At 34.7% G+C, this 142744-nt stretch overlaps 13 protein-coding genes, 1 long non-coding RNA gene and 1 pseudogene across 25 annotated transcripts; 8 read left to right on the plus strand and 7 right to left on the minus strand.

The window, feature by feature from the left end:
- Positions 1-5176: 5176 nt before the first annotated feature.
- On the minus strand, positions 5177-8752 carry LOC147387241 (LRR receptor-like serine/threonine-protein kinase EFR pseudogene; annotated as a pseudogene). Its single transcript, XR_015171454.1, has 2 exons — positions 6037-8752; positions 5177-5574 (listed from the first exon to the last, which is right to left on the minus strand). The product of XR_015171454.1 is annotated as an LRR receptor-like serine/threonine-protein kinase EFR pseudogene (transcript).
- A 4878-nt stretch (positions 8753-13630) lies between these two features.
- On the plus strand, positions 13631-17387 carry LOC147387242 (putative receptor-like protein kinase At3g47110). Its single transcript, XM_086420024.1, is given in 5 exon segments — positions 13631-13992; positions 13994-14190; positions 14193-14722; positions 14724-16353; positions 16643-17387. Coding segments are annotated over 5 exon segments (3078 nt in total). The 5' UTR covers positions 13631-13663; the 3' UTR covers positions 17035-17387.
- A 3218-nt stretch (positions 17388-20605) lies between these two features.
- Positions 20606-29171, minus strand: LOC147387243 (polyadenylate-binding protein RBP45-like). Of its 4 annotated transcripts, none has more exons than XM_086420175.1 (7): positions 28623-29171; positions 25691-26162; positions 23507-23562; positions 23300-23430; positions 23101-23197; positions 22841-22981; positions 20606-21002 (listed from the first exon to the last, which is right to left on the minus strand). In XM_086420175.1, exons 1-7 carry the CDS (start codon positions 28953-28955, stop codon positions 21000-21002), a joined length of 1233 nt encoding a protein of 410 aa, XP_086276301.1. In that variant the 5' UTR covers positions 28956-29171; the 3' UTR covers positions 20606-20999. The 4 variants fall into 4 exon arrangements, with proteins under 4 accessions (XP_086276301.1, XP_086276300.1, XP_086276299.1 ...); XM_086420174.1 differs by having other exon boundaries at positions 22841-22984; positions 28623-29170; XM_086420173.1 differs by having other exon boundaries at positions 22841-22987; positions 28623-29170.
- Positions 29172-34663: 5492 nt separating this feature from the next.
- On the plus strand, positions 34664-50360 carry EMB2788 (ribosome 60S biogenesis amino-terminal protein). 3 transcript variants are annotated; one of them, XM_086420370.1, is made up of 17 exons: positions 34664-34799; positions 35225-35439; positions 35609-35691; positions 35816-35863; positions 35980-37105; positions 37295-37994; positions 38946-39444; positions 39540-39691; positions 39769-43212; positions 43355-43567; positions 44123-44326; positions 44474-44677; positions 46222-46380; positions 46695-47048; positions 47776-48193; positions 49008-49101; positions 50033-50360. In XM_086420370.1, exons 3-17 carry the CDS (start codon positions 35610-35612, stop codon positions 50199-50201), a joined length of 7866 nt encoding a protein of 2621 aa, XP_086276496.1. In that variant the 5' UTR covers positions 34664-34799; positions 35225-35439; position 35609; the 3' UTR covers positions 50202-50360. The 3 variants fall into 3 exon arrangements, with proteins under 3 accessions (XP_086276496.1, XP_086276497.1, XP_086276498.1); XM_086420371.1 differs by lacking the exon at positions 34664-34799 and having other exon boundaries at positions 35208-35439; positions 43358-43567; XM_086420372.1 differs by lacking the exon at positions 34664-34799 and having other exon boundaries at positions 35211-35439; positions 35986-37105.
- A 144-nt stretch (positions 50361-50504) lies between these two features.
- LOC147387245 (cytochrome P450 716B1-like) lies at positions 50505-54260 on the plus strand. The gene is made up of 4 exons (XM_086420373.1): positions 50505-51927; positions 52848-53289; positions 53625-53812; positions 53938-54260. The coding sequence occupies exons 1-4, from the start codon at positions 51376-51378 to the stop codon at positions 54241-54243; spliced, it is 1488 nt and encodes a 495-aa protein (XP_086276499.1). The 5' UTR covers positions 50505-51375; the 3' UTR covers positions 54244-54260.
- Positions 54261-56422: 2162 nt separating this feature from the next.
- Positions 56423-64106, minus strand: LOC147387246 (uncharacterized). Its single transcript, XM_086421267.1, has 7 exons — positions 63715-64106; positions 60989-61129; positions 60519-60884; positions 59612-59857; positions 58768-58860; positions 57609-57809; positions 56423-56815 (listed from the first exon to the last, which is right to left on the minus strand). The coding sequence occupies exons 1-7, from the start codon at positions 64036-64038 to the stop codon at positions 56600-56602; spliced, it is 1587 nt and encodes a 528-aa protein (XP_086277393.1). The 5' UTR covers positions 64039-64106; the 3' UTR covers positions 56423-56599.
- A 6590-nt stretch (positions 64107-70696) lies between these two features.
- LOC147387247 (high mobility group B protein 3-like) lies at positions 70697-73129 on the plus strand. The gene is made up of 7 exons (XM_086421009.1): positions 70697-70862; positions 70962-71072; positions 71202-71259; positions 71413-71457; positions 71794-71874; positions 71994-72077; positions 72855-73129. Exons 1-6 carry the CDS (start codon positions 70813-70815, stop codon positions 72075-72077), a joined length of 429 nt encoding a protein of 142 aa, XP_086277135.1. The 5' UTR covers positions 70697-70812; the 3' UTR covers positions 72855-73129.
- Positions 73130-74068: 939 nt separating this feature from the next.
- LOC147387248 (tobamovirus multiplication protein 1-like) lies at positions 74069-80056 on the minus strand. Its single transcript, XM_086421008.1, is given in 12 exon segments — positions 74069-74812; positions 75819-75872; positions 76384-76447; positions 76580-76625; positions 76753-76763; positions 76765-76817; positions 77537-77608; positions 77723-77815; positions 78653-78705; positions 78791-78881; positions 79618-79798; positions 79902-80056. Coding segments are annotated over 11 exon segments (795 nt in total). The 5' UTR covers positions 79768-79798; positions 79902-80056; the 3' UTR covers positions 74069-74704.
- A 4220-nt stretch (positions 80057-84276) lies between these two features.
- LOC147387249 (pentatricopeptide repeat-containing protein At1g11630, mitochondrial-like) lies at positions 84277-87478 on the plus strand. The gene is made up of 2 exons (XM_086420213.1): positions 84277-85752; positions 87243-87478. The coding sequence occupies exon 1, from the start codon at positions 84532-84534 to the stop codon at positions 85720-85722; it is 1191 nt and encodes a 396-aa protein (XP_086276339.1). The 5' UTR covers positions 84277-84531; the 3' UTR covers positions 85723-85752; positions 87243-87478.
- A 944-nt stretch (positions 87479-88422) lies between these two features.
- On the minus strand, positions 88423-94359 carry LOC147387250 (microtubule-associated protein TORTIFOLIA1-like). Its single transcript, XM_086420212.1, has 6 exons — positions 93492-94359; positions 92190-92381; positions 90726-90831; positions 89954-90615; positions 89002-89877; positions 88423-88827 (listed from the first exon to the last, which is right to left on the minus strand). The coding sequence occupies exons 1-6, from the start codon at positions 94188-94190 to the stop codon at positions 88630-88632; spliced, it is 2733 nt and encodes a 910-aa protein (XP_086276338.1). The 5' UTR covers positions 94191-94359; the 3' UTR covers positions 88423-88629.
- A 5281-nt stretch (positions 94360-99640) lies between these two features.
- LOC147387251 (hexon) lies at positions 99641-102860 on the plus strand. 3 transcript variants are annotated; one of them, XM_086421424.1, is made up of 2 exons: positions 99641-99916; positions 101633-102860. In XM_086421424.1, the coding sequence occupies exon 2, from the start codon at positions 101725-101727 to the stop codon at positions 102214-102216; it is 492 nt and encodes a 163-aa protein (XP_086277550.1). In that variant the 5' UTR covers positions 99641-99916; positions 101633-101724; the 3' UTR covers positions 102217-102860. The 3 variants fall into 3 exon arrangements, with proteins under 3 accessions (XP_086277550.1, XP_086277552.1, XP_086277551.1); XM_086421426.1 differs by having other exon boundaries at positions 99641-99912; XM_086421425.1 differs by lacking the exon at positions 99641-99916 and adding an exon at positions 99962-101237.
- Positions 102861-105956: 3096 nt separating this feature from the next.
- On the minus strand, positions 105957-113358 carry LOC147387252 (glutamate receptor 3.4-like). Of its 2 annotated transcripts, none has more exons than XM_086420672.1 (7): positions 113188-113358; positions 112131-112481; positions 109770-111115; positions 108660-108937; positions 108299-108330; positions 107753-108162; positions 105957-106686 (listed from the first exon to the last, which is right to left on the minus strand). In XM_086420672.1, exons 2-7 carry the CDS (start codon positions 112417-112419, stop codon positions 106153-106155), a joined length of 2889 nt encoding a protein of 962 aa, XP_086276798.1. In that variant the 5' UTR covers positions 112420-112481; positions 113188-113358; the 3' UTR covers positions 105957-106152. The 2 variants fall into 2 exon arrangements, with proteins under 2 accessions (XP_086276798.1, XP_086276797.1); XM_086420671.1 differs by having other exon boundaries at positions 113077-113358.
- Positions 113359-124094: 10736 nt separating this feature from the next.
- On the plus strand, positions 124095-127766 carry SGP1 (Ras-related small GTP-binding family protein). Its single transcript, XM_086421665.1, has 6 exons — positions 124095-124530; positions 124625-124745; positions 124843-124939; positions 125339-125378; positions 125868-125951; positions 127303-127766. Exons 1-6 carry the CDS (start codon positions 124228-124230, stop codon positions 127465-127467), a joined length of 810 nt encoding a protein of 269 aa, XP_086277791.1. The 5' UTR covers positions 124095-124227; the 3' UTR covers positions 127468-127766.
- A 3595-nt stretch (positions 127767-131361) lies between these two features.
- Positions 131362-135309, plus strand: LOC147387254 (uncharacterized). Its single transcript, XR_015171423.1, has 2 exons — positions 131362-132169; positions 135135-135309. It is a non-coding gene; the product is annotated as an uncharacterized LOC147387254 (long non-coding RNA).
- A 3616-nt stretch (positions 135310-138925) lies between these two features.
- Positions 138926-141665, minus strand: LOC147387255 (putative F-box protein At3g29830). 3 transcript variants are annotated; one of them, XM_086420070.1, is made up of 3 exons: positions 140649-141658; positions 139604-139801; positions 138929-139508 (listed from the first exon to the last, which is right to left on the minus strand). In XM_086420070.1, the coding sequence occupies exons 1-2, from the start codon at positions 141600-141602 to the stop codon at positions 139607-139609; spliced, it is 1149 nt and encodes a 382-aa protein (XP_086276196.1). In that variant the 5' UTR covers positions 141603-141658; the 3' UTR covers positions 138929-139508; positions 139604-139606. The 3 variants fall into 3 exon arrangements, with proteins under 3 accessions (XP_086276195.1, XP_086276196.1, XP_086276194.1); XM_086420068.1 differs by having other exon boundaries at positions 138934-139508; positions 139622-139801; positions 140649-141659; XM_086420069.1 differs by lacking the exon at positions 139604-139801 and having other exon boundaries at positions 138926-139508; positions 140649-141665.
- Positions 141666-142744: the final 1079 nt, after the last annotated feature.

Here is a 142744-nt window from a genome sequence, read left to right on the forward strand (position 1 = left end):
AAAATAAGGTTTGATAGGTAACAAATTTCATAAAATAACGTACTCTTGGAATTGTCAAAACTCCAAGGGGGTTCTTGTAATAAAAATGCAACAAGTTGGTCTGTTAGGTAAATCTCTCTAATTACAGATGCAGTTTTCTCATAGGAACTTCATACGATTCTCTATGCACTGTCACATCAGCACAGTGTTTGAACGCCGTGTCCAACGAAGTCAGTTCAGCATTTTCCTTCCAACACGATCAGACTTACCACAGCTTGACTTTGCCAAAAAAGATGAAATCTTGACTTGGAAACGACTAGAATTGATGGAGCATTTTGAACCACTTTCTTGTGGAATTTGATTTGTCTAAAAAATTGATTTGATCTTTCATTTGGATTGGTTAATCTAGAATAGAGCTGATGCATTAATCGTAAGCACAACCTCTGATTTAGGATTAAACTTGACGCGCAAACAGAAATTTGAGCAAGATTACACCTAATGTAGGTTAGACCAAGTAGGTTGGATTGTTGTGAGAAATGTCTTAATTTTAAATGGTAATTAATCAACAATAAAAAGTAGTTGTTGGAATGAGACATCCAAAAATATCTATGTAATTTAAGAGGCCCATGCTGCACCGACTTCCTAGAACACTGCATTTGGCGCAAAGAACCATTGGTTTTCCTTGAATATACAGTGCTCATATCTTGAAGAAAGCCATCAATGATTCTGTAGCGTGCAGTGTTGAAAGCTGTATTATTTTTTAAGTCAATTTAGTATTTTTTTGTTCAATAAAACAGAGATGGTCGTCCTCTCCCGTTCTCAATTTTTATCTTCATACAAAGGTGTTAAGATTTAATCTCGAATTTCGAAGATATCTTTCAACGTTGTTCACTTTTTTTTTTTGATTTACCTCCTTTAAGAATACACTTTTTTTGCTCGTACCGGGCAGTGTACTCTTTATTTGGATGCAAAAAAAAATCATATTTTTTTTATAAGTCTAGATCGTATGCACCCAGGGTGGAGGATTGAAACTCTCCTCCCACACCTCAATGCATGTAATGTAAGCCACAATTCAAGAAAACTCTCCCACACACTACAACATTTTTTATCTACAGCGGCGGATTTTTCCGCCGCTACAAGGTAATTTTTCCGCCGGTAAAAGCTATTACGGCGATGAGCAGCGGAACCAAAGATCCGTCGTTGTTTCCTCCGTCGCTAACTATAACAGCGGATAATATATTCCGCTATTGCAGGTAGTACCTTTAGCGGCGGATATTAATATCCGCTGCAATAGGTCAATTTTTGACAAATAGAATATAATACATATAGCAGCGGATATTAAAATCCGCTGCTATACGCTTTTTTTTTTTTTTTTTTAAATTATTATATATCCTTCAAAAACAATATATAAAGACGAAATTTGTATCCACTGTTGTAATTTTTTTTCATATATATATATATATATAGGGAGCGGTTCCGCAGCCCCATATGGTGCCATGCATTTTTCAAAACATGGGTTACAAGCTTTGGAATGAGCTGATTTTTTGTGAGGATGATCTCTATGATGAGGAGATCATCCTCACCAAAAATCAGCTCATTCCAAAACTTCTAACCCCGTCAAAAGTGATTTACAAAAAATGCATGGCACTATATGGGGCACCATAAGGGACTGTTGAACCGCTCCCATATATATATATTTAACCTGTGTCCTCCAACCTGTACAGATTGAAATCCTACCATCATTGGGATTGTTCGTGGGTCAATCGACATGTCTGCATCAATCCTTAGCACGCCTCGGCATTCTATTGACAAAAATATTTCCACAATTAGTTATCTTTGATTAATATACAATATCCGAACAAACCAAGAAAAATAATAATGAATAACTGTTTTATTTATCTAAAAAAGAAATAACAACCCATGAAAGATTCTGGTACCTTATAGTTGCTAAATGGCCCACTTGGTGTTTGTTGTAGCATTGCCCATTAAGATGGAGAAGCAGAAGTGGACATTCCATTAGAAAGAATGGAGAATAAAAAAAGGCTATCAATTGAAGAGAGAGAGAAAGAGAGAGATGATGATGAGACTTATGAGCCCATGTTAATTGACCTCAACTGGAGATTGGAGTCACACTCCTCAGTGGCTAACAAATCTCCTATGAAACCACACCACAAATCTAAGTGTTAATGCCTCAAGAGTAGTGTGTACCAGACGTGCAGTGCAAACTGTGGGATAAAATCCTGAAAATATTATAAGAATAAAGAAAGATGGGGTTCAGACCCATAGTTCAGATGGTTTGAGACATTGCAAAACAACTTTAAGGTCATGGGTTCAAGTCCAGCTTACCCATCAAAAAATGAAAAAAGAAAAATGAATTCCCTTGATTTTTGTGCAAGGTTAGATAAGGTGAAGATAAAATTTCTGCATCTCAGACATAAATTCCTTCGCTAAATAATCTTTTCTAAATGAACAATATGGGGACCTTAATTGTCTGATTCAACATGAATTGCAATGCTAGCTTCAACTTGAGGTTAGTAAATTACCTGAAACCTTCAGGTTGTTTGATTTTTATGGTGCGTGCATAGTTCAAGGTTGCCCCACTTGCAATTGTAGTATAACAAAAAGTAAGTCAACTTTTTTGAAGTATTGAAAAGCTACACCAACTGTAAATCAAATTGGCAACGATCCAAGTGGTACAAAAAAATTCATTTTGATAGGCATAATAATTTCAAGGTTCTAACACTGAATGTCATCCAATTGAGCTAGAGAGACAAACCCAATACAAGGTTCTATGAGAGCCAATTGAGGCCTCTAAAGTCTCCACAACAACCTCCATAACAAGCTAACAAAGTAAACTACCCATTGCCTTCTCCCTTGCTTCAACACAAGAATAATCAAACAAATAGCAGCTTACTTAGGAACATAAACAGTTGTTGAAAGACTCAACTACAGACCGCAAAGCCATTTATACACGCATAATTGTCTTCACCTTATCCTAACAAGATGCTTCTAATAAGAAAAAAAACAAATGGAAAAGTGGGCTTTAAAGATAATTACAAATAGGGGAAATGTTGTCAAATGACAAGTACTATTTCTCCTAGATGATACCATTAAGGGAGTTTCAAAGTCCCAAACAAGTGAAAACAGTACAAAGGAATAAAATGATCCTTTGAAATCAATTTAAAAGAGTATCATTCATCTAATGGAACTTATTAAAACAGAAATATGAACTACAAATTTACAAAATCAAATATAATTAATAATAATAGCCAATAAAAATATAAGGAAAATGGGGCTTTAACTTCAAATCCAAACCCTAAACCCTAAACAAATCAATTTCTTGAACTTGTAAGAATATCTACCATTACAAACTTGTAATCTATACAAAATCAACTAAAATCCAAAGATTTTTCATACATGAAAAGCAAAATCAAACTCTTCAACTCTCATTCCTCACCAAATTCACCATTAATGATGAGAGAATGTGGTGACTCGACCACATATGGGGATATACATTCATAGAGAGAAAAATAGATAGATAGATAGATAGAGAGAGAGAGAGAGAGAGAGAGCGATAGAGACTCACCAGTAAAAGTGCGCGGTATCGGTGAAGTCGCACGGAGATGCTCCAATGTTTAGGACTTTCAAAGAGAGAGAGAGTGAGAAGAAGATGAGAAAATGAAAGAGCTTTTAGGGCTTTCAAATGATAGAGAGAATGAGAAGATGTGAAGAGAAAATGAAAGAGAGAGTGAGGGAGTTTCGAATTTTCTGTAAAATTCCCGCGGAAGAGAGAAAGTGAGGGAGTTTTGGATTGCAAGACTTAAAAAAAAATGCGAACAGCTGCGGCAACTTTAATCCGCAGCTATATTAAGTTTAGAAAACTCGATTGTGCACCGTTTAACTTCTATATAAGAGAAAAAAAGCAAGCTCTACAGCTGCGGCAACTTGAATCCGCTGGTATATTAAGTTTAGAAAATTGTGTGGCGTTTAACTTCTTTAAAAATAAAAATGAATCGTGGTCTATAGCTGCGGAATATCTAATCCGCTGTTATATTAAATTTAAAAATTATTACACAAGAAACTTAATAAATCAAATTTTTATATTAAAAAATAATAATTTTTAGTGACGGATAAACATATCCGCTGCAAAAAAAATCAATTTTTTTTTTAATTTTTGTTATGAATGATCCCCTGTAGTGGCGGATAACATTATCCGCTGCAAAAAAACGTTTCAATGTGATTCATATAGTGGCGGATAAAAATATCCGCTGCAACAAATCGATTCTTTTTTAAATTTTTGGTATAAATAGTCCTCTGTAGCGGCGCATAAAATTATCCGCTGTAAAAACGTTTCAATGTATTCCTTATAGTGGCGGATAACAATATCCGCTGCAACAAATCGATTCCATTTTTAAATTTTTGGTATAAATGGCCCCCTATAGCGGCGCATAAAATTAGCCGCTGCAAAAACATTTCAATGTGTTCCATATAAGGGCGGATAAAAATATCCGCTGCAAAAAATCGATTCTAAGTGGTGTAAATGTGTCTCCTGTAGCGGCGGATAAAATTATCCGCTGCGAAAAACGTATCATATTGCAGCGGAAACATACATCCGCTGTTATAAACCGCCGCTATACATCAAAAATGTTGTAGTGACACCTAAACGCATGTCATGTAGCCATTAATTCCTTGAATTGTGGCTAGCATGGCACTCATTAAAGTGTGGGAGAAGAGTTTCAATCCTCCACCCTGGGTCCATATGAGCTAGACCCATACTCAGGATGTGTCACGCACAAGACGTAGCCCATCAATTAGAATTACAATTGTGGTTTTCTCTCAAGTATTCCACACAGCCACACCTAAGACAGCTTGACTTTGCAAAACACTGAAATCTAGACTTCGAAGAGGGAATCTAGAATTCATGGAGCATTTGGATGAATATTTCGTGGAATTTGATTTGTCTCAAAAACTGACGTGATCTTTGATTTTGATTGGTTAGACTAAGAATAGAGCTAATGACGTGATCTTTGATTTGTCTCTAAATGAATTTATTATTTTTAAATTCATTTAGCAAATTTCATACAACAAATTACCAAACAATATAGTCAATTCTGCAACAATAACTTTTTTTTAGCATCGGCAAGTTGCATTGATTAAGCAATGACAATTTTATCCACAACTTTTCCAAACAGACAATTCATCTCTTTCCATGTATCCCAATCCCGAAAAATATTTCATTAATTACATTCAATTCCATAAGGACATCACTTATATTCATCCGATCACCTGGTAATTCGGCAGAACATGCAACTCCAATTTTGAGAATGGAAGCCAAGCATTCTTGCATTTGACCTCTTCTTTCTATCCAGGTTTCATCGTTGTTGATAGGTTCATCGCATCGTTCTTCTGAAAGTATACCCAAATCTGCAATCTCCATAACTTTTTCGGGTAAAGCCATCATAGACAAGTTACGAAGGCTTAGACCATCCTTAAACATGTCATCAGTAGGCCTCTTCCCTGTGAATGTCTCCAATATAAGGATCCCATAACTATACACATCCCCTTTTGTTGACACTTGGCTACCCATTCCATATTCTGCAAATTATCCATACACTTCATACTTTAGTGTTGTTTAAGGAAAGAAAAAAAAATGCTAATTACATACTTATGTCTATTTTAAATTGTATGTTTTGTATTTTAAAAAACAAGAAATTACAGTACCCAACAATAGTACTAGGAGGGTGACCTCCTGGGAAGTCCTCGTGTTGCACCCCTCTCACTATTTTATCCAATCTAAATATACTTTCCTTGCTTTCCCAGCAGAAAATATATATATATATATAATACCAGACAATGGAAAAGAAGCATTATGAGGAATTGTAGCATATCAAGGACATATAAAATCTTGTGAATTTGACTCAAGTACCTTACCCTTTCTGGTAGTCCACAAACTAGTATTTAATTAGATAAATATTATGTACAATTCATATTCAATCATACTTTTTGCAAAGTGAACCTAATCAATTAACTAGTAAGAAAAATAAATGACATTCATACCTGGAGCAACATACCCAATGGACCCCTTTAGTGTAATCGAGCTGGTCAGATCTTTACCAAAACTTCTAGAAGTCCAAGAAAGGAATTTCGCCAATCCAAAATCACCCACATGAGCATTAAAGTCTTCATCAAGTAGAATATTGTTGGGCTTTAGATCACAATGAACAATAGGTGTTGAGCAACGATGATGCAAGTAATCTAATGCAGACGCAACATCTATTGCAATGTTCAATCTTTGTCCAAGGCACAAATTTCTCGGTTGTTGCTGGCCATCCAAACTTGGATGCAACAAGTTTTCTAAACTGCCATTGGGCATGAACTTGTAAACTAGAGCTTTGAAATCATTTCCTTGAAAGTCTATACTTGAACAAGAAGTTATAATCTTGAGGAGATTTCGATGTCGAATTATACTTAAGGCTTCACATTCAGTCATGAAACTCTTCGAAGCCCCTTTTTGTTGAAGGTTGAGTACCTTTACTGCAACATGTCTTTCACCCTGATGAAGAATTCCCTTGTACACTGAACCAAAACTTCCTACACCAATCAAATTGGTTGGAGCTAATCTCTCGGTCGCATTAAGGATCTCTTCGTAAGAAACTCTTAAAAATCCACAGCCCAAGAATGATGTTGAAGGTGGGATTTTTCTTGACCTACTTCTCCAATAAAGAGTGAGAAACATTGATCCCAAAATCAAAGATAGAACCACAATAATTATCATGATTATAACTTTGAAGGAGTGAGATTGACCACATTTCTTGGACTCTTGAATTGGACAAGTGGGCAATTGTAATTCAGGGAGACCACCACAAAGCTTATCGTTTCCAACAACAGAAATCGCACTTGCATTTCTAAAAATTCCTTTTGTTGGTACATCACCCTCAAGATGGTTGTAAGAGAGATTTAAATATCGCAACAAGGGGAGCGATTCTAAATATTTTGGAATTTGGCCTGACAAGTTGTTGCTCGAAAGATCAAAGTATTGAATACCTTTCAAAGAGTTCAATGATTGAGGAATGTTTCCTTGAAACAAGTTACCCCGCATATAAAGTTGTTCTAATACCAAACAACCACCTAGTGTATTAGGGATTTCACCAGACAATTTGTTATTAGCAATGTCCAACACCCCAAGATTTTTCAATCGACCGACTTCTAGAGGGAGAGAACCAGTAAGAGAATTGTCAGACAAATTAAGTGTCCTCGATAGGGAGGAAAGACCAATAACTTGTTCCAGTATTGTTCCAGTCAAATTATTTAGAGAAAGGTGCAACTCCAGCAAGTTTATACATTGACCAAGGCTTGAAGGAATACTTCCTTGTAATCTGTTATTTGACAAATAAAGTTCAATCAATCGAGTGAGGTTTCCTAAGGAAGCTGGGATTGGTCCTGACAACATGTTTCCTTTTAAAGAAAGGCCTACTAGATTTTGAAGATTTCCTATAGTATCAGGGATGCTACGAGTGAATAGATTTTCCTCCATACCCAGTTTAGCCAAGTTCACTAGGTTTCCAATTTCTGTGGGGATAGTGCCGGATATTCGATTTCCTCCAAGCAGAAGTATTGTGAGTGTTGTTGAGAGATTGGCTATAGAATTGGGTAACTCTCCACCGAAATTATTGTAGCTTAGGGCCAAGGTTCCTAAATTGCTACAGTTAGCAAGAGAGATGAGAAAGTTGAGGTCATCAGTCTTCCCACTTCCAAGATTATTTTGACCAATGTTTAAAAATGAAAGATTCTTTAAGGCGCCTAGATTGAGAGGGACTGCCCCAACCAAGTTATTTTGAGCGATTTCAATGAATTTAAGGTTTGAAGCATTGGATAATGAAACTGGAATGGGTCCACCAAATTGGTCCCATTGGAAGGGATTGGAGATTAGGAAGAGTGAAGCCAATATTAGGAGGAAGACTTCCATTGAGTTGGTTTTGTGACACAGCAAATTCAATGAGCGTTGAGAGATTGTAATTAGAGGGAGGAATCATACCTGACAGCTTATTTGAAGAAAGTACAAGATAACTTAAGCCATTCAACCTGCCTAAAGAATCAGGAATACTTCCTTCCAAAGCACCTGATGATACAGAAAGAACGTAAAGAGATGAAAGATTACCCAAAGAAGGTGGGATCCTCCCAGATATATTAGTATCATAAAGTGCTAATATGATGAGCTTGGACATGGAGCCAAGCTCAGTTGGAATTTTGCCCCCAACTTTAGTATATGAAAGTCTGAGGTACAAGAGGTTGGAACAGTTGGATAGATTGACTGGAATTTCTCCTCCCAAGGAATTTTGAGTAAGATCTAACTCTTGTAGCCTCGACAAACGTCCGATTTCTTTAGGAATTTCACCATAGAAGTTGTTACCTTGGAGAAATATATTCCTAAGAAATGTAAGGTTTCCTATGAATGGAGATAAGGATCCCGTTAACCTTTCTGCATTTAGGTTCAAAGTGGTGACCCTTTGATGTCGACGACTGCATGTAACACCTCGCCATTGACAAAAATGGAAAGAATCGTTCCACGAATTCAAGATTCCTAGTGAATTCTGAGATATCCCATCTTTAAAGGTGAGCAATGAAAGTCGGTCGGTCTCATTCCCTCTAAGGATTGTGGGGCCCGCGATGGTTCTTATAGAGAAGAGAAGGTTGGGTAGGAGAAATAACCAAATAAATCTTAAGCTCGAAGGTGGTATTTCCATCGTTCTTGGGGTTTAAGAGAGCGCATACAGCAATTTTATGACCTATGAATGAGCTAGTTCCCCCTCCCTTTTTTTTCTTTTTTATATTGTGTTGTGCACTCTTTTTCTAATGTGTCGGCAGGGCCGGCTGAGAACTTAGGTTATTGCCCAAGGCCCCTCTCCAAGGGGAAGGCCCCAAAATATAAAAAACAAGATCGCTTGATAGTACAACCAATACAGATTTTATAGAATGGAATATTCAAAGAATATATCAATCAATTACTCTAATAATAAAGAATTATTTAGGAAGGAGATCCTAATTACAACCAATATAGATTTTCTTATATGGGAGATCCTATGGGTTTCCCTTGTATACGATAGTTGTAATTAGGGGTGCAACTTGGTCCGGTTCAAACCAAGAACCAAACCAATTGACTGATAGCTTTGGATTGGTTTGATTTAGTTTGAAATAAGTTGCTGGTTGATTCTAAGTTTAGAAAATGGAGAACCGATCAATTTGGTTCAATTCTGATTCAAGGCTTGTATAAAACCAAATCAAACCAAGAACCAAAATTTATAAATAAATGTATTCCATTATATGAATTATTTTAGGAGGGGACATAGATTAATGATTTTCTTTTTATAAATACATTAATGGTTTATTATACAATTTTTTTTGTTTATTATTATTTTTTTAATTAAAAATATGTCATTTCCAACTAAGTTTATAAGATATTGGCAACCCATGGAACCGAACTGAGTTGCACCTTAGTTGTAATGGACTAAAGGCCTTTTTTTTTCCTCTTTTCTAATATATATTCCTTCACTTGTCTAGCAAAAAGAAAAAACAATGCAAATTTTCTAGAATGAAATATTCAGAGAATATATTAATCAATTATTCTAAAATAGAAAGCATAGATATTATTGAAATCGACTAAATATAGATCTTCTAGAATATGAAAATCAGAAGATATCAAGGCAATCTTCTATGATATAATTTCCATCCTCCAACACTCTCCCTCAAGTTGGTGTGTAAAATCCATCAAACCTAATTTCTAAAAAATTTGATGAAAGTGAGCTTTGGGAATTGTTTTGGCAAAAATGTCAACGAGTTGATTTTCACTTCGATCATGAGGAGTGCTCACATTAAATCTTTAGAGGATCGTTAACAAGCACCACATTAAGGTCCCTTCTTTCGACCTTCTTCCCTTCCACTATCCAAAGTGAAAGAGTAGTTCAAGAAAAATCCCTGAGCAAGGCCAAAGTCATCATAAGGTTCAAAACTAATCCCGAGGAATGGAAGCCCAAAAATCTTTCCACACTTTTGACATCGTCGGTGGGAAATCTTTTGAAGATTTTTCTCACCTCATGTTCACACAAAAAAGCAGACTCTACCACCAGAGAGATGGACAACACACCACACATTTCAGAGCCTTCACGGTATATCCCAGTGGATTTGGTTGAACAGTCCAGTTCTACCGAGCCACCTTCACTCTCCAGCCTTCACACACAGCGAAGAGAGCTGCAGCAAAGCCTCATGGAGCAAGGGGATCAAATGTTGAACTTTCAACGCAAGAATGCCCTGTTGAGAGTGCACCTAGAGGCACAAATGACGTCCAGTCACAAGAATTCCAAACCGCAGCGGTGCCACAAGGGCAAGATACCGTTCGACCAACCCCAAGAACGCCAATGGTGGCAGCATGACCAAGGGTACAGACAACTTTGACACCGAGAGAGCTTTTCTCTTCTTCAACTCACATGGGGGCAACGAGGGGACGAACTGAACCGAATATGAGATACCCGGCTGATGAATTACACAAGGAAGACTTCCATGCAGCTCGGGAGCACCACGAAGTGCCATGATACCACCCACATCCCATGAGACATCACCTAGATGAAGAATCTTGCTTCATCAGATTAACTGAGACATAAGACATTTCTAGGGAAGCAAATGCAACAGTTGATGCATTAACAACCTATGCATCATCTACATCTACTGTATTTTTTTATTCTATTGGAACTCTGCCTTTAATTGCTCTTAAGGCGTTTGTGGTTGACCGGATGGGTCTCCCAAACCCGAGCCAGTTGTAATTATTTTTTCTCCTGATTAATGTCATCCGGCTTGCTTAGCAACAAAAAAAAAAAAAAACATGTCCCTATCTAAAGACTTGTTTGTACTATGTTTTCAAAATGGCCTCTATTTTTTTTTAAACGGTGGCATGCCTTATGACTGTTGTCTTCACTTATAGATTAATGAAAAGAATGACTTAAAAACCCCTGATTTTAACTATGGTGATAACAACAATAATGGTTATGATGATGGTATAACAAAGACAATAATGATGTAATGATTATGACAACATGAGGGTATTGAGGTCATTTTTCAATAGTTTACTAAAAAAGACCAAAGTCAAGAGACATATGTTATCAATTTAAATATAAGGAAATTATGATGATGATGTTAACGGCGATGTTGATAATGATGATGATAATGAAAATAATGATAGTGATAATGACGATGACCATGATTAGTTTCAAGTAATTTGTAAGAGAAGATCAACGTAAGGGAGATACCAATGCTGATGGTGATGATGATGATAACCAAAACGCAAACTATGATGGTGATGACAATGAGGAGGGCATTAAGGCCATTTTCCGAAGAATATCAAGGTCAAAGAGACAAGTTATTAATTTGAAAAGGAATTTTACATATTATTAAATTTTGAATTGCATATATGTATTCTTGTATTATTTATGTATTTTGGGTATTTCGGAAATATCTATTTATTATCGAGCTCAAAAAAATATAAATAAATAAATACATCATAAAGTTCAATGATTCAAATGTCGATCTTGATTCCTCTTCTTTTTTTTTTTTTTTTTTTTTTTTTTTTTTTTTTTTTTTTTTTTTTTGCACTTGTACCAAATAAATCTTCTCGAATTATCCAATATCCAAAGTGCATAGATTATAGAGGTGAACGAAATGGACAGTACTCGGATCAAACATGACAATTAAACCGTTAAAATTATAAGCTTGCCATTCTCCATTTGTTATTTATTGTCACAAATCATTGAAGTTGATCAAAAGTTACATCTAAATATTAAAATTATGAGTATATCATTCTCTATTCGTCATTCATCATAACAAATCTTGGGGAAGGAATCACAATCCCTATTGAATAACTTTGGAAAGTTAAAAAGTGGTGAGAAAAAGGACAATTTTAGATGTTTTAAAAATATAATAAGAATGATGGGTGTGAGGGGATTAAGAGAAAGAGTTTACTAACAGGACCATCAAGGAAGTAAAGGGGGATTTAGAAAGAAGTCCCTTGGGTAGGGTTTAGTAATTTTCCCAAATATTTTGAATGTGCAATGATATGTTTTGTCGACTAAAATTTCATTTACCGAAATGATATATTTGTTGTGTTCAATTAACAGGTTTAGATGACTTTTCAGTGTCTTGTGGGTCATTTGTTGAAGATGTCTCACCTCATCGTTTATGACGCATATTATGGCTCAATAAGTCTATCTTCCCACCCACTCCTCCCACCCACCTTCCACAGTGCTACCATCACAAGTCAAACTCAATTAAATTTTAGAATAAAAGTCAAAATTAGTGATAATATAATAATTAAAAAAAGACCAATTAATATGATGGTTTCAATTCTCAGACTAAGATGATCCTTCAACAATGAGCGAGTGATTCAATTTGAATTGTCTCACAATATGACTAGTTTGGCAATTGTGATGACCCATGCAATATTTTGAAAATCTTGGCCAGCTCAATAAAACTCTGCCAAGTTAGTCCGATATTTTGTTTTAAAATCTTTTTATTTTTTAATTTTAAATATTTATTATCTAAATAAAAAATAATCTTCTAATCCATTGTAATAAAATTTGTAATCATTTGTATATGAATATATATTACTTAATAATTGCAAATTGAGTTAAAAATTTATATCATTTGAGATGAGATGATTCGGGCAAATCAACTTGGTGTCAGTTGGGACAAGAGGCAAGACGATGTAAAATACCATGTCTTAAAACCATGCTTAGAGTTGTGATAAACATTTTTTTTTTTTTTTTTTTAAATGCTGAAATGACAAAAGTATTTACTGTGATTCTCATGATGTGAGATGTGCACATAACCATAGATGTATTTTTCATGATACGAGTAAAAATCATCTATGATTATCTATGCATCTCCACGTCAGAATTGTGAAAATTGCAGTAAACACTCTTGTGTCACCCCAGCACAACTCTTTTTTCTTTTGTTTTTTTCTTTTTTTTTTTTTGTGGATCACCTAAGAGGTGAGGGGCTAACAATTCACGAAGTCAATGGACCCAATAGTGTTCCAACTTCCTAAGTCGAATTTTTGGGGTGGCGTGAGACTTATGATGCCTCGTGTGGAAATATACACTAATAAGTTTTATGTAGAAATATAAACATCTTCAAATGTCTTTATTTCCACCTTCAAATGTCTTTAATTCATCATCGTCAGCCAGACGTCATGAATCCATCGATAAGAAAAGATTTACCTCCCCTAGCTAAATATCCTAATATATGTCATTAATTGAAGTGAGATAAGGCACCACTATCATTTCCTAAGCTTACTTTTGGAGCTCTTTACAAATGATACCAAAAGTGAAGGCCCTTTTCAGGGTAGAACAAAATGTTCCATTCAGCAAACTACTAAAAAAAAAAAAACAAAATTTTCTTATGGAACACACTAAAGTCACTTGTAATCAATTAGTATGTTGGACAACTTTTGTATCATAATGGAATTATCACATAATTTCTTACACAAATTATGACTTAAGAACTCCCTCTTTCACACCCACACCACATATCCACAGTGGTACCTCTCACAATATAAATAAATAAAAAGGGAGAGGTGTATTAGCTCATTCATTGTTAGAATCATAAAACTGCTATCCCAGCTTCTTAAAGCCCCCAAATAATGGAGATACCATTTTTGAGTATAAGGTTCATTTGGTTATTTCTCCTACCCAGCTTTCTCTTCTATATAAGAACCACCACGGGTGCCACAATCCTTGGAGGGAATGAGACCGATCGACTTTCATTACTTGCCTTTAAAGATGCGATAACTCAGGATCCACTCGGAATCTTGAATTCGTGGAACGATTCTCTCACTTTTTGTCAGTGGCGAGGTGTTACATGTGGTCGTCGACATCAAAGGGTCACCACCTTGAACCTAACCGCGGAAAGGTTAATGGGATCCATAACTCCATTCATAGGAAACCTAACATTTCTTAGGAAATATTTCTTGAGATAACAACTTCTATGGTGCAATTCCTAAAGAAATCGGTCGTTTGTCGAGGCTACAAGATTTAGCTCTTACTAATAATTCCTTGGGAGGAGAAATCCCAGTCAATCTATCAAAATGTTCCAATCTCATGTACCTCAGACTTTCATATAATAAAGTTGAAGGCCAAATTCCAACTGAGCTAGGCAACTTGTCCAAGCTCACCTTATTAGCACTTACAATACTAATATATCAGGGAGGATCCCACCTTCTTTGGGAAATCTTTCGTCTCTTTACGTTCTTTCTGTATCATCAGGTGCTTTGGAAGGAAGTATTCCTGATTCCTTAGGCGGGTTGAATGGCTTAAGTTATCTTGCATTTCCTTCAAATAAGCTGTCAGGTATGATTCCTCCCTCTATTTACAATCTCTCATCACTCATTGAATTTTCTGTGACACAAAACCAACTCTATGGTAGTCTTCCTCATGATATTGGCTTCACTCTTCCTAATCTCCAATCCCTTCTAATGGGAGCTAACCAATTTAGTGGACCCATTCCAGGTTCATTATCCAATGCTTCAAACCTTGAAAGCATTGAAATCTCTCAAAACAACTTGGTTGGGTCAGTCCCTGACAATCTAGGAGCCTTAAAGGCTCTCACAAGGTTGAATATGGGTTTTAATAATCTTGGAAGTGGGAAGACTGATGACTTCAACTTTCTCATCTCTCTTACTAACTGCAGCAATTTAGAAACTCTTGGGCCTAAACAACAATAATTTTGGAGGAGAGTTACCCAACTCTATAGCCAATTTCTCAACAAATCTCACCGTACTTCTACTAGGAGGAAATCATATTTCTGGAAGTATACCCGTAGGAATTGAAAACCTTGTTAACTTAATTCAACTGGGTATGGAACTAAACTTATTTACGGGTAGTGTACCTGGGACGATTGGAAAGCTTCGAAATCTAATAGGCCTTTCTTTAACCGAAAACATGTTGTCAGGACCAATCCCAAGCTCCTTAGGCAACCTCACTCAATTGAGTGAACTCTTATTGGCAAATAACATGTTACAAGGAAGCATTCCTCCAAGTCTTGGTGAATGTATACACTTGCAGAAGTTGGACCTTTCTCTAAATGACCTGAATGGAACAATACCGAAACAAGTTATTGGTCTTTCCTCACTATCGAGGATGCTCAATTTATCTGGTAACTCTCTTACCGGTTCTCTCCCTTTAGAAGTTGGTCAATTGAAAAATCTTGGGGTGTTGGACATTTCTCATAACAAACTGTCTAGTGAAATCCCCAATACACTTGGTGATTGTTTGGTATTAGAAATGCTTTATATGCATGGTAACTTGTTTCAAGGAAGCATTCCTCAATCTTTGAACTCTTTGAAAGGTATTCAATACTTCGATTTTTCGCACAACAACCTGTCAGGCCAAATTCCAAAATATTTAGAAACGCTTCCCTTTTTGCAATATTTAAATCTCTCTTCCAACCATCTTGAGGGTGAGGTACCAAGAGAAGGAATCTTTAAGAATGTAAGTGCAATTTCAATTGTTGGAAATGAAAAGCTTTGTGGGGGAGTCCCTGAATTGCAATTGCCCGCTTGCCCGATTCAAGGGTCTAAGAAACACGGTCAATCTCATTCTTTCAAAATTATAATCGCGATGATCATTGTGGTTATATCTTTGATTTTGGTATCATCTTTCATCACTCTTTATTGGAGAAGGAAGTCAAAGAAAAAACCACTCTCCACATCATCCTTGGGCAGTGGGATTTTAAGAATTTCTTATGAAGAGATCCTTAAAGCAACCGGTGGATTTGCTCCAACCAAGTTGATTGGTGTAGGAAGTTTTGGCTCAGTGTACGAGGGAATTCTCCATCAAGATGAAAATCATGTTGCCGTAAAGGTTCTCAACCTGCAACAAAAAGGGGCTTCCAAGAGTTTCATGACTGAATGCGAAGCCTTGGGTAGAATTCGACATCGAAATCTTCTCAAGATCATAACTTCTTGTTCAAGTGTAGACTCTCAAGGTAATGATTTCAAAGCTCTTGTTTACGAATACATGCCAAATGGGAGTCTAGAAAACTGGTTGCATCCAAGTGTTGACGGTCAACAATATTCGAAAATTTTGAGCCTTGAACAAAGATTAAAGATAGCAATTGATGTTGCTTCCGCATTGGATTATCTGCATAACCATTGCCCGACATCTATTGTTCATTGTGATCTAAAGCCCAGCAATGTTCTTCTTGATGATGACTTAACCGCTCACGTGGGCGACTTTGGATTGGCTAGGTTTCTTTCATGGACTTCTAGGAGCTTTGGTGAAGATTTAACCAGTTCGGTTGCACTAAAGGGGTCCATTGGGTATGTTGCACCAGGTATGTTTTTCATTTATTTTTCTTATTAGTTAATTGATTATATCCACTTTGCAAATAGCAATAATAATAGTGCATAATATTGGCCATGAGAGATGTGGTACTTGAGTCAAACTCATACGATTTTAATGTCCATGAGATACTATATATTCTCATTGCTATTTTACTTCTCTTCCACTTTTTGTTACTATAATTTGTTAATTTTTTAGAATATAAAACACAATAAAATAACATTAAGCATCTAATTGGCATAAATAGAAACTAAAAAATGAGGTGTGTGGATATATTGCAGAGTATGGAATGGGTGGTCAAGCGTTGACAAAAGGTGATGTTTACAGTTATGGGATCCTTCTATTGGAGACTTTCACAGGAAAGAGGCCAACTGATGACATGTTTAAGGATGATCTAGGCCTTCGTAACTTTTCTAAGATGGCCTTGCCCAAGAAAGTAATGGAGATTGTGGATTCTAGTATGTTGTTAGAAGAACGACGTGATGAAGATAACAACAACGTAGAAACATGGAATGAAAGAGTAGGTAAAATGGAGGAATGCTTAGCTTCCATAATTGCAATCGGAGTTGCATGTTCTGCAGAGTTACCCCGTGATCGAATGGACATTAGTGACGTTCTCATACAATTGAATGTCACTAATGAAATATTTGTTAGGGTACGTGGAGGGAGATGAAATAGGTGGTTGTTAGCCGATGAAAGCTCATTTTTAGTTTTGTAATTAGATAGTAAGGGAGATGCCATATAAATAAATAAATAATGTCTGTAATGTAGTGATGCCAATGGTGGCAATGGGTTATTATGATATAATTACCTGGCTTTATTTTTTATTTGCATGTGACGTTATTAGGTCCTTAGGGGGTAATTTAGTAATTTGATTAGTTTAGTAGTGTCTCTACAAAATGATGGATTGTAGAGAGAAAGGGAACTTTTGGCTATTATGTTTCTGTAAGAACACATCTTGCTAGATTTTGGACTTATGTATTATTTATGCAGTGTTTTATCTCTAATCCTTTATATTCTCTTTCATTTTAATTTGATATTTTCGTTTGCATAACATAGCAGAAAAAAATGTCATGTTTTACCTAATTCTAGCCGAATCATTTACTTGTCTGTTAACACCACAAATAATCATTGACCTTTTAAACCACCGGCTGTGCCCACTATCGAATCATTCTGATCCACCCGACTCAATCATACGGCCAATGCACATGTGTAGCTGCCCCAAGCCGACTGCCTAGTCAACTCTTAAGAGGGACCTCAACTTATCCTCTCAAACAGTGGAAACTTCTGCATAATCATCTGCAATTAGGAAACTTAAATCCGTCTCTGCTCCATCTGCGAAAGACACTATCCGTGGACATCTACAACTCTATATATCCCATTTTCAGCCACCTATCGTGGTATTGAAAGTATCATGTATCACTGTATTTCTCACTAAACGATACAACTCATCACATTTTTCTCCCTCCACTACCAGGATCATATAATCACATTTGATTTTCATAACTCTACATTAGAATGCCTACAACCCATGGAGTCCAACATGCCAATTGATTAAGCCTAGAACCTAGGTGGGCTGCCTGAACTCAACCCAGACTCAACTCAAATGATGAGCAACTTTGAGGTTGAGTTACGTAGAAAACAAGTTGAGCCTAACTTAAAATATCTCAACCCAACCTTAATTCGTGTTTGAGAGATTGAACAACCCGACCCGATGCCTACAAACTAATATACAAATATTTTATTAGTAATTATACCTTTTTTGTTAATATTTTTATTCCATTTTAGTATTATGGCCTGTGACTATTAGATATTATTAATGTGGGCTTTGATTAAGTATGGTATGTCTAAATATTCCTTCAATGATGGATTTAGAGGTTGTATGTGATTTTATTTACCAGTGGTTTGTTTTTTATATTGTATATTTTTTATATAAAATTATTAATTGATTAAAATGAAATTAGGGATATTCAATGAGCCAACTCATTTAAATCTACAAAAATTACCTAACTCGAGCTAACCCAAGCTCAAGTCAATTTTAGAATATCAAGCTTGACTTGAACTCGAGTTAGTGTGCTTAGGCTTGATAGTCGGGTTCAGAGTACTACCACTTGGGTTGAGCCTGGTTTCACCCTCCAACCCACCCAAGTTGCAACCTTACAAATGATATTAGATTATTTCGCATCTTTGGACAAAAGCCACACCACCCAAAGCACGTATTAATCGATCAAACATTTTGATTTTTATCAAACAAATCCATTACCCAAAGACCACACGTCTTTCTTTCTTAGAACATATCAAAATAATTTTTCCTATAACATATGAGAAGAGAACAACTTAAATCTAATATTCATTCCTCTATAACGTTAAACAAAATACTATCTACAAAACAAAGTCGAATGGAATTAACTGTTCGTGCCTCGATGTCTTTCCAATATGCATCCGGCATCTTCTCTAGTTTATTGGACTTCCCTTTCAACACCTTAGTTAGGCCTTGTTGAACCAATATATCATTCACCCTTCTTTGCCACAAAGTAAAACTATCACTCCCGTCGAATCTCTCGACCTCGAATATCATGTTCCAACTCTTCATTGTTATTATATTAAACCCAAATTTTGTGGCACGTTTCCCCCACAAAAATCAAAAGAAAAAAAAACCTCCACAATACACCTGATCATTCTTATAAATCCGATTGCTTTAATACCAATTGTTATGAATTTGGAGATCCTTATTCAATACGATTACAAAGAAAATAACAAAAAAAATCAAGAAACAATCCAAACACCACCAAGATTTATGTGATTCGTCAACTCTGTCTACGTTCATTGATAAATCCAATCTTCTTCACTAAAAATATCAAAGGGAAACAATATAATAAATAACCACTTAAGATTTTAACTCAAAACCGAAGCCCTAAAACCCTTGTAAACGCCTCTCTCTCTCTCTCCAAAACTATAGAAAAAGAAAATCCTAATTCTTAAAATATAGAATAATATTGCTATTTATAAGGTTCCAAAATAGGAATTTATCACAACCCTTTAATTAAAACTCAATCCAACACATGGTTTTTATCGAGACCGAGATGTATTGCCCGAGTTAACTCGGTATCAAAACTGAATAAGACCAACTCACAAAATCATTTTTTGACCGAGATTTATGACTCACGTTCATTTTTTTATTTGACTCACAAGACATCTCAAACGTATCAAAAAACTCGTCCGAGACGACTCGATATCGGGCCTAGACGAGACAAGACGAAATACCGAGTTTAAAAACCATGATCCAACAGCTATGATAAAAAGACACATAAATATAACATACCCACCCTTTATAGAAATCGTTTCAAATTTTCCCATTGAAAAGACCAACAAACCCATTTTTCTTTAAAAGATACAAATAACCCTGATATCAAATGCTTTTAAACATCACTTGAGTAATATTCTCTTACTAAAAGTTCATGCAAACACTCAAATAAAAAAAAGTCCATAATAAAAATTTGATGTCACTCAGTAAAAATATACCATGCCAAACTGCCTCATATCATATTTGTGATATGTTCTAATCCATGAATATCTTAACCATTTGATTACACATAATGATTAGATCCTATAATTATTTATTTCTTAAAAGATCAGCAAAATAACCATGAGTCAGAACAGTTACCAAAAGAAGAAAAAAATAAAAACCACCATGCGTAGAACGGGAAAAAAGAAAATTGACAGAGGATGAGCTGCAATGCACATTGCACTTCCACAAACACAATTAAGATTTTACATGAAATGATATTAATCAAGATTAACATACTTCAGTTAGCAAGCAAAGTAAATTACAACCTCTAATGATTTCAATTTCTTTTAAATTAGGTTTGCCGTATCATTGGAGAGTAATCAACTTTGAAGTATGAACTCATACTTGTTGACGAGAAAAGATTGTAGTGTAACTTGAACTTTGATTTGATCTATGAGAGAAACTGGAAATTGAGAAGGCAAAGGGGTAATTTCTTGTATCTGCAAGTAGATTTGACAAAAGATTTGGATGCAGCACCCAAGGCATTTGCAAGTGCCATTTAAACTTGAACATCACAGCAGGTGGCAGTAAAGAAAGATAAACTTTGGAAAATAACATTAATAGATCCAAGAAAGAATACCATTACAAATGGCGTAAGGAACCAAACCTGAATTTCGGCGCAGAATTCAAGAGTAATAGAGCCACTAGGTCTACTAAAACATTTAGATGGTTGAAATGAAATACAAACAGGGAGCATCAGAGTTCTCTAATATATAAAATGCACAAAATTCATATATAATGCAGAAAATCCATACTTCTATATCACACAAACCCAGATGGCAGAGTAGGCAATAATTAAGTCTAGATCATAATATGTAAAATTCATACTTAATCTCAACCACAAGACCATGTCAGTAGATTAGTCTTGAGATGGTATGGGTGAAAATGAAAAGGAAAATAAAATATCCCTACGAAAAATCATCCACAAGATGTAACTGGACAAGCAGCAGCGAAACATACTACATCAAAACCGGTTGACCACCCCCTTCTCTCTGCTTCTCTTTAAACACACAGATACGCCTCCACATTCGAAAGATATCCCCAATTTCTAACTGCTCAAAGACACCCAATCACTGCATCAAGTAGCAAAATTAGTTTTGTTACACAATGGACAACGATAATTCTCCTAACATAAAATCCAAGCAAAACATACCAACCAGAAACTAGACATAAGAAAGAATAAAGTTGCACAAAGTCTTGAAACTCCCACCATGGTTGATATACATATAGGGAAATGTTCAGCACCTAACAATTTGCCCAACATGTTTTGTCCTACATGGGTTAGAAGTTTTGGAATGGGCAGATTTTTGGTGAGGATGATCTCTATGGTGAGGAGATCATCCTCACCAAAAATCAGCCCATTCCAAAACTTCTAACCCTGTGTTTACAAGTAGAAAAATCGTGAACCGTCCATTTTTTGTAAACCATTTGTGATGGGGTTAGAAGTGTTGGAATGGGCTGATTTTTGGTGAGGATGATCTCCTCACCTTAGAGATCATCCTCACCAAAAATCAGCCTACTCCAAAACTTCTAACCCATGTAGGACAAAACATGTTGGGCAAAATGTTGCGTGCTGAACGGGACCCATATATATATTAATGTTGCTCATTGTTTCAATCAGTTCCAAGTTGATAATTTCCAGTGTTATAACACTGTAATGAATCAACATATTTTATTACACTATGCACGAATATTTTTAAATTTGCCCAAAATATAGGTGCCTGTATGTAACTTAGGGGGAAAAAAGATGGTCCATCATTCCAGTCAGTTTTAAGAAGAAAAAAAGTAGAGAGTGTGTGTTTGTTTGTGCGTGTGTCCACTGATTGATCATAAAAGGCACAAGATGTAATCCAACTAAATCAAGGAACCAACAAACAGCTACCACATTTAGCCTAAATGTTCAAATCAGGAAAGATAAGGTGTGTTAACAAGTCTGTCTCAAGAACCTGTCCAAGCAAATCAAAACCCAAACATTAACTGGGTCTGAAACATGTAGTCGTAACCAGCCAAATTGGTAAGGAATCAGTCTAGTTAACAACTAAGAATTTTGACGATTAGTATCCAGACCCAATTAGCTGACCATGAATCTTTTAGAATAAGGATTTAATGATGATGATGATGATGATACCATCCAAACACAATCCAATTACTAATCAGGCCAAAGCACACACCGACTTGACTAGTCTCTCTGGTTCTGATACCCATTGAACCCTCCAACGAGGACTGATTCATAATAACTGCACTATCAGTTAGTTGACACGATATGCTGGGTTCTCACAATGTCATAGCTTTAGAACTGATGAAAGTGAAAGGAATGAGAAAATCTTTCAACAGGGAGATCATTCATTTTCACCAGAAATGACAGAAAATATTCTCATGAGAAAATACTTTTTGATAAGTCTCCCTTTCTTTTGATAAGTAATGATTAGAAAAATACTTATGCACGCATTTCATGAAGGATAGGTAACACGAAGGTTGCCAAGGTGATGATCAGATACACACTGCAAATGCAAGATTTAGTTCTTTTAATCCTTTTGATAAAATAATTATCTTCAGTAGACAAACTAACTATCAAAAATAATTATTTTCTTATTCTCTCATTAAAAAGATAACCATAGCTAATGGATTGTGGGTCTCCCACTATGAGGTAAAAATATTATAATAACAATAATAATAAAGAAAAAGTGTGATATTAACCAATCTAAACAACATGACAAGATAAATGCAGGATAAGTAGAAGATACCAAACAAAAGCACAAATAAATTGCCAAGACTTGAGAAGAGGACATAGCATGATCTCAAATGAAAACAAAACCCTGAGCGACCTTGTATGATAACATCGTATCTAAAAGAAAAAGAAAACACAAAGAATATCTGAACATGATGGCACGCAGAAAGATGGGACTCATACCTGTTGCTGTTGAAAATTTCCATATCCAGGATAGGCCCCATAAGCATACATGTTTGGATCTTGAGGAGGTTGGGTGTATCCGTAGGATTCATAACCTTGGTTGTATCCATAGTATCCACCACTCCATTGGTTTGGATCTGACTGCTGCTGAACCCATCCAACAGATGAGTCCTGTAAATATGTCAGACTGGGAACACGTATATACATACACCAAAGCTACGATAGTAAAAATCATTAAAACTAGGTAGAATTTGAACAACCTGTTTGTTTGAAGGACTACGTCCCCATGAAAGCCGAATGTTTTGCCCTCCCAATTGAGTTCCATTCAACATCAGTAAAGCTTCCTCTGCACAAGCTCTGGAGCACCATATATATCCAAAAAAGTTGTCAGGCTCAGAAAATTTTGATTTTGATACTTTTACATTACAGGGGGCTCTAAAGATATAGAAACTTTATTACCTGTTAGCAAATTGGACAAACCCACATCGTTTTCCTACCGGTATTTTCACCTGGCTTAATGCTCCAAATTGGCTAAAAACTTGCCTCAAATGATCATCGGTAACATTTGCATCCAAACCACCAACAAATATCTACACACAAAATTGTAAGTCATAACCATATGCCACAAAAATCATTCCCAAGCTGACAATAGAAGCAAGTACCCACAGTCGTATTATTTGGATCACTCTCGTTCTGAGCAGCTGGAGTATTCTGGTAGGAACCTGCAAATGAAAAATATCAGTAAAAAAATAATAATAATAATAATAATAATAATAATAATAATAATAATAAATGATGATAACAGTATATAGACAAGATAGTCACATTGATGGAAGAGAAGATCAATACCTATTGACATGCCTAAATATTCTCAGAAGCAATATGGCTCTAGTCTAGCACAATGTCATGAGTAAAGAAAATAGATGTCTGATAGACTTAGCCTACCAGGTTATGAGTAATTATCATAATGATTTTCATGACAATAACCTACCAACTCAATCATCAAACTGACTTCGAAAAAAACGATCTAGAAACCTCATAATCAAATTCAATCTCATAATCCAAGTCACAGTTATTATTTCAACAATTTGCAATACAAACCACCATCCCCATATCCCATTTGTTTGGCACACCACATGGAATAATAAATAAAGAAACATAACACAACTGGCTGAACATCAGAAAAATCAGATCAGAGAGCAACCACAAAAAAATATTCTGCCCACTCTGGTTATAGAAAAATTAGTTACATGCATCAGATATACAATGTTCTTTATATTTTATTGATTTTCAAGAATTCTTGAATTCTTGATTCTTTATTTTTTTTATAGTCTTGAGCTCTTAACCTAATCCTTAACCTGTAAAACTCAAATCTCAATCCTTTACCCTAAAAACCTAAACCTCTATCCTAATTGCAAAAAGTCTTAATTAAATCCTGCAACCCAAACACTATTGATATAACCCAAACCAAATCAGATTCCCAACCCCGTAATACATCTTCTCTCATGTCCTGCATCAATGTCTCTGGGGGCCGCAACCTTGTTGGCGATATGATTATTTGGAATCTCGGTAGTTGTAGGTTACAATTATTGGTGCCAAAAGATTCATCTTCACGAAATGGAAAAATTGATGTCTACCAATGAGGATCTGAAAGTGAAAAAAGACAAACTAAATATGAGAGTTCCCTATGAGTAGCTGCATAGGACATTTATATCCACCTCGATACGGCAGAAATTATACTAATTACACAGGCTAAAGGAAATCATAGTCATACCTACTGTGAATCATAGACTTTTTCAATTAAATAATAAAAACTAACCGTAAGTAACATACCAAGTCCTCTCTCCCGATCACAAACATCCTCATGTGAGCCAACAATAAGAACAAGCCATCAAAGATAGATGATGATGTAAAAATAAAAAATAAAAAAAAAAGTGAACCAAAAGAGATATAAATGCCAAAAGAAATAACCTAAGCCAGGAAGGGGAAAAATAATGCTACTTGCGCAACTGACAGCATGGCTGCTAGTTGTTGTTTGAGGCATCAGGAGTTTTAGCAAAAAAATATATCTATATTGCTACTTGAACTCCAAAACAAACCCTTTTCTGTGCAAAGAGAGTGGGAAACATGAATGTGAACGAAAATGAGAGAACAAAGGGAAAAATGTAATTACTGATTTATGTGATACAATCGTGCGAAAGGAAGTGATTTTTACAAAGACCTAAAGCGGTTAATCTTCAGGCCGACTAACAGAAAGTAAAAGGTCAGGTAAAATTAACTTGGCTGATAACTTTCCGAAAATAAGGAACTAGAATAGGTAATTTGAGAATATAGCCTAAATGCCGCTGAAATGTTAAATTAAGGACAAATTATGACATAAACAATAACACTGACCTAAACGAGGCCACGCAGTAAAGGGGAATGCATTTCAGCTGAAATCAGTTCCAGTCCCCTTAATGAGAGAACCTCTAGGCATCCTGCTTCGAGACAACATGAGTTTTTATAAGTGTTGGCAACTATGAATTGTATTAAATGTTCCCAATTTACAAAGGAAAGTACTGGAAGGAAATGACTTCGTAAATTGCCACTGATCTTCAAGTGCATAACTGAAAGAAAAGCAAACTTAAGAAAAGCTCTTAGCGATTTCGTCCTCAAAAAATAACAAACCAAATATTCAACTGAATACTTCAATTCAAAAATCCTAATAAAAAAAAAATCAGACCATATAAAACAAACAGCAGAAATTCAAGCATAACATCAGAGTGCTAGTTGACACAAATAAACAGAAACTCTAGTATATAGCAATAACCATATAAGATTAAGAAAAATGTAAATTAATGCAACACATACCTGTTGGTTGTAGACCACCCACATTCTTTTTGGTAGTAGCCGGGCCAACACGCATAGGTCTTGTTGAACAGAACATTCCATTCATTTCAGTCATAGCACGCAATTGTTCGCTTTCATCTCCAAACCTAACAAACCCATAGCCCTTTGTACGCCCAGTGGTTCTATCAGTGACAACCTTTGCACCCTTAACAGAGGGATAGTGACTTCTAAATGTCTCTTGCAATACGTAATCTGTAACATCAGCAGCCAAATCTCCCACAAATATCGTAAACTCAGGGCCATCATCTGAACGCCTCTCACGTGAACCAAGAGAAGCCCAATTCAATCGGAAATTTTGCTCGGTGTTGGGCATAAGTGTGCCATTATACGTCTGCAAAATTCTTTCAGCAGCAGCACGAGATACAAACTCGATAAACCCATAACACTCCGATTGGCCAGATTGCTTATTGCGAATAACTTTCACCGAGACCACCTATACAAGACAATGAAATTGATATCATCATTGTGGAAATATAACTAGATGGTTAATGTAGAATTGTGTTTCTGGATTTTGGATTTACAACTTTGCATTTTGTGTCATCTCACCCCCCACAGGCACAGATACCGAGTTGACTCATCTGAGTCATCTCGTCTCTAACATAAACTCTTTTAACTTGGTTTACACTTTACAATTATTCATTAATATATATTTATATGCAACAATTTTAAATTTCTTTATTTTTATAAAATAAGATTATTAGAAGATTATTAGTCACAAGATCATATTTTTTAATTAGATAATATATATTTATATTATAAAAAAATTATTTTAATCAAAACTTCAAAACCGGATGACTTAGCCAAGTTTTACTAACTCGACCGAGTATTTCAAGATATCACCTAAGTCATCTTGATTGTCAGAGTTATTGTGTCACTCGTTCTTGCACAATGACAAGATGACTTTGGCGAGTCATCTTGGTCTCGAACAAGATTTGAAAACATAAGATGACAATAAGACCAACTCTTCCTTATAGAGGTGTATGTTGAGGAATTAAGGAACATGTTTATAGACTAAGATATTGAGATAGATGAGTGGAAAGACTAGTAAAAGTAAAACTAGAATGAACACATTGATGAAATGTAAGACTAACCCCATACATGATAAATTAATGAAAAGTTGATTAAGATGGTTTGGCAATGTGCAACAAGAACTGCTAACACTCCAATTTTAGAAAGAATGTGCGAGTCAAGAGTTCTAAAAGAATGGCAAGAAGACCATAATAGATGTTTTGTGAAGGTAGATGCACTCGTGAAATAAAAAATGGTGTGACTTTCAATATAATTATATGGAGGAGTATGATTCATTCAGTCGAACAAATTTTGGGACAAGGATTTGATGATGATGGTGATCAGTGTAGTTAAGGGCGAAAGGCGCACTAAAGGAGCAAAGAGCTCCTAGTGCCTGAGGTGCAAGGTGAAGCGAACGCCTAAGTAAAGTAAGGCACAATAAAATGATAACAATTAAAAAAATTAAATAGTGAAGTGTAGATTCTAGATATTTTACAATATAACATGTACAAATGTTAGATTTTACAAACAAATTAAAGTATTCAACACTTCAATAATAAAAGAAAAAGTATAAAAGAATAAGGAGAATAAGAATAAGGGAAGAAAAAGAAGTAAAAGTATAAATAGAAATAGTAGTAGGCCAGCAACACATGTTGTTGCTGCTATGGCATAACAACAATTAGGACTATCAATGGGCAGATTCAGGTCAGGCTTAGTTGAGCCCTAACCAGGCCCTAATAAGGCGAGCTCTACCGTAGACTAGCCTTGTACCCTTATCAGGCCTAAGTTAGCTAAGCCCTAAATGGCTTGGGCCTAGCAAAAAATCACCAAATGTAAAATTCAATATTTTTAATGGTAAAAATTTGAACTTTCTAAATAAATCTTATTTTATATGTAAAAATTATACAATCAAATCTGAAATTAATGTCTTATTTAAACAAATTAATTCATTTTTAGTGGGACGCATACCTAGTGCACCTTTACTGAGGCGTAGTCGAGGCACGAGCCTTGCTATGCCTCACTTAGACTGCCTCGCCTCACATATATTAAGACACCTTTGCCACAACATGCCTTGAGATGCACCTGAGGCACACCAAAGCACTCGCCTTGACCACACTGATGATGATTAGTTATTTTTTACTCAAAAGTTGTTTAAATAAAAAAATAAGTATGAAAAATAAAAGTAAACATTTCCTATAACTTAACAAAAGTATATCAACGATATAAAACTACGGTTGTGTTTATCAATTTAGTTAGTGATTAAGAGTGGATACACCAATGACTAACTCCCTTTCCACTATTTTGCAGCACTACCCTTTGTGTTAGGATACACGTCAAGGTGTAGCCATGTTAAGGTAAGTTTCAAGGTGTGTTTGTGTGTCAATACATGTCTGGAAAAGGAGGAGAAACTAAAATTTCCATGTCTCTGTTACATAGAGTAGGTCTTGATTGTCTGGAAAAGGAGGAGAAACTAAAATTTCCATGTCTCTGTTACATAGAGTAGGTCTTGATTGGATCACCCATATTTGTGCAAAGATGAAAATAAAATTTCAGGATCTTCTGTTCAAAACTATATATTGCCCGTGTTAAAATAAGTGACACACACATCCACACCCACGCCAACACATACACACACAGATGAGATTTTGTTGTTTTGTTCAAGAAAGCAACAATTTTTTCTAACATGAATGTTGCATAGCTTCCATCAGACAACATTTCTTTGAAAATCGAGAATTTGAGATCTACAATATATAGAAAAGTTTCCACATAACAGATTCAAATGGAGAAGCCCTAGCAACAAATCAATTGATACAAATACATATAAATAAATTAAAGGAGTATAAAAACATAATCTTTTTTTGATAAGTTATAAAACAATAATTACCTCGCCTGTGTGACCGAAACAGCCCTGAATATAGCCCTCTTCCATCCAATACTGCAAATCTCCAATCCAAAGTGTGCGGATCTCATCCGTGCTCGTAGGCTGAGCAGATTGGTACTGCTGCGGCTGCAGAGATTGGGGCTGAGGGGGCACCTGTTGTTGAGCCAATTGTGGTGGCGGTTGCTGGTTCCACATGGGCGGCGCCAATTGCTGATGCGGTTGCATCATCGTCCACTGTTGCTGGGGTAGTGGCTGCTGCTGCTGCTGGAGATGTTGTTGATCCATCGATGGAGGAGCCATCTGAGGTGGAACGACGCCTCTTGGTTGTTGCATCATCTTCAAAAACCCTAGGAAACGTAATAAACAAAACCCTAATTCCCTAACTCTGGAAATCTACGTACAAGTGTAGAACAAATTCGAATTTTGAGAATTTCTGTAAACAAAAAGTAAGAATGGTTGATCGATATGTTACTGATTTGGAGGATAAGTGTGGTGAAACCGTAACCGAGGGAAAGAGGGGGAGAGGATGAGATAGAAAAAAGAAATATAATAATAATAATAAAGCTAAAAAAAAAGTGGAAAATGAATAGGGATACATAACGGTATCTCGTTGCTAACGAAGGTCACGTGGCATTTTACGACCCACTACACGTATGAACCGATACTTAACAAAAGGGTAATTATAAAAGCACTCTGACAAATTAAATCATCGGCAAATTATTTTGTCTTACATGAATTAAAAACTTACCAAACTACTTTAAATGGTATTTTTGACAGTACTTATGTTCTAAATATTTCTGACTCTTACATTCATGCAGGATCAAAGTTTCTAAATAAGTTGATTTTTGGTGAGGATAATCTCTATGATGAGAAGATCATTCTCATAAAAAATCAATCCATTTCGAAACTTCTAACCACATCAAAATAAGTTCAAGAATCGTAAATTATCCATTATTTTTGTAAATTAATTTTTAAAGGTTCAAAAGTTTTGAAATGGGCTGATTTTGAGTGAGGATGATCTCTCATCATGGACATCATCCTCTCCAAAATTCAACTCATTTATAAACTTTTAATCTATATAAGATAAAAAAAAGAATTAGCTATGGTGTGAGGGTGCTTTTATAATAATCCATATCAAAAATCATAGTCTTCGATAACTTCTATCCAATAAATCTCAGTTCTTGAAAGAGAACTTAAACCCAACAATTAGAAATCACTCTTAAGACAATGTTATTATCTAATAAAATTGATCTTTTATACGTAGATTCGCCAAGGAATGGATCACGTATCCATATGGTTGGTGGGTCACCAAAACCATGTGGCATAAAATGGGGTGCCACCTGACCTTGGTTAGGAATCAGACATCGTTCTAAATCCCTACTTTAAAAAAAAACTTGGCAAGTAAAAATTCTTACGTGATGAGTTTTTGAGACTACACTCCATGATCTTTCCATGGAGTGATGAATGTTATTCTTACACGTGGCAAGAGAAAGCAAAGTAAACGTGATTATGTATCAAGGGTTTATATTCATAAGTGAAAGTTGAACCAAAGTTCAACTTTGGAAATTTTATAGTGAGGGTTAATTAGAAATAAAAAAAGTCATTTTACTATATTATCCTAAAAAATCATCTTAATCAATATTTAAGACGAACCAGGTTCCATGCCTTTCAGAGTGGACCGTGTTCTACGTATGAACCTATTTCAACTTTTATTGGATTTGGGCCTTGGAATGTGCTTGCACTTTAAATTTTTTTATGGATTTGGGTCAATCCTATACCTTATAGGGTCTCTAAGTTCTCTCAGGGTTGTTCTAAACAATTTTGGAGTGTCAACAATTCTTTAATCTTCAAGACTTAGCTCCAAAAAGACTTGAGATAGAAATTGAACAGAGTTTTGGAGGTCTTAAAAGCTCTTAGGTATAGAATTGGATAAATCAATAAAATATATCCATAAAGAATTTTGGAGAGGGCACTCTAACCACTCCCCATTCCCACAAAAAGATAAAAAATAAAATAATCATACACTCAACAAGCTGAGTCTATAAAATAAAATAAAAATCTGTATCTAATTACAATAATGAACTCTATACCAAGACTATAGGACTAACGTTTGTTTATTGAGCTAGATGAAAGTTTATCTTACAATCAAATAACTCAACTCCCATTTCTATTTCAGACAATCTTTGCATTTTCAAGAGTACGATATTCATGTTTGCTAAACAGAATGCTAACCCAATTTGAGTTTCACTCAATATAATGGGCAACTGTTAGAACTAAATTGCTTTTGATGCACTATTCTTGTTGCATGATATCAAAACTGGGAATACTTTATATTCTGTCACCACGGATAAAAAGGTAGCAACAATCAAATGGGCTCGAGAAATTCTTTAAGAAAGTGGTCACAAAAGCATGAGCAAACCAACAGACCTTGTTAATATGTCACCTTTCTCGGCATATTGTCTTGCCATATCTGATGGGTACCTAAATTTTTTCCCAAGTTTTACGATTAGAACTTGTTGATGAAAACAAAGTGAAGAACTCAACAGAAAAGGTATATATACCCACCATACTAATGCTAACACGCGTGACCTCCATTATACTTTTATTGAAATTTCTTATGCTGATAATCTTTGGGTCATTTACCTACTCAACAAAATACTACTCCATAAAACTTGGTTTCACAATGGGTAGAGTTTCAAGATTATATATTGGTGTACCATTGGGTCAGCAACTTTCCCATGCCAGAGGACATTATCCATCACAATTACACCCCCAACACTCACCTCCAAAAGGATATCAAAATGACACATCAGATTAAGCGATTTGGATCAAATAGTATAATTCAATAATTGAATGTCGAAACCATAAATTCTATTTTTACCAATTGTAACAGCAACTCATAATATTCATGATACATTTTCTTCTCAGCATCAACAAATGCAAAATCATAGTAAAGAAGACATTAATGGAAAATGTTATTGAATTAAAATCAAAACTTCCAAACAACATGATATATTACACACATTAGCAATAGTCATAGCCCCATTGGGTAATTAAATACCTAGGAAAATTTCATTTTATTGCACATGAATCAAGTTATCAAGACCCCACCGCACTTCAACCTAAACCAACCAGAGTTTATGTACAAAGCAAACACATCCAAACACCTTGTGTGGTTGGAAAAAAATAATTTTTTTTTGGGAGAATTAAGACAAAATATGGTGATTTATCATTCAACAAGGAAGATGGCATGTTATTGAGCAAGTAGCATGCAGTAAGGCATCACTCCAATACAATTTAAGATTTTGCACTTCAAACAGTAAAGCACATGCAACTCCAAGTAAATTTCTAAAATTCGTCACAGCTACTCCATTTTGTGGAGATGTGAGAATACAAGAAATTTGATGCAAGATTTCATGATTATGAAAATGTAAGATATGGTTGAAAAAGAAGTGACATATTTAATAGCGTTATCATAATGCAAAACAAGATTCATGCTCTATGCAATCAACTAATAGAGACAAAAAAAAAAAATTCAGGAGAGATGTGAACTCACTGAATCCACTTGAGGAATCTTAAGTCGAGTAAACCACCGAAATACTTGCTCTCTAAATGTTTTTCCAACATCAATCAATATATAGTTGTGTTTGCCATCACCATCACAATAATCAATGAGGAGAGACGTATTGCACCTGTAAAATCCCAAATTAGTAAGTTTTTTAGACGCAAATGCTTAGTTATGGGAACAAAAAAACAACATGAATTGAACTTCCTTATGACAAATTTTTACAGTAGCCAATATCATTTTGCATGTCCCAAATTCTTTGAGCAACAGATAATCCACAATCAAAGTCCACTAAAATTATTACGTAAACCCAAAGCAATGTTAACCATGCTTCAAATTGGCATAAAAATTGAACCATAGTTCACTGTTTATTGAGAAAATTCCAAAAACATACTCAACTATTAACAAAATTCCCAAAACATGAACAGTGAGATCGGAAGGATTTTAAAGTAACAATCTTGCTGATAAAAGGTAGCAAGATCTCCGATTTTTATTTGAAAAGAGACAATTTTTCTAGTTTATAAAAGTGGCGAGATCACTGCTACTTATTCTAAAAGTGGCGATCTCCTTGATTTATAAAAGTGAAGATGTTACTAAAAATCAGTTTTTATCAGCGAGGTGGTCACTTTAAAATCTCTGGGATCTCGGTGTTCGTATTTTGGGAATTAAACTGAACAGTGAGGCAAAATGGTAATTTCATCAAATGAGTTGTTCATCTTGTGATCCAAAATGTAAAATAAATAAAGGAAAAAAAAAAAAAACACAGGAACTTACAATTGGACCCGAACTTTAAAATTCATCGCAGCGCACATAACACATTACACAAGAAAATAGAAACCAGGAAGAATCAAGAAATTTCCAACACAAACAAATATCTCATAAAAAAAAATTAAAAAAATACTCAAATCTTGCCAAATGTAGATCTCTCATTAGAAGAAAGAATCTCCTTCTTCGTTTAGTGCATTAATTGAGAGAAAATTTAAGATTTTCAGATTTACATCTTATAGATTTATTTAGCTAAAAATGTAAAATCAAGAAGAAATTGAAAAAAAAAAAAAAACAATTAATTGTTTAATAAATCTGTAATTAGGATTACTCTCTGGAGGAATCGAAATAGATTGAGTGCACAATCTGCAGGGCAGATCAAAGGGCTTAATCAAGCACATTGCATTTGAAACTGCGCCTGAACAACCTGTTCCCAAAAATATCAATGAAGAAAGATTATCATCTCTTGATTCGGATACCAAACGCTCTCCGTTTTCGGTAAGACTGAGAGAGAGAGTGATGATTCCTCGGGTCGTCTCCTTCTTTTCACATCTCTAGGGTTTCTGAAATCAGTCCAAATTTGTTCGTTTAGTTGGTGTGTAAGTAACAATAGCTGGCCTGTCAATATTACTTTGGAAATTTTGAGAATAAGGTGGACAAAATTGAAATGTAGAAGTTTAGGGCCTGTTTGGATACCAGGAGCAGAACTACTCTTCCAAAGAACAGGAGCTGAAGTACTCTATAAAGGAGCTGGAAAAGAAATTCTGTGCAGAAAGGGCGTTTGGCAATCAATTCTGTGAAGTACTGGCAGAAGTACTTTTGTGCTGGAAGTCTGTTTAGGAACCATACTGACTTCTCATGACTTCTAGAAAAAAGACCAGAATACCCTTATATTATATCAGTTACTGTTTTTTATCTTTTAGTGTCATAATATACCTTCAAACTATACTGTTTTTGACATTTTAACTATAAATATTAATATAATATAATATAATAAATATTAATATAATATAATATAATATTTTAAATATTAAATATTAATATAATGTATTTAAATCCATTATACTCAAAATTTTTAAAAAAAAAATTGACAGACTTTCTTTTAGTGTCATAATATGCCTTCAAACTATATTGTTTTTGACATTTTAACTATAAATATTAATATAATATAATATAATGTGTTTAACTATAAATATTAATATAATATAATATAATATAATATTTTAAATATTAAATATTAATATAATGTGTTTAAATCCATTATACTCAAAATTTAATATTAATAAATGTTTCTTTCGTTTGATTTAAGGGCAAATGAATTAGGAATATTTTTATAGAAAATTAATAAAGTTAAGGGTATTTTGGTAAAACGAACCGTTAGATTTTGACTCCCCGCAAGATGAGTTTTGAGAAATAGGTTTTCTTGACTTCTTCACAAAGAGTAATTTCTTGCTCTTGCACGGAGTAACTCTTCAAAGGAGTTGTTCATCCAAACACATCCAAACGACTTCTAACTCCCCACAAGAGTCAGAAGTAGCTAAGGAGTCCTATCCAAATGCCTACTTAGTCTCTTCTCTTCCCTCTTCGTCACTCCACTTTTGGAGAGAACAAAATTTGACACTTTTTCCCCTTTTTTCACTCCACTTTTCTTCTCTTCTCTCCCCATTTAACAATCAAACAAGAGAAAGGAAGAGAAAATAGCATTTTTTCTCTTCTCTTTCCTTCTATTCTCTCAATTCAAATAGATTGAAAAGCTCAAACGCAAGAACCAGACTACAAGTAGTGAGGGTGGGTTTCGACTGGACAATCTCCATAACCATTGTCGTCTCTGGTTGTCGGCAAGCATCCAAGTAATATTTTCTTCCTCTCTCTCTCTCAAAGCAAAATTCTTTATTTTTTTTCACCATGCGAGCTCCATGACCACCATTTTCTTCGATCGGCGAGTATTCATGATTTCAGGTTGATACTTCATCTCCCTCTCTCTCTCTCTCTCTTAAAGTAAAATCCTATTTTTTTCTTTTAAAAACCCAGTGATTTCAACCACAAACCCAAAAAAGAAAATTGATTAGGTTTTTTTTACAGATTCATAGAAGAGGATGGTAGAGATCGAATCTAATTTTTATAGGATTTTTATCAGATCAAACATTATCCGATATTCAATATATTTTTCAAATTTAAGTATTGGTTAGTGATATCCGATTGGATTCGAATTCGAATTCGGATATCAGTAAATTTTTTCGGATTCGAATTCGGATATAACACTGTCCCTTCACAGCCCTACATGAGCCTGAACGACACGGGACGCCAAACCGAGATTTGAAACCACGAGTGAGCCCAAGCTCCTCTTAAACCCTACTCCCTGTTTCACCGTAACGACGATATTCCCGCTACGGCAACTGTTACTCTGTGAGGGTGTGCTCGAAAAACAGCTAGTTTGGTAGGCGTGTTGTTTCGAGACTCTCACTCCCCTCCTCTCACCAAAAATCATAGGTACTCTCTCTTCTTCCTCTTGTATTCCACAAGCAATAGTGCTCGTTTTGCTCAATTTCTGCAGTTTTCCTTGCTTTTTGATTGTTCTACAACGTAATTGTTAGGGAAAGATCACTTTTTTTTTTCTAAACATAATCACTAGCCATGCTTGCTGGCATCTTTGTTATAGAATGATCAATCCTTCTCCAATGGAGGAAACTACTTCAAGTTCTGAAGATGACTCTTTCAAAGGTGTTGTCGATACCCATCAAGGTAAATCAATGTCTTTTGGCCTCTGTAGTAGAAAAAAGTGTTTTTTTTTTCAAAAAGAAATAAATAAATTATTTTGGGTTCCCAACAAGATTGCATTTTTTTTTGTGTTTAAATACAATTACAGTACAAGCAGATGATATCGAAGTTGAAGGACAAGAAAGCTTGAAAAATGGTAAGTCAATTTCTTTGACAACTTCTGATCTAATATTGACTTATTTTATAGTTCATTTGGTCTCTGAAGTAGAAAAATATGTTTTTTTTTTTTTTTTTGGTTTTGTTTAATTATATTTACAGTAGAAGCAGATGATATTGAAGTTGAGGGACAAGAAAGCTCGAAAAATGTTACAAAGACATCTTACACAACAAAGCTAAGAGAACTCTTGCGAAATTTATATTCAGAGGAGATTAAGATTTATTCGGAAGCTTCAAAGGAGTTTATTAGGCTGCTAAGAGGCGATTCAGGAGGTGAAATGCTCTATGAATATGTGGAGGCATCGCCTCTGTGCTCTGAACTCATTGAAGCATGGAAATTTCGAAAGGAGAAACCAGGATTGGCACATGTTTTATCCTTAATTTCAGCAATTTTAGACCACCCAAATGGGAAATATAAAGCAGACGATTTACAGAGAATTACTATAAGTCGGAGGCTCGACAAGTTATCACGTTCAATTATTGAAACCAAGTTAGAAGAAGTTTACACAGAACTGAATAGTAAAGAAGCAAAACGTCAAAATGCGGCCTTGTCATTGATGGCTGCGATTGTTAGACGTGGTGTAGGTTTGGCTTCTGAGGTTGCCAAGACTTTTGATTTCAAGCGTCCCGTGTTTAATAAGTTAGCAGAATATCAAATGAAAAAGGTTGCAAAGAAGGGAAAGTATAGAACAAGATCTGCATTCATTGAGTTTGCAATGTCATTTTTAGAAATCGGGAATCCGAGATTGTTGAGGTGGATTCTACAGCAGAAGGACATGTACTCTGGTGTCCTTCGTGGGCTTGGGAGCGATGATGATGAGACTGTTGTTTATGTTCTATCTACATTGCAGGATAAAGTTCTCACCCCGGATTCATTGGTGCCTCCGGGTCTTCGAAGTGTTCTCTTTGGTAGTGTTACTCTTGATCAATTAATTAGTATTTCTGGGAATCTGGTAGGTGGCCCTCCTGCCAAGATCGCACATGAGGTTCTAGTTATGGTTTGTACCGATCCTCGTAATGGGTTGATGCCGGATCCAAAGGCTCATAATCCATTGAAGGGTAATCGAAAGCGATTATTGGACCTCATGAAGAAACTAAGGGCAACAGAGGTTGGCTATCACAGGGACTTACTTTTGGCTATTGTTAAGGGAATGCCTTATTTTGGTTCAGCGTACATGGATGAGTTCCCTTATGTTCTCGAACCTCGTTCATCTTCAACATGGTTAGTCTTTTTATAAAAAATAATATCTTCCCATAAAAAAAAATATTTATCTTCCCTTATGGGCTTTTAGACCTGTTGCTCAGTTGGTTTGACACATTGCAAACCAATTTTGAGGTCGTGAGTTCAAGTCCAACTCACCCATAAAAAAAATTCATGTGGTCTGTAATTTATATTTTCTTCATGTTGCAGGTTTGCTGCTGTTTCCTTAGCGACGGACTTGGTCTCCTCAGCAAGATCGAGTTCTCCTTTTGGTTCCATTTCCTCTCCACCTTCTTTCGACAGTTCAGAGGTAAAGTGTTTATTGAAATGCATTATTCCTCGTGCATTTAGTCGGATAGTAATCAATCGAGGATTACTTCACTCTGATATTCTTGTGAGGCATGGTTCAGTAATGCTTCTTCTTGAGGCATTAAAGTCATTGGACAGCTTAATCGGTGCTATTAATTGTGATTCACGTTCCAACGATCCAGTGGTGCAAAAGTGGGTCTCTCTCAAGCAAGAAATTCAGGACGAAGCCAGAGCTGTTCTACCTGATCCTCAAGTTCTATTGAAGTTACTTTCTTCCTTGAGTGCCAATGACTTAAAAAGTAGCAAGATAAGCTTGAAAAGAGCAAGGGAGTCAGAAAAGCTGCCTGACACCCATGGTACTGATAGTGTGAAGAAATTGAAATCTCATTTTGTGAACGAGGATATCAAACTTATTATAAGTGGGATAGGTACCGAGTCTGATGATGACATGTCTAAGGAGAGGAAGGAAGGTACAAGTACATCTATCATAGATGAGTTCTATAGTGAAAAGGATTCTGTGAAGGCTATGGCTGGAAATGAAGTAAAAGATGCAGAGATATATTTTCACTCCATGTTGCTTGATGCTCTTGCCTTTTATCTTGTAAGCTCTGCTCTTTAAAACTTGGTTGGTTGATTTAGTGTCAATATCATAATTCCTACTATATTGAATCAGGCCAAATTTCATTTGAAACCATGTTGGAACAATGGCCTCATATTATTTGACATTGTAACATGTAGATTTATTGGATTGGTTAGTTATTAGCATTCAGCCTGAGTCCTTTCCTTATTCTATACACAAACCACCTTTGGAGTGACTAATTGCATGATAAATCATCAATGCCTTACCCCAAAAAATTCGGGGAAATAACTACATTTCAAATAATCAATCAAACTGTACCAAGGTTCCAATTTGGTAAGTTGGTAAAGTTTGTGTGTAAATACAACAGGATTGGACCGAGAGCTGCATTCAGACTCTTATACCAATAAAAAATAACCTGGTATTGATATGAGATATAGAAGATCAAGCTTTCAAAAGATGCCATTTTACAAGTCTAGAGTATCTCAGTATAAGAAAATAAACTTATATTTTATCTTTTGTATCAACTGCAACTGTCTGTTACGTTGCCCTCCCATACATGCAATATATTCTCTTTCAGTAGAAACAAAACTATATAGCCTAGCCCATATTGAAAATCCTGATAATGAACCAACTTGAATCATATGAGAACAACTTACCATGAATGACTCTTGTATTTTATATTCTATTATTCATTTGTAATGCCTAAAAGATGTTCTAATTAATAATTACTGATATTTAATACCTATCTATCTTGCATTTAAATAATCAAATTGCCCACTGTATTGTTGTTCGCTTTGTATTTTAGGTCTTGTGAGCCTCTTGTTGGTTTTGTTATTTATTTATCCTGCAAAATTTATTCAACAAAGCAATATTGTTGTTTACTGAAAAATGGAATATGGGTTGGTTGAAAATTTATGCAAATTATGAGAGATTTATGATCTCATGTCCAACCATTGTTTTTTCCTCTTGCAGCGATCATTACCTACCGCATTGGAGGGATCATTTGATTTTTTCAAAATTCTCCCCAGTAATCCTTTCACCTTATCAACTAGAGAGCAAAAATCCCTACTGTCTCTGTTAATAGAATACATTGGATGGTCTTCTGGGAGCAAGGCTTCCTCCCTCAGACCCCCTGAAGCTATGTACAAGCATTTGCTGCCTTTGATTAATCTGTTCATGCATTCAACAGTCAAAGACATACATGATCAATCATACGTCCTGGCACAGGCAGCTATGTTAAGTACTGGTGCCTTTGACAGAAACAAACTGGAAATTGATGCCTGGCTTTCATTTCTACCTGGTTACAGAAGAGATAAATTTTCTTTGAAAAGTCAAGGCATAGAAATATTCCGTGACTTGTCTTCTGTCACTATATCATTCTTATGTGATGCTGTTTCTACGGTGGGGAATAACTTATACAAGTTTCTGGAACAGTTAAGGGGTCTCATCTCCAACTTAAAATGCGTTGAAGGTAATTGAAATATTCCATGACTTGTATGCATTTTGGATGCACATAGTAGTTTTACATTCCATATTATATTTTGATCTGTATCATTTTTCCTGCAGAAGCTTCTCCTGATTTCGGCCCTCTTATCATCTGTATACTAAATAAGTGCCTAAGGTTGTTGGAGTCCGACTCAAGAACCTTCAAACTACATGAGAAATCGATGATTTCAACTTATGTCTGCAACTCATTAAGTTATATCATACAAACTCAGGTACATTTGTCCTGTTTTACATTTTTAATGCTATATTTTATGATACACAACATGATTTGTGAATTTGATTTTGACAGGTAGGAGGAGAATTATTATCTGCGGTGATTGATTCAATCTTAACTGAAAAGTTTGGCGATTGTTCTTTGGTTGATGATGATTCAGGGAATTTTCTATCTGAGTGGAGGCCTTTAAAGAATCTATTACTTTTTTCACGAAGTGTTTCTAATCAACAGGCGGCGTGTATTAGCTCGTATTCCATTGCTCCCAAAATTTCAAGCCCAAGTAGTCATTCTTTTGCCAAGACACTTGGTAAAATTAAAAAGATAAAAAAAAGTGTGAATGGTGATGCTTTAGTTGGAGTCGCTTCGTCTTTTTGCTCCTCAATAATTTGCACGGCGCCTGATGAGATATTAGACAATTTTCCTTCAGCTATTATTGTTTCCCAGTACCTTCTTGGAGAACATCTTTCATTCCTATCGTCTATTTTTTTCTATGAACGGAGTTTTCTGGCTAGTGTTGCCTTTCGATGGCCCGATATTTTTTTTTCTGGGCTAGAAATGGTTGAGGATTGCAGAGAGGAGAACGCTCATGTCCTGATGAGAACTGATATCTCTTCCACTGAAGAATTGATTTCTAGTATGGACTTTAATTCAATAGAATCTAATTCTGTTGCATTCAGTTTCTTTTTGAAGCATGCACCTTTCCATGTACTAGTTCCTGCAATTATAGGAATTCGAAGTTCTAATTTGTTGGGTTCCACCAAAATACTAGACTTTCTTCGGACCAAGCTATGTTACGGTTCAACTGATGACTCCATTGCTTCCTTGCGCTATTTACTGTTCTGGGTCTACCAGACACAGTCCATTTGTAGAGATAAACCGCCAGTTGAACTGGAACAGCTCTCTGAAACTTGCCTTGAGCTCATAAAGTATATGTTGGCACAACTTTTGGTTGTGAAATCGGATTTTGATAGTTCAAAAATCATTGAGGCTCCTGTTGTGACACCACATATTCAAGAAGTAATTGAAACTGTTCTTCATCATCCTGTAGTGACCACATCCCTATCCCATCCTTTGCTCTGTACAAATGAAAGTTTAGGAGACAGTTTAGAAATTTTTTCCATTTCATCAAAATGGGGGGTTCATCAAATGGAGAACAATAGTTTGGGTTTATTAACAACAGTTGCTGACTACTTGTTAGCTCTAGGTAATGGTAAGAGTTTTATATCTGAAGTCGAGGATGTTGTCTATAAACGACTTGTGAAGGATTTCAAGAATTTGGTTCAGCGGTTTCTTTTTGTATTGAGGGACAAATTTGATATGTGCATTGAGAATAAAGAGTCGATGCCTCTCCTCCAAACTTATTACATATTTCATCCATTGATTCGTTTTATATCCCCTTTTGTGTTATTTGAACTTGTGCATTGGATGCTTTGTAAAGTTGAGTTGAATGAGTCACTAAGTACAGAATCTTTCATGGTTTCTGCTTTCTCTATTGGGTGCCATATTGCTGAAAGTGCTTTTGATTTACTATCGAGTAATTCACACCAGCGAAACACGAATGCAGTAAACTCCTGTTTGTTTTGGGAAGGAGAGGGGGAGAGGTTCGATATTTCCCTCCTTGAGAAAATTTATCATAAGGTACTTGGATTTGCAACCATTTTCAAACTACAATGTGCAGATTTATGCTTGGTGAAAGCTTTGAATATTGTGTATAAGCAGAAATTTGTGCAACCTCAAACAGTTCTTCTTCCATCAATTATGGAAATGTCAAGGGTAATAATGAGCAGTCCTACCAAAATGCTTGCTCACTGCATCCACGGAACAAATGCCACAAAAGCGAAGTTAATGTTTTTACTTACGGAAATAAGCCCTTTGCACTTGACCCTATTTGGGCAAATATTTTTATGCATTATGAGCAAAGATTTGTCTTTGAAGGGCAATGTCATTGAAGAGAACCGTCACCATGATCTTTCTGATGAGGAGTTTATGATGCTCTTGCCCGTTGCATTATCATACTTGAAATTGAACTTCATGAAATTTGGTATGCGGGACCTCAAGCATATCGAAACTATCCCGTCATTTTATTCAAGAATTCTCTTGGATGTCTTCTTAAATTGGAAGAGATGGGTCTCTGGAAACATATTCAAGGAAGAATATGGTGAATCATTACTGTCATCTACTCAAGAACTATTTAATTTTTTCAGTGGGAGTCTACTTGGAAAAGCGATTCAGATGTTGCAGTACTACTTTGCTTTAAATGAGGATTCCACGAGGATGAAGGAACGGATGAAGCTCTTTGACTCTATTAATCTATGTTCGGGTGTACAAGAAGATCTGTTTGATTGTGACGTTAGCGAGATCGATGTTTGTTCGCTTGAGCATTCTTTAAACTTCACAAATAGAGTCATTGCAAAGATATCCCTTTCTAGGATCCTGTTGTTTCCAAAGGAAAATTTGATTGAGGGTCTTCTAACAGAAACAAATGGAGATTCGAAGGAGATTAATGCAGGAATGGGGTCTAATATAGAGGAGTTTTCACTGAGGTTCATTAACATCTTGGTTAGCACTCTTCATAAGGTTGTCAAAAGATTCCCGTTAGTGACTGATAATTCTAAAAACTTGAAGAGCACTGAGTGTTCACAGTTGTTCAGATATTTGGAAGCCTTCATTTTGAGAAACATTGTTGAGTTGTGTATGAAATTGCAGCATTATCTCATCAAATTGCCTTCTCTTCCCTTCTTAGAACAATTTATGAGATCATCTCTTGTTCATAGGTTTGAGGATCCTCATACACTGAAAGTGCTCCGTAATGTTATTATTTCACTATCTGAAGGGAAGTTTGATTTGGGTGTAGTTTTTGATTTGTTACTGGCACACTCTCAATTCATCCCCACTATTATGTGGAGTGATACAATCTCTAATTCTTCTGGTTTTTCACATGCTGGGACATTGTCAAGGCCTATATCTGGCATTTTGAAATCTAATGCTCTCCTTTGTACTAATCAAGATTCAGCAGATCTTGAAGTATCTGTTTTTTATAGGAGAAAGTTGGAAGTTATTAAGTTACTCAGAGTACTTTATCATCTCAAGACATGTCAGAATAAAATTGTTGAAGGAGAAGATGCCACCACAAACTCCAGAGAACTGCTTTCTTTGCTCTTATCTTGTTATGGTTCAACAATGAGTGAAATTGACGTGGAGATGCTCAATCTCCTTCATGAGATTGTGTCCACTAAAGGATCTGACTGTGTAAGCTTTTCTGAAATGGATTACCTTTGGGGAAGTTCTGCTTCAAAACTAAGAAAAGAAAAGACGCTTGAGAAAGTTCTTTCGTCCAATAACATAACCGATTGTGAAACAACTGAAGAATGCCGCAGAAGGCAATTCAGAGAGAACGTTTCCCTTGATTCCAAATTTTGTGTGGCGACAATATTACATTTTCCTAATGATAAGGTTGCATGTAATGGAGATACGTCCTTGAAGAAACTTCAACATGATAATTTCATTGATATGTTTGAGGTATTTTTGCTTTCTCGTTGCTATTGTCTGTTACTCCGTTTTTGTTTTTGAAAAACTATGATATTTGACTGATTATATGTCTTGCTAGTTTTATTTTTGGTATAATTCTCAAGTTTCAAGTTTCTGCCTTATGTTGTGGCAGAAGCCATCTGGAAGCATTGAAAAGATACAAATGTACGACCCTGCTTTTATCTTGGATTTCTCAAAGCATGGTCTGGCAATGGGCTACTTTGAACCCTTGGAATTTGCTGGGTTAGGCCTGCTTGCAATTGCATTTATGAGCATATCTTCACCAGATGAAGGGATGCGGAAATTGGGTTATGAGGTCCTTGGAGTATACAAGAATGTGTTGGAGGTAGGGGCTTTCCTTCATTATAATCAGTGTTGATGGTGCATGTATATTGTATGGATTATTTGCCTGTTTGATATATTTATTTGTGCTATTCTTTTGATTTTTCCCCCATCAGTTAGGTCTCTTTTTGATCTGGTATATTGGTTGAGTTTTTTTGGAAATATCTGACATTCAATTATAATGATCTATTACTAGCTTTGTGGTGGGTTACATGCTATTATCATCTCCTCAACCTAGTCCGAGTGCTGGCTTTCAAATATTATTCCGAATAAGTTGAATCTGCAAGATAGTTGTTGTGAAAGATATTTTTCACAATTTCAAAGCTTTGATAGTCTTAATCCAAAACTAGAAGATGTTGTTTTTCCATCTCTTTTTTATTTCTTTTTCTTCATAACTCAGTACCATGGCACTTGTGAGTCTAAGAGTTCTCTTATTTTCTGCTTATTTATATTTTTCGTAGAATGGTTCATGGTTTCATGCTGTTGATAATTACTTTTGATAAGTTGCTACATGTTATTTCTGTCTGAATTTGTTTGTTACTCGACCACTTCATTACAGAATTGTCGAAACAGGAAGGATGGGTTGCGGCTTCGACTGCTTCTAACATATTTGCAAAATGGGATAGCAGAGCCATGGCAGAGAATTCCATCCATTACAGCTATTTTTGCTGCTGAAGCATCTTTTATATTGTTAGATCCTTCTCATGATCATTACCGTACTATAAGTAAACTATTGATGCGCTCTTCAAGTATGAGTTTGAAGGTATTTGGTTCAGATAAATTTCCACTTTCATTTCCTATTCTGTGTCTTCGTTTGTTCACCCACTTGCTACATTTAGATGTTGTGGTTGTGTTTTACATCCTTCCCTCTATCAGCTCCGCTTATACATCCGTTTGCCTCTTTGTGCAGTCTATACCATTGTTTCATTCTATGTTTGGGAGTATCTCAGTTAATTTCAAGACTGACAGGCTATGGATACTTCGCTTAATATACGCAGGGCTGAGTTTGGAAGATGATGCTCAAATATTTATGAGGAAATCTGTTCTTGAGATCTTACTGAGCTTTTATGTTTCTTCTCTCTCAGATTATGAGTCAAAATTACTGATTCTTCAGGTAAATTTGAGCTCACAATGATGACGTTTTTTATTTTTATTTTTGAATTTACACAAATTTATGGTTCATGAAGGCATGCTGGATGGGGTCACCAAGAGCATATATGAAAACACTTGAACCAATTTTAGACATGACCTTAGATAGATTAATGGAGGAATATGATTCATTCAACCAACCGCACATTTGGGGATAAGGCTTTGATCATGATAATGACGGTGTTGGTGGGCCCACATAGGGGTGTCAATGGGCTCGTTTGAGTATCAATGTGCCCATAATAGGAACCTGTGGCGTACACGGTTTTGGTAGTTTTCAGTTCCAATACTGTGATAGGTAAGACGTGAATCCGGTATTATTAGGTCTGATTCTGGCCAGCTATCACTACCTACTTGTTTTATTGAAAATATTAATTAAAGTAAACCTAAAATAAAAGGATAAAAGATTTTTATAGAGGAACTTAATATCCGTAGCACTATATATTCATCATTCCAGGCCCTATCGGTTTGGTTCCAATTTTGTTCGGATATCTAACTACCCAAAATGAGACCCTATTATCATCAAGAAGAATCTGGTTCCTAATGGTCCGCATTCGATATTGAAATGGTAGTCAGTTCAGGTTCCAATTAGTTTTTCGGATAATTCGCTCGGACTTTTCTAAAAAGTCAGTTTTGAAAAAATCACATCTGTTTTGAAAAATAATTACGAACTTCACAAATTAATGGAAAAAGTTTGAAATTGAACAATATAATGGTTTTGCTGACTTTTTGCCCTTTTTTTTCTGAATTTTTCTCTTGCCGAATTATTCCCAGACCCCGACTTTATCACTATGATATAGATTTTTTAGCCTAGATGGAGTAGGACAATCGGATTGTATGTAGAGTTTTCCAACGTGGAATGACCATCCTCACTACAAACCAATCCATTCTTAACATCCCCAACCCAATCAAAAGTTGACTAGAGGTAATAAATATGTCCCATATTTTTAAACCTCTACTTCTGTTCAAATTGTGGTCAGTAATGGTAGGATGAGATGTCTTTTTAATGATGATTGCCATGGTGTGGTGGGGACAACTTACTATATGGGTTGATTCCAACACAATCTTCATGTGGCCTCACCAATGGGAGTAATAATATCCTAATTCTTTATTTGCATGTGTTTATACATTGAAGAAACACATCTCTACTTCAGCTACCCAACTCTTATTCTGTAGCCAAACATTCTTCTCATTCTTTCCGTTATGGATAACTACAGCAACATAACAGAAATTGTGGCTTTGGAATCCTTCCGAGTCATTAATTTAACCACTCCTCATCTCAAAGCTTATGTATATTTTGAGATGAAATGATAATGATATCTTAATTTTTGTTCAATAATAGTGAGCATGTGCATATATTTCATGTTTAGGAGTTTATTGTACAAGTCTTTTTATGCTTTTGATCTTTGATTATTTGGCTCAATTTTATTAGTTTGATATTGCTGCAACATGTTTTTTAACGTGCTAGCTTTGAGTGGCTAACTAAAGATGTTTGCTTAAATCCAATTGCAGATAGTGAAGAAGTCAGTTAAATTGCCTATGCTAGCTCGTTATCTAGTTGAGCATTGTGGTCTAATTCCCTGGTTATCTGGCGTTCTCTCTTTCTGTTATGAGAGTCTATATGGTGATGACCAAAATCCTTTTGTGACACACATGAAGATAGTTTTAGAGGTAGTAGTCATGACTCATATCTATTTATTTTATGGCTATCATGCTCACAAACCTTTTCATAACCTTGACTTTATATTTAATGATACATGATAGGTTTTTGTAATATCACTCAACCAAGAAATTGGCTCAACCACTTTGTCATTGTTTCATGTGGTTTCTTATGCTTCCTTACAAATTACTTAGTTTTCAGTCTACATTGGAAAAAAAAAATTGCATTTTTTTTCAGACTACTGATTTTTATCTGTTTTGGACACATCACTAATGGTTGTTGTTTCCTCTTTCCACTAACTTTTGATCTGTATGTTTGAACCTAGGTCGTCAATGATGTTATTTCATTGCGAAAAATTACAGATTGGCTGCAAAAGTGCGCCCTTGAGCAGCTATCAGAACTTTCATCTCATGTGCACAAACTTTTTGTGGATGGCTTGAAGACGATGAAGCAAAATGTTTCATTGGTTACTTCTATTTTACAAATATTGGTATCAACATTGAGGATTTCCCAAAAAAGAAAGTTATACCAACCACATTTTACTTTATCACATGATGGATTATTTCACCTATATCAAGCCCTTGATGATGAGTCCTGTAACAAGGGATCCAAACTTAGTGCTGAGCTTGGACTGAGAGCCGTACTCATGAGCCCACCACCTACAATCATGAAGAATATGGTCGGTCTTTCTCTCTTTCTCTCTCTCTCTCTCTCTGTTTGTTGCATGTAGAATTACTATAGTTGTTACTCTTTTAATGGGTTTTATATTTAGTTCTTTGAGATACAAAATGTCACTTTAGGTACCTAAATAATGGACAAATATTGCTGAAGTTGAGATTGAACATTGAAATTCCTTCTGCGCATGCATTTCTTGTGGCCTGCTTACTGAAATTGTTATGTAACTATTAAGTCCCACAATAAAATGGTTCGAGTAGAAAATCATCTCATTTTGTTCTTATGGTCTCCTCAACCACTCATCAGCATGAACAAATAGTTGCATGGGTGAGGCCAATTCATTACCTTACACAGATGGTTCTCACAGTTAAATTATATGACATAGCCTTTGTAGGGAAATTCTGAAACAAGGAATGAAGTAATCACTTTGTTTGGCATCATTTTGTCATGTTTTCTTTATTTATAAATTTCTTTTCTTTTCAGTTATGCTTCTGGCATTTAAAACTATTCTGAATGTGGTGTGCTTTGAGTGATATTTATTTCATAGAGTTTAAAACATGACTAAATATGTAGAAAAGGTTAAAAATGTTGCAAGTGATTTTATTTCATGTTCTCGATGTTTATAATTTTTTTTCCTTTCAGGTAACTGCTGGTATTTAAAACTTCTGAATGCCATGCTTTCAATGAACTTTTATTTCATGGGAGTCTGATTTTGATTTTTTTTTACACAGGATAAGGCAAAACTTTTAAGATTTGTCATGCGGGGGATTTCTACTGCAACAATTTCAAAACTTTCGGGTGAGCAACAATATGAAGACTCGACAATTTCAAAGCTTTTACGTTGGGTGATAGCTTCGGCAATTCTTTCAAAGATATCTGGGAAAGCTCATAAAATAGAAGCAATATTTACCCCAGAAAGATCAAACACAAATACTCTACAGTTGTTATTGGAACACATCAAGAATGGACACACTGATGAAGAACAAAATGATTGTGATGAAGACAAGGAAAGTGATTGTAGTAATGATGTGTCATTAGCTGCTTCTATTTTGTACCTCCAACAACTTCTTGGAGTGGACTGCAAAGTGCTTCCTTCAGTCGTTGCTGCACTTTGTATATTACTACTTCCTGATGCTTCTAATAATGCAGGTAAATTTTTGACTCATTGGTTGATTTGTCCAAGGTCTCTGATATAAGAAGGATCAAATTTAAAAGTTCCTTAATTTCTTTAGATTTTTTCCATTGATCAGCATTTTCTGTAAGATCTAGTTGTAAATGTTCTCACCTGGCTATTTGTATATAGAATAATACTGAAGTGACCTCAAGATTGGACCTCACATCGCACACCCTGACGAGAAAGTGTATGCATCTATGGTTTCTATCCACTTTCACGTCAAGATGTGCAATATGAGGTCCAATCTTGAGGCCACTCCAGCACGACTCTAATACATATCATGACTGAAGTTCTTTTAAGGTAGGAAACAATAACGTAATTCTTGTTGTGCATTGAAATCTGAAGTTATGGTAGCTTTTCTTTTGCTGAGAAGATATCCACCTTGTTATGATAACTGTACATATGGGAATCCATCAATATTACTTGGTTGGAAATTCTTTGTAAATAAAGAAAACATGACACCGAGAAAAATCTGTAATATTTCATTGAATGCACTGCATTTAGTGGGCATTGATATTAGGTTTATGGTATTTCCATTAGCTGATAAGCTGCAAGAAATTCATTATCCTTATATGTAATAGTAATAATAAATGCCATGTTGAGGCATTAATATTAGGCACTGAGATCAGACTTTTAGGCATTTATGGAATACTTTTATTTCCCTCAATCATCACGTTACGGTTGCAACAAAAACTAGAAGTGAAAGAAAGGTACCTTAGCATTTTGTACGCTTTGCAAAATTGAAGTGCCTGCCTTTTTATTTTATTTTATATATTTACATTGAATCAGGAACAATTTCTTTGGTTGGGGATCAAAGCAGTTTTGTGACATCACTGTGTTCGAGGATACGTTGCCCTGCAGAAGTTAATCCTGCTTGGAGATGGTAAATATATTCTGTTTCTTTTTTATTTTTGTTCTACATTTGTAAGAGGAGGAATTGAATGATCCTCTACACATATGTGTATCTAAGGGGTGAGACCTATGCCACCGGATTCGCTAATATAGTAGCGAACCACGAACTGGTAAAAACCAAACCAGTTGGAGGTTCGGCTCATAATTGCTTTGTGAAAAACAGTGAACCTAGTGAGTCCCCCCACCCCGCTCTTATTTTGGTGAATTTTAGAGATGCCCCCATGATTTGGTCAATATTAGAGATAACCCTTCTTTTAGAAATCCTAAGATTTGGTCAATATTAAAGATACCCTTTCGTCTTTAAATTTTGATAAAAGGAAAATGCTGAACTGACTTCCTTCGACACTGCACTGACATGGCAGTGGCAGAGAACCAGAGATTTTTGTCTTGTATCTCGAGGAAAAAAAGTCTGGTTCTCTGCCCACTGCCACATCAGCACTGTGTTGAGCGCAGTGACCAATGAAGTCAGTTTAGAATGACTCTTGATAATATGCTCCCTTGACCTGAGTTTTCTTCTATGAGATTAACATAAATGACTTACATATCTACCATGAACTACCTCTACTAACCGCGTTCAAGAGTGGCAAACCAACGAACCAGGTAACATAGGTTGAGACCATCAATTGGACAGATTTGGTCGAGGGTTGACCTGATCTGTTTATCCAATTGATTAGATGCGAGCGATTCTTTGGATGGTCACACAATGCTGTAAATTGCATGGAAAATTTTGGGTACTTCTGTTTTAAGAGAATTCCTGGTCAGAAAGGTGCATTTACTGCTGCTTGTTTGTTAAAGAGTCCTCCTATGCTTATGCATTTAGTAGATTATTATTAGTCTTATCAACCTGAACAAACCTTTCATTAAACTATGAACTGCTCTGATTGTATTAAATCTTTGAGCAGGTCATATTATCAGCCATGGAAGGATCTTTCTTTAGAATTAACAGAGACACAGAAGATGGATGAACGTCATGCTTGCCAGAGTCTACTAGTTATATTTTCAAATTCTTTTGGTGGGAAATCACTCTCTGTTCTATCACATCTAGACTTGGAGGATATAAAATACAATTGAATTGCTATAATGTTGTATTTTTGGAGGTGGGGGGGATAAACGTCCACTCAGCTGCCACAGTTTTGTAGTATGACAAATGTCTCGTCTACTTGTATCACAGATTTTTTTTTTTTCTTTTCTTTTCACTCTCTAATTTTATTATATTTCCTCTTTAATCCATTTTATTATTTTTTATTTTTTACCCTGTTAACATCAATCATTTTTAATAATATCCCTCCAATTTGATTTTTTTTTTTTTTTTTCGCTTTTGCCCTCAATAGAGATAGACGGTCTTCCGGTCGATAGAACCTCATCTATATATAGAACATTTTGGATTTAACAAGCTTGAAAATAATGAGTTCTATTGTTCTATAGGGGTTTAAAGTCAAGGCCCTAATTCTCATTTTTCAGGTAGGCCAGGCCATTAGTAGGCGGACCCAAACGACAGCTCCACTCACTTGTCATGACTCTTTGAGTTATTCAATCTAGTTCACTTTCTTCTTATCCTTCTAAAACACTGTTTGTGTCCTCAAGAGTGGAAGAAATATGGTGTTGTGTAAGATCACAACACTTCTAAAGGAGTGCTTGGTTGCAGGGTTAAAGGAGTAAATGTTTATATAACAATAATGCGATAATACACACACAACAAAACACTACCTTGTTCCATAGCTGTTAGGTTGGATGTCTTGAATTAATGTCTAAAATATGGCATTTTGAGCAAACGATCTTAGTTAAAAGCCCAAAAGAAGACTAATTCAATCCTATTGGATGTATTTGTCCACACTCTCCAAGGAATCGAAGCTTCAAAATGAAGCTTAGATTCTCAAGTAATCCATAGGACATATTATATATTTAGTTGTTATTTATATTATGTTCATGTACAAGACATCATAGGAAGGTTTGTCTACATTTTCAATGGGATCAAAACTTTAGAATCAAGTTTAGATTCTTCTGTCATTTTTCAAAAATCTAATTTTATTTTATCAATCTATAATACATCCATTCAAGTCAAGGTTTAGACTAAAAACAAGCCTCTTGTGATGATAACAAGGTAAATGAAAAACAATCTCTCTATCATGGGTTCAACATCCCTTGTGTGATATAGGTGGTTGAGAATGTCACGATGTAATTAATTAAGAGAGCTACTATTGGCACCCCAATTTTTATTTGTTACATTTCAATTAACTCCTAATAAATGGTTCTTTCTCTCTCCCAAGTCCCAAGCTTACCACTCTCATTCTTCACTATGTCTCTTGCATGTTACTTGAGTCTTCTTGCCATCTTCCCCATCTTCCTTCTCTTAACTATAGGAAGAAAGAGAAGGTCATCCAAGAGATTACCACCAGGATCTCTTGGGATTCCCATTATAGGCCAAAGCCTTGGCCTTCTTCGAGCCATGCGGTCCAACACCGCAGAAAAATGGCTCGAAGAAAGAGTAAGAAAATATGGTCCAATTTCGAAGCTCACACTATTTGGGACCCCAACAGTCTTTATCCACGGACAGGCGGCGAACAAGTTCGTGTTTACTAGTGAAAGTGACACACTCACTAACCAACAACCGAAATCAATTCAGATGATATTGGGAAATCGGAATTTATTGGAGTTGAGTGGTGAAGATCACAAACGTGTGAGGGGTGCACTTATGTCATTCTTAAAGCCCGAAGTTTTGAAACAATATGTTGGGAAGATGGATGGAGAAGTCAGGAAACATCTTGAGATGCATTGGCAAGGCAAGCAAAAGGTCACAGTATGTCCCCCCACACCCCAAAAAACAAAAATACTTTTGTCTTCATTGCCAATTGTTCTTGTGATTTTCGTTATTGTTCTGTCTACTAAGTCAATTTATACATTCTAGGACTTAGCGAAATAAATCAAGTTTTCAAGCACAAATGAATTTTTGAATAAAAAAATCAAGAGTTGCCAAATAAATCAAAATCCTTAAAGGAGAGATAAAGGACTAAAATAGACACATTGAATAACTAGGTAGGATTCCTATTGAGATGAAGATGAAGATCTTGATTTTCATCACCCATTCAAAATTAGGTTCTAACCTCTTATTTCTAATCTTGAGTTATTAAATACAAAATGGAACCTTCATTCTCGATTTTATGAGAATTTTTAGTGTTTGATCATTTGCTTCTGTTCCATGAAAATTTTATTTTCCAAGAAGATATGTGTTAGAAAGAACCCTCAAATGCAAAGTATAAATCAACAAGAACATAAATAATCTTACAAGACACAAGATATATGCGATTCAGTCAAAGCATTGACCTACATCCACGGGTGAAAACGGCGATTTCACTATGATAATTAAAGAAGAACAGGGTTACAATTTCTTTGCCTCCTGTATATCTCTCTAACTTTTTTAGGGTTTTATCTCTTACCCTTTATATACTTAGGGTTACAAAGAAGGTAAATGGGTCAGATCCAAATCCAAACCAAATGGGTCCAATGTTTTAGCCGAAACGGGTTGTTAGCAGATCATCAAAAGATCCGGGTTGAATTCATGACAACTCTTCATATATCAAGAATAGAAGACATAACCCAACAATATGTGATGTTTTTTTTTTGCCTTTTCTCCTTATGACGATCAATTTGTTCTCATGTCGAGATCGAATTCTGTTTCACTCACTTTAGTTTGAGTATATTCCATGTATTATTGTATAGGTGTTGCCATTGATGAAGACGCTCACCTTCAACATAATTTGTTCTCTTCTATTTGGATTGGAGCCTGGACCAAGAAGAGAAAGACTTGTAGAATTGTTTCAACAAATGATAGAAGGAATGTGGTCAGTCCCTGTAAACTTACCCTTCACTCGCTACAACTGTAGCATTCAAGCTAGCGTAGCAGTCCAAAATATGGTCACAGACATTATACGCGAGAAGAGAGAAGCTTTAGAGCGACACAAAGCTTCTTCTCAGCAAGACCTCATCACTTGCTTACTTAGCATCCATGGTGAAGACAATGCAACAGTAATATCTGAGAAGGAGATTGTAGACAATGTGATGCTTGTGATGGTTGCAGGACATGACACATCGTCCGTCCTCATTACTTTCTTGGTTCGTCTTCTGGCCAACGATCCAGTTGTCTATGCTGCTATAGTTCGAGGTAACTATAATCACAATACTTCAATGAATGATTTTGTTATTATTGTTTAATGGTATTTTTGTAAATTAGTTTTTAGACTTTTAATTAAAAAAACTGTCATTAAATCTGCATCAACTAGGGTGCATCATGCCAACACTAATGCAATGAATCCCATCAGACCTCCACAGTTAAACGTGTTGGGCTTAGACCCATAACTCAAAATCCTTGTCTTTTATTTGTTTGTGTTTTTGTTTTTTTATTTTTGTTGTGTTTTTGTGTGTGTGTGTGGGGGGGAGATAATTTTTTGAAGGTAGGGTAGGAGAATTTAATCGCCACTTTGGTTTTTTAAATTGCAGAACAAGAAGAGATAGCTAAGAACAAGGTTTCAGGGGAGCTTCTCACATGGGATGATCTTGCTAAGATGAAGTACACATGGAGAGTAGCAATTGAGACTCTAAGGATCTCCCCTCCTGTGTTTGGTGGCTTTAGAAAGACCTTAAAAGATGTTGAATATGGAGCATACCTGATACCTAAGGGATGGCAAGTAAGGATGGAAGCAATTTGAGACTTCACCTACTATTTTATCTTATAGTTTTCCCCTAAACTGTTACTTATACCTTATATGGATTTATAAGAACAAGTACTAATGTGTGTTCATTTGATTCTTAGGTATTTTGGGCTGCGAACATGACACAAATGGATGAATCCATTTTTCCAGAACCATCGAAGTTCGATCCAATGCGCTTTGATAACCAAGCATCAGTACCACCCTATTGTTTCGTGGCATTTGGAGGAGGACCAAGGATTTGTCCAGGGTATGAGTTTGCGAGAATCGAAACCTTAATTGCGATTCATTACTTGGTTACCCGATTCACTTGGACGTTATGTTGTACCGATAACGCGTTTATAAGGGATCCAATGCCAGTACCCACTCAGGGACTACCCATCCAAATTGAGCAGAAAAAAATGTTATAAGAGTTGTTCAAGTTCTGTGTAACTAAATTAAAGATTAAGGGAACATACATACCATGATTAAAACTTGTTTTGACATCTCGTTCAACAATGACAAAAAATTAACCATGGTTTAAATCTTGTACAATACGTTTGACTTGTCTATCCATCTCATTGGTGGATGATACCGAGACGTATCGGACAAGTCGTCTCGGTTTTGGACAAGATTTAAAACCATGATACATAACCCTCTGAATGCTACCAAATCAATTGACCATGTTGGGCTGTAGTGATGAGAATCTAACCGCTCCTCAAGCATATCTTTTAATTTTACTTGCATGAGAGGTTGATCTTTAACAAGCCCAAAGATAAGTAAATCATCCTCATTCTCCATTATCTTCAATTTTGGGTTCTCATTTCATGTAAATTGAATCAAGAACACTTTAAATTTTTACTACCCATACCTAAGTTTCTTCTATTATGTTTTATTCATCCCCATAACCTTTGAGATGATTAAATAAGAACTGTAAATTTAAGATTCCAATCTGACTTATTTCCATTATCTTCGATTTCAATTCCCCACTTCATGTAAACTGAATGAAATCCACTCTAAGTATCTAGCACTCGATTATTAGCTATTTATTGATGTTGATCTTGTTAAAACCTATAATGTATCCAGTATTCTACATAATATTACCCCTGTTTCAGATAAAATGTGAATCACACCAACAAACCTTCCATCACTATTCCAAACTGGAGGATACATGAACTTCAAGATAAGATCATTAAGTGGGTCCCACCAAAGAGGCTCTAGATTCGAGGAACAATAGTGAACCTTATAACTGCGCACTCTCTTATTAGATGCACGATCTATTGAAGATTTCAACCAAAGGTTATCCACCTCTCCTCTATTTCATTCATTTTTTTAAAAATTATTTATATATTCTTATAATCTTGATATATTTTTTTATATAAATGGAAAATGGTAGGCAAAAAAAAAAAAAAAAAATCTCACCGAAATTTTATGATTTTGTTCATATAATTTACCTTGTGTCAAACCTTGACGCTAGAGTGTATTGTTGAGACTCGATGATACTTATTGTTGAATCTCAATAAATTGTTTAACAAAAGATTTTATAAGTAAAAAATGTCTACAACGTCAAACCTCAACAATAGGTCTCGATGATACTTGTTGTTGAATCTTAATAAATTGTTTAACAAAAGTTTTTATAAGTTAAAAATGTCTACAACGTCAAACCTCAACAATAGGTACTGTTAAGCCTCTTTAACGAACTCCAATGACATTTTAGTTAAGAGGATGGATCTCTCTCTCTCTCTCTCTCACACACTCACACTCTGGTAGAAAATGTTAGAAGGGAGGAAGTTGCAATTTAAAATATTATTTTTCAAAGGTTTATTAGAGAAATTATAGGTGATAGCATTTCGGAAACATAAATACCCCTATAAATGCTACGAAATCATGACTTTCTGGAAATAAATTGATCATGTTGGGTTGTAGTGATAATAATCAAACCACCTCCTCGATGGTATCTTTTAATTTTATTTGCATGAGAAGTTGAATGTTACCGAGCCCAAAGATGAGTAAATCAGCCTTATTCTCCATTATCTTCAATTCAGTGTTCCCATTTCATGTAAATTGAATCAAGAACACTCTAGATGTTGACCACCCATTCCTTAGTTTTCTTCCATTATCTTTGATTCAGCCCCACTAAACCTTTGTGATGAAGAAATAAGAAATGTAAATTTTAGATTCCAATCTTTGAGTTATCTCCATTATTGTCGATTTTGATTTCCCACGTCATGTAAACTGAATGAAATCCACTCTAATGTATCTAGCACTCAATTATTAGCTATTTATTGATGTTAATCTTGTTAAAACCTATAATGTATATAGCACTCTGCATAACATTATATCTGTTTCAAAGATAAAATGTGAGTCACACCAAGAAACTTCCATCATTACTACAAACTGGAGGACGCATGAACATCAAGATGAGATCATTAAGTGGGTCCCAACTTAGCGATCTACACACAAAATTAACACATTATATGAAATTTAGTAAATGACATTAAATAAACAAATAATTTTCTTTTTAAAAATACAGAAAAGATTCCAAATTGGTAAAAGCGTGCGTAATCCCAATATGTTGTGTCTTTTAAGGTTATTTCAATATTTCACAAATGAGTTCCTTTACCAAATATTTCATTTCCTTACTGTACAAGCAGTTTAATATTGACAGATTTTTTTTTTCTCCCAATAGTTAAACTGTTCAATGATAGAACTAATACTACATGAACAATGTATAAAAGCAGAAATGGCTACAAACAAATTCAAAGGAAACCGAGGAAAAGTCGAGGTTTAGCAATTCTCCAACCTATCGTATTTAGGAGGCATAGATGGGCACCTCTCGTTCATATGGGGATATGGATCCATGGTGTTGTATCCAGGCAATTCCATGCGATACTCCCCTCGAATTTGACAGAATGGGAGCTTCACATCATCCTCTGCATTGCACCACTTTGGCAAGCGGTTCAAGTCATCTTCAAAGAATTTGAGCATATAAGCATCTTTTATCTGCATTTGTGGGTAATCAAGCCAAGGAATCAGGCATAGAAAATGAACGAACGGTAGACATTACGTAACAATGGTTCAAAACCCACCCCTTCACCAACTAGTACCGACCACTAGTCTTGCTTCCTTGGAAAAAACAAACTTCAAAATTCAAATGATCCATTACCCCCACTTTTCAAATAGACACCAATGATTACTCTCCAAATGGATTGCCAAATATACGATGCAAAAAATTCTAGTGCTGAATTTTGGGGAGATATCTTAGTAACTAGGGTTTTAAGACATTTAAAATTATTGAGCTATTTTTTTATAATAAAGATTCTGGAAACCTTGCATGACATATGTAAGTTTAAGATATCTGCGCAAGATGTAAAAAAAATAAGAAACTCTCAAAGTTGAGGAAATGAAAGAGCTGGGGCGAGGATTAGATGGATGACAAGTTTTGGTCCAACAAATTTAGACCATGACTTGATGAGGAATCTAGAAGGAGAGAAACAATCATATCTTTGAGGGAAAGAAATGATTAATCTAAGATCTCATGGTTAGCATTTGGGTTTGAGATGGGATGAGATGTGTATAGGTTTAAGTGTCTCACTTTTGTACACTGATGGTTATTTCAACCATCACTCACACCTTTAATCTTTTTATAAAATTTCATTAAACCGTGTCCAACGAACGGCTGAGATGAGAAAAAAATATAGGTATCCTAGGGACCAATTTCCCCAAGGAATGTCTTCCCATCTCGGTCATTCATTGGACAACAGAAATTTTCCTTAAACAATCCCTAGAAACTTACCGTAAACTCTGTGACCTGAATGGAGCTAGCAATTGGATCAAACAACCCCGCCTGCTTATACATTTCAAGAATGAAGGCAATACAAGAGGTTGATTTCCCGTCTGAATAAATCCAATTGTCTTGTTCAGGAATAGTCAGCAATTTCTCAAAAGGCAATCCACGCTTTTCAGTTTCGACTAGAATCTCAGGAAGATCAAGGTCCTGTGAAGAATACATAACTTATTTTGTTTCAGTGATCGACATAATTATGATATTTTATTTTCATTACTAACCATGGTTGATCTTCTAACCAAGTAATGTAGGAAGCATAGTATTACATTTTGACATATTTTGACGAAATATTACCATTTTGATCAATAGTGGACTTTGACTGAAATCTTTTTTTTTTTTTTGGGAAAAAATGTTGATAAAATTTAAAATAAAATTAAAATACATAAATTGCTTGCTGAAAGGACTAGTAAATTTAGTTAAGCCTCTATATCATCTTATTTATCAGTATTCTAAGCATATTTAGTATGTCCATATAAGCACGCACACAATCAATCCATGTTTTAATTAGTTGGGTACATTAGTAATATTTCGTAATATTTAAAAGATAAAATATAATAACACATGAATGTATTACTTAATGGTTTACTCATTTAAGCAAGGGTTTTACATATTAAGGTGTACGTAATTAATGTAACATTATTATTTCCATTTACATGTAAAATATTGTTATTTCTAATTATTGGGCACTCAAATACTTGCACTTAGTGTAGCAAAACGTTGTTGATCTACATTTCTGCACTCTACATGGTTGTTTATTGTGTTTTCATGACTTAGTGAGTGTGTTTTTAAAGTTTATTTAATTCAAACAATGTGAAAGATTCAATTGTACTGATTAGGCAAACCATAAGGTGTTCACATTGATTGGATGATTCAAACAATGTGAAAGATTGAATTGTTATGATCCTACATGTTATTTTTTTGGTATCAAACACTACATATTCATAGGCATGTGCCACAATGTTGGAAGACATCCTTATGACCCACGATTGCTATAATAAGGATAAAGATAACGATAATGAAGTATTATAATATTGAAGAAAGTTTACCTGAAACATTAGCAATAAACAATTAATCAACAATAAGTAAAATGAACTGCCATGATTGGTACCTGGGTTCCAAGTCGCTTGTTCAAGGCTTCATTCCACATGTTGGCAGCGTATGCTGGCTGTATGTGATTCCACATCGTCATTACAGAAGCAACCTGTATAAACATCACAAATGGCAATCAGAACAGATGGGTTAATCATGACTCTTAAAATGCACAAAATCAGCAATAAAAGAGGAGAGACGCATCTTTTTATACATTATTCTGTTCTGAAAAGCGAAAAAAAAAAAAAAAGCATGCAAAGGTCGATGGAATTATGAGAAAGGGGGTAAGTCGAGGAAGGTCCATAAAAAGTAGGAGAGTTAATTACTAGGTATCAGATTCCAAAAATTGATGTTGAGTTGAATAGTTCAAGAAACCCGTTTTTCAGGAAACATTCCAAGAAAACCACTCTTTGGGAAATAAAAACCAAAACTCAATCAATTCCAATAGACTGGTTGTTCCTGATTTCACCTGTTCCACGGGGTTCTTCTACCAACATGTTTGGCTTAATTTTAAATAATAAAAAAAAGATTTTTGATCTCCACCAATGTTTAAATTGAAGGTGTGATGCATAAGCCTTTGGATTATGCCTCATGACAACGCTTTTTCACAGTATAAGAAAACTAAACCAAAATGAGAAGACATAAGACTCAAAAAGGAAAAATAGCTAGGAACCCATAGGAATTTTCTAATGAATTTAACCAAGTTGAGATGAGAAGTGGTAAACAAACTTATGCTAGTGTTTGGCTTTGATCACGTTTACGGACGATTACTTACAACCAGGAATCACTAAGCATACTATATACCAAACAATTTAGTATGGAAAAATAAATAAATAAAAAAAATGAATCAATATGAGCAGTACCAAATTTGCATCCAAGGGTGGAGGGTAGTTCCCATCAACAGTATCAATCCAGCTAAATATCATGTTATGGTAGCCATAAGGTTTCCCCAACATGCTTCTTGCATATTCCCAAGCTGCAGACTCGTTAAACTTGGCCCGTATGTCAGGATGCAGTGGTAGTAACGCAATTTGAGGATTAGAATCATCTTTGGTCAGCTCAAACTCCCACCATTCTTCCCATGGCAACACAGCAATTATATCTTCTCCCTATAATAGACATGAAACGTGCCATTTCAGCACTAAACTCCAACAAAAATTTCATTTTATACAATCAGACAACACATTATGACTATCACAATGTATAATACATGAAAGAGTAAGCAATGATTGAGCAATATAACAGTAGTCCAAATGTTTGGACGTTGGAGGCTAAGAGACATTTAAAACACTGATGTCTCTATAAACTTGGTAAAAGTTCACTAATTGATTTCCCTTCAACACCTGAAGGAAGTTGGGCTCCATCTGATATCAAATCCACAATTGGTGATTATAATAATAAATGATCATAAATTTACTTATCAAAAAAATAAATGATCATAAGCTTAGTTCATCATTTGTGAGACTCCTAGTTGGGTCCCCATCCCATGTGTATAATGCTTACAAAGTAAGTTAATTCCTTAATTCATGAAAATTAACCAAAATCTAGAACCCATGAATCAATTTAAGATTCCTCGAGAAAGAATGAAAGATCAGAAAAAATGAAAGATCAAAACATTGAAGTGCAGGTTAAAAGTAGAGAGCTGTAAATACATACAGGAAAGAAAATAAAGAGAGAGAAAAAAAAACAGGTGTAAATGTGTAATTACATTAACTAATGTTCTTCAAAGATCAGAGCTTCAAAGTTTATTATCAACTAACATTGTCTTACCTCTTCATTTTCATGTCCAGATTCTCCAACCCAAAGTTTTCCATCAGAATCTTTCAAGCAAACAGCAGTATGACCAGCATAAGTTCCAGAAACCCATTTCTCCAAAGTCTCAAAACCACCCCATCGCCCACGAATTTTCGATATGGCTAAGAAATCTCCCGAGTGAACATCATCAGCACTAATATTTGTAACCCACGGCTGAGGACGTTGTTCAAAGGAAGCCCCCATATGCTTCTCAAGAAACGCAAGGTTTGAGCTCTCACCCCATCCAGTATTTGAGAATAGAGGGAAGACATCCCACAATGCTTGAAGAGTTTTCAGCATCCCCGCTTCCATGAGGAATATGGAGACCCCTTTATGTTTCACCTGATCTCAGAGAAATTAAAGGTACACATTGGTAAAGAATGTATGTTTCTTAGTAGATAATAAAAATAGGGAACAAGTCCTTAATGATGGAAGCAGCCATTTACATATTCATACTCTTCTTTTCCTTCCCATTCTTTGAAGTCGAGAGTATGCTCCCGAGCCAAGAAGTAGTAATCCCATGTAACACGGTATGGGGTGGCAAAGATGTAGAGATCCATACATGTCCAACTGTGAGCATTGCTAACCTGCAAAAAATAAAAAATAAAGAAGAATAAAAAAGTTTGTAAGATACATAACGTTTACATCTAGGAAACAAAGTGATTCATGTCAATTGCATCAATGAGCTCAAAACTACAATAATTGATTCCTTTAACAGTGAAGGTGCCAGCTTGCTAACTTGGTTAAAGTCTCTAGGTGTAGATACCACGACCTACTTCACCTAATAATTTGGCCTGCCTAGCAAAAAAACAAAAAAGATTCATTTAACAGCCACAAGAAGTAGTTGTATGCTTACAAAACCTATATTTAACATTTTGAGATGAGAAACTAATGATGACCTCACATTAAACTTATCAAGCTTCCAAATATGATCTCAACTCCCTCAAAAGGTCAGGTGAATGCAAGCCACCTTCATAGTAACCAAGTTTGGATTCAGCAATTAGTTTAATTAGGGGTCAATTCAATTTAATTTGGATAAATCCATGAAAGTTCAGGGAAAAAATTGGGAAATTTTAGAGGATTATACAAATGATGGTTTTGGGTTTCGTCCCCAAAACCGATCATCATCAACCTCCCTTAAAACCCTATCTTGTTTGTGGGATTAGAGGGGGAAATCAAGGTTGCAAAAAAGACCAATAAAACTTGAAATGAAAAGAAAAAAAGAGAAGAAAACATGGTCGATGGAGAGAAACAAAGTTCGGAGTTGGGAGGATTTCAGAAAAATAACCAAAAAATTGCAATAGAAGCCCTTATTAGTGGGGATTAAACTAATTTTTCTGAGTTTTGAGAAAAAAATAATGCCGAATTTTGTGATAGTGGCAACAATTTGATGGGCCTCATCTAGTAGTTCTCCTAAGGAAAAATAAAAAAGTAAAGACCTTTCTAGTTATCCAACATATTTCCTTTTCTCTTCTGGTAAAAAAAAACATATTGCCTTTTCTTTTGTACATTTAAAAGAAATATGGGGAATATACCAAAATACAAAGTGTACAGTTTGATAAGGATCATCAAACCAGATCTCCTCGGCAAGACCCTAAAGTGGTGGTTTCTGATCTTCCTATCTATGGGAGATTTTCCAGACAAGTTGACCTTGCATGTTCATCAGACATTTTACCTATATACAAGCCCAGATACAAACAAAACATATACCCCTGAACTCCACGATTGGCATGGCACTTCAACAAGTGTTAAGAGGCATAAGAACATTGGCACAAATGAATGAGAGAAGGAAGAAAAAAATAAAAAACTAAATTAATTAACACAAGTTCTACCATATGCAAAGCGCCAGGGGATCTAACACAGGCTACTATCTAGTATCTAGACATCGAAATAGCCTTAAAGGATAGAAACCAAGATATAATGTTAACTAGAAAAGAAAAAAATATCAAAAAAATTCTAACAGTAATCACAAAGAAATTGTATGTCATACAAATGAAACAGTAATAATACATCACAATGACCCACATATTCACTCCAAAACTTTGAATTCCTATATGATTCAAAACTTTGTGGGAGAAACTCCAAATATACTGCAAAAATCCCATATCCCCACGTGCAATGATTTCAACTCTTCTATAATAAGGAATGATACACTTTAAGAAATTCTAGTCCATGAGAAAACCCACAAAACTGAGACTAAGAAACGAAAAAACAGAAAACCCATGTCCTGTTCATCTAAACTTAGCCAGAAATATTCAAGAACCAGGCACCCAATACTCCACAATCATGAAAGATCACTCCCCAAATACTCGTTAACAAATTTCGCAAACATCTTAAACCATCCACTAACGCAATAAGCCAATAGCCAAACAATAAGGAGAAATTTTTTTTGCCAGGTTACTGTTTTGAAATATCAAACTTTATTTTTCTCAAAAGAGTTTCAGAGCATGATGGAGGGGGCTTTCATTCCAGGACGACCTTGCCATATAACTGCCGCCTTTTCCAATTGTTCAACGATGGGCCCACAATAACCAGTCACTAAAAATTATCTTAACTGTTCAAGAATTCAAACACCCAATACTTCAAATCCTTCAAACTGTAAATGATCATACTTCCACTCTTAGATGAACAGTTAACAAAGCTCAAAAATTCAAACAACCCATAAGACAAAAACCAAAACAACCCGAGCATAAATTTTAATTTTTTTTTACCAAGATTAGCCGTACATTTTAATTTTAAAGAGAGAAATATTCAGATACCCAACACTACGCTACTCTCAAAATAGCCAGAAATTCTTTAACTCAATTGCCCAAAGACCCAATACTCCATATAAGTTAATAATCAAATTTATAGAGCAAACAAACATATATTCTTAAAAGTATTGGTTATGTTTCTTACCTTGATATGAAAAGTCCCAGAAGACAAAAAACAAAACAAACCCAGTGTACCCAATTCCAAGATCAGCCAGGAATTTCAAATTTAAAGAAGTAAAAAACTCAGATATCCAACACAAAGAAAAGACGATACTCTCTATGTTACTCTAAAAATAGCCAAAAATTCTTTAAAAACTCAATTACCCAGAGACACTATACTTCCTATAAGTTAACAATCAAATTTATAGAACAAACAAACAATTTTTTTTTTTAAATCCAGTATTGGCTGTGTTTCTGACCTTGAGATGAAGCGTCCCACCACCAAATTCGCTGCCGCTATTGTTGTGAAATTCCATCCAAGCTGTGTTCTTATAAAAGCAAGCACCTTTCCACTCACGAGTATGGTTTGGAGATGAAGCGGAACCAACAAAGGTGGGGAGAAGATCAGTTGCACTGCTGAGAGAGTTGAGTAAAGGCCATGAAATCTCTCTGGGCAACAAGGGGAGAATATCTCTTGGATGGAACGGTTTTTTCCAAGAATATCCATGTGAGAATAACAAAGAGAAACAGACAGCAAAGGTGATTAAATGCTTTGGTAAGAGAAACCATAACAAAGGTTCCATGGCTTTCGAGCTTGGATTTTGGAACGAAAATGGCTGAACAGAGAGAGAGAAACAAAGACTTCCAAGGTCAATTTTGTTTTTTTTCATTGGGAAAATGACTATTAAAACCAAATTTTGGAAAACTCGGACCATTAAGTCCCTAGTGTTGAATATGTACCATTTATGGCCCAGTCTTAGAAAGGTTGTTATTTCGAGCATCTTTTAAAACTTGCGTCTAACTTTTGTCATTAAAATATCCAAAATACCCTCTATTAATTAAAATACCTAAATTGGTATTAAAAACCCCAAAACACCTAAATGAATCCCTAAACTTCTTCTCTAATATCCATTAATCTAAAAACTGTAAAAATAAAAACTCCATTAATGCTGTTGGCTTCAAAATCAAAATCGATATGAATTATTCTATTTTTTAATTGATTGTTCATTTTTTTTTAAAACCCAATGACATAGACCTAGGATTAATTCTCACCATACTGAGTTTCTGATCTCATTAAAAATGGTACTTACTGATTTAGAAAAAAAAAAAAAAAAAAACCCTCTAATGAACCCCGAATAGAAGATCGAATTCATTTTTTTTCTTATGATAATTGACCGAAAGAGATCTTCAAGTACTTTCTTGCTATTATAGTTTTGATAGAATGCCCACATTTTCATTGATTTAATTTTTATAAGATCTAATTTCAATTTCCATACCTAGAGTTTCAAAGCACAGATAAAACATTAATAATTTAAATAAACTCCACACAATATATATAGAAATATCAAATTTAAAGTCATTTAAGTAGTTAGGCCCAATTGAGACATAGTTGTTATGTTTGCTATAAGTATATAAGTATTCTAACACGTGGACAAGTATGTGTAGGCACCAAAATTTTGAGGAGATCTTTACAAATTTTATAAATAAAAATTCTTGAATTTATTAATGGGCCTCAGATCCAAATTGAGTCCATTAACTGGGTACGTGCTCCCTACAAACTCGGGTTTTGAGCTTTCGCAAATAAAGCCCATAATCTAACAAATTCAAGTGATCCACACATTAAGTATTGGGCTTTACACCCAACAAATGTGTTTGGCCCAATAATGATTCATAGAATCCTTAAAATGGGATTTGGACAAATTTAGCCTTTTAAACAAATCAATTAAACCTCTTTAAATTGGGGTATAATTGGAAAGCTAAATTATTTTAAGTCTATAAATACAAGAGCCTTTCTCATTGAGGGAGGATCTGGATCACTTTCTCTCAGAAGACAGAAGCTCTCCCTCTAGAGAAGAAGAAGCTCTCAAGCCCTCCTCCAGAGACAAAGCAAAAGTTCTTCAGAGATCTGGACTCTGATTAAAGAGAAGATCAAGTATAAAGCTATTCTCTGGAAGTCAAGAAAACTTTCTCAGCAGATAAAGCGCGAAACCCGGAGAGAAGAAAATCCGCAGAAGCCTCTACAGAAGATCAAGCACAAAGCAAAGTCACCGTCCAAGCAACCTTCTCAGCCGATAAAGCGCGAAGCACGGAGAGAAGAAAAGCTACATACATCATCACTATTATTTGTACTTGACTGTTAATCAGAGGAAATACTGAGATCTGTATCCACTTTTCATCAAAAATCAATAAAATCATTTGCGATTATTTTTCACGAAACTTAAGGTAGATCTGTTGAAATTTATTGTCGATAGTATGATTCCATCTACAATCCATTGAAGTGATGGGTACCTCTTGTTTATCCTTTTGAGGATAATTTTTGTGTCATTTATAGATTCAAAGACTAATGGATTGGTTTCTGTAAATGACTTTGTTTTCTCGTTGGTGGATAAGATTAATATGAACAAATTGATTTTCTGTAGTGCCTCTGATATAATTCAAAATATATGTAGATATTCTAGTGACATAATTAATTATTCTTCACTCCATGAAGCCAACAACATTAATGAAATTCTTATTTTTGCAATTTTGAGATCAATGGATATTATAGAAGACATCTAGGAATTCATTTAAGTGTTTTAATACTAATTTAGGTGTTTTAATTGAAAGAGGTTATTTTGGGTATTTTATTAATAAAATTTAGACGAAAATTTTAAATGATCCTCCAAAGAGTATCGTTTTTAAAATTAGGCCTTAAATAGTACAGATTTCAACACTAGAGACTTAATGGTCCATGATTTCTAAAATTTGGTTTTAATAGTCATTTCCTTTATTTGGAGCTGCTATATTGGAACACAAATTTTACTTATTACACCTCAAATTAATGAAATAATTTATCACACCTCAAACAAAGATTACAACACACCATGTAAAACATTAATTTCCCAAAGAGGCAGAACTACATGGAGAGGAAAAGTTTTTTTGAAATTGATACACCCCAATCGCATTTATCTCATTTTCATTTGGGCTGTAATAAGTAAACAAATTGGGTTGCCAATAGCAGCTTTTTTTTTTTTTTAACTGTATAATATTATAAGTTGCCGTGCAAAATACGAAAATGTCATTTTGCACAAAAGATTCTAAAATATCCATTTTACATGATAGACCCCAAACTTAAGTACTATTTACATTTTCTTTCTCAAAGTTGAGAAAATTCTATGAAAACCTTATGTTTTTGAGAAACACTTTCCTTACTCATTAAGATTTTAAGTCTTAATAAGGGAGGTAAAGACCTCTAGATTTCATAGAAAAACTCAAAGGACTTCATTCAAGGTTTTGAAAATGGACAGATACCGAACTCCCAAATTTAAAATTAAAATTTGACAATGAAAAATAATATTTTTTCAACTTTTTTTTCCCTGCTTTTTAATTTTTCTTGTGGCATCGGATCATATTTTTGAAGCACAAGTATTTGATCGAGACTGTATGTTGGATTTGTCGTTCATGGTGCAATGTTTGTTGGGATATTTTGTTCGGGAAGAAAGGCGACATTTATATGACCCCACCAAAATATATCAAATGGACGTTAGATTGGCAAAATTGCTTAAGCATATATTCGATGATTACGCATTGGATGGTAAACAATATGTTAGCAAATTAGTATTTCCAACTCACTTTCATAATAATTTGGGATAATCTTCTTATTTATACTGCTTGGAGGTATGCTAATCTCTAACTTTTACAATTTGGGATTCCCTAAAGAGATTTTCCTCAAAATTTTAGATACCTTGCAATTAATTTAATATTTTAAGGAGAAAATGCATGATATTGCTGTAGAGCCATGCTGGAGTGATCTCAAGATTGTACCTCATATCGCACATCTTGACATGAAAGTATATAGGAACCACATATGCTTTTTGACTCACACTTTCATGTCATATGAGTTACAATCTTGAGGTCACTTCAGCGTTATTCTTTGCTACAAAATACAGTAGGCTAATGGGCTTAGACCTATAGATCAATCAATTTGATACTTTGCAAAGCAACTTTGAGGTAGTGGGTTCAAGTTCAGCTTATACATCCAAATAAATAAATAAATAATAGGGGGAGCTTTCAACCTCTAGCAAGTTTTGATAGATCATATAAACCTAATAAGGTGTGTTACAAGCAAAAGGTGATCTAATACATGCGAGACGCCGCATAGTTTGGGTCAGAACTCAAAGTCAACATCAATGTAGGCCGAAGATTAGGATTAAAGACACACTTCCTACAAAAAATACGTTAAGTCTTTCCTAGGTTTTCAAAAGAAAACATAAAAAATAGAGGTCAATCATACTCTTTTATTATAAGAGTGCCATTAAGTTAATAGATATGCCATGGCACGGGACTAATATGACTTCATATGTAAGCCTATGGCTAAGATGGGAATAAAAATGAGCACATTAGCCTCAACTCATGATTGACGCTCTCCATCAAACTAACGGTTAGGATGCTAAGGATTACCAAGCGAAACACATCCCTAGGAAAAAAATGTACTAATCTCTAGAAGATCAATAATTATTTCTAAGAAATCCGTGTTTTCCCACATATCCCAACCATCTATTTGATGGGAATCTTTTGAATCTATACAATCTCAATGAGTCAATAAGAAAATTAGATCAGTCATTATCTTGTTTTTCAACATACGTACAAGTTTGCTTCTTCTTCTTCTTGACTTTATATACGTGCATGATAGAGTTCACCTAAACTCCAACAACTTTTCCTACTGTGCACCATTGAATGAATCCCACGACAAGGATTTTCAAGGGCAATGTATCTCTCTCAATGCACTCGTATTATTCAAGAGACAGTCATAAATCGAAAGAATTTTGCATATATGGTAATTGTGTCGTAATGGGTGGTGCTAGTATTGGTGACATATTTGAGACATTGCCTTCTGCGTGAATTGAGATTGAAGACTACCATGGACAAGTGCCAAGGACTTCAAACCCGTAGTCCTTTTCAGTTTAAAAGAGTTACTATAATCAATCTTAGAGAAAATATCCATATATCTAAAGAGTGGGGAAGGCAAAATCAATTCATCACGTGAAAAAGAAAAAAAATAGGAGTAATTTCGACACGACTCCTTTACACATTGTGAAAAATGGTTAAATTTGACGAATCTTGACATCGAATTTACCCCGAGAAAATGAGCTTAAAGTCATGGATATGATTGATTACTTGTGGCCTAAATATGGACAAGTGCTAAGGACTTCAGATGCTTTATCATTTTTTATTTATTTTTTAAATATGAACCATTTATTGGTAAACTTAGAATGTTCGAACTCGAAGACAATTTATGGGTAAATACTAAGTTGTTTGTGATTTGAGGTGGTTTTTTTTTCCAATATAATAATACCTTGAGATTTAGCTTAAATCCATATGATTTTCTTTATATTAAACCTTGTAGTTATTGGAAATCTCAGGTAAAAGAGAAGAGACAATTGTGTAAGTGGTATTTTACATTTTTTTTAAGCTAGTGTCGAGCGTGGAGAAAATAAGGGTTATCTAAAATTACTCTTCAATTTACAGTGCTCATGTCGGTATTTCCAATGTTCGATTGCACGACGAGAATTCCTCTTGGAGTTGGAAAGAACTTCAACATTTGCTTGTTCAAAGTTCACGGACCTTTGGGTTGTTAGATCCATCTAACGTATCCGTTGGGATCATCAGGATCAGATATTAGGTTGATCATGTGTTTCTAAACAACCCCTTAAGCACTTAGATAGTTCCATAGTGATAGATCAAAGTAGTTCAAGGTTAATTGTTAGTTGAGTTGTGTAGGAGTGACCTCAAGATTGTACCTCATATCACACATCCCAAAGTGAAAAGAATCATAAATGCTTTTTTGATTTGTATCTCGATGAAAATCATTTATGGCTCCTACACACTTTCACGTCTGGACGTGTGATATGAGATATAATCTTGAGGTCACTTTAACATTATTCTTGTTAGCTACCACATCAATTAATTATTGTATACTATGGTGTAAAAGGAGACCATGATAGTTTTTTCCTTTGTCCTTGCTCATTCGCATGCATCAAAGTTTATTTCTTATAATTTTGGAGTCCGACAAAAATCTAAATTGGGCACGACTTGAAGGGTTTCCAAAAAGGGCGTTTCCCATTTAAGAAAATCAACATTTTTATTTTTTTGACTTTAGACAGTGATTTGGGAAGAAAATTTCTTATTGTCTTTATAATTTTCTCATAAACCCTAAAGCCAACACTATAAATGATTGTTTTGCGAAAAATCGTCGCCGAAAAACATTAAGTAAAACAAAATATTTTCTCAAATTAGGAATACCCATTTTGGGAACAATTCAAAATCGTTCCTAAGAACAAATTTTGGTGTAGTCATGATCAATCATTCATCAATTCCATCAAATTAAAGTCATTTATTCTATTATTAATTAAAATTATTTTTACGTCCACTTTCACTATTTCAATTTAGACTCTTTTGGATCTTCCTCTCACTCTTTCAAAATCTTAACTTAACTAAATATTTATTTAAATTAGAGCTAAATCATCTTGTTTAGCCGGTGCTCCAAATTTATAACTTATGGTCCAATGTTGTATTTTTGTCATTTTCATTCTTTGCCCTATCACGTCTATACTTAAGTTTCACGAGCAACAATGGGTTGTCTGATAATTTGTTTTAAATGATTCGATGAATATTATCTTTGATTATATACTTAATTTATAATATTTTAAAAAACCTATCCTAATTTTATTTTCTTAATAAATAAATAAATATTCTTTTATTTTTTTTTTAATGACAAAATTAGGAAATTTAGAGGAAAATATTTAAAGCTTAATTACATATATGATATGTTGGCCTAAATTTGATGGTAAACCATTGGACATGTCTACAGCAAATAAGGACACCTCAGGCATTTTAATATCTTCTCTTCCACGTAAAAGAACCTGACAGTTAGTTACAATCTACAGAAAGTGTTACATTACATGGCACCGTAATATTCGTCGATGCAGCAAAAAGGAAGAAAAAAAAATGCTAGAGTGACTTTCCAATAACACTTGAAGTAGCACTACTCGAGGACGAAGTGTAGATAAAACCATCGATTATTTTATCGAGATACGAATATACACACTCGAGGAAAGATTATGATTTTCTGCAAATAATAGTGCTGCTTCAAGTGTTATGTTTAGTCACTTTAGCAAGGTACAAGACGTGGCACGAAATATTGTTTTTCCGCCAAAAGTCGAAATTTCGATTAAAATATATATTTTAATTTAAATGTTTTTATTCGTCTCTCAGTCTCTGTTCCTTCTCTTCGTTTAATCTCCATATTGGCTCGCTTTCTTCTCTATTTCTCACTTTGAAATTTTCCCGATCTGTTTCAACTTTCAAGCGAACACGCCATGAGAGGACCTCCGAAAGGCTCTATTGCTCACAAGAAGCTGAATCCAGCGTAAGATCTGCTTCTCTGTTCTTCTAATGTTTCGATTTTTCTGGTTTTTCTTCTCTTTCTGTCGTTTCGATTTCATGTTCTTCGTTTTCTTATTTTCAGTATTCCGAAGAAAACGAACGTTAAGGCCGATTCTGCTCAGAAAAAACAGAAAGCCACCAAGAAAAAGTCTGATGCTCCAAGGCGACCTCCTGGACCATTCTTGGTTTTCATGTAAGATCTTTCTTTTTTTAAAAACTTTTAGCTTCATAAATGTTTCTTTAATATCAAGATTTGAGTGTGTTTGGTTATTTTCTTCGATTTTTAAATAGATCTGTTCTTCTCTTGTTGTGGAAAATACAGGGAGGAGTTCAGGAAGTGCTACAAGGAGAAATTCCCCGACAACACATCCGTTGCCGACGTAAGTTAGAAATTTTACTTTATTTTCTTTGATTTAATCCAGTTTTTAGGATCTCTTAATGGAAAATTAGTTTCAATATCAAGATCTGAAGTTCGATCGAGATTTCGATTCCTTTACTCTTTATAGTAATTTTTTGAGTTCTATATAATGCAGGTAGGAAAAGCTGGAGGTCAGAAATGGAGGTCCATGACCGAGTTGGTAAGATCTCGTCCATGACTTTCTTTTGAAGCTTAAATCCTTGAAATAGGAAAAGCAGGTTTACTCATCCAAATTCCTAAGATCGAGCTATCAATATATATTAAATGCGTTAATAGTTGTATTTTTTGCTGATTATTTTACTTTAATGGCGGACAAAAGTTTCGATTAATCTTTAATTTCTTTTAATTTCAAGTACATAACCGATTAAAATCTCTTAATAATAGCTCATGTTTATGTGATATTTTGCTCTTTTTTTTTAATTTACAAAATAAATAAATAAATAATAATAATATAGTAATGCTTCTGATGATTCAATATTTTCTTCTATTCCATTAGGAGAAATCCCTTTACGTTGATAAAGCTCATAAGAGAAATGCCGATTACCAGAAAGCTCTGGAAGCTTTTAACAAGAAACTGGTATTTATTTATTTTTTTAAAGATTTTATTTCTTTTTTCCGAGTTGCAATTATGTAGCACGTAACTTAAATCTTCACCAATAATTTTTTTTTTTTTTTTTTTTTTCATTGTGAATTTAGAACTGCGGTGGTGAAGACGCAAACGTGGAGAAAGCCAACAATACGACATCTGAGGTTTACGATGAGGACGAAGAAAGCATTTAGGTTTGTTTTTCTTCATCTTGGAATGATGTTGTATAGGCACGTCTGACGAAGATTGTCAAACGGACAGCTGAGATGGGAAGAAAAATAGTTTCCTAGGGATCAGCACAGATTTGCTTTTGATTAGTAGCACTAGCGAATCCCTAGGAAGCATTTTCCCATCTCAATCCTACGTTTCACTTGTCTGCATCAAACGTCATTTGAGGGTACAATTTTCCTGCTATACTCCCGTATTGGGTGCTTTGCCACTCAGTAGCCGTCCTACTCCTATTTCGTCTTGTCAGAGATGCGTAGCTTATCTTTCTAGGCTGTGGACCATCCATACAATGCCACGTGGTACGATTTTTCGTCCACTAATCTATGACTATTTGGCCCACTGATGGTAGTTGACCCCAAACTTGATTCTGATTGGTGATTTTCTGTCCCACATGAGAAGTATAAAAGTATTTGATTCCAATGGATTAAGAAAAGAGAAAATTCTATTGTCACTTCTAGTTTTACTTACAACACACCAATCCTTTTGAAATCTATTCCTTTGCATAAGTATCGGTGTGATGGGTTATACATCATACAATTTCATACCCTCGATTTTTCTTGGTTGGGCCGTTAACAATTGAAATCTGACAAATGTTTTGACTAGTAAATCGGAGGATATCGTAAGTGACGCTTTAATGTTCTGCTCAGTTTTACCAATTTAACCTTTTATTACACAAATATACTTATATTCAAATCAAGTAGGAAGTTTGATGTGTAATATTTTATTTATTTATTTTTGTGCAGAGAGATGGATAGCTATAGAAAACGACAAGAATTTTGGTGGGCCAATGGATTAGTTAGCTTTTTTTAAGTGACATGTAGTGGATTCCAGCTGATACATGGTTCTTTTAAAACACTTCTAGTTCGTATATTCCTTTGCTTAATCTTCTAAATATTGCCCTATCATTGTAGAAAGCTTCCCTATTACTGTAGAAAGCCTCTTAGTGGGAACCTGAGTAGGAGCAATTACTGCGTTTCGATTTCATCTTTTTTACAGATGTAACCCACATTTGGTATTCTTTTAATGGTGTGATGGTTGGTGATACTTTTCCGTGGGTCCTGTAAGTAATCTATTATCAAGGGCCTATCTTGAGGATTCTCTCATAAATATGGCACACGTCTTGGTTGGATTTAAAATATGTCAAGAGTGCGTGCCACAGAAAATGGCTTGATTAGGAGTCCAATGTGCTTTAAACTTCAACCAAAACGTGTCACATAGACACCGTTCTTAGTCTATAGGAACGAGACAACTTACCAAATCCTGATTCTATAGAAAATCCGGTGATGGAATGATATTTTCCTTAGGATGCTCAAATGATAGAAGACATGTATTGATACCTAGGAAACTTGGATTTTCCCTCAAATGTCAGACCATGGATGTTAGAAAAAGGAGACAAAAGTCAAACTTTCACACGAAAACTCATTGGAAATCAGAACTTATTAGTGTAATGCAAGATAGTATACGGCATCAACGCTGAGCTCATTATCGGTCTCATAACAACCAAACGTGATCCAAACCAGAAGTATCTAAGAAGCAATAAAAATTTGAAAATGCTGGAATGACACATATGGAGACACAAGGATAACACAAATAATGTGGTTAGATTCATCTTTCTTGTATCTTGTGGAAAAGCATCTACGATACTATGCACACCACCCTTTGTCACCCCCAGCATGACTGATAAATATTATAGGAGCGACATGCTCAGATCCGTCTTCTAGGAAAATGCTGGAATGACAGTATTTACTGTGATTCTCACAAGTCTGACGTGGGATGTGCACATAACCATAGATGTGTTTCCTCGTGATACAAATAAAAACCATCTATGGTTATGTGTGCATCTCCACGTTAAATCAAACTAATAGAATAACAAACTAATAAAGAACAGACAATGCAGTTTTCAGAAGTTCCCTGATGAACTTGGAGCAAGAAAATAGGGAACTCTTGAGCACCAAAATTAAATCAAAGAAAAGTTACCTTCTTCAACTTAATGAAACTGCAGACTCTTCAAACCACATTTCAAAAACCGTTTAATTAGCCATTCTTTCGGTAAGCCGTGAAAAGTGCCAATATTTTACATGCAAAAACAGAAAAATGTCATTACCAATGAGCCTTGCCAGAATATTTATCCAATACTGACATACACTTGGATCTGTCTCCACCTCTGCTATTCAAGTCAATCTCGGTTGCATTGCAACTCCACCCTCTGGAATGGAGGTTAGTCTTTCAATGATGAAACCCGTCAAGGATGATGTCGACCAATTGAGAATTAACGGATTGGGTGATACTGGGCTGATACCCTTTTTGGGGGTAGCTTGCGCAAGATGTAGAAGACAAGAGCCGAAGGTAGAATCTCAGCTAGCTGTTAGTTTAATAATACAAGATCAGAATATTATTACAATATAACAATTTGTGATTCTAAGAAAACAAATTTCTGGAGTAGATATATAAGTAAGAGTCGTGATAATCTGATGCCTCGGTCACACAGAACCATAAATCATTTGCCTCGGGATACATAAGAAAATATTTATGGTCCTGCGTATTCCGAGGCAAATGATGAGAGCGTAGGTCAGGGAGGGGCATCAGAAAATCATTATTCCATAAGTAATGGCATAAAAATTACCAGGTAATAAATGAGGTTCAAAATAGGATGATCCAATACATCAAGAGATGCATTTAAGTCAAAAGCGGAATCTGCCACCTGCAATTTAAGAATTTTTAATTAAAAAATAAAAATAATAATAATAATAAATCACGGCACATTTACCTAAAAAATTATTTCCAGTAAAGGCGAAAAGCAAACACCAAGATGGGAAACAAAATTTGATTTTGAAATGTGGAGTTACACTTAGATACACAGTTAACCAAAAGTGATTTTGGACTCTGATATCTGTACTGTTAATGCTATGTACATAACACAATAATATAATGAACTATCTACCATTTACTTGTCTTGCTTAAAGCTCCCAAAAATATATTTGAGGGCAAGTCCAAATAATACCAATTTTGACAAAGGAATTACATTCCAAGAAGAATATCATGTTTATATATTATCAAAATCAAATATCAAATATAAGAACTAAGTAGCCAATGAAACATTGCATCTGTTTTGAAATTGGTACCAATTAAGCATTGTTATTTAGGGTTTTCCAACTCAATCCAAAAACCACATGTAATATCTCTAATGATTTCATATTGATGTCCTCTTTCTTGTGAGGATTGTTGATATATTGCAACATCATTATGGGGAATGATAAGATTGGGAAAAAAAAGAAGCAAAGTATCCTCCATTACGGTCTTTGGTGTATGAATGTCATAACCACGGTGGTTATCCAAAATATAATGAGTCACACTAAAGAGATCTTACATGGAAAAACATAGCCTTATAAATAAAGGTAACTATCTGATCTATAGAATTTAGTTTCTCGACTGCTCAAAATACTTGTTTACTGTCCAAAGAATTGACAGATCAGAGGACAAGGGCTAAGGGTCACATGGATGATAACTTTGTCTCATCCCCTATATGTGACTCATTAAATGGTGGTTCTGGAGACTTTGTATGTATGGCATGGCAGGACAGGAGGAATATTTTTGTCAAGTTAAGTGTGACCCTAACAATAGTCTTCTTCTACAAGTACTCATTATTAGTTAAGTAGTAAAATTAATAGCTTTTCATCAAAACATTAGTGCATGTAATGGGTACTCACCACAAAGCATCTTATAAGAAAACAGATGAAACAAATTGCTGTAACAGATCCAACCTACAAAACAACCACATATGTTAAAACATTAAAACCAGCAAAAATTGAATTTTTCAATTTATAGGAAGCATAGGAACATTCAAACTTGATCCATAGCGACAAGAAGGCTCTACCAATAATAAATAGAAAAGATAAAGGAAAACAAGCACAAGTGGGTAGACAACATAACTTGTGTGTGAGAAATTACAAGGGACCCATAAAAAAAAGATCATTATAAGGGAAACGGGTTAGTGGTGTTTACATTCAGATTTCTTCTATGGCTGTCACCCTTTTCTTGCCATGTAGAAGGCTGTCATCGCCTATCTAGATGTGGTATGCCGTATGCATTAAAATCATATAAATAATAGCTTAAAACAAAATATTTGAAAAAAATTAGATATTTCTTTCGTAGTGTGCCACCAAGTTTTTTACACGAGACAAGTGTATACAGTGTCCGACGGGAAATTCTTAGAAAATGGAGTCTCTTTGTTGCATAACTGCAAATAAATGGATTGATAATAGAAAACCACACCTCGTGCAACTTCTTTCTTCGCCCTTTAGATTCAATTGGGAAGCGCCTCAGCATGAAAAAAAGTCTGCAAACAAAGCATTATATGACACCCACTTAGAACAAAAAAACATACAATAAAGCCATGCCTATAAACATAATCAAGTTTGCTCAGTCAAAAACATGGCTATAGTCAAAAGCAATAGTTGAGTACACTCACCTTCCTCCATACAGCAAGAAACCAAGTGTTGCACTAAACGATACAACTGGAAAGCAAAGAAACAAACAGGTATAGATCATTAAATGAACCAATAATATTCATCAGACATCAACCAAAAAAGAAAAAAATATATTCATCAGACGTAATGTAGGTTATAAATTACAAAGGTGAACCTGCAATAAATAATAGACTCCGTGACGTTGTTGTCATTTAGCCACTGGTATATCCAAATACCAACCTGATGCCAAAAGAGTTGTCCATGTAAGTTTTTTATTACAGAGAAAATGTGACATGATTGGGGCAGTTAAAATGCCTAAATTGATGATTCCATTTCAATTCATCTGTTATGTCTGGGCATATTTGAGGTCAAATGTTTGTAAAGAAGGAAAAAAACGTTCTCTCTGCTTCGGTTTAACAAGTAGCACATATATATAAGGGATTGAGTCATGAGTGTTCCACCTAAAAATTCCATACCAACAATTAACCAATTATAGATTATCCTAACCTTTTCTGGACAGTCGGGAATATATTTTTTTCCTTCTCTTGCTGCTCTAGGGAATGCAAAAGATCAAATGGTTAGGATTATACAGTCAATTGAATTTTAAGCCTCGGAGACGACCAACCCAAGTACACCCCTCTCCACCTCCCACTAGTTGGCATATCTTCTAGAAATTAAAAGCTCTATCAAGTTAAAATATAGAGAAAAACATGAAAATTCAAGCGTAGAAGAATGATCTAGCATTTAAACCAGTATTCCCAAACTACATGTGATGAAGCACGACGCGATGTAAACAAGAGCATGAAAGTGTTACTTGGTTTTGTTTTCCAAGAAATAAGAGAAACGATCCAGGAAAAAGTACTTGTTATCGCAGATTGTAAGAAAATTGACAAGCTACCATAAACATGATACAAACATGAGGTGCAGGAAATGATAATAGGAGTATTTGACAAGTGCACCTGTATGAAATATACTCCACCATTGACTGAAATATACACAATCCTGAGCTTATCTGTTGGAAGACTTCTTGCCTGTCAAAAATAGAGATGAATAACTGTCACTCCAGTGAAAAAAATCACTCATATGTTTATCAAGGACAGTCACTCCTGTATGCAATAAGATTAGACAGCATATGTCCCACTTACCTGACGATATATCTCTGCCCAAAATAGTACAAGTAGCGTGTATGTGGAAAAAAACAGGAGGCCCGGTAGCTCCAATAAGACCAAAGTAAGCACCTGATTCAAGCAAGCAATCATATCATACCCCGAAGTTTCCGTATTAGAAAATGCCATGCATGAACTCAATCTGCTAAACCTTCACCTTTGAACCAAAGCAATATACAATATCATCTAGCCTGTTTTAAATTCTTGATCCAAGACAACATCACTAACTAACAATAGGATTTTTTTCCCTTGACAGATAATGAACTCCAGCTATACTCGAAAAAGTTATGTTATAGTTATATGAGATTGACAGTAGCTTAAAATTAAATAGCAACACTTGTACATAAGAAAGTCAATTATATACCATTTGAAATCCAAAGTAACTAAGAGAGAGAGAGAGAGAAGGAGGTTGCCCTCAAAATTACATCTCAGTGATTGACAAATAAAAACCAAACTAAAAGGAAGATTCTATAAGAAGAAGGTAAGGCCAGTAATGCTCTATCGAACAAAATGTAGCAATCATGAAACAACATAATAGATTGAGCATAATTGAGACAAGAATGTTGAGACGGGAGAGTGAAAAAACTAGAAAATATAAAAATCTGAAATGAATAGATCCAGAAGTATCTAAGAGTAACCCCAATAAATGATAAAATGATGGAGAGTATATAGAGATGGTTCAGTCATGCGCAACGAAGACATGGGTTGCCCTTGTGAGAATGCATAGGTTGAGCTTATCCTAGTTCAATATTTTGTACATCTCCTTCTCCCTTTCAAGGAACCGAAGCATGTGATATATTTCTAAAGACAGATAACTACTAACAACCCATTAAGATTGATATGATGAATGCCGAAACTATGAAAGTTGCAAGTAACAACAAGGAATTTTAAAATGAAAAACAAACTTACCTTTGGCTTTAAAAGAAATACTTGTTTGTGAAATCCAAACACAACGGCACGCACTGCAAACACGCAGAGTAACCAAGTTAGAAATGATTGCAAGGATGTGAAACATAACAAAGGAGCTACAAATATACCCAAAGTCACCTCCGTTTACAATGAAGTTCATAAGATGGAAAACCTTCTGCGTGGTCCAACCATATTCTGGCACTCTCAATTCAATTCGTATTAATTGAATCTGCAAAACGCATTACTCCTCAGAATTTCATCACAAAAAAAAAAAAAAAAAACACTTTGTACTACACTAAATTCATCACATAGGCTATGCTCTATCAACCATTTGCAATCATCTACAAATCTCACAAGCCCTAATTTTGGAAGCTCAGCAGAGTTCACACTTCACATTAGCTGAATAAATAGAAAAGTTGACTTTTTACCAAAATTAAACCACAGCATTGTTCACAAACCAATTAAACTGACAATCTATAAGAAGAAGATTGATCTAAATAAAATAAAAAACACAACTTTGCGACAACCCAATCTCAATAACCAATTAAACTGACACTCAATAAGAAGATTGATCAAATAAGAAAAAAACACAACTTTGCGGCAATCCCAATCTTAGAAACCAATTAAACTGACACTCAATAAGAAAAAGATTGGTCCAAACAAAATAGAATCCCAAACTCCAAAACCAATTAAACTGACACTCGAAGATTCATCAAATAAAAAGAACAAAAAAAAAAAAAAAAAACACAACTTTGCAACAATCCCAACCTCAAAAAATACTATCAAATAAAAAAAAACACACAACTTTGTAACAATCCCAATCTCAAAAAACACTCCAACTACTATCAATCCAAGTCCGAGCTCAAGAAAAAACAATCAAGCCCTAAAAATCTAGAATCAAACTACAGAGGAATCCAACCTATCAAAAAACTAGATCGGAGAAAAACAAGGATGAGAGGATTAACCAGAGCAATTAAGGAAACTAGGGCATAAGCAGCAGAGAGAAAGAAGAAGATCCCATCCTGCCAGCGAGTTGACTCATTGATCTCGTTCCACCAATCTGATGGCAGAGCTCCAAGCTCCATTGAAGACACATTAAAGGGTAATTTCGTCATTTTATGCTGTTCTCTAAGCTTGTGATGGAAGCTACGAAGAACATAACAAAAGGTGAACTCAGATTCTCACTAGTACCAGAAGAGAAAGAGAGAGAGAGAGAGAGAGAGAGAGAGAGAGAGAGAGAAAGATCTACCAAACGGTCTAAGAGCTGAGGCTGCTGGGCTGGTTCGCTTTACCTAAGCTTCAGCTACAGAAAAGAGAAGAGAAGAGAAGAGAGAGAGTGAGAGACGTGTCTAGTGGTTAGAAATCGGTTTTAAAGTTTTTTAAGTTCAATTTTTTACGAACTGTAGCAGTAGCTGCTGATCGGGATTCGGGAGGAATGGCGAATGGGTGAGTTTTTATTTAATGACCTTGGCTTCCATGGCATTTACAAGAGTACCACTAGAATTTTAAGACTGTTAGCAGTAGGTCACATGTCGTCAGATTCGGTATGGGCTTCCTGGTAGGTCAACCCAAACCCGAATTTGCCCCGAAAATCTTAAACCGGAACCCGTTTTGATCAGGTCGGGTAAATCCAATTCAAGGTTGGCTAACAGAATTCAGATTACCCAATAAGTTTCTTCATCCAATTCAGAATGAATTATTTTAGGGAAAATTACTTGATGAATCATACCATAGAGGGATTTCTTTCTAAATACTTCATAATTTTTGGGGGTTAATTGATAATAGAGTTAGTATTATTGCTGTTATTTTTAATGTCATTCACCCCCCTGTTTTTTTTAATTATACATTCACCCCTTTCAAATGTTGAGATTGATGATTCAAATTGTTGAAATCGGTAATTTGAATGGTTCATCTTAATGATTTGAATCGTGAACAATTTTTATAGAAGGGGGCATTAAAAAGAGATCTTAATAAAAAAAAGTGATCAAATTTTAATAAATTTACGATTTCAGCTCACTGTTCATTTTAATTACCAAAACATTAACGATAACGAATTCAAAGGTTTTTGCAGGTTTAAATTGGCTATCTTGCAGGTTTCGTTATTTTCAGCAAGATAGTCGCTTTAAACCTATGAAATTGTCACTTTAAAATCTCTAAATTTGCTATCATTCACATTTTGGTAATTAAAATAAATAGTGAGGCAAAATCATAAAATTTTCAAATTCAACTCACGAAATGGCAATTCACCCTATCAAGAAAGAAAGGATTTTTAGAAACTTGATTATTAAAATGTTTCCTTAAAAGTCTAGTGCATTTATAAAGAAGTCTCTACCAATATTTGAAAATCGTACCAATCATTCACCAGTGTGATTGACTAAGTCGGTCCAAACTAATTTGGTTGAAACCAAATATGAAATGTGAAGTAAAGTTTTATGGTTTCTTCTCGAAATAAGGTTACTTCAACTTCAAAAACATGATTTAATTTCATAGGATATAAATTCCAAGATTTTAAGAATTAAATAAAAAGATAAATTTTAACCACTGGAATTGATTTTAAAATTTATGAGATAACTTTTCAACATTGGATTTGAATGTAAAACTTAAGAGTTTAACGATGGTTCCATTTTCAAAGCATGGTTCAAGCAAAATTTTATTTTATTTATTTTAAATCTAGTCTAGGTCTAGGCAAGAATTCTACAAGTTGCAATGTTATTTTTTCAATATGACAATCCATGTGGGTTCAACAATTAAAAGCTTACTAAGTTTATATTATTTTCCACTAATGTACAGGAGAAGACCTTAAGTCACGAGGGCATGTCATCAATTTCAAAACACAAGTGCCATCACAAATCGTCGGGTCATCAATAAAACCCATTGAATCGAATATTAGTTTTTATTTTTAAGATTGGGTTCTTTTCGATTGACTCAACCCATTGAAGCTATCGGATCTGGTTCAGTCCAATCCAATCGGTCCAATTTGACTTTAAAACACCGGTCCCCATCGAAAGGTCTATTAAGTAATTTTTTCATTATTTTTAAGAGGCCACACATGCACCACATCACCCACAAAAGTGACGATAATTTTGACAAAAAGAAGAGTTTAAAGCTAAATTGCTACTAGATATTAAGGGTGTCAAGTAAATAGTTTGGTGATAAAAAGTTTGTTAGACCCGGATCCAATCCGATTCCTCAACATCTTTGACCTGATCCGATATAATATGTGTTGTTCCTTAATCGATCTAATCCAAAAAATCAATATTTTTAGATCAATCCTAATCCAGTTAGATAAGATATGATAAATGTATGTACAAAAAATTAAATAAAATACACACCTAAATACAATATAATATAAATATACATGAATTACATATTTTCAAACACATTATATAACGGAGTCCTTATCGGATCGGGAAATGGTTAATATCTTCTTGTAATTTATCAAAATTGGATCCTTAACGAAACCCAAATATTTGGTTTAAGCCTAGATCTACCTGATAAGAATGGATCGGGTTTTGGGTTTGACTTAGAGTTACAATATAGAAATGACTTTCGTTATTTGATTATATCTACGATGCTCCCTTTGACATACGCCCCATACGCTCCCTGACGTGGCATGGGCTAGAATCACAAATCTTTTTTCTCAAGATACACATCTCCATAAATATGTGCAATTGCGTATCCTGATGGAAAGAGATCTATGATTCTAGCACATGCCATGTTAAGGAGCGTATGTTAGAAAGAGGGGAGGGGAGGGGGAGGGGGGTTGGTCAGAAAATCATTACTCTTTTAATTTTGATTGTAAAGATAAAATAAGAGAATTATTTTAGGATGTGGGAAAGGGGTGAAATGGGAATTGATTATATATATGAAAATGTGAAAAAGAGAGTTATTTTTACTTTTAAGGGTAGGAAGTTGGAAAGTCATTTTCCTAAAGAGTAGGGTTGGAAAACTTTTTTCCTTGGTTGGAGAGAATTTTACTTTGATAAGAAGATGGAATTCTAAGGAAAGTGTGCAATAATCCACTAGAAAATTGTATTTTTTTTATGAGTTGTGATAATCCGACTACCCCACATAGCAAGCTCAATCGACTATTTGACGTGACAAGTTCAAGAACTGTAGATCTACGCTCTTTAGGATACACGATTCCCTTGAGATACACTTTTTTATGGGGAAGTGCAGCCGTGTATCTCATGGAGCGTAGATCTACGGTTCCCAAGCTTGTCGTGTTAGGGTAGTTGATTGAGTGTGTCACGTGGGGATAGTCAGATTATCACGATTCTTTTTTTAAATGTATATATTTTCAACCTGTTTTCCTTGTACAATCTCATCTCATTAAAACTGAGTTTATTAATAAAAGAAAAAGAACAACAACAAAAACAAAAATAAAAAAGACAAAAAAATAAAATAAAATAAATTATCAGATAAACCTACCTTCCCCCAAAAAAAAACAAATTATTTGGAAACATATTTTGGAATCATTCTCAGCCAAAATCTTGTGTCATTGTTTATTTATTTTTTATTATTTGGATAAACAAGTAATTTTTTTTTCTGCTCACAACACAATAGCCATTTCAGAGGTGGTGAAAATGACGTAAACATTAAGAGAAAAATTCTCTCACTTGCCCGCACATCCTTTGCCCTGAATTTTTTCTTTTTCAGATTTCAAATCATAAATAAGATTTTTGGGAACACATGGATTGCAACTTTGAAAATCTAACACCAAAGACTTCAAAATATCATGAAAAGACTCATATTTAAAATAAAAATAAAATAAAATAAAATAAAAAAATCGAGCTTAATGCAAGATGTTGAAAATTGATGGCTTGAACACGTAAATTTAAAATTAAAATTCAATGTTGAAAAATAACTTTTATTTATTTATAATTTTTAATTTATAGAATTTTATCCTCTACAACCCTATTGCATCATATCATGTTTTTGAATGTCACAAGGTGAATTTTTTTTTTTTTTTTTCACTTAGGATAGGAAGAGAGAAAATTCTCTCTTATTACCCAAGTCATTTGTGCCACATGTCAAGTTGCTGTTGTGATGTGAGCAAAACAATCATTCCAATTTTTTCTCGATAAACTTGTTTTAACGAGATTAATAGTGTTCTAGGGAACTTGAACCTGAGTCTATGGTATCATCACCAAAAAATTAAAAAAAAATTAAAAAAAAATTGAACTAAACTAATAGCCATTTGCTAAACAAGATTAGTAACTAGTAGGTGAAGGTTGATTTTGGATTTTGGATTCGGGATGGGATCAACACTCACAAACTTTAAACTAGGAAGTTGACAACTCCAATGTCTTTTATCAATTGAAGCATTCGATTATCATGTTTGCTAAACATTTGATCATTACAAAATTACTTTGTTCTTCACAAGAATATTTACTTATAATGTTAGGTGACAATTTTATTTTATAGATTTTTTTTTTGTTTTGGAAGAAGATCTTTCAAATTTAAATAAAGACATCACTATGGTATATTAGGTCGTTTGAAATAAAAATTTTAATTTGAACATAAAATTTATTGAATTAGTATAATTATGTTCACAAAATATCTTAAGTGGAGCCGTGGTGGTTTGCAAGTTTCTCTGTGTTCTAGACAACAGAATGCGTGTTCGAGTCGCCGCGGGTCCATTTTGCAATTTTTTTTTCGTTATTTGTTTGCCGCAGCTCTGCCCAAACCCTAACAACATCCGCCATTATTTCTAGATCATCTCTCCCTTCTGCTTCTAAAACCCTTAATCACAGAACAAGTCTCTCTCTCTCTCTCTCTCAACTCGATAGATTTCTGCTAAAACCCTAACCTCAATCGAACACCTTTCAAGAAAGAAACAAAGATCAGAACCCACCAATTTCACAAAAAAACCAACAATGGCGTCCCTTTCTCGCCTCCGCTTCAACTCCATCTTCACTCGTCGCCATTTCTCATCAATTCTAAGCCCAGACTCCACCACTCCCCTCACCACCAAACAAAAAACCCGAGCAGCTCTCACTCTCCTCAAATCCGAAAAGAACCCATATCGAATCCTCGATATATGCCGCGCAGCCTCTCTCACTCCTGAATCCCACCTCGACCGAATCGCCTTCTCTGTCGCAATCTCTAACCTCAAAGAATCCAAATCGTTCGACGCCATTCGCACTTTCCTTGAAGAATTGAAAACCCGTCCTGATCTCCGTAACGAGCGCTTCATCGCCCATTCAATTGTCCTATATGGCCAAGCTCAAATGCTCGATCACGCCATCCGCACGTTCGAACAAATGGGCCAACTGGGTATTTCTCCGTCGCCCAAATCCCTAAATGCCCTTCTCTTCGCCTGCATTGTAGCGAACAAGTATGACGAGGTAAATCGAATTTTTCTAGAATTTCCGAAAACTTATGGAATTAAGCCGAATCTGGATACATATAATACTGTTATTAGAGCATTTTGTGAGTCCGGTTCGTCTAGTTCAGTTTACTCTATTTTAGCTGAAATGGAGAGGAAAGCTTGTAAACCAAACGCCACTTCTTTTGGGACGTTGTTGGCTGGGTTTTACAAGGAGGAGAAGTATGAAGATGTTGGGAAAGTGTTAGAATTGATGGAGAAGCATAATATTAATCATGGCGTTAGTATTTATAATATTAGGATTAAGAGTCTTTGTAAGCTGAGGAGACCCAATGAGGCGAAAGCCTTGTTTGAAGGGATGTTGTCGAGAGGTATGAAGCCGAATTCTGATACTTATTACCATTTAATTTTTGGGTTTTGTAAGGAGGGGGATTTGAATGAGGCGAAGAGACTCTTCAATGAAATGTGCAAGAAGGGTTGTACCCCGGAAAGTAGTTGCTACTTTACTTTGATTCACTATCTTTGTCAAGGTGGGGATTTTGATACAGCGTTGAAGGTGTGCAAGGATAGTATGGCGAAGGATTGGATTCCAAACTTCACGACCATGAAAGCACTTGTGAATGGGCTTGTAAGCAATTCGAAGGTTGAAGAGGCACGTGAACTTGTTGGTAAAATGAAGGAGAAATTTACGATAAATGCTGATACATGGAAGGAAATCGAAGAAGGCTTGCCTCAATAGGGATGATAGCCGTTGCCTGATTTTGTTGTGGTAAGACCATGAGATTAGGATTTGAATAATTGTACAATTCTGATATTGAATAATTACATTTCTTGAGAATGTTATCCTTTAAATCTTGAATTATTAGACTATCTTTGCAAGTTGGATTTTTTTTTTTTTTGAAAAGTACAAGAAGTTGGATTTTTTTTTTTTTTTTTTGAAAACTACAAGAAGTTGGATTTATTACATGGTAAAGATAATGAATTTTGCATTTTCTTGCAAAAATTACATGATTAATTTCTGTTCCTTGGGAAAGGATTATCCGTGAAATTTATTAACTTATAATTGATTACAACTAGATCTGAAGTAACATATTGTTGTTCTTACTATTATTCAAAAAAAAAAAAAAAGAATTTCTGTTTGAGATTTGTATTCATTAGGAGAAACTCCAATTCAAATATAATGTCAGTGGCTTCATGTGCAATCAAGTGGTACTGCTTGGGGAGTCGTAAAGACCAAACATAGATGGGGTGGAAGATTTGTTTATAAGCATCCACACCACTCAAGCAAAAGACTATCAAACTCACCCGACCTGCCTCCATTTTTCTCTCACCAACTCACTAACTCACCCCTAAATCCTTAATAGATTGAGTGCCCATTTGTCCCAAACAGTAGTGAATCCTTCAAGAATCATGTAGAGAGAGTATAGGTAATTCTACATCAGGACTTAGTTTGCTCTGTTAAACTAGTTTAGTATGTCTTAAACTTGCTTTCCTTGGAAGAGTAAATCCTAAGTGGTAGTAATGACTGTAAGTATGAAAGATCTTTTATGGAGTTATGGTTGGTTTCTCCTTTATTTTTCAATGGAGATAGATTTTCTTACCAAAAAAGTTACCTGGTTTTCATACTGTTGCGAGTTCTCTGATGGGTAAATTGTATATCGTGTGGCACACGGGTTATCCTAAAATTTCAGGTAGGAAGCCAACCAATAATGTTCAACCATTACTGTGCACAAGGCCATGAGCTTCAATCTTGTATGGGTTTATTAATGATATCCTCACATGTACAAAATGCACAACAAAATTCATACTTGGTTTATATGCAGTATACAATATGTAGGACATATGATGACTGCAGTTAGTGATCTTCACAATTTGATTGTTACAAAGTATCGGTGATCTTCACCACTAGTACCATGTAACAGTACCACTAATACTTTGTAACAGTGTGATTAAGCATTAGTTTTAAAAATGACTCAAAATTAAGTGAATTTGACTATTGCCCTTTGAACCCTGAGATTATTACTGGTAAGAAGGTTGTTATGATCTGTTGGGTGGAGACTCTCAAAATGTTATGCTCAGTTGCTGTTTCATGTATGATGCTTTGCTTTACTCTCTTTATAAATCTTTTGGGAAGTCAGTGGATCATATTCTTGTTCATTGTCGTTTTACTAGAGAAATTTGGTCTAACTTTTTCTCCCTAATGGGCATTTGAGTGGGTTCTCCAATTCTTTTCTAACGCTGCGCTTCGAATCTGTTTAGGTTGTCGAAGAAAATTCTTTGACGCATGCTTCCCTATGCTGAGGAATTTGGAAGGAAAGTGTTATGTGGGGGTGTTTATGGCTACGAGTTGACATCATCATCATCATCAAGTCTTTGCATCATGGGCTTTCTTCTTCTTCTTCTTTTGTTTTTGTTTTTGGGTAGGTAGTTTAAGGAATTCAGGAGTTCTTTTTTTGAGACCTTTTTTTATTTAGGTGGGATTCTGTTCTAGCTTATCTTACTTAGCATGCTATTTTCTTGACCTCCTCTTTGTATTTCTAGTTTCCCTTCATGATTTTTCTTCATCTATAAAAAGGAAAAAAGTCATGTCTTTACTTATCCAAAAAAAAAAAAAAAAAAAGAGTACGTCTTGCTCTAAACCACATATGGCATCATTGAACCGTGGCACTTATTCCTGGTAGAACACCTTTTCAATGAAAATTTAGATGTAGTACACAATGATCTGGACTTTTTGATTCACTATTTAGGGTTTGTTGATTGCATGGAAAATCAAAATTCATATAAAACTGAAATTCAAGCAAATCTGAAATAGGAAAATGGCCGAAAGGAGGTTCTAGTGTTCTCAATTTGCTTAAATTAAATCCCATCACTAATCATAACGTATGTAACCTATCCAACTATAAATCCTACCTAGGAGTGTTTAATGTAATAGTAATGACCGTCATCCCCTCCATTTTAAACAAATTATTCAAAGAGTGAAAGTTTTGTACTCCTGGGAGTTGGTTGCATCTCTATTTGATTACTCACATGGCTTAACAGTACTTGAGAAATAAGGGAACCTTTGATTTCCCCCTTCGGATACTGCTGTATTCATAAATGTTTAAAGAATAAAAAAAGAGGGAAAATTTTTAGGTGCAAGATGCTAAAACCTGATACAAACCCAGACAAGTAATAACTGATTCCAATATATAAAATGACTATGAGTCTCATATTCTATTTTCAAGGATCATCTATACCCTCCCTACCTGCAAACAGTGCAGGGCCTTTTAGTAGGAGATGCATTTATGATGAATCAGATAATTAAGATCGTAGGTGTTAGAATATGGCATCTTTTAAGTGCTGCAAATGCTAGAGTAGGACTTGGTAGGACAATTATATGGCGTCCATGGACGACTTTGGGTACCTCACTGGGACCTTTGGCATTTCCTTGTCATAAAACTCACAATCAAAGGGCAAAATCTAGTTTCTTTCAAATCAAAATAATGTACAATACCCAAACATATGTTTCATCACTGATTCATTCAATATAAGGGTGCATGATATAATGATGGAATAGCCAATTTTCCTTTTGTTAAAAAACAAGAAAAAGGGGGAAGAAGAATATAGGAGTCCCATCAAAATAGTATTCTAGCAATCAGGCACACAGCTACTTCTCAAATTGTTGCAAATCAATCCCCCAAGTTGACGCTAATTGAGACATCAGTTGGTCAGGTGTTGCCCCTTCCCAGTCCTCGGGTGAATCAATTGTGATGGAAGCTTCGTGTAAATTCAACAGGATCTCTTTCTTGCTTTCCATGGGAATGCCAAAGACATTGGGGCCATTTTCCATCACTATTTCTACCAACTGCAATACCCAAATCGAAATAAGGAAAAAAATCAATCAAACTCCAAAATCACATCATCTGTGCCATATTGAGGTTGGCACAAATATAGTAAAATTACAAAGTTAAGAAAAATTGGACAACGGACAAACCCACTAAAGAAAACGAGTAAGAAGTGAGAGAATACCGATCTGTACCTGCTGAATCCAAGAGAAACCAATGTCAAATAACTTTTGTTCCAGTAGAAGTTGTCCTAAAACATGCAAAACCTCAGTCACAGTTTCATTAGAGAGCTGATCCATCACAGGACCTGATCTATCCATTAGTTTCACAAGCAAGAGATCATCCCCTGTAGTCAAAACTTCGGAAAATGCCATATCCATATCACCCGTTTGAAGTGCATCCATTGCATTTGTCCAAGAAGCCCAGATTGGATCCCGATCCTGGCCTCCATTGTCATCTCCCAAAGCTTCAGCAGTTAACTCTGGAATAGCCACTCGTGCTGTGGATCGAGATATTCCCCGAATAGCTTCCAGGGTAGCCTCATCCTTGGAAGCTTGCCATACACTTCTTGCAGAGGGCCCCTCACCAAGTCTAATATTTCCGGGTCCCTTATCCCAACCTCTTCGGTTGCCAACCTGATCACCGTCGTTTTCTGATCTAGGTGACCTATCATCATTTGGTGCACCACCCAAAGCTCGTCTAGAGCTCGTGTGTCCATTTCTTAAAGCACCATAAGAATAAGAATCCCATGTTTCAGATGCATCAGATCTCCAAAGATGGTCCCTTCCCCTAGCTCCCGAAACAATACCATCAGATGAAAGGAACCTCTCCGCAAAAGGAACCCGCCCATCCCCACCACCCCTTCCCAACTTTGTGCTAGAATAGTCCGAGAAGCCGTTATATTTGCTTAAGGCCCTACTAGAGGATCCATCAAATCCCGCCATAAAATTACCACCTCTCCTACCTGACGATGTTGCCAAATCCCGAGCCATGTCCTCCACAACTCTCTCAAGTCCTCGTACCCTGCTCTCTAGAGTTACCATACTATCATGGGACCCACCCATGAAGTCCTGAAATTTGAAAAATAAGTTGGTTAGCAAAGCAAGTTTCGAAACCAAGTTCTATATGTAATTAAAATAAACTAACCTGCAACATGTCCATTAGATGAGCTTGTTGTCTCTCCAGTTGCGATAACTGCCTTTGGATAGCTAACCAATTTCCTTTGTTATTCATGATAGATCCTTCGACATGGCCATCGGTTCTGGGTATACCAACACGAGAACTGGATGAGCCCCTTGTAATTTCAACTCTATCATCAACACTACAAGCTCTTGATTTTGTGTCATCTTGATCTTGTCGTTTATTGAACACCTCAGCAGATCCTCTCTCTATGCAACGAAGTTTAACATTGGCTGATCTGTGACCATCATCGAACTCAATGTTCCCATTGTGATTTGATCTTCTTCTATAATCTTTATCATTTGTCTCTGATTCTTCGTTAACTTGTGAAGAATTGTGAAATCTGCGTGGGACCACCACTTCTACGGGTAAATCATCTGAGCCCCTTGTTTCAAGTTTCTGAAAGAATTCTGGGTTCAACTCTTTGTCGGTCAAGGCTGGCGCCCTCTTCTTCAATATCCCAGCTGTTTTGTCTGATATACTACTACCCTTTGCTTTGGAAAGAGAATCAGATGTAGTGGAAGAGACGTTCGATGCATCATTCGCTGACTCAGACTTTTTGTCACTGGGATTTGTCTTTTTAGGGTCTGACTTCTCCACTGACGACGTTGATTGTGAACTTTTTCCATCTGAAGGATAGTGGAAGAACCAAATTAACATTTGGGGGAAAAAGAGTGGGTGCTGCATGGATCTGTGTGAGATTGAAACTAGGAATGACACATTTTGTAAGTATACTAACCGCAAGACGATGCATTTGGGTCAACTGTAGTTCCATCACACCCCTTCTCAGCAATCTTCTTCCATAACTGTAGTGCCTCCGTCATGCTATCTCTTACAGGTTTTACCTATACAAAGCAACAGAAACGTAAAAGACACCTCTGATTAAGAAAAGGATAGCAATGATATGCAAATAAACATGTTTTTCTACTGCGAATATTTATGGGCGAGGGAAATTTCATATATATAAATTTGTATTTGTCTATTTTGGGAGAAGTTTGAATAGAGTCGGGATCCAGAACGGTATCCCGTTCCTGTAACAACATATGGTGTCTATGTGGCACATTTTTATTGCAGTTCAAACACATCAGGCTGCGTGCACAGCTTGATTAAGAGCTCTAAGTGTTTTGAACTCCAACAAAAATGTACCATGCAGACACCGTACCTTTATTATAGGAATGGGACACTGTTTTGGATCCTAACTCTTTTGAATATATAAGAGTTTTTAGAGGGTCAATCTAACTCTATTAGGCTAGGGAAAAAATTTTCACTCTCTTATTTGTAAACCTTTAAAGGTCTATGTATGTGATGATAATGGGAGAATCCATCCCCTTGCCTCTTTTGTACACATGACAACACATGAAGGAGAGTCATGACCAACTAATATTCCACTAAAACGTTTGATCAAATAGGATGAGCTCAACCATCCAAACTATAAGTCTCTTGTGCACTATTTGCCATACTTTTTCTAAACCATCCACAAACAATTTTAAATTGAAGTTTATTGATTTGCAAACAGGCAATGGAGTTTTTGTTCAAGGGATCTCTATGGTAGGAGTTGTGGAATGACTGGTCCCAATCCCACATTATCGTCAAATTGTCCCCAATCCCCACCAAACCAGGACTACCAAAAGTGCACCCACTGAGGTTGAGTTTAATCCACCAATACCATGATGGCCATCCATCAATTGTCAAGAACCTTATGCCATTGCAGTTTTTAACAAGTACTCTGTCTATTCTTATTCCCCACTTATAAGAAATGGCTAGACAAGGTTCAACTAAGAATCATTGAGCACCCTTTTTATTTATAGAAAACATTTTCCTTTCTTGTTCCTTCAGAAAAATATACTTTTTTTGTAAAAATATACTTTTTTCGTATTCAACAAAAATAAGAATAGTAATTGTTTTTATGTATTGGAGAAAAAAGAAAGCCGGTTCACTTCCGATGCACAAGGAATATTGCAGTTTCAGTTAGACTCTAATTGTTCTTCTAAGAACTACAAATATACGGTTCTGTAACAAAAAATGATAATATTGTAAAGAGAATTTATTAGATAAACTATTTTTTTAATAAGTTACCAGATATATATCTTCACTACACTATAAAAGTATCTCCCACTTGCGAAATCTAGATATTAAGGAGTATCACGTTCATTGGGCTATATAATAACCCGAAATCATAAGAAATGATGGACCTATAAGATACCTTATCAAAGCGACAGGCCTCAAGTGCGCTTATGGTTGAAGAGGCTCCATTAGTAACCAAATGGCTTGAATGAGATGCTAATGCACTCAATGTATCAGCTGCTGCCTTGCGTGTTGCCCAATCACTACTCTCAAGGCATTCATGGATGCTTTGCAGCAATGTTGGCAAGTTTTGAGGTGCTATTGATCCTACCTGCAATAAATTCATACAGAAGATTATCATTTATACGAGGCATACTACATTTCTCTTATAATTTATTAAATGTAGCTCATTGATGACGTTAATGGGAAATAAGATCTGTTTATCAATCTAATTCTAAACAACATGAACTATGGGCCACGTTCTAACAGAACAATAGCACAGCAACAACCATGTCGAAACAACAAAATAACTTGACACAAGGATGAAGACATTCCCAAGTCAAAGAATCCAATGTGCTAGCCCTTGCAAGGATTTTTTCCTTCTGTAAATTTCACATTTTCAATTAAATCTATTGTTCTAGCTATTTATTGCTAGTGATTTGAAATTTTCATTTTTGGATTTGTTTCTCCCTGGATATAAAATGATTCATTTTTCTGGATGTTTGATACAGTCTTTCACAAATGCCACCAATTTAATGTACATTTTGTGGAATATATGGAATTAGAAATAAAAAATTTCATGAAAAATGTGCAATTTTTTGTTAGTTAATCGGTCTTAATACAAGGAATTTAAAGAAAATTTTTTATCAAATTCAATCGATTGACCTAGCAGTTCTGATAGATTGATTTGCCCTTAAATCCGATCAATCGGTTCTGCATTTCGATCAATCCGACAACGATTTCCAGCATGACCTAAGGCCTTTTTAGACGGGTTTTTTTTTTTCCCTTTCCGATAAGCTTTAAACTGAGTTTTCTCACCCATTTCTCACTTTTTCTCTTAGTTTCTCATTCATCCTATTCTCCTTCCTTCTCTCACTCATCCTTAGTGATTTTTAGGTCCTAGATGCATTTTTCTTGCATCAATCGTCATCTTGGTCTAGGATTTTTTAAACGAAATAGAAAAAAGAGAGAGGGAGTTGACATGAATTTCATCGGTTAGGGCATATGTTTGGTACTATTTCTATTTGAATCACCCAAATTTACTTTCTTAACAATTTGGTTAAATTACAAAGAATGGGTACTATTTCTAATGTAATAATAGAATTAAATTCGAACAAATTTATAATTATATCAAACAATTCACCAAATCAAAAAAAGAGAAATTTCCAATTTCTTTTAATTTCACATAAAAAAGAAACAAAAACAACCAACATTGCCAAACCTGAGATAGACTAGAAACGACAGATAAGAGCGATGCCTTGGCAAGAAAGTTCGGATTGTTCAAGTTCTTGCAGAGTCTAGGGCACAGCTTCTGGAACGCGGCAACGGGTTTGTCTGAAGCACATTCAACCATCCTAGCCATGCACATTGCGGAACCAGCTTGAACCACCTTGTTCTGCTCGTTCATGGCTTCGAACAAAGGCTTCACAAACAACGAAACCACCGAGCCAAGATTCCCATTATCACCCTCGCCCTTCAGATACTGCGACGACAATGCTCCAATGGTATCTCGACAAGATTCTCGAACGCTGGAATCGGAATCCTTGAGCCTCTTAACAACGTGGGAAATGATTTTGGTGAGGTGGGTCGATGTGGAATCAGAGTGGGAGGTACAGAGGAGGGCAAGGAGGCGTAAAGATTCTCTCTTGACGGCGGGTTTAGGATCGCTGGAGGCGTCGTAGAGGCAATTAAGGATCATCGAGATGCCTTCGGACGAGAGGGCTTGGATTATGTTCTCGAGATCTTCAACTGCGATTTGGTGGGTGTCGCGGTCTGAGAGTTTGGAGATTGAGGTGAGGATTCGTTGTTTGAGCTCAACCATGGCGAGATGGGAGGAGAGAGAAGAGGATGGTCTTGATGTTGATGATGATGGGTTTGAAGGTTTTGAGGGTTTTGATGGTTTGGGAGCTTGGGAATTCATTCTTGTAGTTGCAGAGATTTACAGAAAGAGAGAGAGAGCGAGCTAGGGTTCTAGAAGGAAATCCACCATTAGAGACCTTAATCTCTAAGAAAGTGAGATCTGAGTGAAAGATTAGGACTCACCTGTCACCAGTTACATAGGTTTTTTGAATTTTATCTAATTTTATAAAGAAGATGAGATTGAGATCTGAATCTTATTTATGACTAGGTTTTAAAACTCGTTTCATGTCTCGTCTCGTCCATGCCAGGTACCGAGTTGTCTCGGACGAGTCATCTCGTTAGGCATGTCGATGAGATAATGGTTTTGGACCATTTAAAAAAATCTGAAAACCCTCTTCGATTTCAACTTAATCTATAAAGGAAGATGAAGTTTTCTCACAAAATTCCTTTGTTCTCTGGCTCATTTGATTGAGAAGAGGAGAAAAATCCTTTGTTCATCAGATGAGATTTTAGATATTTCATTCGAGACATATCGTTTGTCTCTTGAGATTTCGTAAAATTCAAAAAACACATTTATCCATTTCGTTGCTGAGCGATACTGAGATGACTCAAACAATACGTCTCGATCTTAGATGAGTTTTGAACATGATTTCAAAACTCGTTCGAGATTGACATGCATCGCCCGAGTTGTCTCGATATCGAACATAAATGAGATAGACAAGTCAAATTTTCAAATGGGATATAAAATCCCACATGCATATTTTATGTTTTTAAACGAGACATCTCAAACGTATTCAAAAACTCATCTGAGACAACTCGATATCTGGCATGGACAAGATGAGAGGCGAAACTGAGTTTTGAAACCATGTTTGTGAGAAATGCAAGTGAAGGTTAATTATGATCTATTGCATTTGTGTTCATAGATCAAAATTATGATCTATGGAAAGTTCACTTAGACATTTGTGCACGTTCTTAGGGTCCCACCCACGTTTAAGATTCTTGGATCAGGGTTCGTTGGAAAACATTATGATAGAGTTGATTCTATTTTTCAGAATTGACATAGAGAAAAAAAAAAGATAATTGTGATACTGTTAAGAAGGATTTACTAAACAATTAAAAAGAGAGATAGTGGTTTGAGTCTTCAATTAAAAAAATTATTTTGGTTAAGTAAAATAATATTTTTAGTTTCTAAAACAATTTACTTGTTTATTTAATTTATTCTAAAATAATTGACTATATAAGTAATGTCAAGGCTATTAACATCCTTCATAATCAATAATGGGACGGACAATCGATAATTGATCTCAAATTCATTCTTTGAATGCTTACCAAACATTACATATTTTTTTTCTTCCTTCTAATGATAGATGACATACAATGATACCATCATGAGCGAACTTCATAATTTAGTGATCATAAAATGCTACAAGAAATACCTCCCTAGGGGCAAAGCCAAGATTTTCTTGTAGTAGGGGTAAATTATGGTTAATTGTATAGTTGAAGAACTTGAAGATAACTGATTTTAAGGAGAAATTCAGAGATTTTTTATTAGAAATTGAAGAAAATGATATTCAGGTCATTTCCAATTAGAATATGAGAAGAGACTCGGTCAAGAGGCAATGCCATTCAATAAAAAATTTGAAGGGGGGAGGGGGCAAAAATTGGAGGGAGATGAGGGTGTGGGGCCAAATGGGGAGAGAGGTGAGGGAGTAGGGACATATGAGACATGTAATTGGTTCAAAATATAGGGGTGTCTCAAAGTTCTATGGGGGTAATTGACCCCACCGGCTCCTTACTAGCTCCCCCCCTAATGAATCATCATTGGAAATCAAGAGGTATACCTACACATGTAACACAACAAATAATAACATGATCGATGACTTTCAGCTATTAAATTAATCAGTATCTCGACCACTTAGTTGAAAATGAAAAGAGGAAAAAAATAATATTATTTCCAAGTGTTATTAGTAGGGGGGGGGGGGTGTTGTTCAAGGGCCATATACAAAATCAAAATTGTGGCAAACATTTTTCAATATATGAGTTAAAAGTTTTAGAATGGGTTGACTTCTATTTTTATGAAGATGATCTCTCTAGCGAGAAGATAATCCTCACAAAAAATCAGCCCATTCGGAAACTTCTAACCCATATATTGAAAAATATTTGGTTTTGTAGGTGGTCCTTGAGCTTGACCCATTAGGTATTTGATTAGAGTCGTGCAGAAGTGACCTCAAGATTGGATCTCATATCAAACATTATGTTTTTTTCATTTTAAACATGCCCCCCATCACCCCTCCACACACACAAAAAAAAAAAAAAAACACTTTATTACCTTGTTACCTTACAGTAATTTAGCAGTTTTAGTCATGAATGCTTTTAATGAAAGATTAGATACATAATAGAATTTGGTGATCCATAAATATAGAAATATGGTATGTGATGATAATATCTCGATGTTAGGATTTTTCAATTCTCAATAGTGTATTATATAAATAAAAGATATGTTGATGAGTAAACTTAATTTTGGCATCATAACATCCATTGTTTAAGAACATGTTATGTTGAAAGTTAGAATAAAATAAAATATATTATATATTATTAAATATATATTTTTTTCATTTTTTATGTTTCATCGTTCTCCCCCCTTTCTTCCTTATTTTGGTTGTTATGTTATTTTTCCTGAAGTTTTCCCTTGCCGTTGTAAACCCGTACTCTAACTTTATGACTATGCTTCGAGGTGCTTCTCTCATCTTTTTCTCACTAATTTATTCATGTTCTTTTTTTAAGAGAAAAATCCTAAAAAATAAGGGATGAGGGATGGAAATGTGTGTAGTCATTAAGAAAATAGGATTGTTCTCATGGGGAATATGAGGGTGTGGGGGCAAATGGGGAGAGAGGTGAGTGAGTGGGGACAAATGGGACATGTAATTAGTTAAAAAGATAGGAGTGTCTCAAAGTTCTGTGGGGGAAGTTGCCCCCACCAACTCCTTACTAGCTCCTCCACTGCCTCTCCCCCCGTTAATGAATCATTATTAGGAATCGAGAGGTATACCTACACATGTAACACAACAAATAGTAACATGAGTGGTGACTTTCAACTATTAAATTAATTAGTATCTGGACCACTTGGTTGAAAATGAAAAGAGGAAAAAAATTAATATTATTTCGAAGTGTTATTAGTTTGGGGGGAGGGTAAAAAGTTTTAGAATGGGTATAATTATATTTTTATGAGGATGATCTCTCTGGCGAGAATATCATCCTCACAAAAAATCAGTCCATTTGGAATCTTCTAACCTATATATTGAAAAATGTTTGGTTTTGTAGGTGGCCCTTGAGCTTGAGCTTGACCCATTAGGTATTTGGTTAGAGTCGTGTAGAAGTGACTTCAAGATTGGATCTTATATCAAACATCATGTTTTTTTCATTTTAAACACCCTCTAAAAAAAAAAAACTTTATTTCCTTGTAAACTTTAGTAATTTTGCGATTTCATTCATAAATGCTTTTAATGAAAGATTTGATACATAACAGAATTTGGTGATCCATAAATATAGAAAAATGATATGTGACGATAATTTCTTGATGTTAGGATTTTTCATTTCTCAATAGTATATTATATTAAATAAAAGATATGTTGATGAATAAACTTTATTTTGACATCATAACATGCATTGTTTGAGAACATGTTATGTTGAAAAATAGAATAAAATAAAATATATTATATATTATTAAATATATTTTTTTATTTTTTATGTTTCATCATTCTCCTCCCTTTCTTACTTATTTTGGTTTTTTTGTTATTTTTCTTAAAGTTTTTCCTTGTCGTTGTAAATCAGTACTCTTACTTTGTAACTATGCTTCGAGGTGCCTCTTTCATCTTTTTCTCACTGATTTATTCTTGTTCTTTTTCTAAAAGAAAACTCCTAAAAAAATAATAATAAGGGATGAGTGATGGAAATGTGTGTGGTCATTAAGAATATGAGATTATTCTCATTCTCAACCATTTATTGAATGGGTGTTAATAAAAAAAAAATTAATATTGGGGTAGCAATATAAATTATCTTGTTTTATCCATACAAATACAAAATTTGTACTAGACAAAATAGCCTCATTATTATGAACAGTTGGTGGGGCCTACATGCTTCAACAAGGGGAGAACTATATAATATACCCTGTGAGAGGGGTTTATTTCTAAATAATATTAACTTATTGGCAGTTAGCTTGATAATCAATTTAGTGAATTTTTTCTATCTGAATGTTCCCTCAATCTAGTCTCTTCTTACAGTTTGCTTTTTTGCAATTATAATATATGTATTTTAGGTATTTCACAATTATAATATATGCATTTTAGGGATGTTACATACGCCTACCAAAGCAAAAAATCGAAGAAGAAGAAGAAGAAGAAGAGAGAGAAGATTTATCTAATGTTGATGTCAAAAAATTGGAAAAAAAAAATTTAAATCATATATACAATATTGTGTGCATCACTTTTTATTATCGATTTCAACAATTTTAGTGTTGAGTTCAACACCTTTTATTGTCGAGATTAATCATTTCAATGTTGAAATCAACATTTCTTATTGGTGAAATCAACATTTTTTATCGTTGAACTCAACATTTTTATTGTTGAAATCAACAAAATTATTATCGAGTTCAAAAAACTTATTATTGAGTTCGACAACATTTTTTTTAAATGTAGATCTCAACAATAAAAAAATATTGACATCAATGATAAAACTGTTGATCTTGACAATAAAATGTTGAACTCGACAATAAAAAGTGGTGAACTCGACATTGTAAATGTAACTTAATCTTTTTTTTTTTTTTGATTTTGATATTAGATAGATATTCTCTAAATGTATATATTATAATTACAAAACGAATACTCAAATCAAAAGTTACGATGAAATCTTCAAAAATTTAAGAATTCTATCATCTTTTGTCAATTTTTTTTTTCGTTACTAATCATCAAAATAAATTAAAAAATACATCTAAAATTTCAAAATGAAGAGTATATCATTCTTCATTAGTCATTCAAAGTAAAAAAAAAAAAACGTTGAAAATAATTTTAAATTTGTAATTGCCTATGAAAAATCTAAATACGTAAAGAAGATAAAAAAGGGCTTTTGCAATACTATAAGCAGAGATGAGGTCGAGGGACCATTTAGATATAAAAAATTCAATAATTAGATTATTAAGGTTATGTTTGGTGACACTTCTGAAGTCTAAAATCTAAAAACACCTGAAGTCTGAAATTAGAAATTAGACTTCAAAAATTTCATCCAACGTCCCCATGGCTGATTCAAAACTTTTGAATTTTAATTCTAAAGTTTAAAATCTAAATTGAAAAATGAAAATAAAATTTCTGAAATCTGAATTTTAGAGGTGGACCACCTTCGTCCACACTTTAAAAGTGTTACCAAACACACACTAAACCATTGTCCTAGGATTATTTAAAAAGCAAACCCTCCTACAAGGTTTATTTAATAATTTTTCCTTATTTTTGCAGCTTAAAGAGTTTTGTGGGTCAGATCCCGGCTACGTGGTTTGTTTGTGTCTCAATCTGACACACGAATTTCCATACTAATGGATAGGCAGTAGAGACTGGAGACTAGAGAGAGAAAGCTAAGGGGAGAAAAATATAAAAAGAAAGTAAGATCTAATGAAGGCGACGTAAAGTAAAGAAGAGCTTTAGAAGATACAGAGACTTTTAGGGCTTTTCCACTGTTGTTCTTTGTTTGGACTTGTGTGTGATTTCTTTCAAGATTTTACTGGATATCGAACGTTTGTCGGTACCTCTTCAACTTTCCCTTTATGATAATTATAGGGTTTCAATCTGCACTTTTTTTTTTTTTTTTTTAAATATATATCTTTGAAATTTTTTGGGTAATTGTATGGGTTTTAAAGCTTGATGATCTGAAGATTGATCTATAGTTCTGATTTTAGTTTCTTCAAAATCTTGAGTTTTTAGGGGATTTAGAGGCGATAAATTTTCAAGTTTGATTAATGGCTTCAGGCAGAAATCGAGGAAAGTAACATGTTTGGGAAATTGGATTTCTTTGGGGTTGTTGTGGTCGCGGTGACGTGAATTTTTTTTCCCCTTGTGTTTCGGGCAATTTATCGGGTTATCGATTGAAAAAGATGGGATGTTTAGTTCTTAATTTTAGGTTTTGCGAATGAGGATATGGAATTTCGCTTCTTCATATTAGGAATTGAGCGTACTGTATATAGGTCATTTGTTTTATAGATGATGGGTTTTCATCGAATTTATCAATTCCACTGGGGGAAAAAAAATGGTTTTTTAATTTTAATGTTAGCTTGAGGTCTTGCATTTCTTTTACAGATTGTAATCTAAATTATTAGGCTCTATTGTTTGAAACTCGGATATTTTAACCTTCTAGAGGTGATATGAGATGCTTTTAGTAAAGTAAAATGGAAAATGATGTACTGTTTGATTTGATCAATTAATATATAATTTGCTTCATCCAAAATATTGTTGTTTGAGATAAAAATTAATCCTTTTTCACCATTCAATTCTGTCCCGAAGTATAACTCATGATCTAAATCCATATAAAGGGATTTTATGCTATTTTAAAGCTGGTTGCCAACCTAACGCAGTCCTCCTCTTTTATCGAGGCTTGGGTCTGCCAATGCCGGTCTATTGCTCACATGGGCAGAGTGGAAATTTTCATACATTCAGTCATTTAGTATAATTTGTTGATTTTTCATGGTCTAGAATCAGGGATCCAAACTCCAGTTTACTAACATTTACATCTTTTTGGTTCAAGTTGGTTGAGTTTTTCCATTTATTACCAACCAACATTATTATTAAATGGGTTTTGACCGAAGTCATTAAGTCTTTCTGTAGATTTTCTCAATTGACAACTGTATTTTGTCTTGTATCTTTAGACTTTGAGACCTTTTCATGTGAGTTTGAATTCTAATTTCTACCTTACTGTTGATTACTTGATTTCCCTTATTCTTCGTTTTTAGTCATATTTCAGTTCATAAGTTGTAAAGTATGGTTTCCATTCATTCTTATATGGCATCTTGATCCTAATGGGTATTTCTTGTTAGATTTGTTGGTGTCAAGAAGAATCTTCCTGCTGAGAAGTATGTTTTACCTAGATTAATGGTTTTTGGTTTTTTGGCCTAATGGTGCGTAGTTTTGATACCGATTTGTTATTTATGGTTTTTATTTTCTCATTGTCTTCGCCCTTAGATCTGCAATTTGGGTATATGTATCGAACTCATGTTTGATATTTACAGAATTCCTAATTTTACAAGATTGTAGCTACTAGATTTGGAACAAGAACCATCTATTCATTATCCTTTTTTACCAACTTCTATACTTTCAAATTGATTCTTATCAATCTGTTTGTGAATTTTCTTCAGAAATCATCCATTCAGTTTTATTTATTTATTTTAATTTTTTTTATTTATTTAAAGTTTACACTAGAATTTACAAGTAGTACTGATCCTACCTAACAAGCTACCACTTTGTTTAGGATTGTGTCACAGTGTTGCAAGCCTCAGAAGTTAAAGTTTCTTCCTTGTTAGAAAGATCTCTTCAGACCTTAGATCGAGGGTTGACACGATCATGGTTCAGAAACTGGAGCTAATCAAGGATGGTGGAGGCTCCATCAGGGTGGGAACCACTGGGACGATTGGTTCCTTGATGACCAGAGAATTGGAGTCAATGAAATGCACACCACCGACACCAATATCTTCTAAACAAAAACCTCCCAATGTCCCGATCTCAGTTCCTTGTGGTGTTACTAGTACTAAAAGACTACAGTCGAGGGGACCTTCATCAAATGGAGCAAGTTGTAGTGGTGCAACCACCACAAACATCGAAACGACCCAGAAAAAAAGACGTAATATCAAGAAGAACACACATCGCATTCCAATGCTCGGTTCTGACAGCACTTCTGTAGATACAACTCCTAACAGAGAGAAAGCTGATAAGAAAGGATCTAACATTGTTGAAGTTGTGGACATAAAATGTGGGAACTCCGACAAATGGTCTAGCCCTATAGCCAACCGACTCAGGAAGCTCAGTTTCTCAAAGCTCTCAGAAACCGTCGGCTAAACTTGCAACTTTTTTGCACAATTTTTCAGATTCCTGTAATTAGTAACCCAGGAATCCTATTTGTCCCATAATAATCTGCTACTTCCACCACTATCGCCTTTTTATTTTAACAGCCTGTACTTTGGTCTGGAACCACCACTAGAGGAAGCCATATCCGTAATCTGTGCAAGGAGTTTCTGAGGAGCTTCACGGTAGGTCAATTTAAGTCCGCTTCTTGATTTCTGCAGTACGAGGGATCTTATAGTGCCTCAAGTGCCTCTCTCTACTGAAGTGGTTGCAATCATTTCTAAGTGAAATTGGTAGCTGTTGTGCAGATTTTGGACATCTGTTTTGTTTGGTTACACTGTAATGGAGGCTTGTGGATGAAGAGGTGTGGGTGGTTTTGGGTCTTGTCTTGGTTGGAGGATTGCTTTGAGTTTGGGGCACTCCTATCTTGACTTTATATTTTTTTTACACATAAATGGTCTTTCTTATGTGCTTTCCACCCCCCCCCCCCCCCCCCCCCCTAAAATGGACAGCATGTAATGTTGCATAGTTGTGAGGATTTGGATGGTGATGTATTCATATGTTTGCAATGAAAGCATGTAAACTGCCAAATCTACCTTTTACCTTTCTAACCACTTGAGGCATTTGAGCTTTCTGAATTTGTCTGTTGCACATCTTGGTTGCAGACTTTGCATTTATGATTACAGTTTAGATAAGGATTGGGTGGTGATGCATATCATATAAATCCTTGGTGTTGGATCTTGTATCCCATTAGCTTGACCAATCAGGATCGGATGGTGATGAGGCTCGCGGCCACACAACTTTGCCAACCCCCATCTAAACTCACTTCATGTCATTTTCTCAATGGGAAGGAAAGGCGAGTGGTGTTCTGTTAAGAGCAGCTAGAGTTCAGTCATTGGTCATGATTTGCTTTTGCAATTCCTATATTTCTTGTTTGCATTAATTATTTATTTATTCTATTGTACAAAATTGAGGTTATGGACCATTCCAAAGCAGCAAAGACTCGTCAATTCTGTCCAAAAGGTTTTTGTTATTAAGAGTAAGTTCATACCTGTTTTGTTCAACTCTTTTAGAATCTTCAACTTGAGTATTTATTTTAACTAGGATTGTAATCTGGTTTTATAAAGCATGCCAAAACAATCACAATATTGTCTCTTTGATTATCACCTATTTGAGTTATTTCTACAATTTTTAGAATGCATTCATTTCTAATTTTATCTTTCCTAAGTGTTATTACATAGTTTATAAAAATTAAAATTGAGACCAGCCTTTATAATTTTAAATGTTCTCAATTTATTATATTCTTTAACAGTAGTGTAATAAATCGCTATTTTTTTTTTTGTGTTAAATATTTCCTCGATAATGTTGTCATGACCTTTCTTCCTAAAATCCTCTATGGTACTCTTTTGGACTCATTGGTTCCATTTTTTGATCCAACTCGTGGTAGGCAATTTGAAAAATGCTCAAAGTGTCCAGATCAATGTGGAGAATGCTCAAAATTAATCTGATTTCTATTGCACTCCAACTATTGTTTATTACTCAACAATCTTACAACTAAATTGATGTCTAAGGGGCGAGGATAACCATTTCCGATTTTCAAAAAAGTAAAATCCATGTCTTCTTCAGACCCAAACTAAAGCAATAGAGGTCATATCATGGTGGACCTACAAACAAAAATATCAGCCTAATAAACCCCAGGGGGTGGCTCAATGGCAATGTCCGTAGGTTGGGAGTTCGATCAGTGGTGAGAGTCCGTAGGTTGGGAGTTCGATACCCAGTATGAGCAGTATTTCCCCAGGGCCATCTGCAAGGGCACACCCTCACTTACCCGGTGTGTATGATGTGCGGGCATTGCACGTGCCACGGGAGGGACCCGTATGTCTTGGCTCCGGACCTGGCTCTTCTAGTCCCCCTAGTTGAACATAAGTTTAGGGTATGTTTGGTAACACTTCTGAAGTCTGAAGTCTGAAGTCTGAAATCTGAAGTCTGAAGTCTGAAATCTGAAATCTGGAATCTTGTTTTGGAAAAGTTGTTTGTTTATAATTTATAAGAGCTTCTGGTTACAAACAGAATTTTAAAACATAATGATCATTTTGACATATTTACCCTTCTGTAATTATAATAAATTGTTAACCAAAAAACATGCATAATGATGGTAATTTTCAAATTGAATTCTCATTCAAAATACAAAAACAAATCATTTATATATAAAATAATATAATTTTTTTTCCAATTTTCTGTTTTTCGTCTCTCTCATTTATATTATTCTCTCTCTCTCTCTCTCTCTCTCTCTCCAATTTATCAAAATCAAGAAAATACAAGAACCAAGTAAAACACAATAACCAATTAAACAAATCATACACTCTAAAGAGTCCATCCAATGACCAAGGAAATAACTCATACACCCTAAAGAGTCCACCTAAGGACTAAGGAAACAACTCATACATCTAACAAAACCTATCCATCTCTCTTTGTTTCTCTCTCTCTCTCTCTATTCGTCTAATGACCCAACTTTATGCAAGAAGAAAAATAAAAAAGATAGAAGGAAAGATAAAGAGAAGATGAAGAGAGAAATAAGGAAAGACGTTGAAAATGGTTCAATTTCTCCATAATGGTTCGGTTGGTTATTTGAGATTTTTAGGATTTTTGTTGAAGTTTTGATTTTTTATTTGGTTGTTTGTTGAAGTTTTGATTTTTGATTTGGTTGTTTGTTGAAGTTTTGATTTTTGATTTGGTTGTTTGTTGAAGTTTTGATTTTGAGATTTTCTCAATATGAGATTCACATGCTATTAATCGATCAAGGAATAACAATAGAGTAGTAGATGCACATACCTTGTAGATCTTGAAAGCGAGTTGGACATGAAGGAGATGTAGAAGAGAAAGGAGAGGTAAGGGTTTAAAGATTTTTACAAAAGAGGGATAAGTGATGGAAATAATTATTTTGAGGAGGGTATTTTAGGTATAAAATATTTTTTCAGATTTCAGAACTTCGTCCAGCAACTTTTTATGGCTGATTTTTTTCGACTGAAAATGTCTTCTTGTTCTTAAATCTGAAAATAAACAAACAAGATTAAGACATCTGAAGTCTGAATTTTAATGGTGGACCACCTCCATTCAGACTTCAGAAGTGTTACCAAACACACACTTAGACACCCCGTCATAAAAAATAAAAATAAAAAAAATCTCAGCCTAATCAGACATGTAACCATTTAATTTTAACGTTTTTTTTAAAAAAATATCAGTGATCACTCTCTTTAAAGGGAATTGAAATTTATCCGTTGCCAAGATTTTTCAGGTTGGGTTTTTGAACCACCGTAACCCCCACCCCCCCCCCCCCCCCCCCCCCCCCCCATCTTTCTTTGATAAATCTATGTGATGGGATGCTCATTATCAAGTTGTATTCTGCCGGATCAACAGCTTGAACTGGTGGTGTTGTTGACAGACCAACAGTCATGAATATGCCTCAGCTGCTACATGGTGAGGATCAATGTCAAGCTACTCGTGTACACATATATAATGATGCTCATCAATTGATACCTCTAACTCAGAGTTGATCTTTAAAAACTAAAAAAAAAAAAACAAAATCTAGTGGCCTATCTCCAATACCCATAATTTAAACATGGTAAGTAGTTACCTCGGCAGCGGGTGAGTTTGAAAAGCTCGGCCGCCTTGTGATTGATGAGTTAAAAGGGCTGAAAGAGAACAAAGTGAATTGTCTACAAGTAGAAGAGCTCTTTTCTTTGAAATTTAGTTCAAGTACAAATAAATATGGGTTACAACACTAGTATTAGTGTATACATATGTAGCCAAGAATTCTCTCATTTTTATTTGGAAACTCTAAAATGAAACTTCTACATTTTATCCAGCCATCTAACCTTTTTGGAATAATGGGTAATGGAGGAACGTCCATCAACACAAGATTAAGCTTTCTTAAGAAAGTGAGCTTGACTGTCCATTTTGGTGTTCTTCAATCTCACTTGGCTCTCTCTTGAGTTTGTTACTAATCTCATTTTCATCCTTTTTATCCACGCAACAGAAGCAAGTAGAGCAACTCAGGCTCGACTGTCCATCTATATTTTTTTTCTTGAATTTGTTCTTAATCTCGTGTTCTTTGGTATCGAAAAACTCAATGATTTCCTTGAAGCTTGGGCGCTTTGAAATTGCGCGAGTTATTTCATGTTTCTCCTCCTCCTCTTCCCCATGCGAGCTATACCTATGATACTGAGAAACCGCCCTAATAACAAATACAAGAAGAGCAACGAAGCATGCGATGCCGCAAATGAGGAAAAGACCCCAAAAGCTTTTCAGAGAGAGTCTGTTTGAATCAACTTCTTGAATTGCTTGAGAGGAGCACCCAAGGCGCGATAACCATTTATCGTGGATTCTTTGTAGTTCACCACTCTCTGAGAGTTGAAGTATGGCGGTTGATAGGTCGACCGCGAGAGGAGAATCCCTTTGGAAAGCCTGTTAGGATCAAGAAAATTGAACTTGAGGATTATGTTGGATATTTTACATATAATGGCTACTGTCACAAATTTAAAACTTGAGAAATCTTTTCAGGGGAAAATATCAAGATTATGTTAAGCTTCCATTGGCCATTTCTAACGTAATTAGAAACGTAGGCATGAAAAGGCATCTTCTTTTCCACTTTTTTCGACATTATGCAAGGCTATTTTGGTAATTAAGTATGATTTAATTACTAAAGCATGCTTAAATGGACAAATGACCAATTAAAATTTGATATATTTATATGAAATATACCAAAATAAAGGAAACATTACGTATTTGCAATTTACACAAATTTTTTTTTTTAAATTATGTATAGTTATAGAAAATAATAACTAAGACATGTGATGGTAAACTTATATATTACTTAAAGTAATTAGTATCACATTCTTGGTCTAATATTAATAGTTAAAACTATATTTTAAACTCACAAAAGAGAAAGTTAGAATACTATAGTTTATAGCTCCAAATTGGTTATACTTGTGACCCTGTAAGTTGCAAGGCAGCTTCTTTCGATTTTATCTACTTAAATGACATTATTATGAATATTTAAATATACAAAGTCTGATTATGAGTCCTAATTCTCAAATAAGTGTATTAGCATGTAAAGGGTGCTATTGATCTTTCTTTTAACACTCCAATATGTTTGTTGATTTTAATATCATGAGAGTGATTTTGTGCTTGAATAATCCAGTTCCCAAACTTTAAATTTTAAAGCATATTCCTATGTTACCTATGAATTCCATAACATTTCTATAATTTCTAAACTTTTATAGTATCTCAACAACAATCGAAATGTTTCCATTTCCAGGCTCACTAAAATCAAATTCTCAAATGTTGATCTTAATTAGGATAGCCGAATTCTTGTAGATGATTTTCAATATTAGCACAACAATATATTGTAGTTTATCCTTCCCATGTCAATTTTATATCTACATTGGTTTCTAGACGTCTAAGTTCGCTAAACAGGACGGGTTGTATAAGATAAAGTACTTGTTACGGAAAGTGAACGGTTAGCACTTACAAATCCCCATCCACTTTTCGTGAACTCCTGTCCCACAATCTTGAACTTGCATTTGGTGTTGGAAAGGAAAAGCTCAATGTAAGGAAGTTCGTCGACAATGGCAGCTACCCCACCATCTTTTGGTCCAAGTAGAAGGGAATTGAGATAATCATCTTGACTTTTCAGGATTACTATCCTTGACTCTGCAATATTGAGCTCTTCGATCAGATAGTTTCTTGAAAAAGACCCATCTTGAACGCCAATTGGCTCATTACTTGAAATCAAGGAGTCAATCCCTTCAATGCGTGATGAGAGTTGTTGCACCGTGAGGATTGATGTCAAGCTAGCTGTGTAGCTTGAATTAATAATTAATACTACAAAGAGCCATATGATCAGCACCAAACGTCCAAGGGTGCTCACAGTGTTCTCTCCTGCATTAAGTCCAAGACATATATAGACACTAGGAGCTCAGCATTTGTGTCACAAAAAATAATAGTTCATTTAATAGAAGTTTTTCTTTGTTTGAAAGGGAGAAAAAAAATAGAAGATGAAGCAATATTTACTCACTATGTGCAAAAAACATCGTTGAGAAACTAAACCTGCAAAATGAAGAGTAAAGATGGGTTAAATGTTCTTCCACATTCAAAAATCAAAATGGGAGAAAATCTTTAAGGGTATGAGAGAAAGAAAAAAAAAAAAAACCCACCAAGAACAAAACAGAATTTAAGCCCTTCAAGAAGGAATGTTACAAGTAATCACAAAATAAATGTCAAAATATCAATAATGGCAAAGATATCCTTGGAAAAGTATCAAAGTATAGGAAAGGGTCTGCAAATCTTTACCAGTCAAGATTCTTATATTACCGAAATGTGATTACATAAAGTATTAGTCAGAAGAGGGGTCTCTTTGAGAGTTGAGAGAAACTAACCAGAAAACAGTTATAAGCTGTTGCCTTGGTGGGCCTCGGAATTCAGTGTTTGTGCGGTGCTCGAGAATCCAAACAACGGTTCCCACAAAGAGAAAGAAAACACCCGTTACAGCCCACATTTGTACAGTAAATGGTTTTAGGAAAGCCCAAGCACTCGACTCTATTTCTTTGACAGGAGCAACAACGACAAGGCCTGATCCAATGTAAGGTTGTGTAAAATCAACAATTCTCGTCCTATTGGTAACAATAGTTATGTCACCGACAGCTGCATCATATTTCTGAAGGACAGAAAAAAAAAATGCAAAATTAAGATATGCTTACAAGCATTTAAACTCTCAATAAAAAGATAGAACAAGAAAAAAAAATAAATCCACATTTCAAGCAAAAAAACCAATCCTCACGATGGGTCCCACGTAGGGATATCTATTGCCAAAAATTAACCCAATCAAATGATCATGACCATACAACATATTGCATTCTCTTGGACTCTGGCTGAAATTGGTGAGCATCCTTAGACTTTCGGTTGTGTCATCTGTTAAAACCCAAACCAATGCTCCAAAAAAATTTAGATGTTAATGTAGTGGAAAGTTTAAGTCTTAACCTAAGGATCGAAACATATCCCCACGCTTCAAGGCCGACGCCTTGTTGATCCACTTTATGGCGAGGCCCCCAGCCCCTTGGCTTTCTTTTCGAGTATCAGGCACCCCTTTCCCTTTTTCCATAAGTCGCCCTTCACGGTGGCCTACTATGATGGACCCTTTCCATATCCATACTATGGTGACCCCCCCCTCCTCCTCCCTCTTTTTTTGTTTTTCCAGGACCCCTTCCATATCCCATACTATAGAGAAGCCCCTTTTTTTTTCCTTTTCTTTTCCCCATCTCGAACCTTGGATGTGGGGTTGACTCTGATACCAAATGTTAAGACCCAAACCAATGCATACCTAGGCATTAATGGAGTGGAAAGTTTTAAGTCTTAACCTAAGGATCGTAACATCATCCAATCAGCTTGAAGTATGGCTTAACAGTACACAATTCCTAGACCATCCATCCTAAATGTGGCTTAACTTCCTTTAAACTAAAAGTAAAAAAAATTGTAAGCAAAGTACTCACATTTTGAGCGACCGCCTCCACTAGCTCGTTATAACTCGGGTTTCTCAAACCATTTCCATATGGTACATATGTGCGTGGAACGGCATACGACAACAAACCAATTGCGGCTTCAAACACATCCATACAGAATCCCTTTTCCCCAGTTGGGCTATTATCTTTTGCGAGAAATTCCTTATAAGTAACTCGGTTAGGAACCGCAATTCTTAGAGGTTTCCCATTGTTGGGAAACACCCACCCACGTGGCTTTTCCGTAGTTTCACCAGGCCATATTACACTGTAAAGCTGTTGATTACTAGCAGAAGTGTTTGGAGGCTTTTTATATAAAATTTCTGGATCAACAATTGAGAGATGAGAATAATTGGACCAATACCCGATCTTGCGGGACCCAGTACCACCAATGTTAAGAATATCGTACGCTGGATTGATCAAATTCTTCTCTGAATCAAACTCAATCTGACCAGACAGACCTGTAAAGTTTGTTGTGGTAAGTATCTGAAATAACTTCTGGCCTCCTTCAAAGATACGTAGTACAGATAAGTGTAGTGAGCTTTCATTCGTGTCATGCAACCTCGGATCGTTAGTAAAAGAAATGTTTTCTCCTTCACTGATGAATTTATCAAGAGCTCGAGCAACTAACCAAACAGAATCATAGGCATAGAGCCCATAAGAATTCAAGCTTGAGCTAGCATTCCCTTTCCGTTGTAAGTCTCTCCACCGAGACACAAAACCCTTTTTGAGCTTGGAATCTGGAGTGTGATGACGAAGTGCAATGACCCCTTGTAAGAGATTCATCACTTCAGAGTTCAGTGTTTCCAATGAGTCTAAAACAGATGGGAGCCAATCCGTTGCAATCCAAACATATCCGTTGCTCATCATTCCAAGATACTTTGCGACAGAGAAAATTGATAGACCAGTGTCAGGATTTGCATGAACGACGTAAACTCGGGATTCCATTAGATTTACTTTAACAAGTACGTCGTTAATTACACTTTTAGATGCCCCAGGAGTGAAGGCGGCCTTGTAAGAGATCTTAGAACGTTTCTTTGATAAGGCATCACCCAACACAGATATGCCACTTCTTCCGTAATCGTCATCCACAAAGATGGTGATCACCTCTTTCCATCCATAATATTCAACCAAATCAGCTATCGCATACATCTGGAAAGAATCACTTTGCGTTGTGCGGAGAAAATAAGGATATTGCAGGGCATTAAGGGTGGGGTCTGTTGCACCAAATGACAAAAGTGGCACGTGAAGTTCATTTACAACGTGGGAGATTACATGAGCAATACCGGAAGATTGCGGACCAATGACAGCAACCACATCTTTCTCCATCAGCTGTAAAGCTGTACAAGGCAGTCAGTTGTCAAAACTCAGTATTTGGATAGAATATAGAGAAAAGATTGCTAAGAAAGATGGCATATATGCCAGTCGCGATCCAGAGCGGTGTCCTGTTCCTATAACAACGTACGGTGTCCATGTGGTGCATTTTGGTTGGAGATTAAACACATCAGACTGTGTGCCACATAGAAAACGGCTTGGTTAAGAGCCCAATGTGTTTTAAAATCCTACCAAAATGTGCCATGTAGACAACGTTCCTATTCTATAGGAACGGGACACCGTACTTGATCCTGATTCATAATAAATGTTATGTTTGTCCTGTCTTCTGCCTTTTTGGTTATCTCTAGGGGTGTGGATTAGCTCCACAATGCTTGTGCATATTATTTGTTGTTTTCTTAGATTTGGTTATGAAGTACAGTTTTGTGGATATAGGAGCTCTGCAAAACTCCATTGCTTCCTCTTAGATATATAATTTTGTTTCTAATAACTTTTGTTATTTCAACTCAATATTATAATAAAAATTTTCAGGTTTGATTCCATAATTATATAGAGTTCCATGGATAAGTTCAAGCTCAAAATCTGTTTTCTGCTCTAACGTTCATAATTTTATTTGACGTTGTGGGTTACTAATTTGAAGAAAACAACATAGTAAATCAACAAAAGCACAATTAATATGCCATTTAGATCCAAAAAACCAAAACCCCCATCGTCACAGATGCAGTTAAGATCATCAAGAATAGAGATTCGGGGCTACATGACTTTGCCAAGGCTATATCCATTCTTCAAAATTGTGTGGTGAGCTAAGATTGAATTCCTAATCTCAACTCTGTCAACATTAGCATCCCCAAACAAGGGAAAGTAATAATTGAATATCACATAAATTATTAAACTAGTGAAACAAATATTGTAAACCCAAAGAGGAAGTAAAATACTAAAGGATTCAAAGGCAATTGCAACACCATTAATTCAATGAGGATGCATTATGATAAATGTAGACAAGTAATGATTTTCACAACATACAATCTATAGTTCCGATAAATCCACTGCATTTTGTGTCCTGCAAGATAATATTCAACGTTATCCCTGCTAGAATGGTTGGATCAGAATTCACGTCATGAACTGCAGCTTGAATTGCTGGCATTGCAACTTTTCCGATGGTCGAATTGAAAGTAAACAAAGATCCCACATTCACAATCCTAGGCTTTGATGGAGAGCTAGCATTTCTAGTCTGACCCTTCACTACTGTGGAAGCCAACAAACATGAAAACAACAATAGAAGTGGTCTCATCATGGATAAACGTCTAGGCATGATCACCGAGCAGAGCTTCTTAGCCAAAAACACGTTGTCTCTGGATCACATCACCATGGATCCTAGATTTCAAGCACCCATATCAAAGATCATCATTAAAAAGGATAAGAAATAACCCAATCATCAGATAAGAGTTTCAATACCAACAAATCAAGAATTTTCTTCGGTTCCACGAATTACTCCTATATTAAAGCCTAAAATTTTTAGTGCCCATTTTGGACACAAACACTAAGATGGCAAAGAAGAAAACCCAACATGACAAACTTATCAAAAAAAAAAAAAAAAGCCCAACATGACAAACAGATGAACATGGATCAAGAACCACACATTTTTTATTAGTTAAATAAGATTGAACCAAGATGGGTCCTAGTTTTTTGCAATCCATGTCAGGAATCAGTATCAAGAACCAGCAGAAAACTCACAACATGATCTAAACAAGCTCTTTTTTTAATTTTATTGAACGAACAGGAGAAAAAAAACAAAAAGAAAAAAAAAATTGACTATAAGAATTCCTCAATTTCATATAATAATCTATAAATTAAGCCAAAAATATTTTAGAAAACATAAACAAACATGGAGAAGAACCCACATAATACAAACATGGATTTGAATGAATAATTTATTAATAAATTATAGCTTGAAAAGATTATATATTACCTGAGGACCACCTTCAGATAAAACTAAATAGTTCAGTTTATGACCTTAAGAACCCTCATTTCCATCTCAAACACACAAAAAAGAGAAAATTAGAATCTCCAAGACTCTTGCCGGCTGGGAAAAGAATCAGAATCTCTGTCTCCTTTTTTATATTCTCAGAATCTAAATAAAGCTCAAGTTATCTATAACAGCCCAATATTATATTTTCAACATGATGGTGGTGGCTGACTTTTGGTCTTTTTTACATTCAACAACCAAGACATGAGAAACTGATGATGATACTTCCTTCGATCAAGAAAAAATATCTGAAGTGGAGACAAGAGTGTTTGATGCAACCTAGTGTCATAACAAAAACTATGAGAGGGCAGCAGAAGATGACACGTCATTATAACATAAATATGTTGTTTTCATGAACATAAAACATTTGATGTTCACTTCTTAAAATACTTTATTTGACTCTCAGTTGAGATCACTAATCCCAAGGTCATGAATGATACATGGACTAATTGAAAATTGACTCATATAAACTTCTCAAAATCACACTAAGTTAAACCTAATTTTGTAATCTAGTGATTGGGATTGTGAGTTTTTATATTTAACGAGTCCATGACAGGTGCCAACTAGTTTAGTTGGTAAAATCTGTGGGTGATGATACTAAAGGCCTAAATTCAAATCTTGTTGGCACCAAGTTATTAAACTCAATAAAAATAGACATACCGATCCAAAAAAATATTTAATGAGTCAAAAAATATTTAATGAGTCCATGTATCCCAATCAAACAAATAATCTCCTCTTAGAGATACAAACAATGGGTCTCATGACTCCAAAGTGATGTCGTTGGCTTAGCAACAAAAGCTAACATCAAAGATTTGTTCGTCGTGTGTTTGAAATTGGGTAGCCTCCTGTTTTACCTAGTTGAATGTTGGAAAACTTATGTGGGGTCAAGGTGTGTGATTGTGAGGACTAGTCTCATACTAAGAGAGTGTGATGAAATCAGCATTACCAAGGGTCTCATCAAATATGAAATCTAATGATCAAAATATAGAAATATCCCCATAATATATATTCTATTAATATCTACATTAACACTTTCTTGACTAATGTGGTAAGGAAAAAGGCCTTTCCAAGCCTTATCCACCATAAAAAAGACCTTGATACGAGTAAAAAAGACCTTTGAGATTTGTTAGTTAGACGAGATTGTAACAATGCTTCACGATCAACAAGAGGGACAACGTCAAGTCAAGCATACTTCTTTCTCTTCTGAATCAGAATTCTAGGCAAGAAAAACGAGTAGTTGCACTTATCATTTTATTTTTGAGCATTTCAACAAGGTATGCCAAATCTCAAAGACTTGTTTTATGAATATCAATGCTTTTATTACAGTGGATGAGATTTAGTAAGGTCTTTTTTCCTCACTATGTTAGTAAGGCTAGTCCAACTCTAATATTTATCGGGAGGATAATTTTTAACCTTGGATTTCAATTTTAAATTGTTGGGATTATAATTTTTTTTCATTATTCATCGAGACCTATAAATCAAATATAGATTTGTATAGGTGTTTAGATTCAAATAACAAAAAAAAAAACATGATTAATCATGAAAAATTATGAAATCCGATTATTATTTTGAATGGACGTTAATAGTTAATACAGATAAACCCAAAGACCTAAAATAGTATTTCACAGGAAATAGAGGAGTTAACATCATGACTCTTGAAGTTTGACAACACCTAATTTCTGTCCCTAAAGACGTGTCGTTCTTCTATTAGCTCTTTCTATAACTTTTTGATAAAGGAGTTCGCATCAAAGTGGACTTCGCATAATTTCTTTCGTAGTCGAGAAAGCTCGCATCGAACAAGCGCTCACGCAATGAGGGCCCTTGTTGCGTTACACGTTGTGGACATTTTGGTGAAAATAAAAATATGAAGAGTATTTTAGGACACATCCCTCCATCATGTGGTTAATATTTTATACACCCCTATATTTTCAAAGACATTAATTTTGATTGGTCTATCATGAAAGACTAATAAAAATGACCTATAATACCCTTATTTTCTCCCCTATAAACTTCTCCTCTTCAACGTTGGTTTTGGGAGTGGATTGTGAAATCGCCAATTTTATGATTGGATTAATTAGTAAGTAAAATTTTAATTCAAAAGTTAATCAAGGATTGAAGATTATGATTTTTTTATTTTAATTCAAAAGTTAATCAAGGATTGAAGATTATAAGATAATATAAAGGATTATCAAATAAAGGATATCGAACCATCATGGGGGTTAGTTGACATCAGGGGCAGAGCTAGGATTTTACTCATCTGGGGGCAACGTAAAAGTAGAAATTTTTTTGTGAGGGGAACAAAATTTGTAATTGTTTTGTGTAGAGGCAACATAACGATGGAAACTTTTTTGTGGGGGAAACTAAGAGTTTAAAACAAATTATGAGAGCAATAGTGGCAGATTTCTTTATTGGCCATTATAATCTTTCACAATAGCTCATTACTCCACAAAAGGTTTGAAAATTCTTATGGGGGCAAGTACCCCCATTGCCCCTCACTAAATCCGCCCCTGGTTGACATGATAAGGATGACTAGATTTGCTCTTGAGGTCATATCTTCAAATTTTTATGTGTCCCTTCACATAAAAGTGACTATATTTAATTGTTGAACACATGTTAGGATGATTGCTACGTATGGCCGCTAAAGCAAAAAAATAAATAAATAAGGATACGGAGAAAAGAAAACAACAGCTTTAAGGAAAGAGATCAAAGATGAGTGAATTTTGGTCATTTCTTATTAATCCCTTGAAGGAGACCATTGTCAAGGAGTACATCATTCTCAAAACGCAGGGATTCCTCAAATTTTACCATAATCCAAAGGAGTGTTGTCAAAATCATCCAACTATAATTTAATAGTCGTAGTTGTACATATCATAAATAGATGTGCACGTTTTAATTAAGAATCGCAACCACCAGGTCGGCCCAGTTGGGTTTAATTGGGATGGGTGAAGCCATCAGAAAAAGATTTTGAGTGCTCATTTTGTAACTCATCAACGTGGCATGTGCAAAAATCCGTAGATTTTTTTGCCTTGGGATACATAACTATGCATGTTTACAAAGATGTGTAATAGTGTATGTCAAGACAAAAAATCTACAATTCTTTGCACATGTCATGTCCATGAGTTTTTGAATTATCCTATCTGAATGAATTAGAAAACCATTACACTAAGATTTTAAGTCTTACTAAGTATCGTTTTGCTTTGCATGGATTGTCAGATTAGTAATATAACACCACAACCCTCTAAGTTCCATTGAAAAATTCATATCCAAATAAAAAAAAGTTCAAAAAATAATTTTCTTTGAGCTTGATCCAAGGTTTTGAAAATAGATTGCCATCAAACTTCCACATAAATCCCAAACTTAATATTGAAATTCAATGGTGAAAAATAATTTTTTTATTTTTTACTTTTAAATTCATAGAATTTTTTCCTCTACAACCTTGAAGCATCGGATCATGCTTTTAAATGCTACAAGGTGAGTCGAAGGACCCTTAGAAAGGATGGAATTCTTACTAACTTAATAAGGCTAGATGACGGATACACTTTTAGTATAGGCTAACTAATGAATCTAAATTGTTGTCGTGTGTTTTGGTAGGAGTTTAAGACACATGAAACTCCTAACTAAACCATTTTTATGGCATGCAGTCCAATATGTTTGTTTTCCAATAAACACATTGGCACATAAACACCATATTTTGTTATAGGAATGGGAAACGGTACTCGATTGTGCACAACTCAATTTTTTTAGAGTAGGGATCTCGTTAGGTGTCCCATCCCTAGCCACGGTTAGGTGGCACCCCATTTTATGCCACATGGCATTTTTTGGCGACTCACTGACCGTATAGATATATGGTCCATCCCTTGGTGAATCTATATACAAAAGATCAATTTGATTGGTGATATGCATCCAATGATTACAACATTGTTTTAAGAATGATTTCTAATCATTTGGATTTAGATTCTTTTTCAAGAGATTAGATTTAGTGGATACAAGTTATCAAACACTATTATTTTTGGTATGTAGGTTCACCGAGGGGGCGGATCACATATCCATACAGTCAGTGGATCTCAAAAAAATGTCACATGGCAAAAAAATGGGGTGTCGATCAGCGGGAGCCAACTTCCGTCACTAGTTTTACAAGCCAACCCCGAGACATATGACCTCCAAACTAAGATTAAAGAGACGTGTGAAATCTTTTTTTCTCTTAATTGGACCTGGGTCAACTCAGCAAACCCATTCACTTGAAGTCTTTAAGGATTGACCCAAACTGATTTGATCTAGTTATCCGGTCCAGGACTCGAGTTTACAAAAATTCTTGCAAAAGTGGTACCCAAACCCAGTCCAGTGGATAAAATATGGATTACTCACGACAGCCCAAACCAAATACTACTTTTATATGGGCTTGAGTCCAAAATTTTTGGTCCAATTTTTGTTCTCCTAATTTGGTTTTAGTTGGATAATCATCTTCATGAATCTTACTTAGCCATTTGTAGATCTTAATGTTGAACCATGTTTTTTAGACCTTTTCTTATTATTTCAATTCACATCATTTTCACTCTTACGATCAATTTTAAAAAACATCTTAAACTTGTAACGAAATGCCCCCCCTCCCTCTTTTTTTTGATAATCACAATGTGAAAAAGCCCAAATTTGACAGTCTTAGGCCGTCAAATTTCATAAAATTCGACGGACCAAGGGGTCGAATTTTTCATTATCAAAATTTTTTTGATGGGTTGAAATTTTCAAATGAATGAAGGATGGGAGAAATTCGACAGTTCAAAGCCATCAAATTTGAGAACATCAAGAATTCATGGGCCTTGGCCCATCAATTTCCACAATTCATGGGCCTTGGCCCATCAATTTCTTATGTTGAATTTTCTAATTTTCACGTAGTGAACGGAGTATCCCTGTTGACAGAGGATCAGGTTTGCATCTAGGCTTTTCCCAGTCCATAGACCATAATCTTGTCCAAGGACAAGTCCCGGGGCACATGCAATGCCCTCAAGTCACACGCACCAAGTAATTGAGGGTCACCCTCGCGGGTGGCCCTTGAGGAATGAAGTGCCCCTTTTCATTGCTCTATCAATGGTCTTCGATGTACATGCCCAAACCATTTTAAATTTTCAATCATCTCATCTTGATGGTATTGATTTACGAACTTAACAAGCTATAACTTTCTCTCAACACCTCAAATATTTTGCACTCATTTATGATTATGTACTCAACAAAGTCAAACACACAACTTTGTAAACCTAGTTGGAATTATTATTTTCATATCTTTTTATTTTACTTTTTTGGTATAGATTGGTCTCATAATTCCTTAGAAGTGAATCTCCATTGTAGTCATCCAATACTGATTATTTTACTTGTTGGCCTCCACCATTCATATTTGCTTTATAATAAGGAATATTTTTCGGTCCATCGATTAGTATTGGATGACTAAAATGGAGACTCACTTCTAAGGAATTAGAGCATTTGGACCCTTGAAGTAGATCCGAATAAAAATATGGGTCGCATATAGGTTGATGTTCCTTAACCCGAGTCGGAATGGATCCATCCCTATGTTGGCCTAGATTTGAATGATATATTGTTTTATTTTTCAAAATAATTTTTATCTACTATTTTAATAAAAAATAATTCTTATAAAATAAATAAATCATAGCAGTAAAATAGAATACTACAAAAAATAGAAAATAAATATAACAAAAAAAATGTTGAACAATTCCAAATTATTCGACTTGAATCAAGTAATTCAGTCGAAAACTTTCCTAGATCTAAATGATATATACCTTTGAAAATTATTTTTTTATTTTTCAAAATGACTTTAATCTACTACTTTAATAAAAAAAATGAATTCTTATAAAATGAATAAATTATAGTAGTAAAATAGAATAATATAGTAAATAGAAAAGAAATATAACAAAAAAAATATTGAACAATCTAAAATTATTTGAACCGAATCAAGTAATTTAGTCGGGTCGGATTCAAATCTGAATCCGAATTTAATTAGTGAAATCAATGATTTGGATATGATTTTAGCTAATAAGATCTGAGATGGATTATGATGTATATCCAAATAAAAAATTTGGATCTAAATATACTCAGTTCTGTCCTGAAGCCAATTCATTTTAAGTCCTAGATTATAATATGTTTCATCACAAAATCATATTTATTTAAGATAATAAATATTTAAATTACAAAAATTAATTATTTTTATTAAAATATATAAAACCTAGTTGACTCGATTGAATTTTATTGACTATGAAAATATTTTCTAAGTAATAGAAGAGTAATACTAAACTTAGTCAAATGCGAATAATTCATCGGCTGAATTCTTAGAGAAAAATAAATACTGAAGTTCTTTTTAAGGAATTAGAATAAATTCCAACAACTCCAACTCCAACTCCAACTAACTACTACTTTCAACCATATCTTTAGTGCATAATCCCTTCTACCAATCAAAGCTACCACCAATAGAAAATATGAGGTAAATATTAAAAAAAAAAAAAAATGCACACGACACCATTTCAAGATATAAAACTTATATGCTTTATGAAAATCGACTGTTCTCTACACACGCGACACTATTTCATGTGTTATTTCGAGACACTGTAGCTAGGCTCATTACAAAAACAAAGATTTTTTGTTTTGTTTTCATTTTTTAACTTTTCTTTCAAGACTTCCATGCTAAGATCTTAAATTAAATTAAAAAGTCGACATATGGTCCAGATCTCTTATCTTTAAGCTTAGGTGCAAGAGTTTGTCAAGCATTTGTGGTACCTGTCACCAAAAGCTAATTGAAGAAAGCATTCCAACGTATAAGTTACGACATGGACTCGACTCTTGTCCAATTCCTTCATGGCCCTATTTTCTCCCACCAACATGTCACATCATGCATAAATGAATCATATTTGTCTAATATAATCAAATACGAAATTTGAATAATATATAATAATCTTCTAATTAACTACGTACGTGGATGGCTTGATTCGTCCATCCATCCATTCCTGGTTGACATGGATTAATCCTGTAACTCACAATAGTGATCTTCTAGAAATTTTGCGAGGACCCATCACTTAATTATTATCCCTTGTAGGGTGCCATAATCAGTCGAGTCTTGTCTTTCCGAGTCACTATTGATGTACATGAGTCGTGGTTGAGGGAAATGTAGAGTTATTTAAAATCAAATCAAATTATGTATCCTAACTTGCATGGGAAGAATCTATAAATTTTTTTTGAGGATGATTTAGACATCCCACTCTACAGTTTGGTGAACATTTGAGATAGTAGTCCTTCATTTTCAAATGATGGCATGCCTCTTGACCTCAGTCTTCTTTGAGAGGTTAATAGACGAGAAGACCTATTTGCCATTTTCGTCATGATCATCTTCGATCTTTAGTCAAAATTTTTGATTTTTTTCCTCAAAATGTTTCATCTTCTACTTTCAGAACCCTTTCTTATTTTTATTTTTATTTTGTATGCTCGTCTTCAATGGTAAAGATTCTATCTCCTTCAACCATCAAATCTCAATAAAAGATGATGGGGGTAGAAAAATCAATGACGTTCTACAAGGGCTGAAGTATCTTGATTATGATGGGTGGAAGATAATAGATATTTTGAAGAATAATCAAAGGGATTTTGGTTAGAGATTGAAGAAGAAGGTACATAAGTCATTTTAAGTCAGTCTTTTAAAGTGGACTGAAGTCAAAGGGTATTTCATATGTTTTGAATATCTCAAATATTCACCAAAAGATAAGGGTATCTGTAAATCACACCCCCCACCACACCTTTATTTTTTATTTTTTATTATTGTTAATTAATATATATATATATATATATATATATATATATATATATATATATATAGGTTGGTACCACCACCTCTCATTTCCTCCTACCCAACTCATATTATGTACCTTTTTATATACTATTTAACTAAACTTTTTTTTTTTTTTTTTGGTGGTTCTTGGAACAGCTGTCCTTCCTACTAGGACCACTGTCTGCCACATCCAATGAACCTACCATTAACTAGTGGTTAAGTTGTTCTATTGTGTTCTGGTTAGTGTGGTGGTGTCAATCACTGCCAAATCTCGCCAAGTTTTTTTTTCTTTTTAGAGTTGCTATTGGCACCCGAAGTCTTACTTATTACACTTAATTAAAAAATAAAGAAAATAGGCGAATGATTGAGAACAAATAGAAGTCAAGATGCTAATAGAAGGGTGAATGAGTTATTTATGATTCCAACTAACTATTTATTTTAGTTACCAAATCATGAATAATCATGTTTTCATTAAAAAAATTTAGAACGATAACGAATTCGAGGGTATTAAAGTGACAATTTCGTAAGTTTAAAGTGAGTAATTGGAAATAATCACTTTAAACCTACGAAATTGTCACTGTAAAAATCTCTGAATTCAGTATCGTTCGTGTTTTAGTAATTAAAATGAACAGTGAGTTGGAATTGTAAATTCCTCAAAAGTTGATCACTTTTTCGTAAATTTCCTTTACTAGAAGTTTTCTTTCTCTCTCTCTCTCTCTAGATTTCTGTTTTTATTATTATTTAAGATTTTATATGAATTCAATCATAATTGTAAACTACTAAAATTATTTGGATGTCTTATATAATGTTTTGTAATGTTGATAATATAATTTGAGTCAAATGTTTATAATATTTGAAGAGTGTTTTAATCTTTCATTAGGGTATGATAAATAATTTAAGAAATGGGATGCCAATAGCAACCCTCTTTTCTTAATAAAATACCATGCTAAAAAACAATTATAAATTCTCTTCCTACCCTTACCACGTACATGCATACATACATACAAATACATTATCTTTACTATTATAATGAGAGAAGGTGTAATAAAGTGGTTGGACACCAAAATTTGAGTGGCGATAAATTCCCTCACTTTTATATATAAATATAATATGATCAGGGTCACTTTGATAAAAATAAAAAAAATTGCCGTCCAGTATATTTTTTTTCCCTACCACAATCACCATAGCCACTATCCCACTAACCTTGTTGTCATTGTCATCACTATCTCTGGCCACCTTCTCTTTCTCTCTCTCTCTCTCCCTATCTTTTTATTATTTTTGTTCTCTTTCCCCCACCTCCGTAGTCAACACTACGTCTTCCCCCCTCCTCTTATCATTTTCCAAGTCTCTCCCTTTCATTTCATCTTCGTTCTCCTTCTTCTTCTTCATCTTCCTCACATTTTTCCCATGATTTTATCTAAGTAAAATCAAATAATGAAATTTGATTTTGCAACCCTACCTATTTTTCACCATTATTTTTTCATGGACTTTAAATTTCATGAAAAGTCACTTTCCATGCAATCAAACATACCAAAAAGTTTTATCTCTGTAGGATTTAGAATAATAGAACAACTTAGATTCAAGACGATTCTTTTATGAACTATCGTTTAAACTTGTTGATACATTTCTCCATTGGCTGCATGTGTCGATGATATGTATCTCTTTATGTTGTTGGTCACACCAGATAATACCATGTGATGAACTCTTTGAGACGATTGACTTCATGAATATTTTTCCTTGACCTCATGGAACAAAAATTAACTTGCTGTTTAAGTATTTTCGCCCTTTGAATTTGATCATGTTTTATAGGAAAATGCTTAGTTAACTTTTTTGGACATTGTACTAACATGGTAGTGCATAGGGAACCGTAGATTTATTTCTTTGTATCTCAAGGAAAGAAACCTATAGTTCTTTGTGCATTGCCACTTTAGCGTAGTATTTGACAAAGTTAGTGTGGAATAACTCTTCATGATACGATTCATACTAAGTTTGTACAATACATAGACTCATACATGTTCTAACCAATTTACAAACCCAATCATTTTGGTTCATTGAATTATGTCATTCTATACGACAAACCAAATAGACAAGATGCAGCACACTTGTTGAGAAATTCAACTAGGCCTCTTCATATACTATCTTTGACAAACCAATTTTTTATCTCTTTAAATATTTTTAACGTTATAGTTGTACTTGTAACTTGCATGCTTGAATTATTTATAAACACGAATAAATTGAACAAACATACTTATCCTCCTCAATGAAAGGATTCATTCTAGATTGATGAATCAGAAATCAGAAACAAGAATACCAATCGAACCAATCCACAGTCCAGAGAACAAAGGTTAGGACTTGGGTTTGCTATTTTTTTTAATAAGTCTGACCTGATCATTCAATTTAATTAATTCAGGCCTACATGGCTGGTATTGAGTATTGACACGCTTAGTAATCATTTTCTCGGATCTTATATAATGAGAGTTGCTATTGCCACACCAATTCCTATGTAAATCGTTGAAGGAGTACACAAAGTTGGTGTGGTGTTAGTAAAAGTTGGTGTGGCAATAGGAGGTCTATATATAATACTTGAATTTATAATAAATTAATTAATTTTTAATAAGAAGATAAGAAAAGGGGCTTTATGTGGCATTGTGACAGAGTTGCTTTGCATCTTTCCTTTAATCCTAAAGGTATGAGTTCCAATCAATGGATGACATCTGGCAAAGGTACTAATTTTCCTTCCCACGTACACTTGCCAATGCCTTCGAAAGATAAAAATTAAATGGATGGTTAAGATCATCTGATTGCTTGGCCCCATCACTTTAGTATCCATATAAACAGCCAAGATGCTTTATAGAGGAATATTTCTTACATATCTCCGATGTAACATACTTAAATACATGCCTATAACATGGAATAATTCCTTCTAGCGGTCCAAACAAGATGCTTGGGCCCTGTATTTGTCGACAAAATTTTATCTTTAATCTTACCCACCAATGTGAAAAGACCAAACAACCCTTCTTCAATAAAATGACCAAATTACCCTTTTAAAATTATATGAAAATTTAAAATGCTACATTGACTAAAATGTCCTGGAGAAACTCAATGCTAAGAAGGAACACTTGAAGCCGGCAATTTGGACTGTTTCGGTAGTTTCAAAATACCGGTCAACCGTCATAAGCTTTGGTTCGTTGAAACTTGAAGACAGAACAACTAAGAAAGAAAAAACAGAGCTCGCAAGTATTTTTCATGGCTGAAACAGATTTCGTAGCCATTAAAACATGACTCAAATCTGCAGAAAACTTGTTCAAATCGACGTTAAGTGGAGTCTTCTTCAAAGGGTCTCCTTCTTTCGCCGGTTTTTTCGTTTTCTTTGGGACCGAATTCTTACTTGTTCTCTAAAACCAAACCGGTATCGTCGATTACCACGTAACGGATCTTCTCCTTCTTTGGCAACAATTGAGAGTGGGTTAGAGACCAGTGATCCTACATCGACTTCTAGTGGTTACGATAACGATTCGGATTTGGTGGCTTTGAAGATTAGTCTCTTGGGTGATTGTCAGATTGGAAAAACAAGTTTTGTGGTGGGTTTTAATTGATTTTTCTTATTGGGTTTTATTTGAATAAATATTGACAAAATTATCTTATTTTATTTTTATTTTTTTGGAATTTTGGAAGGTTAAGTATGTGGGGGATGAGCAGGAACAAAGATGCTTGCAGATGACAGGATTGAATTTAGTGGATAAAATATTTTTAGTTCAAGGAGCTCGAATTGTTTTTAGTATTTGGGATGTGGGAGGTATTTTGAAATTTATTTTTGATTAATTAATCATTTTTTCAGTTAAAAAAAATCATTTTTTTAGCTTTAATTTTAATAATTTTTTTTAATGATGTAGGTGATCATGGGTCCCTTGATCATGTTCCAATAGCTTGTAAAGATGCGGTGGCGATCTTAATCATGTTTGATCTTACAAGTCGGTGTACGTTAAACAGGTTGGTTAATTATTGATTTTAATTAATGTTGCAATTAAGAAAAATTAAAAAATACATTTTCATTGATCTTTGGCATCAAATTTAACAACTTTGTTTCTTTAACTTCTTCTATGACTTTGAATTTGGCTAAATTTGGTAGAATTTTGATTATTGGTGAAGGCGATTTTATTTCATGAACAAGTGCTTATGATTATTAATTTTTGATGATTTATGGATCAAAAATAGGTTTATAATGGTTTTTCTCAAGATTTTATATGTTCAAACTCAACTCAATTTGAATAGGAAATTTGCTTGACTAGTGATTCTTTTTTTCATTGATATATATTTTTTTTGTCAAATTAATTAGAGAGAAGATGTCTCGAATAATTTGTTTCTAAGTCTCGCATTTTATGAGTGCAGTGTTATTGGCTGGTATCAAGAAGCAAGAAAATGGAATCAAGTAATTTTAAATCCTTTCTCTTTTGAGTTATTAATTATTAATGTTTGTGTTTAATTATAATTTTTATTTGGGATAATTACTAAAAGAGGGTTAAGTATTTTAATATTTACAAAAAAATCTATTTTTTCAAAAATTATCAAAAACAAATTAAGTTGTTGGACAATCCAGTGTTTTAGTAACTCGTTAGATGTCCAGTGTTTTAAATGAAAGCTAAATTGCTGGGTTGTTAAAGCAAATTATTAAAATGCTGGACAGATAGCGTTTTAACCATTTAGAGAATTTTTTTGGTAAAACAATGTATTTTAACACATTACCATGTTGGACAGTCTAGCGAGTTACTAAATGCTAGACTGTTCTGCGACTTAATTTGTTTTTGATAACTTTTGAAAGATTAGATTCTTTTTTTGTAAATATTAAAATATTTAACCCTCTTTTAATAATTTTCTCGTTTTATTTTTATTTTTATTTGATTTTTTCGTTTGTGTGTAGAGCGCAATTCCTATATTGATTGGAACCAAGTTTGATGATTTTGTTCGCCTTCCTTTAGCCCTGCAATGGACAATTGTTAGCGAGGTACATATTTTCAATCTACATCTATGTTATGCGCAAGATATATTACATAAATATATAAAAATTACCATTTAATTTTCCCTAATTTTTAGATTATATCACATAATTTTTCCTAATTAGTCTGTATTTATGTTTTATGGGCTAAATCTTGTTTTAAGCCACCTTTGAATGATGGCATGTTAGGTGGAGGCATGAAATTGATGGACCATATTTAGGGTTGAAAATGAGTACCAGTAGGGCTTGAGAGTCATTCGGGTCAACTTTAAAGACAAATATGCTTCATCCATTGATTAGGATGGTCAACAAACATTAAAAAGAGAGCTGCTATTGCCACATCAACTTTTACTAATGCCACACTAATTCCATGTAAATCGCCAAATAATTGCACACAGTTGGTGTTAGTAAAAGTTGGTGTGACAATAGTAACTCTCCATTGAAAATAGTATATATATGTATATTTCCAGGCACGATAGATGCTTATATATTTCAGGCATTTATCTATGCACCTCACTGGAAGGATAGCAAAAATGGATTTCATTTGAAATTGATTATTTTGATCTTAATCTTCCTCCTGATTTTAGTGAATATTCGTGATACCTTGAGAGTTCAAACCAACAAGACTAACATAAAATGACCAAAATATCCTATTAATTAAACTCTTGCAAAAAATAATCCTAGTTTTTTTCTTGAAATTCCCTTCATATACTTATATATATATATATATATATATATATATATATATATATATATAGAACTTTAAATGACTTTATCAAATAAATCGAGGATTGGAGATGGTGGGTTTTGTGAAAAAGTCAAGAGTTTCTAAATAAATTCAAAATTTATCCTAAAGATAATGAGGTTGAAGAGGATGAATACGGAATCAAGAATTTTTATCAAGAGAATTATGGACCATCTCAGTCATTTAAGTTAGTCTCTCATAGAAGAACAGAGTCAAGTGGGGAAGCCATCTGTTTGAAAACAATGGCACACCAAATATTTACTAAAATACAGTGGGATATGTCTAAAATGCACTATTTCTTAAAAAAAAAAAAAAAAAAAATCCAATATCCAACTGTCCCCAACGAATGAGATGTGAAGACCTCCATAGGACCTATATTGATTCTTAAAAAACTATGTATATTTTTTTTCTCATTTTCTTTGCCCCTTAAAGTTGTTGAACCATACAAAAGTTAATGTGAACTTAAAATATAAAACTGTCATTCAGGATAATTTTGTAATTTAATTTAAAAAGCAGTTATCCACCATCCTTTAAGCAAAGGAATTCTCTTTCTTTTTCTTTTTATATAATTTTGAGATATCAAATCATGTTTTGCTTTTGTTTCAATTATAACAGGCACGAGTATACGCGCGGGCCATGAAAGCCACACTATTCTTTTCGAGCGCAACCCATAATATAAACGTGAACAAGATATTCAAGTTCATCACAGCCAAGCTCTTTAATTTACCATGGACTGTGGAACGTAATCTGACTCTCGGAGAACCCATCATCGATTTCTAATGCTATTAATTTCTTCCAATAATATATATATATATACACATCTTACAGGCAAATTTTTTGTACATAGAAGTTGTTGCCTAATCCCCCCATTAAATTACTTGAACTAGTACTGGTCTTATGTAACCATGATTGGGTCTATTGGGGTTTTTTTTTTCCTTTTTTTTTTTTTAGTTTTGATGGAGTGAGAGAGACTTCTGTGGTGGAGCCCCACTTATAACGTGTCTTGAAGACCATATGGTCTTCTTTAACAAAAGTAGGCATGTTGTTCAATCCAATCCGAAAGAGAAAAAGTTAACAAATGGTGACATGGTCTTATTTACTTTTCTTGTTTCAATGAATCGTAAGGGACACGTTAATAAGCTATATTTTTCACAATTATCCTTAAAAAAACATTCTTATACGTAAGGACACGTTAATAAGCTATATTTTTCACAACTATTCTTAAAAAAAACATTCTTTTATATATATATATATATATGGGAAATGTTCAGCACCCTAAGTTTTACCACACACTTTAACAAATGTTTTTTGTCCTACATGGGTTAGAAGTTTTGGAATGGGCTGATTTTTTATGAGGATGATCTCTATGATTAGAAGATCATCCTCCCCAAAAATCAGCCCATTCCGAAATGTTTAGCCCCATGTTTACACGTTGAAAAATCGTGGACCGTCCATTTTTTGGAAACCATTTTTGATGGGGTTAGAAGTTTTGGAATGAACTGATTTTTGGTGAGGATGATCTCCTCACCATAGCGATCATCCTCACCAAAAATCAGCCCATTCCAAAACTTCTAACCCATGTAAGACAAAACACGTTTGTTAAAGTGTGTGGTAAAGCTTATATATCTTGTTTTTATTAAAATTAAATAGTGATGATTATTAATAGAAAGCACAACTGTTTTTGTAAATTACTTTAGATTTCATTATAGGAAAATGCTGAAGTAACATTGGAATTGACAATTTTGGGACATTGCTGACATGGATGTGTTTGTAGAATCATATATCTTTTCATCGAGATACGAGTAAGAAGCATTTATGGTTATGTGAATACCAATGTCCTAAACGATGTCAATTTCAATGTTAGTCCAGCACGACTCTTCATTATACTTACAGGTGGATGGAATTGGGATGATCATGAGACATTACTCATGAAAAAAAAAAAAAAAAAAAAAAACAAACAAACATGATCCTGATCCTTATAAGTTAAAAAAACAAAATCCAATCAATAGTTTTATTCTAGTAATACATATTCCCAATGATCAAGAAAATGTTTTTTACCAACAAGACCCAATTCAAATTGTTATAATAAATTCTCCTTATTTTTTTCAAATGATAAAATAAAAATATATTTTAGGGAATTTTCATAGTAAACACATGATTTTGAAGGATGTTAACATCAATTAAACAGTATATGTGCTACCGATCTCGAGCCTAGTTTTGGAAACCATGATGACAAACTGTTCAAATCCAATGGCTGCAGATCACATTAGGCGTACTTTCTTATGAAAGTAATAACCAAGCTAGCCATGGGTCATATCTATGGGTCAATTTGCCAAAATATTTGGTTTAACCAAACACCTCAGTCTTGTTCCAAATGGTAAAAATCATGTAATCTTGTCCCTCTCTGTCCAAGAAGCATAAATTCTTGATAGGTCACATTTTTCATCACTATGTAACCATGAAAAAAATATTTCTTTTTTATTTGTAGACCTTAATGGGTGACTATAAGATTATGAATTTGTATGTCCCTTCACATTGAAACCTTGTGGCCAAGTCTTGTCACATGAGTAGTGTAAAAAGGATTTTGTTTCCTTAACGGGGCCTTTTGAAGAAGACATTGGAAATTGGCATTGATGTGGGTGATTGATGGCAGCAAAGCAAACGTAGAAAGGGAATCATCAACGAAGAGAGAAACAGGCAACTATATTAAATCTTTTTGACAATTAGGTGGTGATGTCCCTTCAAGCTAGCTAGCAAGTGAAACTGCCCTTGGTCAAGCCAAGGGCCCATTAAGTTGCAGTTGAGAAGTCATGAGCAGTGGTTGAAAGAGTTGGGCCCACCATAGATTCGACAATTATTTGATGGGGTCAGATCCGTTATTTCGGATCAATTTGAGAATGTTTTAGAAAAAAAAGAAAATTCAAAATATATTTCGAGAATTAATCAAGGTTCTTGGTTTAGAAATGAAAAATAAAAGAATGTTTAATAAGTATTAAATCATTCAATCTTATGCTCAAATTATGTTCAGTTATGGTCAATTTATGTTCAGATTTTACTCAATTTCACTTAATTTTCTCAGGTTTTGCTAAAATTTTATGTAGATTTTACACAGTTTTCATCATTAAGTTTGTTATCCTCCCAATATGAATGCGTATAATGGAAGTGTACCTTTTCAAAATCATTATTACACTGTTGCACACATGTGTACTAGCATTGCATTTGCATTAATCAAGGAGAAAATTTTCAAAATTTAAAGATTTGACATTTTTTAGTCCAGGGAGAGTTTACCCTTAAGGATCTGGACACCTCGACAAGTTATTGAATCAGATTGCAAAATAAGCTATTATTGGCTTTGGCATTTGGATGTCGCACTATCTACCACAATAGATTGGCCATCCAGTTTGCTTACACCCTTTGCCAAAGAGGGACATTTGTAGACATCCTATTTTTTACATCTATCTAATTCGACAATTCGTCACCCGATTACAGTGAATTCCTAATGATGAACGTAAGTAACTTGAAGGCTTGAGTGTATTGTCCCTAATTTATCCCATTTTCAATCTTCCATCTCCATTACTTATTACAACTTGACATAGAAATTCACGCATGCTTAGGATCGCTATACCTTACACCTGATTTAGCAAGCACGTAGGCTTATGTTTGCTACTCATTTTGATAACTTAGATATATTACGACACTAAGAAAATGTGATCTTGAAACTTAGATATAATTACGTTGGGACTGAAATAAAACTCACACTAAAATTCATAAAAATATGCAAAAATCAATAAAATGACGAAAATACCCCTCATAAATTTCGGACCTCCAAAAAATCTCAAAAGTACTTTCATTGCCTTCAGAATATAATTTCAAGTCTAATGAGACCCAAATCGACGAAAATAGAAAAATTTATGAAAAATCACAAAAATGATTGAAACGCTCTTCAATGTCCAATTTTGACTTAGAGATCTTGAATCTTAGGAAAATAGGATAAAAATTTACCAAATGATTATGCTCATCGAAAATCTAAAAAATTAAAATTTAATCAAAATCCAATTAAAATTCAAATTAAAAATTAATTGACCAATGAAAATTCAAAATCAAATTAAAATTCAATCGACCAATCAAAAAACTCGATTGGCTAACCAAATTGAAATTAAAGTCCAATCAAATTAAAATTAAAATTCAACCTACCAATCAAATTGAAATTAAAAATCGATCAATAAAATTAAAATTCAAGTAACCAATTGAATTAAAATTAAAACTCAATCGACAAAATCAAATTAAAATTAAAATTCAATTGACCGATCAAAATAAAATTGAAAATGCTCACAATCGATGGAAGACTATCAAAGTACGAGTAGCATGTGATCACCACTCCCATTCTTTTAAGAGGGAAGGAAAAAAAAAAGAGACAGCAAAACGTGTATAAAAAAAAGAGGAAAAAAATAATATCTTTTTATCAAAACTCTCCATGTGTTCTGATTTGGGGGGGGGCTCTCTTTTGGTTGTACGTGGGCTAACTTTCCCTCTCTCCAACTCTCTCTCTCTCAGAAAACCCCCTCTACACGTTCTCTTTTAGGAGAGCTCTTTGTCTCATGTTGCTCTCTCTATTGCTACACGTCCTCTCTTCCTTTTTCCCACGTCTCTTATCTATGGGTTAGCTCTTTCGGACTTTCGTCATCTTTCAATTAGATGTTTAGGTGAAGAATGTCTTGAAAAAAAAGGAAAACACAACAAGAAGGAGAGAGGAAAAAAAAAAAGAAAGGAATGGAAGAAGATTAAAAAAAAAAAAAAACATTCAATCACTGTTCATTCTCTTCTTCCCTTGAAAACTCCAACCAATAGCCTATCGCGTCTCTCCATCTTCTTCTCCATTCTTTTTAGCATCAACAACACCCTCTTACTAGCAACCATTACCATGGCTTCCACTTTTTTTATACCAATACAGCCCTCATGACAGTCCCGACCAGTAGCCATTATCACGTCCTCCAACCAGCGGCAATCATTCATTCTTTCCTTCTTTTTAATCTCTTTCCAACGTCACAGTCACACTTTCTTCTCCATTAATCACATGTGCAACCTCTCATTCCTCTCCACAGTAGTCCATCTCTGTTACATTCTTTCTTCATCAAGTTTCAAACCAACACAGGCAACCATTTTTTTCTCTTTTTAGTGTCCCAGTAACAGCCCTCAACCATCTCTTTATCTTCATTTGAAAGCCAATAACACAGCCATTATTATTTTTTTTACTTCACAATGCCTCAATAGCACAGTTGACGATTTTTTTCTTTTTCATGATTGACAGTGCAACCGCAGCTCAAAGCAACTGCTTTTGCAACAGTCATCATTTGCGATTTTTTGTTTTCTTGATTGACTCACAGCAGCCCTCATCTTGTCATCTTCCTACCTCCTTTAAAGTCTCAAGTTATTTCGATTTTTATCTGAAGGAACGCACTGCAACCATCATTCTGCCATATAGGTAAGTTTGGTTTTTTTTTTTTTTGTTTATTTTCTTATTTTTCTTTCTCTTCCTTTTCTCGTTTTTATTTTATATGGATGGTTGTCCAACTTTCATTAATGTGTTCATAATGATCATCACGTGTTCCTGATTTTTTATTATTATTCAAAAGCTATGCATATATGCATGAATCGATGATTCATTGATTTGCCACGTGTTTCTAATTTTTTTGATTTTAAACTTTTACATATGTGTAGATTTTTGATTTGCTGATTTGCCACGTGTTCATGATGTTTTGATTCAAGAATTTTATGTGCATGAATTCTCGGTTCGTTGATTTGTTGTGTTAATGAAGTTTCCAACTAGAAATTTGACATGCATGAATATCCAATTTGTGAATTTGTTAACGTGTTTATAATTTTTCTAATTTGATCATTTTACATGATTTTGATTTTTACTAATTTCGAGGTTCATGCATGAATCTCCAATTTGTGAATTTGTTAACGTGTTCATAATTTTCTTAATTTAATCATTTTACATGATTATGATTTTTGCTAATTTCGAGATTCATGTATGTTCATAATTTTCATATTTATAATTTTGTACGATATTGAATTTTACCGATCTGTTGAATTGCCATGTGCTCATAATTTTCTAATTTGAAATATTTCATATTCATAATTTGCTAATTTAAAATTTTCATATTTTTTTTGAAATTTTCTATTTTGAAAAATTCGTATTCGTAAATTTTTAATTTGGGAAAACGTTCTATATTTTTAATTTTCTGTTTTGGAAAATTCCTTTTTATAAACTTCTAATTTGAGGATTCGTCATGTATTCTTAAATTTTTAATTTAGAAATTTTCAAACTTCTAATTTAGAAACTTCATAAATTGTCAATTTAGAAATTTCAGATTCATAATTTTCTAATTTGAGGATTTTTTTTATAAATTTCTATTTTATTTGATATGACAAATATTTGCATATGTGAATTTTTAATTAGAAAATATTGTCATGCAAACTCTAGAACGTATGATATGATTTGGGCTTTTTCAAAGTTTTTTCCATTTTGTACAAAATTCGAGAAATCATGTAATGATTGGAAAAACTTTTGTCATAGGATTCTTTTAGCAAATCCGATATAAATTGATGATAATTGGATCTTAGTTTGACTTTAGTCTTTGAATGTTGACCATAGGATAGTTTTAGATTATAGTAGAGATCGATCATCTCGATCGAGTGGGTTCGGTACTTGATACCTTCCGAAACCTGTAATCTAACCCTTTACCCATTTCTCTTATTCGTGGACCGATCCATATATATTTGGAGTTATTTTTGATTCTTAGACTTAAACTAGGTGGCGACTCCCAATTCTTAAAAAATTCTCATTTTACTAATCAGACTCTTCTTCACTATTTAGTGAAAAGGATCGATGTGATTTCACCTATAACAATGCTTTATTGTTCTATTGTGAGAATTATTAAGTAAATATTATCAAAAATAATATTACTTGTTCTACAGTTTGATGGTTTATACTTTGATAAGTTCAAGATAAACATACTTTCTAGAGAACATTTAACATTAATCTTATAGTATTGACTTAATAAGTTAATCATATAATTTACACTCCCTTTTTAATATAATTGTTTAATCTGTTGATTCACAAACATTAGTTTTATTTAATGGATCGAGATAAATAGAGAACAAGTAAAATATTAACAGAACTTGCAAGATTAAACTCTAACTTAGTGATTTAAATATTTTTTTATATTATTTTTTTAGATAGTTTATTCTTGAAAATTGTTTTTAAATAAATTATGTAAATCTAAATTAGGTTTGAAGTAAATTGGATCAACGTTGTCTCTGTGAATCGACCCTTAAGGTATATATTTTATTATTTATTTTAATTGATAATCTGCAATGAACAATGCCAGTTTCGATCGAAACTTTTTTATGGGCATAAGTTGGTCTTAGTTGGATGATCACTGCAACCAAACAACCCCTTACAATTTTAAAGAATAATCACATTACAATGTAGAGTTCATTGATGACCCAAATATCCACATAAGGTCAACTTCCAAAGAAATTTCAATTATGAGTCTATATCATCTCATTTGTTTATCAAAATCTTATTTAAAATATGTAAGTGATAAAAAACCCCCTTACTTCTTTTATATATGAGGAATGCTAACACCCAAGACCTCATGGGGTCGTAGGCATTGTCCACCAGATTCACTTTTTAATAATACCCCTTCCTATTTTGTCTTTTAATGAAATAGACAAGGGTACCGGTATATTGATATTTTATATAATAAATGTGCAGGAAATTTTAGTATTTTGATTTAAATGATATATTTTTTTAATAAATGCTTTGGTCAATCAATGCCAACAGAATAAATGCATTTATTAAAGGTGTAATAAATATATTTATCATGTAAAAGACTAGCATACTTTTGTCTTTTTTCACTAAAAGAGAAAATTGGAAAATGTATTATTGAAAAAAAATGTCGTACAAATGTTAACATCCCTATGAGTTCTTGGACATTAGCATTCCCTTATATATAATCTCAACCTAATACTAAAGTTTTGATAAGAACCTTGTACACACATCCCATTAGACCAACATATCTAAAATCAGAATTGCCGAAGAGTGCCTCCTCAAAAGGCCTAAAGGAGTTCGCTACAATAACCGTACTCAAGAAGTGAAAAACTCTAATTAAGATGACTACTAAGATGAATGTATAACTTTTGGAGGCATTATTGAAAGATTTAAAATGGCCTTTGGGTGGCGGAATTAATGAACATTTATACGGAATGCTTTGATCAAATTAGAATCATATATGGATGATCTTGAAAAGAAAAGGTTGCAAAAAGCTCGATGCGAAACTTCTTTGTTGTGAGTTAACTTTTGGTTAGAGTATTATAGTTTTAGTATTATACCTGAACTCTATTAATCATGAAATTAACCTTATTTCTTCATCGATAAGGCTTTGTGAGGTTTGGAGAAATGGAGAATGGCAAGAAGAAAAACTAAGGGAGTCGGTTCAAGATCATGTGGCTGTGGATGAATTGCCTATGAATACCACTGATAAGCTAATCTGGAAAGGAACTCAATCTAGAATTTTCACACCAAGAGCACTCGGGAGTTAATTTGTCAAAGGGGAGCAAATCATCGTAAATGGAAGATCATTTGGCGATACCCAATACCCATCAAAATGCAATGCCTAGCATGGAAGGTAACCCATTCAGCTGCTCCTGTGTCCATAAAAGTGGTCTATAAGCATGATATCAAAATGTCCATGTTGTGGAAACAATGAAGAAATGGTGGACCATTTATTTTTTTGGTTTCGGATTTGAGTTTGGAATCGATATGCAAGTGGGGGAGTCTGATATCATAGTTTGCTATACTTGCCACGATGCCATAGGTGGTTATCTGGTGCATATGGGTGACCAGAAACAAATGGATTTTCGAAGAAGTTACTCTAGGGTGGAAGACATAACAAATGCCTCATTACAATGGCTTAAGGAACTCACAACTACAATGTCTTTTAAAAGCAACTCATCTGTTTTGAAGCAGCAGATTCTCCAGTCGTTGGGCTTCCCATTAATACCGGGTTTGCAAAGAAGGGTCACAACGTGAAAAATCCCATATTTGATGGCCCAAGGCCATTGAATTTCATAAAATTCGACGGACCATGGCATCGCATTTTTCATTGTTGATTTTTTTTTCGACTGGCAGAAACCATCAAATTAATGGAGGATGGGAGAAATTCGACGGCTCAAAGCCATAAAATATGGGGAATATAAAAGTTTTCAACAGGCCCTGAGCCATCGAAATTCAATTTCTAAAATTTGTGGGCCTTGGCCCGACGAATGTTCCATTTACACGTAGTGGGTAGTCTGTGTTTGCTGGGAAGTCCCTCCTTTGAATTGGGTTAAAATTTAATAGAGATAAGGTGTATGCATTATAATAATGTGCATGAGATACACAATATCAATGCTATGGTGTATCTCATCACATATTTTGAATATTTAGATTTGCGTCAATTAGGTTCAATTAGTATCAATTAGGTAAATTAAAATATTTATATTAGTCTAATTTCCTTATCTTGATTGATGTAATCCTAATAAATATCCTATCAGGATTCATGTAATATTGATCCAAGAATTATCAATAAAATCCAGAATTTTTACATGGTGTCAGAGCTTAAGTTCCATTGAGCACATCGATCTTGGTGCACCGTTCTTAGGCGATGGCACCACTGCCATTGCCGAACCTAAATCATTTTGTTTTTTTTATTAGTATTTAGTTTTTTTTTCCAATAAAAATCTCACCTTCTCTATGTTCTACAAACCTCCCTACGTCATAAATTAATGCCTGACAATCTCAATTTTTATTTTATCTCAAATCTCTACAATGAGAGTTCTTATATTTAAATCGTACGATCCATATTTCTACGCTTTGGGGGAGATCACGATAAACCTGATCTAGTGGGCCACGGGCTCCGACAGATTCAAAAATGAGCGGGATGCAACAGTGATGGACTTCACAGACAGATGGTGATCACAATCAAGCATGATTGGACCTTGCGGCGATCCATCTACAACTTCTTCATGAGATCAAAGGCTAATATTTTATGTAATCAATTGCAATCTTTATCTAAAGAACCATGCAATTGCGGGATATTAGAGATAAGATGTATGCATTATAATAATGTGCATGAGATACACAATATCAATGCTATGGTGTATCTCATCACATATCTTGAAGATTTAGATTTGCATCAATTAGTATCAATTAGGTAAATTAAAATATTTATATTAGTCTAGTTTCCTTATCTTGGTTGATGTAATCCCAATAAATATCCTATCAGGTTTCATGTAATATTGATCCAAGAATTATCAATAAAATTCAAAATTTCTACAAAAACACGGATAGAGTGAGTAGAGGTAATCCAGGTGTGGCTGGAGGCATTCTCAGATATGATAATGGCAATCTCTTGAGGGCTGCTAACTGGTATTTTGGAGAATGTTCCAATAATATGGTGGAGTTCAAAGCTCTATTCATGGCTCTAAATGAGTTTGATTTATCAAACAAGAGAATTATCACTGAAACGGATTCATCTTTATTGGTGAAGAGATCAATAGATCGTGCTATTCCATGGTCATTGGTCATTACACTACACATTACGTGAAAAAAAAGGGCTAAATTTGACGTCAAGGTCCGTTGAATTTACTCCTTTCACATAGTGTTTAAAAGGGTCATGTCGAATTCACCCCTTTTTTCACTGAGTGACAATTGAATCCTAAGCCTTAGGATTTCTGTATGAAATGAACACAACGTGAAAAAAACCTATATTTGACTGCCCAAGACGGTCGAATTTCATAAAATTTGAAGAACCAAAGCGTCAAATATTTCGTTGTCAAATTTTTGTTTTCGACGGACCAAAACTGTTAAATTAATGGAGGATTGGAGAAATTTAATGGCTCTAAGCCATCAAATTGGGGAACATAAAAAATTTCAATGGCTATAAGCCGTTAAAATTCACTATCTAAAATTTGTGGGCTCTGGCCTGCCGAATTTTCTTGTCAAAATTTTCAGTTTTCACATAGTGGAAATGATATCAAGATTACTTGACATCTTTGGCAAGCCTAGCACGCCTGTCATCTCTTTCCGAAGATAGTCATGAACATCACTTGCTTAAGATAAAAGAGTAGCATCTTTATAGAACATGTGAGTACATGTTCTATAAAGATGCCAATGGTCCATTTTGTTTCTCTCCATAAAAACTGAAACATATAAGAGGAGAACTCCATTTGAAGTTCCTGAATTTGGTGAAAAGAAAAAGTATATTTCAAGAAGGATTTGATATATATGCCCATTAATGCTCCTAATAGCATACGCTGAGGGTGCACAAATAAGAACCCGGTCAATTCTTGTTTGGAACGCTGCCCAACACAATCCTGCCCAATGAAGCCAAAGCCTCCACCATCAAACGACGATGATTCTTAATCACCCTTGTTAATCTTAGCAACACAAGGTATGGAAGGATAATCACTACGTGAAAATTGGAAAATTGAACAGAAAAAATTGACGGGCCAAGGCCTACGAATTTTAGAAACTGAATTTTGATGGTCTAGGACTGTCGAAATTCTAGATATTCCCAGATTTGACTGCTTAGAGTTGTCGAATTTCTCCCATCCTTCATTAATTTGACAGTTTTAGCCCGTCAAATTTTTTTTTTTGACAATGAAAAATCTGATGCCAATTCAACCTCTTTGTCCGTCGAATTTTATGAAATTTGATGGCCCAGGACTGTCTAATTTGGGCTTTTTTCCCACTGAATGTTTTTGCTACTGAGTATTTTAGGTTTAATTGAATTAGACTTGCCCGCCAAAGAAAAGTTTTCCATGGCAGTTTTGGTGGTTCAGTGTAATATTTTCTCCAAAAGTTTCTTCTTGGATGATTAAAATCCTCAGCTATAGGTAGTTTCTATATGAAGGTGGAAACAATGTGTGTAGGACATTGATAGGTGACACAAGGTTCTTTTATATGTTTATTACCACAGCCAAGGTTCTTTTTTGGAGTTATAAAGGCTCGGATTGTTTTATGTGAGGCAAGTGGTAGCAATGTCTTAAATTTAGTTTGTGGGATTTTAATTTCCATTTTGTGTTGTAAACTAATTTGGGTGTTGATCCCATGTACTATACTCTTTAATCAACATATCTCTCTACTTGCTTAGTAAAAAAAATAAAAAAATTGTGTTGGATACTTATAGGGGCAATTTAGTATTTTTATTTTATTTAGTTAGATCTCTACAAGAGGGTGGGTAAGGAAAGTGGACTTTTGGCTATGTAAAGTTTACTCTCTACACAAGTGATTCCTCACTGATCTGCTCTACTTTGTTCTTTTTGTCTTTACTCCAATCTTTCCATTTGCTTCATTCTGCAACCAAACTATCTAGTGAAACAATTAGATTTATATACTCTTTTGTGGGAGGTGGACGAATGCCAATGAAGAAATCGCTGAGATTTGAGATAATTATAATTTCATATATTAATTTATTTAAAGGGAACAATTAAGATATTCAACCATAGACTATCTTCAAACTTCGGGAGGTCTTCTCAGCATGGAGTGCTTTAGTTACTTCTGATGAATTGATCCGTAAGCCACCCCTCGGGATAATGATTAATTTCTGTAAGAGGAACGCGTTTATCACCAAGACTCTCAACAGATACATTTCATATTGACTTCCAGTGAAGCCTTCCAACTTAATTTTATGGAGACGACCTAAAGACAGTCTTGGAATCGAATACCAATATTCGTAAGGAATCGGAGGATAGTTGAGATAAATGAGTTCCTGAAAACCAAATAGAAATCATTGGATGATAAGAAACAAAAATGAGATATTTATTGAATTAGTAGCCTAAATAAAACAATAGAAATAAGGAGTACTTCCTAATGGAAACGCACATTCATATCTCCGATGACACCAGTACAAATGGAGAGAGTTTGTAGATTAGGTGAACTCCCAAGCAAAATAAAAATCCCCGTAAGTTCATAACCTTCCAAGCAGACCTTTAACGTCAAATCCTCAAGATAAATGAGTTTTGATGATGGATTATAGGACAAGTAGGAGTCCGAGTGAGGAATCTGTGCACATATAAGGATGTAAAGACCTTGATGAACAAATAAAGAATTTGATTCTACCATAACTAGTGATTACCTGTAGAAATAAATTGTTTGGGCTAAAAATAAATAAAAGCTCAAAATTCTCCAAAGAACAATATTCTTGTAATGAAATTAAACAAGTATCGATCAAAAGATTAAAACTGTGGTTTGCAACTCTTGAGCATACTTACTGATCTTCCAAATTCCATGGTCATGAACTCTGCAAGCATTGATATTTGAAGTGTGTGATATAAACAGTTCACATTTCGATTGCTTTGGGGAATTATGTTCAAACACCATCAATTTAGGGATTCACCATTTCTATCACTTACTAGACTAATAAATATGCAAGCTAATATTCGCATGTCCCATTATATGTTTCCAAATTCATTGGGGTGTTAAATTGCCTTCGCCTTAACAAAAATAAACTCTCTGAATGCCATGAAGTAGTCCATTAACGGTACTTTTGACATTCCTCGGAAATATACATACTAGGATCATTAGGTCAATTGAGAAAATTTGGCAAAAGCCGCAACTTATAGTTTTGACTGATGAGCCTAGAGAAGAGAATTCTTGTGCAGACATCTTATCCCCAAAGGGATTAGATACCTCCCAAGTTGTTCAATGGAATTCGTTCTATTGGGAACCTCCCTAGCTTTATTGTCTCGCTAATTGAAAAATACAAAATCTGTTCTTTCTCCCTTGACTCTTCAATTTGATTTGTTAAGAGTGAGGTCCCTCGAACCTCAAAGTACTGATCGATTTTTTTTTTAAACATATCTAGCCATGTATGTAGACAAATTAATTACAATGAGAGAAATATGTATACCTGGAAAACATAGCTGGAAAACGTTAGGACCTTAGCGCAGCTGCAACCCCGAAGAATATCTGTGAACACTGTGGCCTGGGTACAGAAATAGGTATCTAAACCATAATTCAAGACAACCTCCAATAGCTTGTCTAAAGTTTTTATGTCGATACTCATGGGCCCTCCAGAATACTCGAAAAACTTAAGTTTAGGAGCCCAAAGATCGATCCCAAGTGATAATGGTTCACAGTTCCTTATTACCAACCTTTCAAGACTCAATTCAGAAGAAGATATTATAAGCCTAAACAGTCTTCGGCACTCGCCTAGAACCAAGACCTTAAGAAGTGGACAGTCTCTTAACAGACTCTCAATTTGTTGAAAGGTCAACTCGATCCGTACTAAAGATAGGTTGGTGAGTGAGGTAAAGTTCCGGGAATTGAAAGGTCCTAAGTGACAAGAATTCAAGAACAACTTCTTTATAGATCTACAATGATCGAACAGAAACTCGGGTAATGTAAACCTAGGTTCATTGAGAGGGGAAATAGTCTCTAATTGGTCTCGATCGGAGAAGTCCAAAATGAGTTCCTCCACATTTCTATAAACCACGAGCATAATCCAATGCGTTATGGCGTAATAATACATGGGTTGGTAACATACCCTAAGACTGAACTTAGTGAACGTTGGCGCTGCAAAACGATGTATCACACAGTTGACGGAATTGAAAAAGTTTCTTCTCCCCTTGGATTTCATCTCCAAAGCCGACGCATGTCGCCTGATATTTGGAAGTCTTTTCCTTTTCTCTATGTCGATAAACTTGTTTTCATCGAATTCAAGAGTAGTTTTGTGGATCCATAGATCAATCCACTCCCTCTTCAGAGAACACAGTTTTATGGCATCTATGAGTGGTAGGTAGGTGATAACTAATAGTATTAGCTCTTTGGAAAGCTGAGTGAATGATTCTCTGGTTTTTGCCATAGCTTTGGTTCTTTCTCTTTGGTGAGAATTGGGTTTGAATGAAGGATAAGTGAGAGGTAACCCTAGATTTATAAACTAAGGGGAGAGGGGGGTTGGGGTTGATATGTAACGGCTACTTCCAACTGGTTGAAGTTTGTTTACATGTGCTTCATATTCTCTGATTTCCAGCTACATATTGCTCAGATTTTCTTACCAAAAACGGAACTTTTAAGAAGATTTTGTCCACTTATGCTTCATGCTTTGTTGGCATAGTTATCTCACATTTAATATTTCCAGGAAGGATTTTGAATGCTGGAGCGTCCTCATTAACTTTACTAATTAAGAGTGAAAATATTTCCTTGATCTTTTCATTGGACTATATGGTATGGGTTACTTCGCCACCTTAGCCCATGGTATTCATCTCAGTTGGAAATATAAGAGGGTAATTAAAAGTATAATGAAAAATTAAATGATACTACCCCCCCCCCCCCCCCCCCCCTCTTCTTGACATACTCTCCTGATGTACCATGTGTTAAAACCATATATTTTTTCCTCGGGATATACAATTGTACATTTTATGGGGATGTGAAGTTGTGTATTGATATCCCGAGGAAAATCTATGGTTCTAACCCATGCCACCTTAGGCGAGTATGTCATAGGGGGGGAGTCAGACACCACGACTCTAACTAAAATCTTTCTTCAATCTTTTACTATGAGTATGGTTCACTTAGCCATAGATACTCATCTCGGTTAATTGGAGAAGGAAGAGGATCAAATCATTTCTTGTGTTCTTTTCAATGTAGATACTATATAGTTATTGGTTCTCATCCCTTGTAGACTACGTTGTATTGGAAAGTCGTAATCAAAAAATTTAAATCCATTTTTATAACTGACTTTTTTTTCATTCACTTCTTAATTCAATGGATCTCTTTTTATTAACTGGTAACTACACTACCGAGCTTAGAAATTCAGACTAGGTACACATTCTCTCACTTTGTGATCGACTATAATCTTAGGTTTAGCGATGGAAAAAAAGTATGGTAAAAAGAGATATATAACTGTCAATAAGGATAACATTTTTGTTCAAATATTTTTTGAATTTAGGAAACAATAATGTATAATGGTGGATTTGGCTCCAAATGATTTCTTGGACACCTACAGTG

Source organism: Akebia trifoliata, chromosome 13, assembly GCF_017979445.1.
Source record: "Akebia trifoliata isolate Shusen 1 chromosome 13, ASM1797944v1, whole genome shotgun sequence".
NCBI lineage: Eukaryota > Viridiplantae > Streptophyta > Magnoliopsida > Ranunculales > Lardizabalaceae > Akebia > Akebia trifoliata.

What these genes read in the sequence shown, in the direction of transcription:
- LOC147387251 (XM_086421424.1), top strand. Translation starts at nt 101,725, where the DNA reads ATGGTTCAGAAACTGGAGCTAATCAAGGATGGTGGAGGCTCCATCAGG.
- LOC147387252 (XM_086420672.1), bottom strand. Translation starts at nt 112,419, where the DNA reads ATGCCTAGACGTTTATCCATGATGAGACCACTTCTATTGTTGTTTTCA. An exon ending in ATTTATCGGAACTATAGATT is followed by an intron (nt 111,116 to 112,130) that starts GTATGTTGTGAA and finishes TGCCTTGTACAG; the next exon opens with CTTTACAGCTGATGGAGAAA. An exon ending in CGAAAAGTGGATGGGGATTT is followed by an intron (nt 106,687 to 107,752) that starts GTAAGTGCTAAC and finishes TGATCCTAACAG; the next exon opens with GCTTTCCAAAGGGATTCTCC.
- LOC147387245 (XM_086420373.1), top strand. Translation starts at nt 51,376, where the DNA reads ATGGTTCTTTCTCTCTCCCAAGTCCCAAGCTTACCACTCTCATTCTTC. An exon ending in AAGGCAAGCAAAAGGTCACA is followed by an intron (nt 51,928 to 52,847) that starts GTATGTCCCCCC and finishes ATTATTGTATAG; the next exon opens with GTGTTGCCATTGATGAAGAC. An exon ending in TGATACCTAAGGGATGGCAA is followed by an intron (nt 53,813 to 53,937) that starts GTAAGGATGGAA and finishes TTTGATTCTTAG; the next exon opens with GTATTTTGGGCTGCGAACAT.
- LOC147387243 (XM_086420172.1), bottom strand. Translation starts at nt 28,955, where the DNA reads ATGATGCAACAACCAAGAGGCGTCGTTCCACCTCAGATGGCTCCTCCA. An exon ending in GGGTGGTCTACAACCAACAG is followed by an intron (nt 23,563 to 25,690) that starts GTATGTGTTGCA and finishes TTTCATTTGCAG; the next exon opens with GTTCCTACCAGAATACTCCA. An exon ending in GTAGTCCTTCAAACAAACAG is followed by an intron (nt 23,012 to 23,100) that starts GTTGTTCAAATT and finishes ACATATTTACAG; the next exon opens with GACTCATCTGTTGGATGGGT.
- LOC147387247 (XM_086421009.1), top strand. Translation starts at nt 70,813, where the DNA reads ATGAGAGGACCTCCGAAAGGCTCTATTGCTCACAAGAAGCTGAATCCA. An exon ending in GGACCATTCTTGGTTTTCAT is followed by an intron (nt 71,073 to 71,201) that starts GTAAGATCTTTC and finishes TGGAAAATACAG; the next exon opens with GGAGGAGTTCAGGAAGTGCT. An exon ending in GGAGGTCCATGACCGAGTTG is followed by an intron (nt 71,458 to 71,793) that starts GTAAGATCTCGT and finishes CTATTCCATTAG; the next exon opens with GAGAAATCCCTTTACGTTGA.
- LOC147387246 (XM_086421267.1), bottom strand. Translation starts at nt 64,038, where the DNA reads ATGGAACCTTTGTTATGGTTTCTCTTACCAAAGCATTTAATCACCTTT. An exon ending in ACAAGCGACTTGGAACCCAG is followed by an intron (nt 57,810 to 58,767) that starts GTACCAATCATG and finishes TATTCTTCACAG; the next exon opens with GACCTTGATCTTCCTGAGAT. An exon ending in TTCAGGTCACAGAGTTTACG is followed by an intron (nt 56,816 to 57,608) that starts GTAAGTTTCTAG and finishes CCACAAATGCAG; the next exon opens with ATAAAAGATGCTTATATGCT.
- EMB2788 (XM_086420370.1), top strand. Translation starts at nt 35,610, where the DNA reads ATGATCAATCCTTCTCCAATGGAGGAAACTACTTCAAGTTCTGAAGAT. An exon ending in CCTCGTTCATCTTCAACATG is followed by an intron (nt 37,106 to 37,294) that starts GTTAGTCTTTTT and finishes TTCATGTTGCAG; the next exon opens with GTTTGCTGCTGTTTCCTTAG. An exon ending in ATTTCATTGATATGTTTGAG is followed by an intron (nt 43,213 to 43,354) that starts GTATTTTTGCTT and finishes ATGTTGTGGCAG; the next exon opens with AAGCCATCTGGAAGCATTGA.
- LOC147387250 (XM_086420212.1), bottom strand. Translation starts at nt 94,190, where the DNA reads ATGAATTCCCAAGCTCCCAAACCATCAAAACCCTCAAAACCTTCAAAC. An exon ending in CCCAAATGCATCGTCTTGCG is followed by an intron (nt 90,616 to 90,725) that starts GTTAGTATACTT and finishes ACTATCCTTCAG; the next exon opens with ATGGAAAAAGTTCACAATCA. An exon ending in GTTTCTCTTGGATTCAGCAG is followed by an intron (nt 88,828 to 89,001) that starts GTACAGATCGGT and finishes TGGGTATTGCAG; the next exon opens with TTGGTAGAAATAGTGATGGA.
- LOC147387255 (XM_086420068.1), bottom strand. Translation starts at nt 141,602, where the DNA reads ATGGCAAAAACCAGAGAATCATTCACTCAGCTTTCCAAAGAGCTAATA. An exon ending in TTTCCAGCTATGTTTTCCAG is followed by an intron (nt 139,802 to 140,648) that starts GTATACATATTT and finishes ATATGTGCACAG; the next exon opens with ATTCCTCACTCGGACTCCTA. An exon ending in GTGTCATCGGAGATATGAAT is followed by an intron (nt 139,509 to 139,621) that starts GTGCGTTTCCAT and finishes TTTGGTTTTCAG; the next exon opens with GAACTCATTTATCTCAACTA.
- LOC147387249 (XM_086420213.1), top strand. Translation starts at nt 84,532, where the DNA reads ATGGCGTCCCTTTCTCGCCTCCGCTTCAACTCCATCTTCACTCGTCGC.
- SGP1 (XM_086421665.1), top strand. Translation starts at nt 124,228, where the DNA reads ATGACTCAAATCTGCAGAAAACTTGTTCAAATCGACGTTAAGTGGAGT. An exon ending in AGTCGGTGTACGTTAAACAG is followed by an intron (nt 124,940 to 125,338) that starts GTTGGTTAATTA and finishes TTATGAGTGCAG; the next exon opens with TGTTATTGGCTGGTATCAAG. An exon ending in AAGCAAGAAAATGGAATCAA is followed by an intron (nt 125,379 to 125,867) that starts GTAATTTTAAAT and finishes GTTTGTGTGTAG; the next exon opens with AGCGCAATTCCTATATTGAT.